Below are 144,179 nucleotides of genomic sequence, written 5' to 3'. Positions count from 1 at the left end.
GTACTTCACCTAGGTAAATTCTTTGAGCTCATAAGGAAGGTAGGTTCCTCCAGAGAGGATTTTCAATTGTTTCTGAGGCAGAATGGAAACATTTTATACTAAAACTTCAGATTGAGATTTTTTTTTCATATTATATAAATAGTATGAAGTTTGGTAACAAACTTGTATGAGGACTTGATTGTGATTACATTCAGGAGAGACTGCTTCTCATCCTATCTTAGCACTATATTTCCAGATTGGTAATTTTCTGTGAAATTCCCTGAGGGTAGTAGACCACCCTGCTTTCTTTCTGGTTTGTCCTTACTTTAAGGGTGTAATTTCTGGCATCTCAGTTATATGATGTAGGTCCCCTATTAGACTCCATATTTTAGATCGGCCCCAAGCTGTGTCCTGAACTCCATAGCCAAAAAGGAAATAAAAATCAAACTTTAAGTTCATCTTCTTTAGCAAATGCCCCGAAGATAAAGAGGAAACATCTATGCTTCTCTTTCTGAGCTCCTTTATTCACCTGGTTTTTGGTTTCTTATTTTCTTGCCAGCTCATTGATTCATTTAATAATTTATTTAAAAGCTGCTTTCATCTGGCATTTTTAGTTGCTTTCAATGGGAAGGTTGGCCAGAGTATCTCATCCATTGCACTGTCTATAACGGACATCCTCTAGAGTGATGTTTCTGAAACACCAACTAGATCATTTTACTTTACTGTTTAAACGTCTTCAGTGGTTTCAATGTTTTCACAATAACATGGAAACTCCTTAGCTTGCTACCCAAAGATTTTCTGATCTGGCCTCTGATCACCTCTCTAACCTTACCACCTGCACAGCATTCTCACATCTCTCTGTCTTTTGTGTGTAATCTCTTCTCCCAGCTTAGCCACTGCAGAAAACCACCAAAAACTCAGTCCGGGTACACGCTCTCTTGATCTGTTCACAAACACTACACTGCTTACCCTCATTGCAGTGTAAATCATCTGTTGCTAGATTAATCCCTACAGAAACCACAGGATATAATTTTCCAGCATAGGCGATGGCCCATAACAGGTATTCAACAAGTATTTCTTAAGTGATTAAGTGAACAAACCATTATTGCTATGGTCCTGAGGTTACTGAGTATTAGAATGGACTAAGATTTCATAAAAGATAGGGGATATGAGTCAGAATACTTCATAAAATTTAAACTTAGAAAAGATCTAGATAACCTTAATCTGATACTAATTTTCCAAAAAGTTCAAAGTCTTAAAATTTCTCACAAGTCATATGTTCTGAACCTTTTCTTCAGAAAAACCCCAGGCAGTTAAATTAGAGCATTGTCTTCACAGGTTTGCATCTTCCTAACAAAATTCTGAGCAGCATTGGATGTTCATTTCTTGCTTGGAAAAACAACACAAGCCAGATCAGGTCTCAAAGAACAGAGCAAAATGAAGAAGTGATGTTGGGGGATGGGGTGGAATTGGGGAAGTAGGAGGAGATTTGGCCTTTTTTTATAAACATGATGATTGATTTGTACCTGAGTTGACCTGAATATAATCTAGTCAGTAGCATTAATCTTTACTAATACTGGCTATAGAGAACTGTCCTTACATTTCCTCTTCCCTTCCAGAACTGTCTCCAACTGCATTTTCATCCTCTGGGATAACCCAAAAAAAACCAAAAAGTGCCATTTGAAATATAAAACCAAGAAACACAAAAATTCCAACTGGAATAAGAAATCAGATGCAAAGACATTAATTTTCACTGTTATTGTTCCAGCTGTTATACTGTTAATTGATACAACCTATTTATTCATAAATAAATGTATTCATAGCAAAAATATGGATAATCAAACCTGATGTAACCGTCTGTCTAAAGATTCAAATTTCTTCAAACTTAGAAAATTCTTAACTGCAATTATTAGTCAGTGCTGGAAAAGAATCTTTCCTAACTTACAGTACTTTCTGCAGTTTGGTGAAGGTAAAATTTGTTAATCTGGTAATTTGGGTGGATTAGTATCTTTTCATGCTCTACAGTTAAAGGGTTAACATTAATTAAGGATGCATGATTTCAATTATTATGCCAATATATTTATTAGGTAGCTACAAAAATGCCCCAAAAGAGCTCCATACATTTGATGTAATTAAAATTTTGTATATTTAAATTTATGGTTTCTATATTGCTACTCACTAAAAACCAAGAGCAAATAAAACAACCTCAATACCCAAGAGGTGAACATGATAAAATGGTGTGTTCAAAGCTAAATGATGCTGAATCAGCTATGCACTCTGTAGGCCAATCTCCTTGAGACATCTGGCAGTTCAATTTGGGCCACTTGCCAAGGCTGTCTTTAAATAGGGGGTGCTTTAAAATGGAATTCTGGGGGCGCCTGAGTGGCTCAGTGGGTTAAGTGTCCGACTTCAGCTCAGGTCATGATCTCACAGTTCGTGAGTTAGAGTCCCAGGTCAGGCTCTGTGCTGACAGCTCAGAGCCTGGAGCCTGCTTTGGATTCTGTGTCTCCCTCTCTCTCTTTGTTCATCCCAGCTCATGCACTGTCTCTCTCTCTAAAAATAAACATTTATATGAAAAAAAAAATGGAATTCTGCATCACAAGTGGCTGCCCACATCCCAGCCAATACCTCATGCTTTTCAGGGGACATGGGATCCATGAAAACAAGGATATGACAATTGTTCCCCGGGGGGCATCCTAAGATACTCAGAGAGGCTGGGCTCCCTGCTCCTGGCAAGGCTCACACCCCAGGTTGTCCCTCTGCAGCCTGTAGCAATAAAACTTTACTACACCTATGTTCCCAGTGAAATATCAGCATAAGTCTTGTTTTCTCTCTTGCATATCTAGAAACTAAGGAGACCCACAACACAATACAGGCAACCAAACTTAACTTCTATTATTTTAGTATAACTGATCCATTGACACTTTGAGCATGATGTTAATCTTTTTGCGTCATAGTTTCCTCATCTGTAAAATTGAAAGCAGCCCACTGGCCCCACAGAGTTGTTGTAAGGAACAGTCATGAAAAAGCTATGCAGCTCACAGTTCCCCTATTGATATGGCAGATCTTGGGGACAGGGACTCCCATTGTGCCGGACACTTGTGAAAGCTGATAGATATATGAAATAAATGTTAGGTAAATGCTCTAGTTATCTTTTTCTGCCTAACAAATTACCAAAAGCTTAGGAACTTAAAAACAACAAAAATGGGGGCACCTGGGTGGCTCAGTAGGTTAAGTGTCCAACTCCAGCTCAGGTCATGATCTCATGGTTTGTGGGTTCAAGCTCTGTGTCGTGCTCTGTGCTGACAGCTCAGAGCTTGGAGCCTGCCTCAGATTCTCTGTCTCTGTCTCTGTCTCTGTATCTGTCTCTCTCTCTCTCTCTCTCTCTCTCTTCCTCTCCCCTGTTTGTACTCTCTCTCTCTCTCTCTCTCAAAAATAAATAAACATTAAAAAAATTAACAACAACAAAAAGTGTATTACATCATACAGGTTCTGAGAATTGGGAATCTGAAAGATTAGCTGGGTGGTTTTAGTTCAGAGCCTTTTATGAGGTTGTAGTCAACCTGTTACCTAGGGTTTCCATCATCACAAGGCTCAACTGGCACCGAAGAATCCACGTTCAAGTTCATTCACACATTGTTGTTGGGCCTCAGTTTCTCACAGGCTTTTGGCAGGGGGCTTCAGTTTGTCTCTACATAATGCTACCTTCAGACTGCTCACAACATGGTAACTGGCTTTCCTCACAGCAAACAAGGAAGAAAGCAAGAGAGAGCCCCCAAGATGGAACTCACAGTGTCTTTATGACCTATCTTAGAAGTCACACACCTCCACTTCTGCCATAAGTTTTTGGTCCCACAGACCAATCCTGGTATAATATGGGAGGGGACCATACCAGGTAATGAATACTGGGAGGTGGGCCCATTGGAGACCATCTTGGAGCTGGCCACCACATTAAATTAATGAATAAAAATGCCCCTTAGGAAATTCCCATGCCCTGTTTATCCAATTTCTATGAGAAGGTTCCCCATAAACTTCTTATCCCACACTTTACTACTTGCCTCATCTAGGAATGGGATACAATGGTGGGTGATAGCCACTGGTCTACATTTCTTCACTGGGTGGAATTAATCTATTTGAACTCAGAGTAAAAATGCCCTCTTCCTTCTGAACTCGTTCATGGCAGAAATCCTGGTTAAGTGAGTCTACTCTGTGGACCTGAACATTCCTTTGGATGGATAGTTCCAAGGTTTAAATTGGCTACAGAGAGTCAGAGGAGCCACCTAGCCAGGATGTCTGGCCACTCTCTTCAATGTATCATCACTGTAACAAAGTGATATTCAATCTCCATCCATGTGATTCTCACTTCTCTCCTTGGTTGCTTTTGAACTCAGGCAGGGAACAAGAACATCCTTTATCAGCAAGCAGTCAGATCCCAGCAAGAAGGAACACCATACCAGAATGAGGCAATTTCATGTAATAGTACTAGGATATTTTATATAATTACAATTGAATAGGATCAATCATCATTTTAGGAATTTTATTCATTGATTCCCCTCAGTGAGATGAAGAAAAATTTTAATAGAGTAATTAGGTTACTTTTTTTCCTGGAAATTTAAATCCTTAATGTTCTTTATCTTTGTAGGGGTATTTATTCCCTACAGAATGCTAAATCAGAAATTTAGCCATGGCATTGTAATGCATTCAGGGTTTTAGTAACTTACACTCAAACTGAAATGGAATAACCATGAGATGCTAAAGGATTGCAATTTTACAAGGTTCAGTCACTTCTGTTTTTACACACCACTGGACTCCAGCTCAGCCTACTTTGTGATGTGATTCTTGAGTTCCTGTGAGATACAAATGTACTTCCTCAATTTTAAGATACATTTCCCCCACATTTTAATGTTTCTGTGATCAAGATGTCGAAAGAAACTTGACAGTGCTGTCTTTTTGTTATTATACGTATGAAGCATTCTAAAATTGGTGGTGTTTTATAATTAAAAAAATGTAAATTTATGGCACCTGGGCTTATGGAAATTTTCCAGCTTGAACTGTCCAGGTGAAAGTTGTTCAACACTAACATTTGGTATGCTTTACCTGATGGTTTTTGATATGTGATTTGCCTGTGTCTCCCGGCAACCCTGATTGGCTTTGATTTTTTGGGAGATTTGGGGAATACTAAACCAATGACATGTCTAGCTGAATAGGCCATTAGCACCGACATGAGCAGAGACTTCACAGAGGGCACACGATATCCTTTATTCCTAGGTTGTCCTGGATGCCTACTGGGGCTACCTTAAGGAGTGAGCTCTTCTACTTGTGTCTCTGAGCCCTGGAAATTGAACTTAATTGTAATTCTTCCAGGGTGAGGTAGGGCCGGGACATCCAGATAGGTAGCAGAGGAAAGAGGTTGCTTGTAACATCTAAATGATAGAAGCACAGGCTAGAGAAAGGGTCCTTGACTAAAGTGGTAGAATATGCTAGAATACTGGTCTAAGAGAAAGGGAAAGCAGCAGTGAGTGATTCTGTGAGAAAAAAAAAAAAGGATGGAAAACAACAAACTTCAGCCCTTGGGAGTTTAGTGTATGTTTTATGTGAGAATTAGCAATGATGTGGAAGTGAGCTGCTAACATCTTCAACCACACCAAATATTTCTTTAGGTCACCAATACAAGAAAAAGAGTCAGTCAAGAAAAAAGATTTTGGGGGAAGATTAGAATCATCCCGTGAGAATAGAATCCATGGCTTCATGTTGCTGGCTAGGAAATATGCTACCCTTGTTTGAAAGTATTTATATTCAAAAGAATTTCTGTATTGGCTTTATCTATAAGCCCAGGCAGAGGTGAAGGTGAATATAAATTAGAGACAAATAGTCTGCTATAAGCCATAATATGACCCATGGCAAGGCAAAGGATCCACTGGTGATAAAAATGCACTACACTGTCCAGAGAAGGGCACAACCTCAGGCCAAATGTTCTCACAGCAATTTACAGAAGCCCTAATTTGGAGGCCCGATGTAAGGGCAGTTAGTCTGTGCAGTTATATTGTTGCATGTATAAAATGAGTCCTTATCTAGTCCCTGTAGCTTCATGTTATTACTGCACAGTCATGAAGTGTAAGGAGAATGCCCACTCCATCTTTCAGGGTGGCACCCACCCCTAGCAAAAGGTGAACTCCTAGCAGCCACGTTTGTACCACCTGACCAGGATCTCTGGCCACAGCTGGCTGGATCAGAGGGTGGACAAGTGTCTAGCTGAGCCAATCTGATGCTGAGAATGATGAGTTCGATTTGGACTATTTCCTTGTATGATGGGACATGAACCTGGAAAATAGAGTGTGTCTATCATCGCCTTTGAGGCAGGAAGAGAGGAATGAAACTGATTCTGCAGGAAAGGGGGAGGCAAAGGACCCAGAAAGAGGGACACCATAGGTACAAAGAGTCCTCGTGGGTCCTGGTTCTAGTCCTTTCTCAGGCCTTAGCCTCAGCTCCATTAAACGGCCTTCTGTGTTACAATGGATGTACCTGTTCCTTCTGTTTGCTTATGAGTCGTTAAGATAGGACCATAGATTTAATATAACTTAATATACCTCGTATTTCTCTGGTCTAAGTGTGAACCACATGTTCCCTGCCATCCACCCCCTGTCCAGAGCAGGCCAGAGGGATGAAGGACTGGGAGGCATAGTGTTAATCTAAAGGTGGCTCTTGTGGTAGAGCAAAAGATAACTTCTAATATAGAAGAAAAGAATTATGACCTCCTTATTCCCTGCTAGCTATATTCCCAGCTTTGGAGCAGTGACTTACACATGGCAAGTACTACTAAATATTTGTTCAACTGAATTTAAGTAGGCTGACTGAATTTAATGTCTCAGACTAATGTCCAACACTAAGCATCATACTTTATGTGGTGACATTAGAGGCATCCTCAGTGAATGAAGAATGAGGAACGGATAGATGCTATTTCTGTTATTATTTGATGCTATCCCAGAAACACTAGCCAGTATGCTAAACAGGAAAAAGACAGGACGTAAAATGCTGTATAAACTTCCGGGCAGATAGAATAGATGTACTCTTCCCTAGTCCTCCAGCGAAGTACAACTAAAAACCCTTGACATTATATACAAAATGAACATAATACTCAAGGTGGAGAGAAATAAGCAGACTGGCTAGGGACTTTTGGCATGACCACCATATTGTCCTCAAGGAACCACATGGTAGTTAGTTATCTGGATTTTCTTCTGCCTTAAATATCTCGGGCTTGCATCTCAAGAAGCTGCACCCTCGCACACCGAGATACACAAAGAAACAAACAAAACAAACAAGAATCCCCTTCAACGCTCTGCTCTTTCTAACCAAAAGACCAGGAAAGAGACTAGAAAGACAGGACAGGTTTAGAAAACAACTGTTCTACACCAGCTAAATGCCCTAGGGAAAAAACATGGCCCCACCTGCCAGCAAAGGGTGAGTATAGAGCCTAGACTTCCAACCTCACTAGGCTGTAATAAGGTGCCTCAAACCCCCTGTCTGGGTGGCTCCAGAAAAAGACTGAGTGGGGAGCTGGGATTTCCACACCCATACTCTCCCCACAGAGGCAGCATTAGAAAGATCCAGGACTTCCAACACTGTCCAGTGCTAATGAGGCTAGTGCACCCCTCCCCCTGTGGTATCAGTGGAGGCCATATGGACAGTAATAATATGCCACTCTTATACCTCCCAGCCACAGTGGTGTCAGTGAAGCCCTACTGGGGAGCCAGAACCCCCACCCCCGGCCAGCAGTAACAAGGAGCTTCTTCCCTTTACAGATACCAATAGAGGCCAATTCTACCACTGCCTGGCAGGAACAAAGCAGCACCACCTTTTTCCTGGTGTCAAAAGAAACCAGCTAAAACAGAGGTTTAAATGAGATACAGAGGGGCGCCTGGGTGGCGCAGTCGGTTGAGCGTCCGACTTCAGCCAGGTCACGATCTCGCGGTCTGTGAGTTCGAGCCCCGCGTCAGGCTCTGGGCTGATGGCTCGGAGCCTGGAGCCTGTTTCCAATTCTGTGTCTCCTTCTCTCTCTGCCCCTCCCCCGTTCATGCTCTGTCTCTCTCTGTCCCAAAAATAAATTAAAAATGTTAAAAAATAAATAAATAAATAAATGAGATACAGATTCTCATAATACCCAAAATGTCCAAGTTTCAATCAAAAACCACTCATTAGGGGAAAAACTGAGAGCTTTTTCCCTGAGATCAGGAACACGACAGGGATGCCCACTGTCACCGCTGCTGTTTAATATAGTGCTGGAAGTTCTAGCATCAGCAATCAGACAACAAAAGGAAATCAAAGGCATCAAAATTGGCAAAGATGAAGTCAAGCTTTCGCTTTTTGCAGATGACATGATATTATACATGGAAAATCCGATAGACTCCACCAAAAGTCTGCTAGAACTGATACATGAATTCAGCAAAGTTGCAGGATACAAAATCAATGTGCAGAAATCAGTTGCATTCTTATACACTAACAATGAAGCAACAGAAAGACAAATGAAGAAACTGATCCCATTCACAATTGCACCAAGTAGCATAAAATACCTAGGAATAAATCTAACCAAAGATGTAAAAGATCTGTATGTTGAAAACTATAGAAAGCTTATGCAGGTAATTGAAGAAGATATAAAGAAATGGAAAGACATTCCCTGCTCATGGATTGGAAGAATAAATATTGTCAAAATGTCAATACTACCCAAAGCTATCCACACATTCAATGCAATCCCAATCAAAATTGCACCAGCATTCTTCTCGAAACTAGAACAAGCAATCCTAAAATTCATATGGAACCACAAAAGGCCCCGAATAGCCAAAGCAATTTTGAAGAAGAAGACCAAAGCAGGAGGCATCACAATCCCAGACTTTAGCCTCTACTACAAAGCTGTCATCATCAAGACAGCATGGTATTGGCATAAAAACAGACACATAGACCAATGGAATAGAATAGAAACCCCAGAACTAGACCCACAAACGTATGGCCAACTCATCTTTGACAAAGCAGGAAAGAACATCCAATGGAAAAAAGACAGTCTCTTTAACAAATGGTGCTGGGAGAACTGGACAGCAACATGCAGAAGGTTGAAACTAGACCACTTTCTCACACCATTCACAAAAATAAACTCAAAATGGATAAAGGACCTGAATGTGAGACAGGAAACCATCAAAACCTTAGAGGAGAAAGCAGGAAAAGACCTCTTTGACCTCAGCCGTAGCAATCTCTTACTCGGCACATCCCCAAAGGCAAGGGAATTAAAAGCAAAAGTGAATTACTGGGACCTTATGAAGATAAAAAGCTTCTGCACAGCAAAGGAAACAACCAACAAAACTAAAAGGCAACCAACGGAATGGGAAAAGATATTTGCAAATGACACATCGGACAAAGGGCTAGTATCCAAAATCTATAAAGAGCTCATCAAACTCCACACCCGAAAAACAAATAACCCAGTGAAGAAATGGGCAGAAAACATGAATAGACACTTCTCTAAAGAAGACATCCGGATGGCCAACAGGCACATGAAAAGATGTTCAACGTCGCTCCTTATCAGGGAAATACAAATCAAAACCACACTCAGATACCACCTCACGCCAGTCAGAGTGGCCAAAATGAACAAATCAGGAGACTATAGATGCTGGAGAGGATGTGGAGAAACGGGAACCCTCTTGCACTGTTGGTGGGAATGCAAATTGGTGCAGCCGCTCTGGAAAGCAGTGTGGAGGTTCCTCAGAAAATTAAAAATAGACCTACCCTATGACCCAGCAATAGCACTGCTAGGAATTTATCCAAGGGATACAGGAGTACTGATGCATAGGGGCACCTGTACCCCAATGTTTATAGCGGCACTCTCAACAATAGCCAAATTATGGAAAGAGCCTAAATGTCCATCAACTGATGAATGGATAAAGAAATTGTGGTTTATATACACAATGGAATACTACGTGGCAATGAGAAAAAATGAAATATGGCCTTTTGTAGCAACATGGATGGAACTGGAGAGTGTGATGCTAAGTGAAATAAGCCATACAGAGAAAGACAGATACCATATGGTTTCACTCTTATGTGGATCCTGAGAAACATAACAGAAACCCATGGGGGAGGGGAAGGAAAAAAAAAAAAAAAGAGGTTAGAGTGGGAGAGAGCCAAAGCATAAGAGACTGTTAAAAACTGAGAACAAACTGAGGGTTGATAGGGGGTGGGAGGGAGGGCAGGGTGGGAGGGAGGGCAGGGTGGGTGATGGGTATTGAGGAGGGCACCTTTTGGGATGAGCACTGGGTGTTGTATGGAAACCAATTTGACAGTAAATTTCATATATTAAAAAATAAAAAAAATAAAATAAATAAAATAATAATAAAAAAAAAACAAAAAAAAAAACAACCACTCATTATATCAAGAACCAGGAAAATCTCAACTTGAATGAAAAAAAGACAACCAATAGATGCCAATACCAAGATAATAAAGATGTTGTAATTATCTAAGGAATATTTCCAAGTAGCCATCATCATATGTTTCAATAAGTAATTATGAACAAGCTTGAAACAAATGAAAAAAACAATAAATCTCAGCAAATGGTAGAAGATAAAAGAAGAAGTAAATGGAAATTCCAGAACCCCAAAATACAATAACTAGAAATTTGTTTAAAAACTCAATTTGCCAGGGCACCTGAGTGGCTCAGTCAGTTAAGCATCCACCTTCAGCTCAGATCATGATCTCATGGTTCGTGGGCTCGAGCCCCACATCAGGCTCTGTGCTGACAGCTCAGAGCCCAGAGCCTACTTCAGATTCTGTGTCTCCCTCTCTCTCTGCCCCTCCCCTGCTCATGCCCTGTCTCTGTCTCTCTCTCTCTCTCTCTCTCTCTCTCTCTCTCTCTCTCTCAAAATAAAATAAAACATAAAAAATTTAATAAAAAAAATAAATAAAAACTCAATTTGTTTAAAAGCTCAACATGGAGGGGTCAGAGGAAGAAGGTAGGAACAAAGGAAAGAATCGATAAACTTGAAATTAGAAAAATAGAAATTACCCAATCTTAACAACAGAAAGAAAGCAGACTAAAAATAAATAAACAAACAAACAAACAAACAAACAAACAGAACCTCAGGAGCCTATGGGACTATAACAAAAGATTTAATATTCATGCCATCAGAGTTCCAGAAGGAGAGGAGAAAGAGGGTATGCCCAAAAACTATTAAAAGATATAATGGTTAAAAGTTCCTCCAACTTGGCAAAGACAGAAACCTATAGATCAAAGAGGCTTTTTTGACCCCGTATCCTAAATAGGATAAATCCAAATAAATCCATGCCAAAACACATAGCTGTCAAACTTCTTAAAGTTAAGGGCAAAGAATATATCTTCAAAGCAGTGAGAGATCAACAGTGCTTTAATTAGAGGGAAGAGAAATTTGGATGACTGCAGACTTCTCATCAGAAACCATGGAGACCAGAAGGAAGTGGAACAACAATTTTCAAGTGCTGAAAGAAAAGGACTGTTGACCCAGAATTCTATACCCAGCAAAAATATCCTTTAGGAATAAAGTAGAACTCAGGACATTTTCAGATGAAGGAAAACTAAGACAATTGATTGTCAGCAGACTTAACAAAGAATGGCTAAGGAAGTTCTCTCAACAGAAATGAAACTATTAATGAAGGAAATTTGGAACATTAGGAAAGAAGAAAGAACAATAGAAAGAATAAAATATGGTTAACTATATTTCCCTTCATCTCTTAAATTTTCCAAATTCTTTTAAAGAAATTGTAATACTGTCTAATGTGGTTCTAAATGTACACACAAGAGGGGCAACTGGGCGGCTCAGTTGGTTAAGTGTCAGACTCTTAATGTCAGCTCAGGTCATGATCTTATGATCTATGAGATGGAGCCCCACGTCAGGTTCTGTGCTGACAAGCACAGAGTCTGCTCGGGATTTTCTCTCTCCCTCTTTCTCTCTGTCCCCACCCCGCACTTACATACACTCTCTATCAAAATAAATAAATAAACATAAAAAAATAAATGTATACACAATAAATACTTAAAGTAGGGGAGGGGAAAGGGACATAAAGGGAGATAAGGTTTCTATGCTTCATTCAAAATGGTAAAATGTTGGGATGCTTGGGTGGCTCAGTTGGTTAAATGTCTAACTCTTTTTTTTTTTTAAGTTTATTTATTTATTTTGAGAAAGAGACAGAGAGAGAGAATACCAAGCAGGCTCTGAACTGTCAGCACAGAGCCTGACGTGGGGCTCAAACCGTGAGATCATGACCTAAGCCAAAATCAAGAGTCAGATGTTTAACTGACTGAGCCACCCAGGTGCCCCAAATGTCTAACTCTTGATATCAGCTCAGGTCTTGATCTCAAGGTTATGAGTTCAAGCCCTGCATTGGGGCTTAAAAATAAATTAATTAATTAGTCAAATTAATTTTATTTATTTATTTATTTTAAAAATTGTTTTATGTTTTTATTTTATTTTTTGAGAGAGAGACAGAGTGCGAGTGGGGGAGGGGCTGAGAGAGAGGGAGACACAGAATCTGAAGCAGGCTCCAGGCTCTGAGCTGTCAAGACAGAGCCTGACATGGGGCTCAAACTCACAGACTGTGAGATCATGATCTGACCTGAAGGTGGACGCTTAACTGACTGAGCCACCCAGGTATCCCAAATTAATTACTTTTTTAAAAACTGTGTTGGGCTCTGCAACTGAGCATGGAGCCTGCTTAACATTTTCTCTCTCTTCTACCCCTCTACCCACTCTCACTCTCTCTAAAATTAATTAATTAATTTTTAAAAATACAATTATACTCTGAGACCTCAACACCTCTCTCTCAAACATTAATAGAAAAACTAAACAGAGGAGCACCTGGGTGGCTCAGTCAGTTGAGCATCCAACTCTTGGTTTAGCTCAGGTCATGATCTCACGGTTTCATGAGTTCAAGCCCCACATCTGGCTCTGAGCTGGAAGCATGGAGCCTGCTTGGGATTCTCTCTCTACCCCTCTCTCTGCCCCTCCCCTACTTGCACTGTCTCTATCTCTCTCAAAATAAATAAAATTTTAAAAAAAGAAAAACTAAACCGAAAATCAAGGATACAGGCAACAATACCATCAACGAACAGAATTGAAACATTTATAGAATATTCCATCTAACAACAGCAGAATACATATTCTTTTCAAGTGTCCATGGAATATATACCAAGTAGACCATATCCTGGGTCATGAAACAAACTTTAACAAATTTAAAAGAATTTAAATCATACAGGGTGAGTTCCTTGATGACTGTGGGATCAAATTGGAAATCAGTAACAGAAGAATGAGGAAAACTAAACAACCAATTATTCCATGGGTCAAAGGAGAAATCTCAAGAGAAATCAGAATAAAAGAGAACTTTTAATTTTGCAAAGTGGCCAGTTATAAAATAAATATGTAAAAAGCAGTAACAATATTCAATTAAAATATGACAAAATAATCCTATTCACAGTAACAATAAAGAAAATTAAAATCTAGGAATATACTCAATAGCAAGTGTGCTGGAGTTATATGGCAAAACAAAAAAAAAGAACATTAAACTTGACTGAGGTCTGAAACTTGGAGATACAGACAAGCATACTCTAAAATTTATATGGAAAGGTAAAGGAACTAGAATAGCTAAAACAATTCAAAAAAAGAAGAAAAGCATGGGAAGAATCTGTCTACCCAAGTTCAAGACCTATTATATAGCTACAGCAATCAAGGCTGTATGTGATTTTCTATATTCTTGGATGAGTAGTTTTAATATTGAAAGAAACCCATTAATTGTCAGATAAATCTACAAATATAAAAGAATTCCACTAAAATCCTTATGAAATTCACCAGGGAAAAGAAACACCTGATTCAGCCAAGAATAGTTTGCAGAAGAAGGGTAATGGGGTGAGACTTACCATACCAGATACTGACATGTATCATATAGTTTCAATAATTGAAGTATTTTACTGGTGGAGGATTAGACAGGCAGGCCAGTGGAGGAGAACAGAAAGTTCGTAGTCAGAGCTATGCATATGTACAAATTTAGTGTGAGTTTTTGTATGTAGATGTATGTTTCATATGCCCATAAATGTATGTTTCATATATTTTGACCTATTTTCTTGTTGTTTGTGGCAGAAGGAAAATCGAGCCCTGTGTCTCCCATATGCTAGAAACACACATCCCTGGCTGCTTTCAGAGAATAGACCGTAGGGAGTCTGGGCCACAAAGGGGACACAGCAGTGGAGCCCTGTGGTAACCCAGACAAGAGCTGTGGTTTGGAACAAGAGTGGCAGAGCTGTGAAAAGTGCTTAGATTTGAGTGGATTTTGAAGAAAGAACCAACAGAAGCTGCTAATGGATTTAGCAGGTGTGGGTGAGAAAGAGTGGATTCCAAAAAGAACGAGCGACTGCAAGAACAGAGTCCTGAGCTGGGCAAGCCGGAGATGGTACAGGTTTCAGGGTGATTCAGGCTGATGTATATTTGACATCCAAGTGAAGCTACTGGATAGGCAGAAAATACAGAGCATGCCTATGAACACACGTATCTGTGGTTTCCAAATTCTCCACAATGAACTATACTATTTTTAATTATTACTGTTATCATGTATCACTATAATTATTTAATTATGCATTTATTAAATATGATAATATTTATTTATTGCTATCTAATACTTATTTCATCCAAAAAAAAATGTGATTGAAAAAGCCACTGGCTATTTCACTGAATCCAGAACCTCAGAATCCCCTTCGTTTCTAAGTTAGCAGATTCACCCCCCTCAGCAGTTCAGAGATTAAGAAACGCATGTGAGGCTCCTCAAGGAAGCAGAGGCAGTTCGGGAGATGACTCCCTGGAGCCCTGGACAAATCTTCTGCAGAAGGAAAAGTGGGCCCAGCCTTAACACTACCCAACACAGTGACAAGATCCAATGCCCTAAGGTGGAGGAAGATCTTTCCTCACTCTGCCTAGGAGGACAAAACGGCAGCTTAAAGATGTTGAAGACTTAGGGGCGCCTGGGTAGCTCAGTCGGTTGAGCAGCCGACTTCGGCTCAGGTCATGATCTCACGGTCCGTGAGTTCAAGCCCCGCGTCGGGCTCTGTGCTGACAGCTCGGAGCCTGGAGCCTGTTTCGGATTCTGTGTCTCCCTCTCTCTGACCCTCCCCCGTTCATGCTCTGTCTCTCTCTGTCTCAAAAATAAATAAACGTTAAAAAAAAAAAAAAAAAAAGATGTTGAAGACTTAGACCTGACATCCAGGTAAGGAAGTGGGTTTAATCCCACAAACACTGACGATGGAGCACTTGCTACTTTCCAGACATGGGAGGCACAAACGGAAACATACCAAAGGGTCTGCAGTGCAGGAGGGGAAAGAATTAATATCATGAGCAAGAAGGGAAAGGAAAGGAATGAACATTCATCAGCTACCACTCGGTCGCCACTTACAACTAGGCTGTGAGACAGGAGTCTGAGTTTTTGCACAGGGGGGTGTAGCAAACACTCCAGCACAAATGCCTGGCTGCAGGGGCAGGTCCAAAACATGAACAACAGACTGGGGAGAGCGTCCCAGCCAATCCCCAGCCCAGGCAAAAGGTGGGTAAATCCCCTGAGAAATGAACTTGCACTTTGTCCTAAAGAATAACCAGAAGTTTCTTACAGGGAAGTAACCTTCCTGGCTTTTGTTTTCCAGACGCCTGAGCTCCTTGAGTGGCAAGAGGAGAAAGACTAAATGTGTGGGGATGCAAAAGTGCGCAGAGAGAACACAAGCCACCCATCTAGGGAGGGACTGAGTCAGCAGGTGCCATGAGCAGCGGGGAGAGTACCACTCACTGGGAGGTACCAGCCCAGTGTACCCCGAGAGGCTGGAAGCTGGCCCCAGGCTCCCCTAAGCTCTCATGATCAAGCTCATGATACAAGCAGCACAGCCATGTGCCCTCAAGGGAGCTTGGAAATGAGGCTACTGGGGTGACTGAAAAACTAAGATGGGCCTCTTCCCACATTGTCCAGGCACCAAACAAGCCTCCCAGATCTTTGTGAGACCCTGGGAGGGAGGACGCTTTATTCCCACTCCCCAGGATGAATAGGATCAAATTTCCCTCCAACCCAGTCATGTGGGAATTCAGAATTCAATTTATTTTGATTTAAAGGAAATAAAGGGAAGCTTCATTTCTTTTACATGGGGGGTCTATAGACTAAGATGAATATCCTTCATAGAGGTTTCAGAGCCCCCTAGTCATTTATTTATGGAGCAAAACTGGATGGGGTCAGTAGAAAAGATGTTCAACTGGGGCTGTGGTTTTATAGCTCATAAGGACAGCTTCCCTCATTATACACATAATATTTTCACTTCTGCTCCAGGCAGCCTCTGGACTGGCTGCTGGCAGCACAGACTTAACAACGACACAGGCCCTGCCATTAGGGACATCAGTCCATAGGAAGAGGCAGATGTGCCCACAAATGATTCCTGAAGTCCTTGGAGCTGACAAAATTCGAGTCCAGTTTGTCACTATTCATCTGAGACCAGTCCTGCGTGGTCAGTGGTCAGGAACACAGCATTGCAACCCAGAGGTGGGTGCCTGCACTGTAAGCTACAAAGTTTCCGGGACCCACACTCAAGGGTATGCCTGTATAATTCAATCCAGTTCAGCACTTGTTACAACATTTCATATGGGACCCCTGCTCTCTAAAGGCCCCCATGACCAATAAGTATTGTGAAATTATAGGACGACCCCAGGATTCCCTAACAGTGAACCAGAGTGGTAAGAGAGGATTAGGAGCTGAAAGTTTTAGTTTGGTACTAAATACATTTACACATACATACAGTCTACATGGAAAAGTTATGTGCTTTAAAAGCTAAGATTCTCTGGCCCAATATAGTGGACGAGGCATATATGATTTACGTTTTCTTTGCATCAGCCAGAGAATCCCACCTGGGAATCAAAGCACACTCAAACAGGACCAATCCAGGAGGGTTTAATAAAGAGATTATTTACAAAGAGGTGGGCAGGGTATAGGTAAACCACAAAGGATGGGCAGTGGCCTATGGCCAGTAAGACTGGGATCCTTTGCCACACCTGGTCTGAAGAGGCGAGCGAGGCTACTATTGTCTGGAACCAGAGGTCTTTGTGAAGAGGGTCACCTGCTGAAAGCTGTGTCCTTTCTTAAGGGACTCAGCCAGCCCAGGGCAACCTCACTGGGAGAAAGCTGAAGGAATAAATACCGTGGCCTCACTCTCCATAGGAGAATCTGATCAGGCTTTATAATAACAGAATGTGAAAAAACAGAATTCAAGGGAAAGAAAAAAGGAGAGATAACTGAAATTCTAGGAAAAACTAACAGCAAAACCAAAACTAACACCATAAACTCTAAGAAAAACTAACAGCATAACTAAAACTAACATCATAAAGTCATAACAAAATATTGTGAAATCAAGGCAGATTTGAACAGAAGTTGGCAGATTTGAAAAAAGAATGGAATAAATTCTGAGTAATGGATAAAATGACCTAGAAGATACTACTAATATAATGAATAAAATGTGGTTTTTCTTTCGTGAATAAAGAAAGGGAAGCGGCAGAGGGGGTGGGGATAAATACACCAGAAAGGTATGACCTAAACAGAACGTAGACGAAAACATGATGTGACTATGAGCAATTAGTTGAGTATAAAAACAAATTCTTTTGAGCATTCTTCTGTGAGTAGCACAAGAGTAAGGTCACTGGAATCACGGAAAAGGAATGTAATCATAGTCTTAGCTCCAAAACAAATAATATTTACTCTTTATAATGTACATGGCTTACTGCCTACAACTCTCTTTTCCCAGATATCCACATAGTTGATCCCTTACCTCCTTCAGGAATTTACTCAAATATCACCTTTTAGACAGACCTTTCTATCTAAATTACAAAACAGGTGTGCACGCTCCCACACACGCCCACTACATATAGCTTAATTTTTTCCCCTAAGCACAACTAGCATACTAAATTTTTTTACTTTTTCATCTTGTTTATTTTCTGTTCCTCCCACTAGAAAGTATGTTCTGCTAGGGCAGGGATTTTTTTTTTTTTTTTTTTTTTTTTTTTTTTTTTTTTACTATCGTATTCACTGCTGTTACCCCAGCACCAAGGAGAGGGACTGGCTATGGTAGGTCCACAATGAATATTTGTTGCATTAATAAATGTTGAATCAAGCCATAAGCAAGTCAGAGAAGCCATGATCGTGTTTCTGTGATAGAAATTAAATGCCATTGTGCTTGGCAATGCAAAAATAAAGGCACAATTCACAGAAGTTGAGAGGGGTGGAAAGTCAAATAATAATAATAATAATAATAATAATAATAATAAGAAGAAGAAGAAGAAGAAGAAGAAGGGAGGGAGAAGAAAGGTTAAGAGGGCTAATATTCTTATTTTACCACATAGATAATCAAGATGCTGGTCAGAGGTGATGAAATAAGAAATGCAGGTTTAAGAAGGTTCTTTCTTTCTCTTTCTTTCCTTCTTTCTTTTCTTTCTTTCTTTCTTTCTTTCTTTCTTTCTTCCTATTTTTTTAGAGAGAGAGAATGCACACGAACAGGGGAAAGGGGCAGTGGGGGAGACAGAGAGAATCTTAAGGAGGTTCCACACTCAGCATGGAGCCCCCCATGGGACTCAATCCCACAATCGTGGGATCATGACCCGAGCTGAAATCAAGAATCCGACATTCAACCAACTGAGCCACCCAGGCTCCCCTAAGAGTATACAAAGTTGCATAGGTATCAGTTAAAATAACAAAAAATAGTAATGTGACCATATTGGTATGAGTGAACCAGAGGAGGCAAAAGAAATATAAACTAAATTTTATCTAACATAACATAAATCCACTAGATTATTCTGAAGAGGAGACATTCAGAAACATAACTATAAGCATAGTATTTATAGTGTGGAGATAATCTCAGAAGACCTTATAGTAGAAATGATTAAACATGATTGCTGTGAAATTGTGTTTTCAATAATAAATAACCACATTGTATAAGACTACCACTTTCTGTAGATAACAATGATAAACCCTGGACAAAATATTTTTAAAAACTATTTGAAGGCACTAAAAAGTAACCCAAAACAGGCATAAAGAGCAAAGAATCCAACCCTTGAAAGAAGGGAATTGCACTGGTAAGATCTATATTCTTACTAATTTTCCCAAAAGTCACTTTGTAGTCTGCACAAAAGGAGCATCTAGAAACAGAAAGCCTGAATTGGCTTGACATGTTAGGGTTTAAAGCATCCAGAGAAGTAGAAAATTGAAGGGAAAAAGCCAGGGGTTAAAAAAGAAGCCACAGAATGGGGAGTCTCACATTTGTGTAAAAACTTCCCTCAAATCCTTGGCTGGCCCTGAACTCTAAGAATCCTGCTGGAAAGCAGCAGCTGGAAGACTGGAAAAATTGAACAGAGATTTCAGCTGTCACCCACTTCAGGGGAGACAGTTTGGATTTGGAATCCTCCCTAGTCAGGGGAACTTGATAAACACTTGGGCTTTCCATTAAACCCACAGAAGGGTCCTACTTTGAAGGCTATGTCCCAAGACAAATAATTTGCCATAAGACTAAGGGGAAAACTGAAACACATTCACCCTAACAAAATGTCATCTTAAGAAAATAAAACAACCTTAAGTTCAAGGTGACTGACCACTTGACCACTAATTAGACTATTTAAGAAAACAAAAAGAAACACTCTTTAAAGAACTATAACAGAATCCAGAGTTTCTGCAACATATCACAGAAAATGTCAGGTATACAATTAAAACAAATTAGACATACAAGGAAACTACAAAATGTGACTAATAGTTAATGGAAGAAAAGCTCTAGTCAATAAAAATAGATCCCAAGATGATCCAGATGTTGAAATTAGTAGATAAGGACTTTAAAACAACTGTTATAAGATATTCAAAGAATTAAAGGAAATTTCAGCAGAAAATGGAAACTTGACAGAAATTTTAGAACTGAAAAGTACATCTGAAATGAAAAATGTACTGAATAAGCTTAACAAAAAATTAGATATGGCAGAAGAGAGGTAAGCATACTTTAAAATGGATCAACAGAAAATTTCCAGTATAAAAAACAGAGATAAAATCTGAAGAAAAAAAAAAGTCTCAGTGAACTCAAGAGATAATATCAAGTGGTCTAACAATACATGCTATTGAAGTCTTAGAAGGAGACAGTGAGGAGCAGACCAATATTAATAAAACAATGACCAAAAATTCCCCAAGTTTAGTAAAACAAAAACAAACAAAACAAAAACAAAACTTAAAGGTTCAAGAAGCTCACCATCTACCAAGGAGAATGAACACAATCACACTTAGTTACATCATAATCAAATTTCCAGAAGCTAAAGATAAAAGGAAAATACTGAAAGCAGCCAGAGAAGGGAAAAGAGACATATCACACATGGGGTACAAACATAAGATTTTTCACTGATGTCTCACTAGAAATAATGGAGGCGAGTTGACAATGGAATGACGTCTCTCAAGTGTTGAGGTAAAATGCTGTCAGCACTGAATTTTATATTCAGCGAAAATATCCTCCAAAAATGAGATGAAATAAAGATATTTGCAGATAAATGAAAGCTAAAAGTATTTGTCATTAGACTTGTAACACAAGTAATGCTAAAGGGAGTTCTTTGGGCTAAAGAAAAATGGTACCAGAAGGAAACATGAATCTCAGTAAGGTATACAGAACAGTGGAAATAGCAAATTATTTTGTAAACATACAAGACTTTTTTATTCCCCTATTTACTTTAAAAATTGTTCAGGGGTGCTTGGGTGGCTAAGTCAGTTAAGTGTCCAACTCTTGATTTCGGCTCAGGTCATGATCCCAGGGGTCGTGGATCAGGGCTCAATCTGATGGAGCAGAACCTGCCTGGGATTCTCTCTCTCTCTCTCTGCACCTCCCCTTTCACATGCACATGACCTCTCTCTCTCTCTCTCTCTCTCTCTCTCTCTCTCTCTCTCAAAATAAATAAACATTAAAAATGATAAAAATAAAAACTCTTTAAAGCAAATAATAACACTGTAAGATGGGCCTCATAAAGTACGTAGAAATAGAAGATATAACAACAATGGCATATAGGATGGGGTGGAAGAGTTTATAAATGAAATGATTTTATTTTGAGGTTACTTTTATGAAGTGTAAATTATGAACTCACATGGAAAGTATAAAGTGTGAAATGAGATGTGCTAGATGTGAAGCATTAAGTGAACAGAGGTACAATATAATTTTTTAAAGTTTGTTTTTATTTATTTTGAGAGAAAGAGATAGAGAATGAGCAGGGGAAGAGCAGAGAGAGAGGGAGACAGAATCCCATGCAGGCTCCATACCCTCAGCACAGAGTTGGACACAGGGCTTGAACTCACAAACTGTGAGATCATGACCTGAGCTGAAATCAAGAGTCAGACACTTAACAGACTGAGCCACCCAGATGCCCCCAACATAATTTTAAATAGGATTTTATAAGGTAAGGATATATAATGCTAACCTTTTAAACCCTCTAATATATAATAAAAATTGGAGTAACTAAAAAGCCAATAGAAGAAAATTAAATGAAATCTGGAAAACATTCAGTTAATCCAAAAGAAGGCAAGATAAAAGGATTAAAGGAATGATGGCCAAAAGAAAAAAGATAAATAACAAGATGACAGGCCTACTCTCAACCACACTAATAATTGCATTAAATGTAAATAAAATATATACTTCAATTAAATGGCAAAGAATGTAAGACATTAGATAAAAGCAACCCTCATCTATATGCTACCTATAAAAGATGCACTTTAAATATAAAATAAAGTGCAACCAAAAATAAAAGTGTGGGAAAATATATACCACGCTAACACTAAGCATAAGAAGGCTGCCATGGCTATTTTAATATCAGAAAAGTAGACTTCAAGACAAAGAATATTACTAGAGATAGGATGCAATATTTCATAATGATAAAGCAGCAACTCATCAGGAAGACATAGCTATCCTAAATATGCATGCACCTAATAACAGAGCTTCAAAACGCACGAAGCAAAACTGACAGACACAGAGGGAGAAGTTGACAACTACACAAAAATTAATTTGAAATGGATCATGGACCTAAACTTGTAAGATAAATTACAAAACTGCCATAGAAAACAAAGGAAAAAATCTCCATAACCTTGGAGTAGACTGTGATAGTATAATAATAAATTATATTATATTAAACTTAATAATATAATATATAAATTAAATGACAATATGTAATATAATAAATTATATTTAATAATAAAGTAAATTATATTTGGTTTTCATCCCCATCTCTGACACAGAGCTCCTAAAACCCTCAGAATTTCCTGTGATGACAGTGATAAAGAGGTCTCTTTTGTTATTGAGGTGATTTGGGGAAAGCACCTAAGGATGGGGACTGGTTACCAGGAGAACTAACCACATGATTAGAGGGTTGGAACTTTCAGTCCCACCCCCTGGCTTCAGGGGAAGGAGAGAGGCTAGAAGTTAAATCAATCACCAATGGCCAATGATCTAATCATTTGTGCCTGCATAATGAAGCCTCTATAAAAACCCAAAAGGAAGGGGTCCATAGAGCTTCAAGGTTGGAAAACAAGAATGCTTCCACATGCTACCATGCCAGGCCCAAATTCCAGGACAGAAACTCTTTTGTTCAAGACTTCACCCTATGTATCTCTTCATCTGGCTGTTGATTCATATCCTTTAATACCGTTTGTAATAAACTGGTAATGTAGTAAGTAAATGTGTTTTCTGAGTTCTGTGAACGGCTCTAGCAAATTAATCACCCAAGGAGGGGTTATGGGAACCTCTAATCTGTAGCTCCTGGGGTCGGTCAGACACATAGGTAACTTGGGCTTAAGACTGGCATCTCAAGTGGAGGGCAGTCTTATGGGGCAGAGCCTTAGCCTTTGGAATCTGATGCTATTTCTGGGGAGAGAGTGTTGAAATTGAGCTGAACGATAGGACACCCAGCTGGTGCCAAAGCATTGCTTGTTGGTGTGAGAAACTGTCTCCCAGTTGGGATTAGGGTGCAGAAGAAATATAGGCAAAATCTTCTTAGAACACAAAAAGCGTTAACTGTAAAGGAAAAAAACTTGATAGTATGCACTTTACAAAAATTGAAAATCTCTGCTAACCAAAAGGCTGAATGCTTTCCTGCTAAGATTGCCAACAACACAAGGATGTCTACTCTTACCACCTCTGTTCAACATTGCACTGGTGGTTCTGGCCAGGGAAATTTGGCAAGAAACAGAAATAGAAGGCATCCAGGCTGCAAAGGCAGAAATACAACTATCTTTATTCTCAGACAACATAATCTGGTATATAAAAAATCCCAAGGATTCCATATTAAAAAAAAAAAAGAGGGAGGGACTACAACCAATAAGTGAGGGCAACAAATTGGCAGCATGCAAGATCAGCATACAAAAATCAACTGTACATTAGCAATGAACATCTGAAATGAAATTAAGAAAGCAGTTCCATTCATAACAGTATCAAAAAGAACTCAATACTTTAAATACTTTTTTTTAAATACTTTTAAATATTTTTAAATACTTTTGCTAGGGGCGCCTGGGTGGCTCAGTCGGTTAAGCGTCCGACTTCAGCTCAAGTCACGATCTCGCGGTCTGCGAGTTCGAGCCCCCCGTCGGGCTCTGGGCTGATGGCTCAGAGCCTGGAGCCTGCTTCCGATTCCGTGTTTCCCTCTCTCTCTGCCCCTCCCCCGTTCATGCTGTGTCTCTCTCTGTCTCAAAAATAAATAAACGTTAAAAAATAATAATAATAATAATAAATACTTTTGCTAAATAACTTTAGCAAAAGAAGTGTAAAACTCATACTCTGAAAACTACAAAACTTTCCTGGAAGAAATTAAAGTAGATCTAAACAAGTGGAGAGACAATCACATCTGCATGGATTAGAAGGACTCATTTCTACCAATTGATCTAAGACTTCTTGCAATCCCTATTAAAACCCCAGCTGGCCTCTATTCTTTTTTCTTTTCTTTTTTTTTTTTTTCTTTTCTTTTCTTTTCTTTTCTTTTCTTTTCTTTTCTTTTCTTTTCTTTCTTTTCTTTTATTTTCTTCTCTTTTCTTTTCATTTTTAAAAATTTTTCTTTAACGTTTATTCGTTTTTGAGAGTGAGAGAGACAGAGCATGAGCAGGGGAGGGGCAGAGAGAGAGGGAGACACAGAATCTGAAGCAAGCTCCAGGCTCTGAGCTGTCAGCACAGGGCCCAACATGGGGCTTGAACTTACAGACTGCGAGATCATGACCTGAGCTGAAGTCGGACGTTTAACCAACTGAGCCGCCCAGGTGCCCCTTTTCTTTTCATTTCTTTTCTTTTCTTTTTTCTTTTTGCTTCTTTTCCTCTCTTCTTCAAAAGGATTGAAAATTCTTTTCTTTTTTCTTTTCTTTTCATTTCTTTTTCTTTTCTTTTCTTCCCTTTTTCTTTTCTTTTCGAAATTGACAAGCTGGCCTAAAATTCATTTGGAAATGCAAAGGGCATAGAAGAGCTAAAACAACGTGAGAAAAGAAGAACAAAGCTGGAGAAGTTACACATCCCATTTTCAAAACATTCTACAAAGCTACTGTCTGTAACCAAGACAATGTGGTACTGCTGTAAGGATAGATGCTGAAAGAGAATTGAAAGTCCAAAAATAAACCTTTACATTCATGGCCAACTGATTTCCCAGAAGGGTACCAAGACGAGTCAACGGGGAAGAGAACAATCTTTACAACAAATGCCACGTGCACAAGGATATATTTGGACACTTACCTCACACCATACACAAAACTTAACTTAGAATGCTTCAAGGCCTAAACGTATGAACTAAAATCATAAAACTCTTAGAAGAAAACATACGAGTAAATCATAGTAACCTTGGTTGGGCAATGATTTCTTAGATACAATATTAAAAGCATAAGAGATCAAAGAAAAACACGGATAAACTGGACTTCATTACTCCCTCTAGTGGATCTAAAATATAGCCTTACTCATAACTATTTCATCTTTTTTTTTTTTTTTTTGAAACAACAGTAAAAGAAATTTGTATAGCAATCACTGACCAGTGGTCATGTTGAGTCACTATGGTGAACCAATTTTGACAGGAAGAGGCATGAGGGGATTGTCTAGGGTTGATAAAAATGATCTGTATCTTGAGTATGGCATATAGTTACACAACTATATCAATTAATCAACACCAATTTATTTGATGACTTTGTGCATTTCACTGTATGTAAATTTTGCCTCAATAAAAATTTTATTTTATTCATCTATTTTTTGAGAGAGACAGCGTGAGTGGGGGAGGGGCAGAGGAAGAGAAAGAATCTTAAGTAGGCTCCACACCCAACGCAGAGCCCAGCATAGGACTCCGCCTCCTCGAGGAGATTATGATGTGAGCTGAAATCAAGTGTAGGACGCTTACCCAATTAAGCCACCCAGGTGTCCCCAAAATATCATTTTATAAGGTGATCACTTGGATGCGTGACCTGAGTAGAAAGGATGAGCCTGGTGGTGTGCTTTTCATTTTAAGCCCTTCAATACTGCTTAAAATTTGTAAAAGCAGGTGTATGGATTACTTTACATTCTTTAAGTTTGGGGAAAGAAAACGCATTCAAATTTGAAGTTTCTTACTATCGTTACTTCATAGAAGACAGAAGATGAGAAGAAATCTCCTGTTTGGGAGGGTATAATTTACACTCTCCCAACCCCCACACCCACCTCCACACTCTCACACCCACACCCCAGCCAGAGCATTGGTCAGGAAGACCCCCAGGAGGTCTGGGGGCAGGGTCTCAAGTCAAAAGACTTGCTCTTGAAAGCCACTACAGAAACGAAGTTGTAATCATTCACTCCCTATTGAGAGGCTACTGTACCAAACACGTAATCTCTAAGAAATGAAAGTCAAAATCTCAAAAGCTTCCCTTTTTTAAAATGCTAAAGCTTATTTGCATATCAAAATTGCCTCGGGAAAGTAAGCAGAATTAGAAAATTAAGGAATTACATTAGAAGGGACAGAAAGAAGTAGGACAAATGTGTAGGAGTACAGAGCTACTCCCCTCTGTCACCGAAAAGCTGGTTTCAAGTTTAAATCAACCACCCAGCAATGTTCATAAATAAAGAGCAAGACTTTAAATATCACAGCTGTTGAATTTTGATAATACTATTAGCACAAATGTATTTGTTCACTCAATGACAAACAAATCTTTTTCATTAAAAAATAGACATCTGTACAGCATCACTCCCTCTAGTGGATCTAAAAAAAAACCCCATATTTATAGCGATTTCATCTTTTCTGGAACAATAGTAAAAGAAATTTCCATAACAATCAATCTGATCAGTGGTTCTCTGAATGGTCACTACAGTGAATTAATTTTGCTTTCTTCTCTAGTATACTTTTTTCCATTCCCTATCCTCTAAGGAAAAGGTACTTAACATTTATCTGAATAATTAACCACTCATAAATCAGAAAACGATGGGCACTTCAAATATTACTCACAAGGATAAAAATGTGAAAACTACTGAAGGTTGTATTACACTCAACATAAATCATAAATATTCAGAGAATTTTACAGTCACCTTTGAGTAAAGCGCAAACTCCAAGAGCCATTTCAACAGCCCATTTGCCCGTGTGTCACTGCAAAGTGCTCAAAATTGGGTTAGTCATCATTTTGTCCTAAGAAATAAGTCAAGGTTCATATCTACTTATTTCTATAAGGCAAAATTTCAAATGTAATCTAATCAGTCATTAGACCCACAAATCTCAAATGCGGCTTAGTTTTTTGTGAGCATTTTGTCATGCCATGCCTACATTTTGCAGCTGGGGACGCCCACATAACATATAGGGAACAGAATGACATGTTTTAGTTGGCATGACTTCTGTTTCTAGACATCTGAGTTCTGCAACTCAATTAGCTGCAGATGCCACTGCCAGGAATGGGTTCCTTAAAGAGAGCAAAGATAACGACATTCAGTTGAGCTGATCTCTATAGCCTAGCCCAAGTGAAATTTTAATAACTAGACAGCAAGCCCTGTGCTGAGATGATGTGGGACCAGTTTTACTATTGCAAATAACCAAATGGGGTTTCCTGTATCTTTTCAAAATGAAGAATTCGAAATGGCAACACATCTTAGAAGCGTGGGCTCTCACAGTTGTGAATGTAGGTAAAATATTGATGACAAGGTTTCCTATGTCTAAGAAATAACATTTAATGGCAGGCGAAGGCTAAGTTTCCCACCAAAATGGAATGCCACTGCCATCAACAGCCCCACAGAGGCTCAGCTACCTAAAATGGAAATGAAAATATAATGTATGGAAATATTCTCTTAGAAAACTCCTTAAGGCTTCACATGTATTAATGTATTAGTTTGCAAACATTAAGATCAAAGCCAAAGCAACAAATACATCCTAAAAAGTTTTTCGTCAGATTTTTATTAACGATATACAAGTAGCAGGACATAAAAAATTAATAGGCTCAAGCCTTGAAATGTCAAACCCAATGATCTCTAGCCATGCTCACCTCCTTTGCCTTTTGTTTCAGTGTTGATGGCTCTGGGTCTTCTTGCCTGGAGCGACTCTACATGGTTAAAAAAGGAGAAAGAAAAGGTTAACAGATGGTTTAAGAGTCCCTCATCTGTTGCAGCAAGTTAAAAAATAGCAGAGGAAGGAGAAAAGGAGCCAAGGTGTCAAAAACGCAAGGCCTAAATTCATAGACGTGTAATTTCAAGCCTTTAGGCTTACCCAATAAGCTGTTAAATATTCAGTTTTAAACAAAATCTACTGTAGGTTTAAAAAAATCCACCTACTTTACTTATAATATTGCTAACTCTTAAGTTTAAAAATAAGTTTCTATTCTTTTTTTAAGTATTCAGGATGCATACACTGAGTGCCCCACACTCCTCAGGCCCTCTGTGTGATTCCATGCCCCCAAATCTTTTCTTTCCAGGAGGCCAAGTCATCTCCCAGAGAAGCAGCCACTATAAAGCAGAGAAAGAAATGTGCATGATGCACATTTCCCACTTCCTGGATCCCCAAATATCCTGCAGTGCCAAGCTTTCAGTCCCCAAATCTCTTGGACAATGAAATCAATCCTTAATCGCTAACAGATCCTTACACAACTATGACAGAAATACGCCAGCAACACGCGGTAGGATTCCCTCCCACTGTGTTGTTTTGCATGGGTCGATGTACTTAGGACCTAAAGAGCGACGTGAAGAAGAAAAAAATTAAAAATATTTGACTTGAAAATACAAGAAATAACAAATACTGGCAAGGATGTGGAGAAAAGGGAACTCTGGTGCACTGGTGGTGAGAATGTAAATTGGTGCGGCCATGATGGAAAACAGTAGGGAGGTTCCTCAAAAACTCAAAAATAGAACTACTGTATAATCCAGTAATTCCACCTCTGGGTATTTATCCCAAGAAAATGAAAACACTAACTCGAAAAGACATCTGCACCCCGTGTTCAACGCAGCACTATTTATAATAGCCAAGATGTGGAAACAACCTAAATGTCCATCAGTGGATGAATGGATAAAAGATGTGGTATATCTATATACAATGGAGTGTTATTCAGCCATTAAAAATAATGAAATCTTGCCATTTGGGACACATGAATGGACCTTGAAGGCAGTATGCTAAGTGAAATAAGTCAGACAGAAAAGCAAATATATGATCTCTGATCTCACTTATATGTGGAATGTAAAACAAAACAAAACAAAACAAAACACCTCATAGATATAGAGAACAGATTGGTGGTTGCCAGAGACAGGAAGTGTGGGGGGAGGAAACTGGATGAAGGGGGTCAAAAGAACAAATCTCTAGTCATAAAATAAATAAGTCATGGGGATGTAATGTACCGCACAGTGACTATAGTTATAGTTAATACTGTATTGCATATTTGAACTTGTTGAAAGTTCTTCTTAAAAGTTCTCATCACAAGGAAAACAATTCCATAGCTATATAAGGTGACAAACGTTAATCAGATTTATTATGGTGACCATTTCACAATATATACAAATATCAAATCATTATGTTGTACACCTGAAACTAATATAATGTTGACATCAATTATACCTTGATAAAAAATTTTTTTAATCACCAAAGAAATATTTGACTTGATATTTCAAAAGAAAAAACTTGCCTGTTCTAATCTGTATTTATTAGTAACACATTTTAGACAGACAGAATGAAGAATAACTATGCTAAAGCCCAAACACACTCACTTAAACAGAGAACAATGACAGGGACCACCATCAGAGGAACCTGAATGTGGACCCTGACATCAATGTGAAGTTCTGATGGGAGGGAAGAAACCTCACCATTTGCAGAAGAAGGAGCCACTGGCACCCAACTAACAGAGGCTCTCCCTCTCTCCAGAGAGGAGCCCTGAGCTTCCCCATGACTGCCACCAGCACCTGCCCCCAGTCCTGTCTGCAGTGGCTGGACCTTCCCCACCAAACACAGCTTCTGATGTAGCAATGGCCCACACTCACTAGCTTTTCCTTCATTAGACCATCTGCACCAGATTCTCTCTGTTGTGGCAAGATCTGCCCAAAGAGATCTGCATCTTGTCTTCCCCCTTCTTCTTGCCATCCCCCCAAGCCTCCTTGCTTTGCCTCATGAACCAGGTGGGAAGACGAATAAACTGAAAAGAGAGGAGTAAGGAGGAGAAATAAGAAATGAGGTCACCATCTGAACTTGAGGAAGGGAAAGAATGTTAAAGATTGGGGGAGGGAAAAAAAGGCATAAAATAGAGGTCTTGGAAAGTGGCAGCGTGACCCAGCTGGGGAAGTGGATTCAGCTGCTGAGCTGTGCTAAGGGCTCCCTTGACGTTGTGGTCATATAATTAAAGTAGGGCCAAGTTAGTGTGGGGTTGGGGGAGGAGGAGGGACAAGGAATTGGGAGGATTCTAAGGACAGTATAGTTATGGACCACACACACAGCTCTATTTCCAGTTACCTAAAAAGGGATTTAAATTAAATGAGAAGAGAGACTGTCTCCAGGAAGTGGAATTATGGGTAGCCTTTGCTAACCTCTTTATATTTCTCAGGATTTTCTCAAGATTTTGCAAAGAGTGTATATTTCCTTTTATAAACAGACCAAAACAATAAAGCTATCTCAAAAACAAATAAAAAAATCTAAAATCCAGCAAAATGAGGTTTTGTTAGGAAAGAAAGCAACTAACCCAGTTTCCTGTAGGAAAAAAAAAAAACAACAACAACACTGCCCTAAATTTGGATGCTTCCTTGACTATTAATTTGGATATTTAATGATAACCCTGTACACAGGAAAAATACTAATGAATCACTTGGGGAAAATGAAGAAAGGCACAGTACTAGAAAAACACATCTGCAAAGCTACTGAAAACACAACAAAATGTCAACAGGGCCTGTGTGTCCTCTTTGGAGATTTCCAGGTGAAATGGTTAGAGATCATTTTCCAGCCGTCCCTGGAAGGTGGTGTCAAGAGGGAGAGTTCCCTGCCGGGTCAGTCCATGAAGTAATACAGGGAACAAGGAGGGCAAGCTTAGGAAAGGGTGGTGACGCGAGGATACCGTCTGTTTCCTGTTGTGTGTGCGGCCTACTCAGCTCTATGAAGGCTCGGACACAGTGACCCCAGAGCCCCTTCCCTGCCACACGGCAGGCTGAGCACAGGGGTCTGATCTGAGAGGGAATGTGCTGCCTCTGTCTTTCTGGGCCCTGCAGGCCAGCGGAGGGTGAGAGTCCTGCTTGCTCCGGGGCAGCCACTCCAGCTGGTGGCTGGTGCCCTCAAAAGGCCCTCTCTGTCTGCTGCAGTTGATTCATCTAGAAATCAAATCTTCCTAAAGCATCTGTGTTGTTGAGGATCAACGTCTACAGACTTGATCAAGTGCGTCAAGAAGGACCGCCCTTTGGGCTTTGCTAGAAGGAAACGCCTGACAAGCATACACAGATACGCCACACTTGAGTTTGTCCCCACGAAATCTCCACTTTCGGTTCTTGTTGGAAGACACGGGAAAGATAGTTGACTGCAAGACCCTTCGCCTCCTCCCACTTTAAATTTTAGGGATGATAAATTACCATGAAATTAATTTGGTTTGACTATTACACTTTTACTGTGAGGCCTGGGCCAAGGACATTTTTATGTTAAAGTCTTTGTAGATGTAACATTTTGTATGCCTGAAATACATCTGTGTATATTGGGAAAATCTATTAATATTTTGTAAAATGACATGTCTGGTATAGCATTTGACTTTTTTTCTGGAGGAAAGGAACATAATTCTACAAAACAGTAGAAACTCTGAGTGGACTGCACAGGCATGACAGGCTAATCCCAATGGGTCGAGGTGCTCATGAATGTGAAGCTATCGTTTGAAAAGATCATTTCCGATATAACTGACAATTGGAGGGGAGGGTCTTAGGACTCTCCATTAAAAAAACATGTTTCTGGGTACTTTGCTTTTTACTCAGGAAAAAAAAAAAAAATTAACTCTGAAAGCCACCCCAGCTGGCGTGAAGACTGTAAACCAGGGTTTCTCGCTGGGATTTTGTAATAATCAGGTTCAGCGCATTCCAGAATGGTGTTTGTTTCAGACGCTTGGCAACTGAATGGGGTTGGTAAAAGTGAGGAGGGAGTCTGCTTTGCCTGACCTCATTTAAGAACAAGAATACACATTCCTTTAGAGTTTGAAACCCTGCGTGTTCACGCTTTCATCTTTCAAACACCCACCTTCCCAGGGCACCCTCGGCTTTCATCAGTGCTTTTCTCATAGTTATGCCTCTTTATAGTTTTATAATTTTTTTGAAGGTAATACTGAAGGAGTTTAAGGCATTAGTATCCATTTTTCATTAAATAAAGTGGCAAAACTCCCGATGCTGTGCTATAGAGTCACCATCAGGCCAACAGATTCAATTTTAAACCCGTTTCCCCCATTCTGATGACATTAGAACTTCACCCATGGCACTATTACCTTATAACTTTCATTTTTAATTAAAGAAGTTAAATTGGCAACAGAAAACACTTCGCTTCCGCATTAGCTTTGTTAATAAAAAGTGCAAGTTAAAAGTACCTGTGGATAAAATCTAGTTCCAAGCTTCAGTTTCTCCTTTATCTCATGAAGTTGGCAAGTGAAAATAAAAGAAGCAGGGAAGATGAAAATATTTTTAAACTATTTTGACTAATGACTAGTCTATAAACTGGAACAGATCTTTCTATTTAGCAAAAATGTCACAGTTCCACAGATATGCCTCAAAATGGTTAAATAATTAGCAAAATGGGCAGCAAAAATTCCAAAGAAAATGAAATAAAAAGAATTATTCTCAAAAAAAAAAAGAAAAAACCCATGGTAGATGTTGATGTGTAAGAAGGAAACCCTGCAATTATCAAATGTAACTAAAGAACTAATATTAAGGTATGAAAGCAATATAAAGCTGTAAAGTGTTTTTCATCACAGCATGAACAAATGAAAATACTTTGGGGGCACCTGGGTGGCTCAGTCAGTTAGGCATCCGACTCCTGATTTTGGCTCAGGTCATGATCTCACGGTTTGTGAGACTGAGCCCCAAGTAGGACTTCTTGCTGTCAGAATCCCTACCTGGGATTCTCGCTCTCTCTGCCCCTCCCCAACTTGCGCTTTCTCTCTTTCTCAAAATAAATCAATAAACTTGTAAAAAATAATTTTATTAGGTTAACACAAAGGGGAAAATCTGGGTGTCTTCTTTATCAGTTATCAGATATATGTATGTGTATCTTCTAAAATGGGAGAAAAGCTCTATTTCAAACAAGCTGACAAAACAAAATCAGATTTCCAATCAATTCTTTTAAAATTCATTCTTCTAATAGTATCCCATTACCAAAAAGCAAACAAAAACCCTAAAAGCTTAAAATGGACTAATAAATCTAGTCATACTAATCAAGAAAAGCAAGAAAAGGTAGTCAAAGTTTGCATACGGCAGAACTTTATTAGATATCATGAAGATAGAGAACTGACCACCTCCTTTCTCTCTTAAGATCATACTAAAATTGTAAAAAAAAAAAAAATTTTTTTAAATAAAAGTGTAAGTTCGTGGAGACAAAGGGAACTGACAAGAAATTGCCAAGTGTCAACAAATGTTTAAAAGACAAAGGGGATGAAGGAATTCTGGTTCCAGTAAGATAGAAAAGTATAGACCACCCTGTCTCTCCCACTGAATGCAGCTACAAAATGTAGACAGAATGCCTGAATCAGCTATTTGAGGACTCTGAGAAAGAAATGATAGATTGGGGAAAAAAGAACACGGTCTGAAGTACTGTCAAACAGGTTTTTTTTTTCCTTCCAGTAGCCTCTAACCTAGCTGCAGCACAGCTGGACACTGGAATGGTCACCGATGCAGAGAAAGTGCCAGGACACGCCCCCTTGTTCAGGCTTGAGGAAAAGGAAAGGGGTCTACTGACATTCAGAGTAAGTACAAGAAATAGTGCCTCTTTTCTTGTTCTCTCTTCCCTTCTGCCTCAGCCTAGTGTGTGGCAGAGCTAGATACATAAAGCTTCAGTTTTCTGACCCCAGAAGACTGAAAAAGAAATACCCAGGAAACATGAAAGTATCTGAGAGATTGTGAAAAGGCAGAAGCTGGAAAAAGCAACCTCATAAAGCTATTCATGGACTCCTGGACAAATCACTGAGTGGTACATACATACATCGAACACTAAACTGTCCACAGCAGACTTTGCAAAGGGAAAGGCAGGATAAACCACAGGCAGGGTCCCAGACCTTTGGTGGCAGACCTCAGACAGATCCAATAGTACTGCAAAGGCTTTGTGAATGGAATTGACATTGGAACCATACCCCATAGATCTGATTGGAACTTGCAGGTTAAATCCCACCTGGGTAGATGAAAGTTTAATACAAAAGGTAACTATAACACGAAGGGGGATGGATAATAAGACCTATATGATGGTAAGTTTCTATACTCTTCCTAAAGTAGTAAAGTATTGATTCTAAATAGACTGAAAAATTAAGTAATTTTTATTGTGATCCCAAGAGCAGTGAAACACACAGATATTGCCAAAAACAAAAGAGATCAATTAAAATGAAATACTAAAAAATGTGTAAATATTACACGAATATTCATAGCAACTTTATTTGTAATAGTCAAAATTTGTTTTTTGTTTGTTTGTTTGTTTGTTTGTTTGTTTTTCTGGTGAATTGTTATGGTACATTCTTTTTTATTCTTTTTTATTTTTTTTTATTTTTTTTATTTTTTTTTAATATATGAAATTTATTGTCAAATTGGTTTCCATACAACACCCAGTGCTCATCCCAAAATGTGCCCCCCTCAATACCCATCACCCACCCTCCCCTCCCTCCCACCCTCCCCTCCCTCCACCCCCCATCAACCCTCAGTTTGTTCTCAGTTTTTAACAGTCTCTTATGCTTTGGCTCTCTCCCACTCTAACCTCTTTTTTTTTTTTTTTTCCTTCCCCTCCCCCATGGGTTTCTGTTACATTTCTCAGGATCCACATAAGAGTGAAACCATATGGTATCTGTCTTTCTCTGTATGGCTTATTTCACTTAGCATCACACTCTCCAGTTCCATCCACGTTGCTACAAAAGGCCATATTTCATTTTTTCTCATTGCCACGTAGTATTCCATTGTGTATATAAACCACAATTTCTTTATCCATTCATCAGTTGATGGACTTTTAGGCTCTTTCCATAATTTGGCTATTGTTGAGAGTGCTGCTATAAACATTGGGGTACAAGTGCCCCTATGCATCAGTACTCCTGTATCCCTTGGATAAATTCCTAGCAGTGCTATTGCTGGGTCATAGGGTAGATCTATTTTTAATTTTCTGAGGAACCTCCACACTGCTTTCCAGAGCGGCTGCGCCAATTTGCATTCCCACCAACAGTGCAAGAGGGTTCCCGTTTCTCCACATCCTCTCCAGCATCTATAGTCTCCTGATTTGTTCATTTTGGCCACTCTGACTGGCGTGAGGTGATATCTGAGTGTGGTTTTGATTTGTATTTCCCTGATAAGGAGCGACGTTGAACATCTTTTCATGTGCCTGTTGGCCATCTGGATGTCTTCTTTAGAGAAGTGTCTATTCATGTTTTCTGCCCATTTCTTCACTGGGTTATTTGTTTTTCGGGTGTGGAGTTTGGTGAGCTCTTTATAGATTTTGGATACTAGCCCTTTGTCCGATATGTCATTTGCAAATATCTTTTCCCATTCCGTTGGTTGCCTTTTAGTTTTGTTGGTTGTTTCCTTTGCTGTGCAGAAGCTTTTTATCTTCATAAGGTCCCAGTAATTCACTTTTGCTTTTAATTCCCTTGCCTTTGGGGATGTGTCGAGTAAGAGATTGCTACGGCTGAGGTCAGAGAGGTCTTTTCCTGCTTTCTCCTCTAGGGTTTTGATGGTTTCCTGTCTCACATTCAGGTCCTTTATCCATTTTGAGTTTATTTTTGTGAATGGTGTGAGAAAGTGGTCTAGTTTCAACCTTCTGCATGTTGCTGTCCAGTTCTCCCAGCACCATTTGTTAAAGAGACTGTCTTTTTTCCATTGGATGTTCTTTCCTGCTTTGTCAAAGATGAGTTGGCCATACGTTTGTGGGTCTATTTCTGGGGTTTCTATTCTATTCCATTGGTCTATGTGTCTGTTTTTGTGCCAATACCATGCTGTCTTGATGATGACAGCTTTTTGTAGTAGAGGCTAAAGTCTGGGATTGTGATGCCTCCTGCTTTGGTCTTCTTCTTCAAAATTACTTTGGCTATTCGGGGCCTTTTGTGGTTCCATATGAATTTTAGGATTGCTTGTTCTAGTTTCGAGAAGAATGCTGGTGCAATTTTGATTGGGATTGCATTGAATGTGTGGATAGCTTTGGGTAGTATTGACATTTTGACAATATTTATTCTTCCAATCCATGAGCAGGGATGTAATAGTCAAAATTTGAATCATCCTAGATGTTCTTCAACAGTTGAATGGTTAAAGAAACTGGGGTACCTGCATACCATGAAATATTACTCACCAATAACAAGGAACAAACTATTAATGCAGGCAACAACTTGGATGAAATTTATGAAAATTTAAGAAAATTCAGAAAATTCCAGAAAATTATGCTGAGTGGAAAAAAAACCAATCCCAAAAGCTATATACTCTATGATTCCATTTATGCAACATTTTTGAAATAACAAAACTTTAGAAAGGAGAAAGGGAGGAGAGATTAGTGGTTGCTAAGGGTCAGGGCAGGGGGAGCTGGAGGAAGCTGTAAATATGGTTACAAAAGGGAAACACAAGGGATCCTTGACTCCTTGTGGTGTTGGAACTGTGCAGTATCTTGACTGGGTGGTTGACACACAAATATATGTAGGTGATTAAATTGTATGTAACTTAATACACACATATACACAAATGAGCACAAGTAAAACGGGGGAAATCTGAATAAGCTAATGGGCTGTATAAATGTCAATATCCTGATTATATTATACTAGTTTTGCCAATAATATTATCATCGGAGGAAACTGAGCAAACTGTACAAAGGATACTATTTGTATAATTTCTTACAACTGCATGTAGGGCTACAATTAATTTTACAAAATTTTCACTTAAAAACTTTTAAACATTTAGGTAACCCAAAGAAGGCAGGAAAGTGTAAGCAGAGCAAATTAAAACACAAGGAACAAACAGAAAACAATAGAATGACAGGCCTATCAAAATATGTCAATAATTACATTAAAGGTAAACAGTCTAAATATACCAATTAAAAGATATTGCAGAATGGAAAAAAATGATCAAACAAGATGGTGTTTATAAGAAACTCAAATATAATACTACTGGTAGGGTAGAAGTAAAAGGATTTGGGCACCTGGGTGGTTCAGTCGATTAAGCATCTGACTCTTGATTTCAGCTCAGGTCATGGTCATCTTGATTTAAGCCCATATCATGTCAAGCTCCATGCTGGGGATAGAGCCTGCTTGAGATTCTCTCTCCCCATCCCTCTGACCCTCCCCCACTTGTTCTCTCTCTCTCTCTCTCTCTCACCCCTCAAAAAAAAAGTAAAGGGATAGAAAAAGATATAGCATAATAACACTAACAAAAAGGCTGGAATAGCTATATTAACATTAGACAAAGAAGATTTTAGACCAAAAAATTGTCTTAGATAAAAAGAGACATTGCATAATGATTAAAGGATCAACTAATCAAGAAAACATAACAATCCCAAATGTGTATGCACATAACAACAGAGCTTCAAAGTATAGAAAGCAAAAACTGATAAAATGAAAGGAATAATAGACAAAACTATAATTACAGCTAGAGACTTCAACATTTCTATCTCAGTAATTGATAGAACTTGTAAATAAAAAATCAGCAAGGATATAAAAGAACTGATCAGCACCATCAACTACATGGATCTAAATCTACAATTGTTGATTTCTTCACCCCAAAACAGCAGAATACACATTCTTTCCAAGTGCACAGAATATATTCACCAAGGAAGGCCATAACCTATAAAGATCATATAATACAAATTTAAGAAGAATTTAAATCATATTCTAGAGATAGATAGATGATAGATAGATGATAGATAGATAGATAAACTATATTCTCTATAACTGAATTAAAAATAGAAATCAATTATGGAAAGATAACAGGAAAACCTCCCCCCAAAAAACTTAGAAATTAAACAACATGCTTACAAGTGATCTCTGGGTCAAAGAGAAAATTATAAAGGAAACGGAAAATATTTTGAACTAGAAGAAAATGAAAATAAGTATTTCAAAATTTGTGGAGTGTAGCTAAAGCAGTGTTTAGAGGAAAGTTTATGGCATTAAATGCTCATATTAGAAAAGGAGGTCTTAAACCAATAATCTAACCTTTTAGAAATCAGAAAAAGAAGAGCAAAATAAGTGCAAATCAAACAGCAGGAAGGAAAAAATAAAATTAGAGAAGAAATCGATAAAATTGAAAAGGAAAAAGAATAGAGAAAATCGACATAATCAAAACTGGTTCTTTGAAGCAATTAATAAAACTAAGAAACCTCTCGTAAGACATGCCAAGAAATAAGAAAGAGGATACAAATCACCAATGTCAAGAATGAAACAGAAGATATCACTACAGACCCCACAGACTTTAAAATGATAATATGGGTGGGGCTCCCGGGTGGCTCAGTCAGTTGGGCGACCGACTTCAGCTCAGGTCATGATCTCGCAGTTTGTGAGTTTGAGCCCCGCATCGGGCTCTGTGCTGACAGCTCAGAGCCTGGAGCCTGCTTCAGATTCTGTGTCTCCCCCCTCTCTCTAACCCTCCCCTGCTCACGCTCTGTGTCTCTCTGTCTCTCAATAATAAATAAACATTAAAAAAAAATTTTAATGATAATATGGGAATACTATGAACAACTCTACACACAGAAACTCAATAACTTAGATAAAATGGGCCAATTCTTTAAAATCACAAATTATCTAAACTTGCTTAAGATGAAACAGATATTCTAAATAGTTATTTAACTATTAAAGAAATGGAATACATAATTTAAAAAATCTTCCAGGAAAAGAAAATCTCCAGGATCAGATGGTTTCACTGGCGAATTTTTTTTGAGAAGGACAGAGAGAGAGAGCAAAGGAGGGGAAGAGGGAGAGGGAGAGAGAGACTCTTAAGTAGGCTCCATGCTTGGTGCAGAGCCCAGTTGCAGGGCTTGTTCCCACAACCCTAGGATTATGACATGAGCCAAAATCAAGAGTTGGATGCTTACCTGACTGAGCCACCCAGGTATCACTGCACTGGTGAATCCTAACACATATTCAAAGAGGAAATGATACCAATTCTACTCATCTTTTCTAGAATATGGAAGAAGAAGGAGTACTTCTCATTTTATGAGACCAGCATTACCTTATACCAAAATCTGACAAAAGCAATATAAGAAAACAACAGTCCAAAGCCCTCATGAACATAGACATAAAGATCCTCAACAAAATATTAGCAAATGAAATACAAAATATATAAATATATTAAATATAAAAATATTAACAAAACCACAATCAAGTGGGTTTATCCTGAGCATCATGGCTGGTTCAATATTTGAAAATCAATGTAATCCACTATTTCAACCACCTAACAAAGAAAAACCACACAATCACATCAATTGGTATAGAAAAAGCATTTGACAAAATTCAACATTCATTTACTTTAAAAACTCTAAGCAAATTAGGAATAGAAGAGAATGTCTTAAGCTTGACAAAAGGCATCTACCAAAAAAAAATTTTTTTAAGCAACCATCATACTTAATTGTGAAAGAATGAATGTTTTCCCCAACCAATGGAAAAGAGGCAATTATGTCCACTCCTACCACTTCTAATCAACATTATACAGGGGGTTCTAGCCAGGGCCATTAGACAGAAAATTAAATAAGAGGCATTCAGTTTGGAAAAGAAGTGAAACTATCTCTATCTGTAAATGACATGATTTGATATAGAGAAAATCCTAAGTAATCCACCAGAAAACTATTGGTACTAATAAACAAGTTCAGCAAGGTTGCAAGATACAAGATCAATATACAAATTCAAATGTATTCTCATACTCTAGCAATGGACAATCCCAAATGAAATTCCCAAAATGAAATTAAGAAAATAATTCTAGGGTTGCCTGGGTGGCTCAATTGGCTAAGCATCAACTCTTGATTTTGGCTCAGGTCATAACCTCAGGGTCATGAGATAGAGCCCTGAGTCAGGCTCCATGTAGAGCATAAAGTCTAATTGGGATTCTCTCTCTCTCCCTCTCTCTCAGCCCCTCCCCCACTCTCTCTCTCTCTCTCTCTTTCTCTTTCTCTCAAAATAAACTTAAAAACACAGAAAATAATTCTATTCACAATACCATCAAAAAAAGAATAAAATACTTAGGAAGAAATTCAATACATGAAGTATGAAACTTATACTCTGAAAACTATAAAACACAGTTGAAAGAAATTTTTCAAAGCTAAATAAATGAAAATACATCCCAGGTTCATGCACTGAAAGATAATATTTAAGTCACACCTATTAATATGTTTAAAAGTTTGACATTTAATATTAATTTAACATTAATATGTTAAGATGGCAATACTTCCCAAATTTAGTGCAACCCCCAACAAAATTCCAGCTGAATTCTTTGCAGATATTGATAAGCTAATCCTAAAATTCATATGAAAATTCAATGGGCCCAGAATAGCCAAAACAATCTTGAAAAACAACAAAATTGGAGGATTCACACTTTCTGACTTCAACACTCAACTATCAAACAATGGTAATCAAGACAATGTGGTACTAACACAAGGACAGACAAAATTATCAATAAAATAAAATTGGGAATCCACAAGTAAACCCTCACATTTACAGTCAACTTATTTTCAACAGTGGTGCTGAGACAATTTAATATGGAAAGAATAGACCTTTCAACAATTGCACTGAGGCAACTGGATAGCCACATGAAAAGAATGAAGTTGGACCCCTACCTCACAGCATACACAAAAATTAATTCAAAATGAATTTAAAGATGAAACTATAAAACTATAAAACTAAAACTATAAAACTATAGTGAAGAACTAAAACTATAAAAACATAGGTGTAAATCTTCGAAAAAACATAGGTGTGAATTTTCATGACCTTGCTTAGGCAATGTTTTCTTAATTTTGACACAAAAGTATAAGCAACCAAAGAAAAAGTAAACTGGTCTTCATCAAAACGCAAAACTCATGTGCTGCAAAGGACACCATTAAGCAAGGAAAAAGACAACCCAAGAATGGGAGGAAATATTTGCAAATCATGTATCTCATAAGGGACTTGTATCTAGGTATACAAAGAACTCTTACAACTCAACGACAACAAACAACAAATAACCCAGTTTGGAAAAGGATCTAAATGATTTAGGCACTCTGGAAAATAGTTTTTCACTTTCTTATAAAGTTAAACATATCCTTAACAAGGTGTCCCAGCTATCCCACTCCCATGCATTTACTCTAGAGAAATAAAAACTTGCATGCAGACAAAACCTGCATATAAATGTCTGTAGCAGTTCTCTATTCATAATTGTCAAAACCAGGAAACAGCCCAAATGTCTTTCAATAGAGAAACAGATAAACTGTGGTACATCCATACAATGGAATGGTATTTAGCATAAAAAGAGACAAACTTGTTTCAGGCAACAACTTAATGAATCTCAAAGGAATTACGTAGAGTGAAAAAAGACAGTCTCGAAAGGTTAAACCTGTACAATTCAATATTTTTGTTTTGCTTTTTGTTTTGGGGGGGGGGTGGTGAGAGAAAGATGGAGAGTGGACCTGCACACGCGCACAGAGGAGGGTCATAGGAACAGCAGGCTCCATACCTGACACGGGGCTCATTCTCACAGCCCTGAGATCATGACCTGAGCTGAAATCAAGAGTCGGACACTTAAACTGACTGACACTTACCCAGGCACCCTGTACAATTCGATTTATATGACATTGTCAGAAAGAGAAAAAGGATGGAAAGACGGTCTGACTACACACAATAGCATAAGATTCTATATATATGTTAAAATTTATAGAACTTTATACTCCCCAAAAAGTCTATTTTAATGTATGCTCATTTAAAAATATTTAAGTAGCTATAGGAGCTAAAACTGACCTAATAGAAGAGAAATGCAAAGTTCTTACAGTGGGACACACAGTAAAAGTGAGCTAATCACATAGAGACCCAGAGACACTCAGGATGTGGTAGAAGGCACCAGCCAAGAGAGGGGCTAAAAGTGGGGTGAAAGTCTTTTATGAAGGGATTGATATTCTAAACCCTCTATTCCTTTTCATATGTATGTTTTATGTGTCTCATATTTCAGGGGAATTTTTAAGGAACAATTACAGAATAAAAAAGAGCTCCCGGATAATTCAAATATAATGATTAAAGTAAAAAATTCAATCTACACACTGGCAGTTTAAATCAAAAGTTTCCATAATATGAGAAATAAAAGAAAGAGGAAGGAAATTAGGAGAGAAATTTTAAAAAAATAGATCTGCATTTAGAAACTATCACAGACAATGCAAGAAAAATGTCCAAAACTAAAGATAATAAGTTGGCAAATTAAAATGGTCCCCTGACATTTACTCCAAAACACAGCACTCCTGAAATGTCAGAAATCCAGGGACTAAATGAAAATTCTAAGAAACATGCGTCACATTCACAGAAAGTGAAGCTGAATGGCATCGGACTTCTTATTAGCACCACCGGTGTCCATTATTGCTATTGAGAAGTCTATCAGTCTAAATACTGCTGTTTTATGTAATGATGAAGGAAGTCAAAATGACAAAGGACAGAGTAAGAATGTCTAAGATGTGCTTCTAGAAAATCCTAGAAAATAGCTCAGTCATTTTTGGATACTGTTCCTCCTTTATACTATCTGTTCTCTATTTATCTACATATTATTCCATTGAAGTACATCTTACTTTGTCTTTTTGCCTTCATCTTTTCTTTCTTTCTTTCTTTCTTTCTTTCTTTCTTTCTTTCTTTCTTTCTTTTTTTGTTTACTTATTTTTGAAAAGACAGAGAGAGACACAGAGCATGAGCAGGGGAGGGGTAGAAGGAGACAGAGACACTGAATCTGACGCAGGCTCCAGGGTCTGAGCTGTCAGCACAGAGCCCAACATGGAGCTCAAATTCATGAGCTGCGAGATCATGACCCGAGCCAAAGTTGGCCGCTTAACTGATGGAGCCACTCAAGTGCCCCTCTTTATCTTTTCTACCTTATTTGTCTGTACTGTTTCTCTGTTCATTAGTTCTCTCTTCAGATTTTTCTCATCTGCTGTTTAACTCATAGGCTTTTTTTTACTTTTAGTGATTATGTTTTTCATTTTTAAAAGTCCTTTTTGAATTTTATTCAAATCTGCATGATCTTTTCCCATGCTTACGATTTTGTTACCTTCTTTTAGTTCTTTAAACATGAGGGGCACCTGGGTGGCTCAGTCGGTTGAGCGGCTGACTTCAGCTCAGGTCATGATCTCGCAGTTTGTGAGTTCGGACCCTGCGTCGGGCTTGTGCTAACAGCTGGGAGCCTGGAGCCTGTTTCAGATTCTGTGTCTCCCTCTCTCTCTGCCCCTCCCCCGCTCATGCTCTGTCTCTCTGTCTCTGAAAAATGAATAAACCTTAAAAAAGAATTTAAACATGAAAGCATATTTATTTCATATCTATATGAAATAAAGAAATCTCTGGGGACCTAATTTCTACTCTTTGTTGTTTCTGTTCATCCTTATTCATGATGACATGTTTGCTTGCGTTTTTCTTGATTTTTCGATATCAGCTTGTGTTCATCAGGACTTTTCTGTGGGAATTCCATGAAGCCTGTGTTGGGGGTGTATTCCTATAGAGAAGACCTCCATTTTCTCCTTTCAGGCACCTGAAGACACTCCTAACCCAAGGACCACTTTACATTAATTCCTTGGCTTGGGGGTTCTGGACTATGTAAATGCTGTAGATTAAACCTTATGAAGGCTGGCCTGAGATGATAAATTATCAAGGGAAGTTTCATTTTCTGGCTCCATCCAGAGCCCAGGCTGACAAAAATACATTTCCTTGTCAGATCATCTCTTTAACAGCACAGATATTTTTCTGGATCACTCCCACCATGACCACAGAGAAGCACAGCCCCATGGGGTTTACTGTTTTACGTAGAGTCTCCATTGAAACACTTCATCTTCCACAGGCCAAGGTCCTTGCATGTTTGTAACAGATAAAGTCTCTGGGGGACTAGAAATGATCAAACAACCCCAAATAGCCAATTTGTAGTGAAAGGATTCCAGGACATCTAGTCTATCCTATTGCTGGAAATGATAGTAACCAGACCTTCTTTTCACTTTCTCTAGCTTTCAAGTGCAGGACCGCTGAGTGAGTCTGAGTGGGACAAAAATCATCCTCTTACACAGGAAAGTACAATTTGACATGTGGGTTGGGAAAGGTGATTTGAGCCCCAATCTTTAATTAAACTACTGTTTCTTGTAACTGAGAAACACTTATCTGAAGAGTTCAATAATTCCTACCATTTCATTTTGTTGTATTTTTAACATTACATTCAAGCAAAATTAAATGTATGGCCTTTAATTTTTAATAGCATGTACAATACGATCCAAGTTAATAAACATGTCTCTATCCTTCTGCTCATATTTATGCATATGCATACATGGTAGAATTGAATGATCTTCACTGAATGTTATTAAAAGTAATTTCTGGATGATTGGGAATTGAGCTTTCACTTTTTTGGTACTTTTTGTGTATTGCTTAATTTTTTTTTTATTTTTACTTTTTTGAAACCGAGAGAATGCAAGTGGGGTAGGGGCAGAGAGAGAAGGAGAGAGAAAATCTTAAGCAGGCTCCACACTCATCACAGAGCCCAACGCAGGGCTCCATCTCACAACTGCGAGACCATGACCTGAGCTGAAATCAAGAGTCAGACGCTTAACTGACTGAGCACCTGACCTCTCTTAATAATGACTATGTATCTTTATTTAAAAGCAAATGAAGTTATTTATCTTTTTTAAAAGTCTCCTGACATACAGATGGCCAACAAGTACACAAAAAGATGCTCTATGTCACTGATCATCAGAGAAATGCAAATCAAAACCACAACGAGGTATCAGTTCACACCTAATAGAATGGCTATTATCGAAAAGCCACGGAATAACAAGTGTTGGCAAAGATGTGGAGAAAAGCAAATCCTCATACACTATTGGTGGGAATGTAAAATGGTGCAACCACTATGGAAAACAGTATAGAGGTTCCTCAAAAAATTAAAAATAGAAATACCATATGATGTAATAATTCCACTACTGGGTATTTACCCAAAGAAAACTAAAACACTAATCCAAAAAGGTATTTGTACCCCTTCCCCATGTTCACTGCAGCACTATTTACAATAGCCAAGATATGGAAACAACATAAATGTCCAACAGTGGATGAATGGATAAAGAAGATATTGTGGGGGCACCTGGGTGACTCGGTTAAGCGCCCAACTCTTGATTTCGGCTCAGGTTATGACCTCACAGTTCATGAAATTGAGCCCCACGTCTCTCTTCCCTTTCTCTCTGCCCCTACCCACATCTATCTCAAAATAAATAAATACTTTAAAGAAAAAGAATATATTGTGTGTGCACACAAACACACACACACACACACACACACACACACACACACGTGCTATGGAATACTACTACACAGCCATAAGAAGGAATGAAATATTGCCATTTGTAACTACATGGATAGACCTTGAAGGCATTATGCTAAGTAAAATAAGTCAGACAGAGAAAGGCAGATACCAGATAATCTCATTTATATGTGGAATTAAAAAAAAAAAACAGAAAATAGGTTGGTGGTTGGCAGAGGTAGAGGTGAAGGGTGGGTGAAGGGGGTCAAAAGGAACAAACTTCTAGTTACAAAACAAATAAATCATGGAGAAGTAATGTACAGCATGGTGACCATAGTTAATAAGACTATACTGCACATTTGAAAGTTGCCAATAGATCTTAAAAGTCTTCATCACAAGAGAAAACATTTTGTAACTATGTCCACAGACAGATGCTAGCCAGACTGATTGTGGTGACCATTTCACGGTATTTACAAATATTGAATCATTATGTTGCACACCTGACACTAATTTAGTGTTTTATGTCAATTATACCTGCAAAAAAGTAAAAAAAAAACAAAAAAACAAAAACTCAGTCTCCAGTTAAAATGATAATTTGAACATATGCATCTACTTTTACTCTGAAAGTCTTACTAAAATTACAGTAAAGTTATTTTCTCAAAAAAAAAAAAAGACACAAACCTGCAAGACAGGAAAGAAGATGAGAACCAACAATAACAACCCACTTTGGGGAGCTGGAAAGCAGTGGAGGAATGAATTCATCAGACACAAGAATGCCAAACCCTAAACTGAGAACTGACCTCATGCATGTCACACTGCCTTCAAAATTCTTCCATCGAGGCAAACCCCATCCACTCTCCAAGGGCCTCCTCCCTTTGGACATCATCAACATTCCAGCCGATCCTCTGTTCACTCTAAAATCCTGCCTCTGTGGTCCAGAAAATTAACATAACATAATATAATAATGATAATGACACAGAGCAACAACTCACTACCTCTGGAGCACTTACAAAGTGCCCCAGTGTAATACCAAGTCTTTACAAAATGGATAGACTTTGGCATTTGGTGGTTCTCAAATTGTTTCTTATTGTTCAGTATTATTTCCCCAATTGGGATGTAAATTTCTTTAGAGGCGAATTTCTATTTCATCCAGCATTTAGATTTTTCACAGCACAGACTCCAAATAGGTAATCGATAAGTACATAAGTTGGATCAATTCATAGACTACACACCTACCAGTGTTCATTAGTGCCAATTAGCCAATGTCCAGGAGGCCATCAAAAATAAAAGGAGCATGCCTCTGCTGCCATTTTCAGTCTTGCCACCCCCAAAATCCGCCAGTTGTCCTGTAGGACAGCAGGTGGCATATCAGAGACCCATCTATCCATTTACTGCAGGGTGACCTGCCTGGTTTAGCATTTAGCAATCAGACTTCTAAATAGCAATAAACCCCATGCTGAGTAGGCAACAGATGAAAAAAAAAAAAAAAAAGATGCCTTTTATGGCACTTCATTATAATGGCTTTATTGCCAAAAGCCATATTAGCAGAAGACGGAAGATTCAATTTATAGAATCTCCTGAATGTCTGTCTGTTCCACAACAGCCTGTTTATGCCCGAGAAGAGCTCGGTGCCTGTGGAAAATGTATTTGAAGGACAACCCACAATGCTACTTGCTCTGCCAAGTGAAAGAATTCACATTCTTTTCTTTTTCAAGCCAAAAGGGGGCAAAGCTAACCCAATGAATTAGTGCATCTTGCTCTAAACTTCAGAGTCACATTGGAACATTGAGAATTAGGGCCACCCCACTCACTATGATGATCTAAAAGTCACTTAAGACAATTCAGAGAAATGCCAGAAAAACTTCCTTCTTTTTGAGACAACAAAAGCAGATGGAAAACTGCTAAAATGGCTCAAGTATGTGGCACTTTTATAACATTTATGTGGCTCTTGAAAAAAATCAGTTTTAATTGACTTTTTGCTTCCCATGTCCTAGTTCTGTCAAAACCTCTTCTGGTTTTTTTTAGGGGTTTAAATCAGAGAGCACACCATTCTGAATATCCCTTTAATTACTATAATTCAGAAACGATGTTCTCCTTCTCGGGTGCTTGCCAAAAAGGCAAGGGAGGAAGACAGCAGAAGGAAAAATTGTAAATAAAACCTATTTCTAAGATGGCATTGAAAACCAAACAATTACACCGGCAATAAATTTCATCAGGTGGCCTGGCAGAGCTCCACGTGTGACCTGGAGAATCCCATTAAACCATTCCATTTCACAGTATCTCCATATGAAGAACAAGAAAGTTAATATACTTCTATCTCAAATACCAAATATCAGAGCTGAAGGAGGCCTTGATACACATCTTAATTTACCTGCCTTAGTTTATATACGAGGTCTCTTTTGTGAAAATAAATACAATAGGGACAGTTCTCTAATTCATATAGGTGTAAGTGATGGGTGTAAAATCAAATAAAGAAAAAAAAATCTTTATCTTCTTTATGGACAAATTTGACCTTGGGTTAACATTCTAGTTCTGTCCCCCTGGAAACCAGATCAAGATGGAACATCAGCTTATCCCCAGGCTGTTGCCGGCTGGGGGAAGGGAGGCAAAGAGAAGAGGTCCCCGGAATGAGTAAATAGTGGGTCTAAATGTCTAGACCTAAGAAAATCCCCAAGATGGGGGCTTAATAGAACAAAATCACCATATTTTTTTTTTACAGTGTGGGTGTATTTCATAGGATTTCACATGTATGTGGAATTTAAGAAACAAACAAGCAAAGGGGGGAAAGGAGAGAGAGAGAGAGGCAAACCAAGAAACAGACGCTTCTCCAGAGAAGAAACTGATGGTTATCTGAGGGGAAGTGGAGGGGGGGATGGGTGAAATAGGTGATGGGGATGAAGGAGGGCACTTGAGATGAGCACCAGGTGTTGTATGGAATTGTTGAATCACTAAATTATGCCCCTGAAACTAATATTACATGGTATGTTAAAAAAAAGAAAGAGAGAAAGAAACAGACTCTTAATTATAGAGAATAAACTGATGGTTACCAGAGGGGAGGGAGTTGGGGTGAGCATGAAATCTGTCGATGGGGATGCAGGATCACACTGGCAAGGATGAGCAGCGGGGTGATGTACAGAACTGCTAATCACTGTATTGCACGCCTGGAACTAAGCCACCATTGCATGTTGGCTAACTGGAGTTAAGATAAAAACCCTCGGGGCCCCTCAGTGGCTCAGTCGGTTAAGCATCCAACTCTTGATTTCAGCTCAGGTCACGATCTCATAGTTCATGGGATCGAGCCCCAGAGTCAGGCTCTGTGCTAACAGGATGAAGCCCGCTTGGGATTCTCTCTCTCCCTCTCTCTCTCTGCCCCTCCCTGTCTCACATGCATGTGCTCGCTCACTCTCTCTCAAAATAAGTAAGCTTTAAAATAAAAACTTTTTAAAAATAAAAATTAAAACTTTAAAAGTAAAAATAAAAAAATAAAGTATGGGTATACTTTAGTCACTTTCTCCTTTTTCTCCTTTTAACCTTTTTATTATAAGATAATAATTATTATTTAAAAAACAAAAACAAAAAACCTGTAACCACCGCCAAGGTCAAAACATATAAATTTACCAGTGACCCCAGAAATCCTTCCATGTGCCTTGTCCCGGTGGCAATCCCTTTCTGGTCCCCTAGAGAATCCAACGTGTTGGTTTTTTGTAGTAATCACCTATTGCCATCTTTACTTTTTTTTTTTTTTTTTTTTTTTGGTGATTTTATCACCAAGTGTGTGCCTTGTCTTACCCTTGTAAAAAATGTAATACATCATTAAGGTCTCTCTTAAATTCTCTTTTTAAAATTTTTTTAGAGGGCGAGCACACACGTTAGCAGGGGAGAGGGGCATCTCTTAACTTTACAGGTTCCTTCTCCATCTCTTTCTTTTCATGACAATGTATCCGTTGAAAATACAGGGGCATTTGACCTGAGGAGTCCACATAGTCGAGTTTTGCTGATACACTTGGTATAATTCAACATGTTCTCTGTATTTCTTGCAAACTGGCAGCTGTATCTAGACTCAGGTTCAATCCCTTTGGTAATACCAAAGTGGCATTGAAGTCTTGCACTAGGAGACATGAGATATGATGATCTCTCTTTCTGTGATGTGAGTAGCTGTCAATGTGCAATACTTAAATCCATTAAAATGGTGATATTCCAATCCTATAATCTCTTTTTTATTTATTAGTTGGCATATCTCTAAAAAGGCATCCCCTTTTCTATACTCCAGTTACCACTGGCCCAGGTCACCTAGAAAAGGTAGGATAAATACTAGAATCTTTCCTTTTATTATTTATCAATTTCAAGATTATAAATTGGATCCCCATCATCTTCTGAAGGTGACCAGTTGGATTTTTATTTTAAAAATCATTATACACTCATGGATTCAAACATATTTTGATATATTTTGATCAATTACAAATATTTCCCTTATTATAGCTGAAATGGTTCCCAATTTGGCCAATGGAAGTCTTTGCAAATTAGGTCCTGAGTCCTTTTGACATCACCTGATAGCTTCCTCACTACTTGGTCTGATGAGATGTTCCAATTCATCTTGTACACCTCCTTCCCCAGATCTAGAGTCAGCCATTTCTCCAAGAGCCCTGGTTTCTTTCAGTGGGAAGTGACGTTGTAAGGCTACAATCTGGGCACTGGGGACACCCACTGCTAGGCCTTTTCATCAGTCAGAACCAGAAGTAGACCCACACATACACGTACACACACACACGTATATAATATTTTCAAAAAACAAAATAGCTTATGAGTTCATACTGTAACTCATCATTTAAACTCAAGACTACTATTTTTTAACAGAATTTTTTCTGTTTACATCTATGTCTCCTTTCCTCTATATTGGGAACACTGGTTCTCTAAAACACAAGAGGTGATATAATTAAATTATCTCTAAATTATTCATTTATTATCCCATGTGATACACATAACAGTCTCAGATTAACAATAATAATACTACCAACAACAACCTAATTACTGAGAACAGTTAAAAAAAAAAAACTTGCATAAAGAGTTTCATCAAACCTGGTCTTAGGGTGGGGGGATGGGTTCAATGGATGATGGGTATGGTACGAAGGAAGGCACTAGTTGGGATGAGCACTGGGTGTTACACGTAAGTGATGAACCACTGAATTCTGCTCTTGGAACTCATGTTGCACTTGCATTGGCTCACTAGAGTTTGAATAAAAAATTGCAACAAACAAAAAAACGGGTTTTATTAAAAAGCCAGCGTGGGGGTCCCCTGGGTGGCTCAGTTGGTTAAGTGTCTGACTTCAGGTCAGGTCATGATCTCATGGTTTGTGAGTTCGAGCCCTGCATCGGGCTCTGCACTGACAGAGTGGAGCCTGCCTGGGATTCTCTCTCTCCCTCTCTCTGCCCCTCCCCCATTTATTCTCTCTCTCTCTCTCTCTCTCTCTCTCTCTCTCTCTCTCAATAAATGAACTTGAGAAAAATACTTATAAAAGAAAAAAGAACCAGTGTGTGTTTTTCCATGCACCTAGCTTCTATATTTGTTTCAGTACCCCTAAAAGAGGCTCACATTTAGTTTTCCTCTATGCCTTAATTCTACTGCCTGTATAAAAGGGGAATATTGCTAAAATATTAAAAAGATATAATTTTTCTTTCCTTGTGGTCATATTCCACCAAATAAGCAAAGCCAAGATTCAGAGTATCAGGCTAGGAATCAGCCAAAAACACATGGGCCCCTGCTCTGCTTTCCATCTTAAAACTGGCATTTTGGAGGCCACAGAAGGACCCACGCCATGAGGCTGAGTTTTCTTGGAAAAGAACAGCCCCTCTCCTCTCCACCTCCAAAGTTCCTCTGTAAATATTCATATTCCAAGCTGGGAGGCCTTACCTTCCTGATGCAGAGAAAACTCAAGCTGTGGAGCAAGGGAGGCTCCCCCTGGACAGGAAAGGATGGGCCTCCTGTGATAAATTGACACCAAGCGTGGGAGAGATAATCAGAGGGACTGAGGTCCTGCAGAAACAGATCCTGTGCCATGGTTAAGTTCATTCGTGACCACGGGCAGCAGATGTGCAGAGATACAGGAGGAATGAAATGGACGGTCAGTTCACAGAGTATTTGGAAGTTGGCTGCCATCTCAGACATGGGTGGCTCAGTCCCACAGACCACCAGAGGGGCTTGAGGAAATATGCTGGGAGCCACCACCCCACCTCTGGAAAGAAAGGAGCAGTGTTTACAGTCAAGCCCTGCCCCCCATGGGTTAAGGGTTTCCCTGGGGATACTACCTCTCCCACACTCCCAGATTGCTCATGTGTGTGCTGAGCGGGTACCCATGGGCATCCCACACCCCAGCATCAGAGACCCCGGGGCAGGAATCAAGAGCTACAGGGAGACGAAGACAGGTTTTACTTGGGCAGAGGTGGTGGCTGCTGTGGCAATGTCTACGAGTGATGAAGGCAAAGATGTGTCCAGTACAGGAGCCAATGAAACCCTCACCACAGCGGAAGTATAAAAGGTAATCACAGGTTCTACCTTTCATTACAACGCGACTGATCACTTTCAGAGTTTGTTGACGGCAGATTCCGAATTCACTTCACGTGCAATAGTGGACATGTGAAGTGCTATCTAGATGTAAAGGGATACTTTAATAGGCACCTTTACAGAGAGCAAGCCTGCCCCTTCCCTGACGGGAGATTCACTTCTCCCAAATCCTATGTGATCTGCACATTTGCTCCAGAGTCCTCTCAAGCTTCAGAGCACCTAGTAAGCTTTGCTGAAGACTGATACAGACCAGGAGCAGCTGCTCCCTGACCTTGCCAAGCAGATGAACAGTGACACTTCCCATGAGATGGCATCTGCCTCATCAAGAACCAGGGAGGCCCAGGAGCAGCTCCCAAGGTTCCCACATCACATATAAAACACCAGCAGACTGGGGCGCCTGGGTGGCCCAGTCGGTTGAGCGTCCGGCTTCGGCTCAGATCATGATCTCACGGTTTGTGAGTTTGAGCCCCGAGTCAGGCTCTGTGCGGACAACTCGGAGCCTGGAGCCTATTTCACATTCTGTGTCTCCCTCTCTCTCTGCTCCTCCCCTGCTTGTGCTCCGTCTCTGTCTCTCAAAATAAATAAATAAACATTAAAAAAAAAAAAAAAACACCAGCAGACTGCCCTCCTCTGACAGAGAGCCGCCCCACCACCACCCAGTCCCAAGACCTGTTCAGGAGCCACTTTTTTCAGTATCCCAGAATCAACAATGTTATAACTGAATCTCTGTAGCTTAACGGAAGTTTTTAATATACTTTTATCCTTTAATACCCACTTCAACCAGGATAATGTTCTTACAATACTGTTTATCTATCTTGCCACTTAGCCGAATATATGAAAAGACGTGTCTCCCTGACTCTAAGTCCTGAAGGTCAGCGACCGCGCCCTAGCCATCTCTGCAGCCCCAGGACATGGCGCATGGGATCTCTCAAAACATTTTTGTTAAACTGAAAGGTGCTTAAGTTTAACTCCTCTGGTCTTAGAAATATCTGGAGTACGGTTATCTTTTGGTAACTGCATATTTAAGGGATCCATTCCAGCCCTAGATGGTGGGGTCCTCGGCTTGCTTCATCTTTGCACTAAAGCAGTACAGGGTTCAGGTCTGGCAGGCTCATGCCAGGCTCTGCGTGTCAACCAACAAGAGCATCTACCGGGTGCTTAGTGGTTGCTAGAAACCACTCTATGTCCTTCACGTGTTCTAACTCATTTAGGCCCCTATCAACCTCGTAGGTAGGTACTGTTATTGTCCCCACTGCACAGGTGAGAAATTTGAGTAAGTTAAACAACTTTCTCAAGGTCCCACAGCTAGGAGGCGGTGGCTTTGTTTCCAGCATGTAAAGGAACTTTGGCCATTTCTGCTGAGGGCTGAATGACCTACCCGCCAAAGCACCCTGTGCTTCTCTTCGATACCGTCTGGGTTCTTCCCTAAACTTTCTATGATTTCTAGCACTTCCGTTTCCACAACAGGCCCTGTCTCCTTCCTGAGAAATCCGGGCCGCAAAACAGTAACTATGGGTTCTTGCTACCTGCATCATGTGTCAATCCTACCGCCCCCTGAAAGGATGGTTCCTCCCCAGTGGGTGCAGGAGCTGAGCGTTTCCTGGGTGCTAATGGCTGCTCCTGGGCACTGAGCATGTGCAAGACACTCTGTGCTCCAGGAGCCTGGAAGGAAGCCCTAAACCCACCAAAACACAAACACCGCAGGCCCTGCAAATGAGACATGCCAACAGCATGCCAGCAGCGTTCAGAGAAAGGAGCAGCACTGTGAGTGCTGCTTTCTAGATAACATTTAGACAGATGGAAAAGAGAGGAGACGGCATCTCAGGCAGGAAGTCCAACTTCACAAAAGGTGCACAAGTGGGAACATACCCGTTGTCATTCTGTTTCTGAGTTCGGTGACCCCTTGGAGGGTTGGGGGGAGGAACTGCTGGCCGAGGCTGCCACTAGCACTTGGGGAAAAACTCGACAGTAGTTTAGGTCTGGGTTGGCAAACTCAGGCTGTTTTTGTGCATGTAGTTTTGTTGGACAGCATGCACCATCATTTACAGTAGCCCGTGGCTGCTTTGCCCCCCAAGTGCTGAGCCGAATACAGTGTGTGAGACCAGACGGCCCACAGAGCTTAAACTATTTACCATCTGGCCTTTAAAGAACAAGTTTGCCAACCCCTGGTCCACCCTCCACCAGAAAAGCTAGCAAAGCCAACCGACTGGCACTACAGGTGCACTGCCCTCAAACACATTTATCTAAAACTCTAAAGAAATCCAAGACACCCAAGTTCATTGCATTCTCAAAAACAGCTATCAGGGTGCCTGGGTGGCTCAGTTGGTTAAGCAGCCAACTTTGGCTCAGGTCATGATCCCACGGTTCATGAGTTTGAGCCCTGCATTGGGCTCTGTGCTAACAGCTCAGAGCCTGGAGCCTGCTTTAGATTCTGTGGCTCTCTCTCTCTCTCTCTCTCTCTCTCTCTCTGCCCCTCCCCCACTCACACTCTGTCTCAAAAATAAATAAATATTTGTAAAAATTTTAAATGGTTATCAAAGAAGATAATCCAAAAATATAACCACTTCCCGTATGTTTCAAAAGATCCTAGAGCACACCCTAATCTGAACAAATCTATGGTTATGGGACCATAGGCACCCAAAGGACCTGGGACTTTAATAACCAAATTCTCTCATTCATTCATCACAATAAATTTAAAAATTCAGAGGTCACCTGCATGGTAGTCACTTAAGCATATGTTTAGAAAGAAAGAAAGAAAGAAAGAAAGAAAGAAAGAAAGAAAGAAAGAAAGAGAAAGAAAGAAAGAGAAAGAAAGAAAGAAAGAAAGAGAAAGAAAGAAAGAAAGAGAGAGAGAAAGAGAAAGAAAGAAAGAAAGAAAGAAAGAAAGAAAGAAAAGGAAAGAAAGAAAGAAAGAAAGAAAGAAAGAAAGAAAGAAAAGAAAGAAAGAAAGAAAGAAAGAAAGAAAGAAAGAAAGAAAGAAAGAAAGAAAGAAAGAAAGAAAACAGGGGCACCTGGCTGGCTCACTGGTAGAGCATGCGACTCTTGATCTCAGGGTCGTGAGTTTGAGCCCCATGTGGGGTGTGGAGCCCACTTAAAATTAAATAAACAAATAAACGGAAACATGCATGATCCATAGATATGAAGTCACTATAAATAAAAATTCAGTTTAAAAATACATTTTATAGGGATACAGATAGAATTAAAATGCATTAAGGCCAAGCTCATTTCACCAAAAATATGTCACGGAACAAGATAATTCCCCCTCTCCCAAAATGATGATCAAAGAGAATGCGGGCGTCTGTGTATGCATAGGGGTTTATAAGAATAGGGAGACAGTGTGGCGGACATGGGTATGAAAGACACGGTGCAAAAAGCCGTGCCCTAGAAAGCACAGCCTCAGCCAGCACTCTGCCAGGAATGAGCTGTGTGTCTGAGTGCAGGGCACTGAGCTCCCCTGGGCGCTCAGCTTCTCCCGTGGAGGAAGGTGACCTCTAGAGCTTCTCCATTTTGAGATTCACAAAAATGAACCATTTTAGAATGTATTTTAGAGCAAGGGAAGATCGATTAGTTGAACGAACAAAAACAAAGGCAAACCTTCAACAGCCTTCCGATATTTTCTGGTCACAGTATTTAAATAGACTTTCTATACTTGAAAGAAGAAAATGACTTCATGTATGACCTAATATTATCTAGATGTCCAAGAACCTTAATGTGGTAGGACCCTCCCAGATCAGAAAGAAAACTGTAGGGAAAGAGCGAGGAATAAACACAGAAGTCCCCGGAGAAGAGTAACATGGTTAAGAAACAGCCTGTGGCCTCAAGCAGCTGTATGCTCATCCACTAACGGAGCTCGCTTTTAAGAGTATGGCACAGAAGCAAGGAATCTGCACGCCTACATTCCCTCCTCAGTGCTCATCAACAGCAGTAATGAAGGCTGCCCTCCAGGGAAAATCAGAATGAGGTTTGGGAAATGGCACCAAGCACATAATAAAAGAATAGGAAACATGTTACAGAAAAGCTCGATGTTACCAAAGGAGCAAAGATAATAAAATGAGGATGAGAGAGAAGACTGTTTCTGCCATAACTGGCTCCTAAACGAGGAAAACATTCAGGGTGCACAGATTCCAAAGGCGATTATTATAAACCAACAGACCAGGGGCCAGTGGTGTAGGGTGAGGAAAGTAACGGCCCCGGGGGCATTCAGAAATAGAAAGCTGGGGAGTAAGTGTGTAAGTGGTTGCGAAGCAGGCCCAGGCATCAGATCCAGGGGTTGTCAGATAGGACGACCTAGAGCTCAGAGATCTGGGTAGGGGTGCTACTCAGCAAGTGGTCTGCATCTAAGCAGGTGAGCGATGTCATCACCAGGCACCAGGGCAGGGGCGTGCTAGGAAGCTGTGGGAGGGACACACGACAGAGCTCAACGCTGCTGGAGAACCAGCAAGGGGAGGACAGAATTAATGACAAGGATCATGTGTGGCCAGGGCAAGAGCTTTTCCAGTGCCAGGCTGATGCTGAAGGCAGTCAGGCCCGGGTGGGTGGAGGAGAGGCAACAAAGAGGCCATGGAACAATGTACACGGACAAACTCTTTCCAGACTGTGCTGGTGAAAAAGAGGTGGGTAGAGTTCTTTAAAAATCCAGACAGACCCCTGCTGGTTAAACAATAAAGAAAGGACCCGACGTAAAGGAAAAAGTAGAAAAAGAAAGGATGATTTGCAGCAGTGTTTTTCCAACGGTGAAGATCCACCAGTGGGTTGAAACTTGAATTTATCGACCGGTATTTTGAAAATTAAATGGAATGGACAGAATCAAACAGAACAAAATAGAAAATATCAGAGAACGTCCTAAGAAGGATTGCTTCCTGAAACCTGTAAGGTGTGTGTGTGTGTCTGTGTGTGTGTATCTGTGTGTGTGTATGCCTGTGTGTGTGTACACACATGCACATTGGAAATCAATGTCAACCCTATGTCTCAGTCAAAAAGTGTGAAAGCCACTGATGTAAAGGACAAGGCTAGAGAGATGAAGGGGCCAGATGTATGGCATCCAGGTGGAGACGTATGGCATCCAGGTGGCAGAGTGTCACGGAGATAGCAGCAGACCTCTGTTTGTGTCAGGAACAAAGGAGGGGAGGATGGAGTATTCTTGTAAGTAACAAATCAGAGATTTGGGGTTCCTCCTGACTCAGTCTCCCTATTCTGCTTGCTCATTCCCTCATGCCCTCCCTCCTAGATCCCCTCCACCATTAAGACTTGGCTGTGAGGCCAGAAGTGGGGAGAGAAATATAATATAGAGTGGAAAGTCAAATGTCAGCTGTCTATTTCCAAGAAATGTTATTTTTTTTAAGTTTATTTATTTATTTTAAGAGAGAGAGAGAGAGAGAGAGAGAGAGAGAGAGAGAGACCCAGTGGGGAAGGGGCAGAGAGAGAGGGAGACAGGGGATCTGAAGTGGGCTCCGTGCTGACAGCAGAAAGCCTGATGCAGGGCTTGAACTCTCAAACCATGATATCATGACCTGAGCTGAAGTCAGACACTTAACTGAGTGAGCCACCCAGGCACCCCGTATTTCCCAGAAATTTTAGGGTAGGAGGATGGGATGTCAGGGGGGAAACTGGGAGACTAAGAGAGAGCAGAACAATGGGTGGCCCTGAGGTCCCAGTCAAGGACCAATTGTGTTGAGGCAGCTTAACAGGACAGACGTGCAACACACCCAGAATGCAAGGTCTAAGTAAGTCAACCATGATGAGGCCAAGGTGCCATGGCTGATGTGAGGAAGGGAGAAGGTCTGTGGAACCATGGGGTCAAGGTGCTGGACTAAATAACTCCGAACTGACTACAAGGCTCAGAGTGGAGAGAGCAGCTGTGAACCCCATGGTCAAGTCTTTGGTGAACAGGACCCTCTGCCTCCACCTCCCTGATGATAACATTGCTGCCCTCTGCTGGCATCCAAAGGGGACGGTCCCCCAGGAGTACAGAGGCAGAGTGAAGATATGGGGCTTTAACAGGCTCTCGGACAGCTTTTCATATAACCCCCCCTGTTTTTAGGCTTTGTGGGATTTTGTCATATAAAATGGGACGCTGCTCGGTTTCTCCCCTGTCAGCTTAGGACACAGCTTTCTTGTTGTTGTTTGTTTTGGTCCTAGAGTATTTTTCTCTTGAAAAAAATCATTGTACTCTTGTTTTGGTAGGATTTCAGGAGGGACCAAAAGTAAATGCACATGTTGAATCCACTATCCTTACCCAAGACTTAATCTTTATAATTATAAAAAAATACTAATAATATATTTATTCCCCCACACAAATACATGTGCTGTCCATGGTGTGGGACCAGGGAGTATGAACAGGGGAGTCTGACGGAGTTGGCCTGGGGGGTGTCCAGTCATGCAGGCAGTTTGTCCAGAACCAAGCACATCCTCCTGGCTAGACCCCCTCCCAAGGGCTGTGCTCTCAAAGAAAGTTATCACCCCACTCAGATGAAAATCACCAGACTGTTGTATGAACATCATGGCAGGTAGAATCCTCACTCATTTAAATAAAACATTCTAAAACACCCTTTCACTGTGATGCACAGATATGGACCCAAATAAATGATTTAAGAAAATGGTTTCATAAGAAAATATAATTCCTTTGTGATTAAATAAGATACCATTTTGTTAATCCTTCCTAAAGCTTTGATTGCCATGAGACACATATGCAAAGAGTAGTTTCAGATATTTGACCATGCCCTTCAGAAACCGGAAGTGTAATAAGAGATAGTCACAGAATTCAGGGACTCCAGATGTAGAAGGAACCATAGCTACTACTATGGATTCAAAACTCCATGTGTTGAAATCCTAATCCCAAGGTGATGGTATTAGGAAGTGGGGCCTTTGGGAGTGATTAGCTCAAAGAGACCTTAGAGAATTCCCTCTGTCTTTTGCACCATGTAAAGACCCAGCAAGAGGGTGGCCATCTATGAACTGGGAAGCAGGTCTTCACAAGGCACTGTCAGTGTCTTGATCTGGGACTTCCCAGCCTCCAAAACTGAGAAATAAATGCTTCTTGCTTAAGCCACCCAGTCTCTGGTGTTTTTGTTACAGCGGCCCAAACGGACAAAGACAGCTATAATCTAGTTGTATGTTGCAGAAAAATATACCACCCAGGGTGCCTTATAGAAATGTTCATGCTGGGGCCCATGCACAGACCTCAGGGACAGACTCACCAAGGACAGGGTCTGGGCATGGACATCTGATCAAATGGCTCATATGGCTCTGCCAGGCACTAAGTGCCCCCAGGAAACGGCTGCTTGTCTGTCCTCATTCTGTTCCTTGTACATGGGCTGAAAGCTGGCTGAATGAACTTCAGCAATTCACCAGAGATGTATTCAAGTTGGCTTGGCAGAAGAGGCCTTGAAAAACAGGCTGACACCTGTTATGGTTCTTTCTAGATCATACTTTATTCTTTTGTTTACTCATTTATTCTTTCCCCCCAAAATGTATTGATATTCACCATGTCTTAAGAAGGATAGCAACATTTACTGAGCACTTACTATCTGCCCAGCACTGTTACTGATTTACAGGTATTATTTCAGTGTTATGAAGTAAGGAAGTTTAATATTCCCATTTTACAGATGAAGAACGAAGCACAGAGGAACTAAATAGTGTCCCTAAAGCCACACGGCCAATAAGTGGTGACCCTCAAATATGGCTCCCAAGCTTAGGCTCCTTCCTACCTGCTAGAGGTCAACAGCCTTTCAGCTGTTCTACTTCCAGGTACCATGCTTGTCGTGGGGTATGTAGAGAAAAAGAGCACACGGTAGGAGACAGCTGGCTGGTGTTCTGACCCAACACAGTAAGTCAGATGGAAGTGGGCACCCCGATGCCATCAGAGCATAGAGGGGTACTCTCATCCCAGAGGTCCGGGCCATTGAGCTGATCTTGAATGATGGAAAGTGGAGAAGGGGTGATGTAAGTGGCGGAGGAGTCTAGGCAGCAGAAATAACAGAATGCTACTGGAAATACCACAGAAGTGTAATGGATTCAAATTCCGGTGCATACGCCCAGGTGGCAAGACATGCCATTTCCTCTTTTCTTGGGGACCTTAACCTCTGTTAGGATCCCTCATTCTCTAGGTATCAGAAATAATCTCCTTCAATTCAGAGGCTGGGTCCACCTTTGACTTGGGACCGTGTCCTCCACTGGGGGCTTCTGTGGAGCCTCGGTAGATATCTGCATGGAGGACTAAGGTGGGGAAAACATCCTTTCTCATCATTGGCCCACAGTGGTTCTGCTAAGACTGCCCATAAGGGGTCCTTGCCAGTGAGTCTATGATCATTCCCATCAGAGTACTGACTTGTCTTAGTCAGCCTATCTTATCCCATCCTTGACCTTCCTTCCCCTGCCAGCTATAGCTCTCTCTCTACTCCCCTTCACTGACAAGCTTCTCCAAAGACTCTCATCACCATGTCTCCATTGCTTCACCTCCCAGTCTTCATGCACTATTCCACACGTGGCAATGTGGATTCTGTTCCTACACCCACCCAAATTGCCCTGCTAAGTGGGCTCCATGTTGCTTAATCCAATAGATACTCAGCTATACTCAGCTTCCATGACCCCACCCTCTCCTGCTTTTCTTTCTACTTTGACCACATTCAAAGTCATCTCTTTGATTTTATCTCCCTGCCAAACATGTAATCTATCAACACATTCTATCAATTCTAATGTCAAAAAATTGACGGCCGTCAACTTCTCTCCTGTACCACTGCTAACACGGTGGCATAAGCTACCATTTATCTCTCACCTGGGTTAATGAAACAGCCTCCCCTCTCATCTCTCTGCTCCACACCTGTCTCTGACAATCCAGTCTCCACAAACCAGTCAAAGTGATCTTTAAATACAACTCACGGGGGTGCCTGGGTGGCTCAGTCGGTTAATCATCCAAATCTTGATTTCCACTTAGGTCATGATCTCATGGTTCATGAGCTCGAGACCCACAGCCCCAAATTGGGCTCTGTGCTGACAGCACAGAGCCTCCTTAGGATCCTATCTTTCTTCTCTCTCAAGATAAATAAATAAACATTTTTAAAAACCTCATGGGGTACCTGGGTGACTCAGTCGGTTAAGCATTTAGGCTCAGGTCATCATCTCATGGTTCGTGAGATGGAGCCCACATCAGGTTTTCTGCTGTCAGCATAGAGCCCACTTTGGACCCTCTGTTTCCCTTTCTCTCTGCCCCTCCCCCACTTGCATGCATGCCCACTCTCTCTCAATAATAAATAAACACTTTTTTAAATAATAAAAAAATAAAAACAACTCACAAATCTAATTTTGGCATCCCCTTTAGTAAAACCTGTCGATGGCTTCACGTTATTGCAGGATGAAACTTTAAATCATCAGCCTGACAAAGATCTGATGTCTGTTCCTCTCGCTGACTCCTTCCAGCCACCCACACCTTTGTTGTGTGTGCCCTCACCTCCGTGGCTTCCTTTACTCCTTCCTCACACTCCTTCCCACCCGGGGTCTTGGCACTCTGCTCGTTCTGCTACAAGAGCTCTCCTCTCAGCTTTGTGCCCAGCTATGACCTTTTCATCCTTTATGTTACAATTCAACTGGCACTTCCTTAATGAGGTCCTTCTTAAGTCTCCACTTTAAATTCAAGTTCCCTTTTATATTCTATCTAAATCTCCGTGTTTTCTTTTCACACTCCTCAACACAATTTCATGATTATTTGTTTAATACGAGCTGCCACCACTAGACTCAAAGATCTAAGAGGTCCAGAGGTGACTGGGTGGCTCAGTCAGTTAAGCGTCCAACTTTGGCTTAAGTCATGATCTCACATGGTGAGTTCAAGCCCCCCATGGGGTTCCTTGCTGGTGGTGTAGAGCCTGCTTGGGATTCTCTCTCTCCCTCGCTCTCTGCCCCTCCCCCACTCACTCATGACCTCTCTCTCTCTCTCTCAGAATAAATAAATACATTAAAACAAAAAAGATCTAAGAGGTCTGGGAACATATCTATTTTATGCCCAAACTAACTATCTCCTTGTTTCACAGAGTCAATTCAGCAAATGTTTGTTGCATGAATGGCCCAAATAGTCTAAGGGTCTAAAAAGGAAAATTTAATTGGTGATAATAATTGGCTTTAAACACATTCAACAAATGTGGTAACAAGTATTCTCTACATTCACAGAAAAGAGAAAAGAAGCTTAACATACAGCAATCCCAACCTATCTTAGGTATAAAGTTCTTCCTGAAAGTAGGGTTGATTTGGGAAAGTACAGGTTCTTGGAAACCAGTGTGCATTGTTTGCTTGGAAATCACTGGAGTATAAGCTACCACCTTCCCTAGATGATTAATGCAAACTTCCATGCTTGTCTTGTACTCATAACCTAGAAACCCTGTCTAGTACTTTTTTCTCCACTCTGCTGTCTTATCTCCTTGCACTCCTAGAAACAGTTATCTGTCCTCATTGCCTTCCAGTTTCCTTCTCCTGTTCTCTTTATTTGTACACAATCTCAACTTAAAATAGGAAGAATTTATTTTTCTTAAATCATTGGGGTTTGTGTGTGTGTGTGTGTTTTTAATGTTTATTTATTTATGAGACAATGTGAGAGACAGAGTGCAAGCAGCGGAGGGGCAGAGAGAGGGAGACACAGAATCTGAAGCGGGCTCCAGGCTCTGAGCTGTCAGCCCAGCGCCGGACATGGGGCTCGAACTCACGAACCATGAGATCACGACCTGAGCCGAAGTTGGACGCTTAACCAACTGAGCCATTCAGGTGCCCCTTTCCTTAAATCATTGTTGACGACCTGCAAATACGATGTTTCACCACAATGGAATGCTTTAGTGCACAGTTCCTACAAATAAGGACATTCTAATATGAAACCACAGTGAAAACATCAAAATAAGGAAATTCACACCTCCTACCTCACTGGAAATACCTAAGCAGACAAGCCACTTGTTTATGAACCTAAGACACTAAAATCCTGAAGTATGTACTACATTCGTGATTGAAAGGCTACCCAAATATCACTGCCATGACATACCCACCACAGATGTATACAAAAACATTAGAGCCACCTACTATAGGGGCAAAATTAATAATTTTATAGTTATTCATTATAAAACAATCACCCTCACCAAATGCCAAATTTAAAATAATCTAAACGCTAATCAGGTCCTTCATTTAAATTAATTTTATTTAATATGATTATCATCAGTTAGAAACTTGGACACATGTGTACTAATTCTTATCAATGAAACTAAAAAGAAAAGGGCTTTTTTTTTAAAGGGCTTTTCTAATTGTTTAACAAAATGAACACTAAAAATATTCCATGTTTAAGATCTCTGCCAGAATAAATAATGAAATAAAATAAAACAAAATCTCTGCCAAGGCTCAAGCTGGGTTTCCCAACTGAACAAGAATACAGCTCCTGAGAATTAGGGCAAAATGGCTTGTTAAATGAACTAAGACAGAGGCAGAAATACAAACATGTTTGTGAAGTGTTCATATTCTATCAGCCAAACTGAGCTATGGCAAATCATCACATGTCTAAAAAATGTAGAGAAAACCATGAGCTGCTCATTTTATATCGATTCGACCTTCTGTTCCTTTAATGACCTGATCTAAAATGACCTGGCAGGCTCAGCATCACCCCCCGGCTCAGTGTCAGCAAAGGGACCCACTCTGTCCATCACTGACATGATGCAAACTCTCAGCTGCCATTCACCAGCAGGGGGCACTGCACTGGGGTCTTTCTGTAGGCAAAACTACTCAAAAGCTGAAGATTGAAAGGCATGTATTTCAGGAGACTGAAAGATGTATGTTGCCATTCCAGACAAATACATTACCACACAATCGACAGGGCATCTCTAGGAGTGTTTCAGTGGCAATACCTGTTTTGAGGCCCAGAGTATGTCTTAGAATGACAAATAAAATGGCACTGTGGTGAAGTCTTAAATACCAAGTCTTTACGGAATCCTTTCGGTGAGCAGGAATATTATAAAAGGCAGTGTACCAAACTCTTTCTCATTAAAATTGCTTCAGTTCCTAACTTCTTGGGCCTAAATTATTTTCTAAGTAGGCTTAGCTATAAGCCAGGAAAGGGCCCTAATATGTTAAGAAAATGGCCCAACCATCAGTATTTAACATAAATTCAACCAAACTAACCTGAGTTAAACGTCACATTATTACTACAATAGAATTATTGGTAAGTAATAATTGGGAAACTAGTAAGAACTGAAATATAAACATTACTATATATTTTGTATTAGCAAAAGTGTTCTGCAAGAATAATTTTTAAACCTTAAAAGCTATAAAAGGGAAAGTTTAAAAATCACATCGAATCCTGAAGTCACCAGTGGCTTGTCATGATCCAGTGATATCTTTTCATAAATGTGAGGGCCTGAGCAGAAAACTAATTTTAAGTGATCACTTCTTCAAATCACTCTGTGAAGAAACTAAATAGAATGGAATCTTTTCCCCAAACACAAACCTCTAAGATGGAAAAGTACTTTATAATCTTTTTTATTTGGTATCTTATTAGTAAAAAAAATATGTTAACATGCTCTCCAAATGTATGGATATTTTATTTATAACTTATTCGTAACATTGTACTAATATGTCATGTATATTATAAAACATGTAAAATAAAAAATGGCAAGGGGCAGCATAAAAAGAATAAAAATATAAGCTCTAAGACTTTTCTCCTATATCCTAAATGATCACCGCTTCCTGAACTGTCCCTAGCATATATATTCCTTACCAAAACTTGAGGGGAATGAGGCCCATAAGTTAGGTATTTTCTGATATGGGAAAGACAAAATAAGAATTTTTATTGCATTCAATAGTAAAAAGAATAGAATGGCTGACCCATAAACATCATTTCATCAATTATTTCCTCTCTATTGAATCACTCTCATCAGCACACATTTTTCCACATCTCAAAGTTTTTGACCTTACTTTACCCCCTGACTGATGCCCTATTTTTCTTTTACTTTACAGTGAAACTCCTCATAAGACTTGTGTTGGACACACTCTAAGGTGACCCTCCCCCCAATAATCCCACCATCTGATATTACTCTTGAACAGTCCTTCCCTGTGAATGTGGGCAGGTGGGTGATTTGGTTCAAATCAACAATATATGGTAAAAGGTGATGGGATATCACTCCATGATCACATTATATAATGTAAGACTCCATCTTGCTATCAAACTCACCTGAGAGACCCTCTCGGTGAAGAAATAAGAAAGGCTATGAGGCCTATAGGAATTTCTTGCCGAGAAGCTGAGGGCAGCTTCCAGGGCCTGAAGGCAGTCAACAGCCTGCCAGAAGCTGTGGCCCTCAGCCCTACAGCCACAAGGAAATGAGTTCTGCCAACAACCTGTGTGAACTCAGAAGTAGATCCTTCCCCGGCTGAACTTCCAGACAAGAACACAGGCCAGCCAATTCCGTGATTCTCGTGAGAAAACAAGTGTGTTTTCTTTTAAGTCACTCAGTTTGTGGTAATTTGGCTCTCTGGGCGCAGACCTAGTTTGCAGCGACATGGCTAAATACCCCTAGAAGGTTGGAATCATTGGTAAATATGGGACCCATTATGGTGCCTCCCTCAGGAAAATGGTGAAGAAGATTGAAGTAAGCCAGCACACCAAGAATACTTGCTCTTTCTGGGACAAAAGGGAGATGAAAACGTGAGCTGTGGGGATCTGGCATTGTGGTTCCTGCATGAAAACAGTAGCAAGTTGTGCCTGGACCCACAGCACCACTTCTGCTGTCACAGTAAAGTCTGCCATCAGAAGACTGAAGGAGTTGAAAGACCAGTGGAAGCTCCACGGCTTGAAACGTTGCTGGCCTATAATACATGGGTTAATTGATGTAATAAAAAATAATAAGGATAAATAAATTCGTGGTAATTTGTCATGCAGCTGTGTGCAGGGGCCCCCAAGACCACCCTCAGGCCTAATAATTTGCTAGAAGGACTCCTGTAATTCAGCAAAGCCACTATAATCATGGCTAGAGTGTATTACAGTTAAAGGATACAGATTAAAATTAGCAGTGGAAAAAGATGCATGAAGCAGAGTGCAGAAGAGATCCTGGTTTCCAGTTGCCCTCTTCCACTGGAGTCACGTGGACAGCATTTAATTCCCCAGCAACGATGTGTGACAACTCACACAGAGTATCGCCTGGGAAACTCATTCAAGGCTTGGTGCCCAAGGTTTTTATTGGAGGTTCATTACATAGGCATGGCTGACTCCCTGGGTGTGTGACCTTCAATATCCAGCCCTACCAGAGAGCAAATACATACTGTGTAGCCCATGGCCCCACCATAAATCAAAATGTTAGCATAAACTCTCTGGCATGACCCACGGCTTCAGGTAAAACACTTAACAGGTAGGATGTTCAAAAGTACAAGCTATCTCTCTGGAGCCAGGCAAGGACCATACCTTTCTTTGGAACATACAAGGTTTAGACAACCCAGACCTGCTGAGCTAATCCTTTACTGCACAGCAGTGATAGATAACTAGTAAAGGCTTTGTTACCTGGAAATGAGGTGCTACTGTAACAAATACCTAAAAATGTAGGAGTGGCTTTGGAAGCAGGTAGTGGGCAGAGACTAAAAGAATTCTGACAAGCATCATAGAGAAAGCCCAAAGTGCCCTAAACAGACTGCTGGTAGAAATTTGGACTTGGAGGATACTCCCAGTGACAGCTCAGAAGGAAACGAGGAACATGTTCTTAGAAAATGAAGTAACTGATGAATGGATAAAGATGTGGTTTATATATACAATGGAATACCACTTGGCAATGAGAGAGAATGAAATCCTGCCATTTGCAACAACGTGGATGGAACTGGAGGGTATTGGACTAAGTGAAGTCAGTCAGAGAAAGACAGGTATCATGTTTTCACTCATATGTGGAACTTGAAAAACTTAACAGAAGACCATGGGGGAAGGGAAGGGGAAAAAATAGTGTCAAACAGAGAGGGAGGCAAACCATAAGAGACACTTAAATACAGTGAACAAACTGAGGGTTGATGGGGGGGTGCAGGGGAGAGGGAAAAATAGGTGATGGGTATTGAGGAGGGCACTTGTTGGGATGAGCACTGGGTGTTGTATGTAAGCAATGAATCATGGGAATCTACCCCCAGAACCAAGAACACACTGTATACACTGTATGTTAGCCAACTTGACAATAAATTATATTGAAAAAAGAAAAGAAAATGAAGGAAGTGGACCCTTGTTACATAGTGGCAGAAAGCTTAGTTACATGGTCTCCTGCAGTTATGTGAAAAACTGAACTTGTAAATAATTAATTTGGTTAGATAACCAAGTTGGTTTAGATAAACTAGGAAATTTCCAAGCAAAGTACTAAGGGTGCCACCTGGTTTCTTCTTGCTGCTTATAGTACAATGTGAGAGGAAAGAGATAAGGGGGAAAAGTCTTACATAAAAGGAACCGGAACTGGATGACTTTTTAAATTCTTAGTCTTTCCAAACAGCAAATAACTATTAAATGATTCCCAAGCACTGTCAGGAAGGCATACCATGCAGAAAAAGCTGGGGGTGTGAATGTACAACCTGTCACTTAAATCTCAGAAAGAGCAAAAACGTCAGGATATTCGACCACACAAATCGCCCCTTCAAGAGATGAAGGGCAAGTCTCAGATCTGCTCAATCAAACCATAGATACAGCCTATAGGAGCTTAGGAAATTGTCTCCCAGTCCTCTTGGCAGGAGCGCTGGGTAGAGAAGGGCTGATCTCAAAAATATCTGTGTGTGTGTGGCTTTGTTATAATGGAGTGAATCTAAGTGAAATCCGTGGAAGGCCCAAAAGTTTCTTGAGAAAATTATTTCGGCAGAAACTAAGAGAATAGACCAAAAGGGGGAAAGGGCACAAAATGAAAGGAAACTGTGGGACCCCAAAAGTCTATTGTCAGGGAGCAGGCTGATAAAACTCAGGTTTAAGCACTTGCTATCTTTCATGAAAAGGGAAGGATGACTTAACAGACAGAACCAAGATTCCAAAGATCAGAGCTCCACAACACAAGGAAAAATGGTTTCTCTACTCACACTTCTGATATCAAACATATGAGATTTTCTGCACTAAGAAGTAATTCTCCAACTCTCAGGACACTAACTGGATGTTCTATAATTCAATTCAACTCTGATACTATCTGCCTGGGGTTAGCATCACATCCCACAAATTAAGGACTCAATCCTATAGAACTGACCCACTTTAGATGCCAATTGCAAATCTCGGGCCTCTCTTTCTTCCAACTGACTTAGATACAAATCAGGGGTTTCCACAACCCCCTCCTTAGGTTTGATAATTTGCTGTAACAGCCCACAGAAACACTTTACCTACATTTACTGGTTTATTATAATAAGGATAATATAAAGGATATAAGTGGGGCATCTGGGTGGCTCAGTCAGTTAAGCATCTGACTCTTGATTTGGGCTCAGGTCATGATCTCACATCCTCCTCCTGAGTCGGTGCTCTCTTCCCCTCTGTTACTCTGCCCTGCTCACGCTCTCTCAAAACAAATAAACATTTTTAAAAATGGATACAAGTGAACAGCCAGCCAAAGAGGTACATAGGGTGAGATCTGTATGGGTCCCAAGGATAGGAACTTCAGTCCCCATAGAGTTTGGGCTATGCCCCCACTCCTGGCATGTGGATTTCTTCACCAACCCAGAAGCTTTCTGAACCCCACTGTTTAGGGCTTTAATAGAGGCTCTACTCTGTAGGCATAATTGCCATTGGCAATAAACTCAATCTCTAGCCCTTTTCCCCTCCCCAGAGGTCAGGGAATTTGACAAACAATTCCAACCTTCTAATTATGCCTTGGTCTTTCTGGTGACCAGCCCCCATCCTGAAGCTCTAGATACAGGGCCCCAGCCCCCAGTCATCTCATTAGTATACAAAAGACACTCATCATTCCAGAGATTCTAAAGGTCTTAGAAGCTCTTGTGTTAAGAACCGGGGGTTGAAGACTGAATATTAGACCAAAAGATGTTTCCTTATCACTCAGGAAATTACAAGGTTTTAAGGGCTCTATGTCAAAAACCTGGAACAGAAACAAAATATATATTTCTTACAATATCACAACCACAGATAATTATCCCCAGACCTTGAAACCTAATCATGGAACTTCCTACATTTGCCTGGCTGGATTTCAGAACAGCTATGAACCAGTGGCTCTTTTGTGCCTCTCATTTCCCCCTCTTTTTGAATGGGAATATAGATTTAAGTTACTATCTAGTGCCCTTTCATGCCAACCCAAAGGATTTCCTTCAGTATCTCTCGCACAGCATGTCTCTGCACCCCTACTTTTTCTTCTGTTGATCTTCATATCATTTATTTCTTTTTGCTGTCTTTTTAATCTTTAATTCTACCTAGAACCTTCAGCTCACTGATGAGTAACAGGGCAAATGGACAATTTCATCTTTTTCTCAATCTTAGGAGAAAACTTTTCAATATTTTAAGCATAATGCTGCTCCTCTTTATGAGACTGTTAAAGTTACTTTCTAGTCCTAATTTTCCAAGAGTTTCAATCTTGAATTAATTTAGAAATGCATCAAATGCCTCTTGGTGTCTATTGAGATGATCAAATGGTTTTTCTTCTTTCTGTCAATCTAATGAAGTACAATGATTAGTTTTTAAATGGTAAACCAACTTTGTATTCCTGGTATAAATTCTACTTGATCTGATGCATTTGACTAAATTCTGTTTTTTGCCTCTGGTTCTTCTACTCCATTCAGCTTCATTTCTTCTGATTTGCTTTTTCTAGCCACATAATTGAGATCAAAATTTAGAGTTACATAATGTACAATAAACATGACAAACTCTTTTGAAGATCAAAGTCATACTTTATAAGAAGAAATCATATTTATAGTAAATAATACAAAGATTATGTTATCATACTTTACAAGATACTAGCAATCACTTACAGATATCTAAAAACAACACTCACTACTGCTATAGCCAAGAAAGCAGCAATAAACTGAGGGTTTTAAATTAGACTCTGACAACAGTTAAACCCAAAATACAAAATTATGACCAATTTTAACCCTAATACTAAGGAAAGTTCTGAACTCAGACCCAGAATAAAACATGTATCAGAAAATTCTAGATCATGATGCTACTAAAAATATTACATTTAATTAATAAAGCAAAAGTAAAATAAAATAGGCTTAATGTATAAGAGGGGGAAAAAGGACAAAAACATAAAGAAGCAAGATGCTTCCTTTATTTTAAATAGGCTTTTTAGTAGTAAAACACTGCAACATGATCACCTCCACAGAAAACAAAATACACATAAATATTAATGTGCAATTTTTATCACATTCTAAAAATCCTATTGGCTTTTCCTCTTTCCTCATAAGAAACCTGAGAGCTCACTACTCCCTCATGTGACTTTGCACAGCCAAACCTCTAACAGGAGTAAGAGCCAAGAATCTATCCCTAGAGAATGAGATGAGTCATTCTATATAGAATGGATCCTTAGAGAGTTCTTTTAAACTCTAATCAAAAGCACACAGAGATGGATGGGGTTCAGGCTGTGAAAACAGACAAAAAGAGGAGAGAGGTTAAGATACAAATGTTGACAGCACGGTTTTGTAATTTTCCCAAATCCCCTCTTAAAAGATTAAGTAGGATAGCAAGAGACAAAACCCATGGGTAATGTCATCAACAAAACTAGGTCACAAAGAATCCTCAACAACATAATACAGGTGGGTGGGGGCAACCACTGACAGCATTAAGACCCTCAAGAGAATGAAAGCAGTCCAGAAACAGGAGAAACCCAGGGTCTAAGTGCTGGGCCACTGAGAGATTGACACCTAGTGCTCAGTTCCAGAAGGAGGGGCTCCTACTCAGGTGTGAATCCAGATACAACAGGTAAAACTGGGAGGGATTTCACTGGTGAGAGTAAGGCAGCTACAGGAAGATTGAAAGGTGCTAAGCACCTGGCCATTGGGACACTCAGGAACACCCAGTGGAGCTTCCTTTTGGAAAGGGAGAAGAGAAACAGCTGGGAGTAGAGCCCAAGTTGATCTGGGCAGGATACCTGGGCATGAAAGAGAGAAAAAGTTAAAATACTCATCAGGAAGGGGACAAGAAGAAGTAAATATCACAAAGCACTGAAGAGAGTAATGCACAAGAACCATTAAATACTTTGTGATAGAATAAGGAGAGAAAGACACTGTGGCCAACCCCCAACACCTACACATGAACTTCCTTCTAAAAATACAACTTCAACAACAGAAAAAGATTATAGTTGGGCCACCTGGGTGGTTCAGTTGGTTAAGCATCTGATTCTTGATTTTGGCTCAGGTCATGATCTCACAGTTTGTGAGATCAAGCCCCACATCGGGCTACATGCTGACAGTACAGAGCCTGCTTGGGATTAGGAGGGAGCCGCTCTCTCTCTCTCTCTCTCTCTCTCTCTCTCTCTCTCTCTCTGACCTTACCCCGCATGCATGCATGCATGCTCTCACTCTCTCTCAAAATAAATAAATAAACTTAAAGAAAAAGATTATGGTCAATCCCCCATTCAAAAATCAATAAGAGGGGTGCCTGGGTGGCTCCATCTATTAAACATCTGACTTCAGCTCAGGTCATGATCTTGTGGTTTGTGGGTTTGAGCCCCATGTCAGCTCAGTGCTGACAGCTCAGACCCTGGAGCCTGCTTCAGATTCTGTGTCTCCCTCTCTGTCTCTCCTCCACTCACGCTCTGTCTCTCTCTCAGAATAAACAAATAAACATTAAAATATACATATCAAAAAGAGAGAAAAATGGTTCACATACATAATTTAGAAAATAAATATTAACCAGGATAATATGACTACAAAGCAGATGAAAACAGTGAGCTAATATTTCAAAATGAGTTAAATAAAATTAAGACAATAGTAGAACCTATGAAAGAGCAGCATAAATGAGAACTAAGAAAGCTCAGAAACAAGATGGCCAGACAATGCAACTATGTGGATGGAACAGGAGGGTATTATGCTAAGTGAAATTAGTCAGTCAGAGAAAGACAAAAATCATATGACCTCACTCATATGAGGACTTTAAGAGACAAAACAGACAAACATAAGGGAAGGGAAACAAAAATAATATAAAAAGAGGGAGGGGGACAAAACATAAGAGACTCATAAATATGGAGAATATATATATATATATATATATATATATACACACACACACATATACACACATATATAACATATGAGGGTTACTGGAGGGGTTGTGGGAGGGGGGATGGGCTAAATGGGTAAGGGGCACTAAGGAATCTACTCCTGAAATCATTGTTGCACTATATACTAACTAATTTGGATATAAATTTAAAAAAATAAAAAACTAAATAAATAAATAAATAAATAACAACAACAACAAAAAAAAAGATGGCCAGACACGAAGCAGATATGAAAGGAGCTGACAGAGCTCAGAAACAGTTCTAAATAAAAGGGAAAAAAATTCAGGAGTGAAGAATAAACCTGAAGGAATGACCAGAAACCACAGAAAGTACAGTAAGAGTACTCATTTATGAAAATGAGAAAAAAAAAAAAGACACTAAAAGAGAAATTAAGAAAGGAATAAAAAACATAAGAGAAAAATGATAGACATAGAAGACAAGCAAAAAAGAGCCAACATATGCATGGGAAGAAAATCAAAGCAATGTAACTGAAAAAACACTTTAAAAAAAGTATAATTCAAAAAATTCCCTGAAATAGGAGACTCAAACCTTCATATTTATAAGACACACCGTGTACCTGAGAAAATCAACCCAGAATGGTCAACACTGAGACATATTCTAGTAAAATAATGGAACTATAAAGAAGAAAAAAACTGTCAGCATTCAGGCAAAAAGACAGTGACTTTTTTCAAAGTTTATTTTCATTTGTTTTGAGACAGATAGAGAGCAAGCAGGGAAGGGACAGAGAAAGAGGGAGACAGAATCCCAAGCAGGCTCCACACTGTCAGTGCAGAGCCCAATGCAGGGCTCGAACTCACAAACAATGAGATCATAACCGGGGAGCTGAAATCAAGAGTTGGACGCTTAACCAACTGAGCCACCCTGGCACCCCAAGACAAAGTGACTTTTAAGGAAGAGTAAATCATCTTGGCATCAAACTTTTCAACAGTAACCTTCAAAGCCAGAACACACAGAAGTAGCATATTTAAGATTCTCCAGGAAAGATAATGTTCACCAAAGATTATATCCTGAATACCTTTCAAGTATAAAGTAACAGACAAATTTCTTATGAGCACAAAAGATATCATATATCAGCTTTCCCTCTTCATCTTCCTCCTTCCTTTCCTAATGGGGGAGTCCTAACTTGGCCAGTAAGTAGGGGAAAACAAGGTAGTCACCTGCACAAGGGGTGGGGGTGAAGTCAAGAAGCAGCCACGATGGCTTAAGTGGGATGCAAAAGCCCAAGTGGGCTAAGGAAGGCATTCACGAGGAGGGTACCTAGCAGAGTCTGAGTGGGAAGAGGAAGACACTGACAAAAGGGAGGCATGCCATGATGCGTTGGAGCACAAGGGGTGAAGCCTGACATAGAAAGTCAGAGTCTTTAGACTCTGGGATACAAAGGACAATGTGGCTTGGGGTGCCAAGGCTCAAGCAGGGGAAGGAGGCATCGATGTATATGGAGGGAGGGTGGGGAGGCACCCCAGTACAGGGAGTCAGAGGCCAAGTAGGATGATGGGGCACAGGGGATAGGTAAATGCCTGAGTGGGGTAAGAGGGCATCCACACAGGGGACATCCTGAAATGGAAGTGAGATCCCAAGCAGAGTAAGAAGAGCATCCATGCAAGAGGTGAAAGTAGTAGTTAAGCTGGGGCATCTGTAACTTGCAGGAGAATTGAAAAAACAAGTTATGATATTAAGCAAAATAGGAACCAGAGTCTCACTGTTGAAGAAAAGAGATGCAAATGTGGAAAAGGAGTGAAATATAAAGAAAACTTTGTGGTACTGAATTGGAATTGGAGGTATTGATGTGATTCCAGTTAGATATATAGGTATGTGATTGATTAATTGGTTGATTGATAGATGAATGATGGATGGATGGATGGATGGATGACAGGATGTATGGATGATGGATGCATAATAGACAGACATAGATGTAAATGTGGGACAAAGTCTAGGGCAGTTTGGGTTTCAAAATAAATCATGATGGTAATGGAATGTAATCCACCAAATGAAATAGGAAACCTTAAGTCTGATATAAATGAATGAATGAATAAATTGAAAATGTGATGAGGAATAGAGTATTTACATATTTTCAAAGTACATTCTAACAAAGTGCTAATTAACTACAAAGAGGGAAAGAGTAACTTTACAGCAGAGAAGCCTGGTAAATATCACTTTCATCAAGTGATCACAGTGAACACATGAGTAATGGGACAAATCAAAATTGTATGACATCTGAGAACACAGTATCACTTTTGTAGTATTCTCCCCCAAAATGTAAGGCCTGACTCTAATCATCAGATGGCATCAGACAAACCCAATTTGAGGGACATTCTATGAAATAACTGCCTTGTTATCTTGGAAAGTATTAAAGTCAAGGAAAGTCTGAGGAACTGTTCCAGATAGAAGGAGGTAAAGAGAAGTGACCACTTAATCCAATACATGATCCTCGGTGGATCCTTTTGCTTTAAAAGGTGTTATCAGAACACTTGGTGAAACTTTGAATTGTGTCTGAGTATTAGATGTTAGTAACGTGTCAATGCAATTTTCTTAACATCAAGAATATGCAGGTGAATGTCTTTTTTGTAGGAAATACTAAAGTATTCAGGGATGACAAAGCATCAGGTGAGTGACTTATTCTCAAATGATTTGTAGGGGAAAAAATTCTTGGTTTGGTGCTCTGACTTTTCTGTAAGTCTGTAATTGTTTGAAAACACATACATACATACATACATACATACATACATACATACATACATACATAAAGGAGATTCAGGGAATATTGTTCCCATGAGCCTTTCCTGAAGGCATCTACTAGAGCACAAACTTCAGATAGCTAAGAAATGATTGGAGAGGGTTGGCAATGGACCCATGGTGGGCACTATTTAACTATTGAACCAGGACCAAGTGATGGGGGTACAGGTGCCAGGAGAGTATGTGACATTGACAATGCAGAAAAAATACAACTATGAAAAATGAGTGAAGTGAGGGGAGCATATATAGAAGAAGAATCTCACCAATTGCTTTATTGGTATTAACTATGAGTAAAATAATTTTTATTTTAAATCAAAGGCGGGAGTGGAGAGAAGAAATGGAAAAGATTTATAAGCTATTTAAAACATTGCTCCTGGTAAGGAACTCAATACACAGGACCAAAAAGGGGGTGGGTATTTAAGGTATATACAAAGGTATTACTATGAAGGTAGCCATTAGGACAAAAATCCAAGGCTTTCTAAATATCCTTGGAAATATCAAGAGAGACAGAGAGAACAAGAGAAAGGGGGAGACTACAGAGAAACTATACATATGTAAACAAAGATAAGGACCACTGTATTCAGACAACACCTTTCTCAAGCAGGTTGTGACAACCACTCACGACCTGCTCACATTCTTCCAGAACCTGACTCCAAATGTGCCTGAAACACAGCAAAGCCAGGGACCCTGGGAAACGGTCCATGTGACTACATGGTGAAGGGAGAAAGACAAAAATTCAAATCTTTTTTCAGGAAATAGAGCAAGACAAATGTTTAGAATCACACCTTCAAAAGAGTTTGGTCGGGCACCTGGGTGGCTCAGTCAGTTGAGCATCCAACTCTTGATTTCAGCTCAGGTCATGATCTCATGGTTCATGGGATAGACCCCCACATCGGGCTCCACACTGAGCATGGAGCCTGCTTAAGATTCTCCCTCCCTCTCTCTCTCTTTCTCTCTCTCTCTCCCCACCCGCCCCCTCCCCCAGCCTCTCCCCTGCTCTCTCTCTCTGTCTCTCTCTCAAAAAAAAAAAAAAAAGTTTGGTAAAAGCTTTCTACATAGTTGTGACCTAGCTTAGGAATAAACATCTTTTTAAGATAAGGCTTTTCAGTGAAAGATGCTGAAGGAAGGGAGAAGGATACTCCCGGGATAAGGATCATAAAAGCACCTATGAAAGGTTTTTCAAGACAAACAATCCTACCTTTTCCTCACCAGTAGAAGACACACTCTAAGGCTTATAATGATGGTCAGGCCACCAGGCTCACATATACAGTAGCCTCTGCAGAATAGAAACTTGAAATGCACATACCTATGAAACAGAAAAGAACAAACTTGAAAAAATACTGATTAGACTGCTAATTACTTAGGTTTATTTAGCAAATCTGATGCTTTTATATTTTCTGTTCAGGGCTTTAATATAAATCATTGCATAAAGTTGAAATTCTCTTTGAAGTATTAATTCATTACCTAAGGGGAGAAGAAAAGAAAATCATTTCCCTCCACATTTGAGCAACTAGTATGTTCTCTTCCCCCATGGTGACCTCAAGGGACAGGAGATTCCCACAGTCTCTCCAAAGGACCATCCTAGGTACTGATGGGCTCATGTGCCATGATCCAGTGTGACCTCGTGGCAGCGAAAGGCTTAGACGCTTCTGTTCACACCTGTCCTTGGTCCCAGCTGAGCACAAACATACAGCTGTTACAGGCACCCATCCAACCTTCATCTTTTCAGCCTGATGACACTGTGGGTCTGTTGCCAATAGCCAACGCCCTCAACTCTTCTCCTGTTCCAGTTAAACTATTATCATATCCCTATATAGGCCAGTTCTGAATTTAATGAGCATTGGTCTAACACATACCTACTGTCATGTCCAAGAAACACAACACCAAAGAAGACACTATTTCTGCCCATGAAGAGCTCAATGTAGCCTGAGACAGACATGAAAAACAAATGACTACACATACTGCAATAAGGCACCCGGACACACATGATTTAACGGCACGAAGTGCACACGGGAGGAAGGTACCAGCTCTGCTAGAGTGAGCCAGAGATGCTTCAGACAGAAAGAAATATTTGCACTGGAGAGTCAAGAATGAGTATGAATTTGCTGGAGACCTGAGGGTAGGGAGATGTCAGGTAAAGAGATGAGCACATGAAAAACCAAGAAGTGAGAAAGAACAAGGCCTGTTCCAGATCTTCCAGCAGGTCAGGGTGACCAAAGCATATGTGGTACATGTGGGGAGGCAATGCGATTGGGAACTGGTCGGGGGACTGGTGGAGGCCAGATCCTCTGTGGTCCTGGGTTCTGTGTCAGGGAGTGCAGGCTTTACTCAAAGGCAGTGGCTCATAAGAGGTTTCCACAGGACTGTGCTGTGGTCAGATTTCAGTTTCAGAAAGACCACTCCATTGGTTGAAAGGAAGAGGGAAAGACTAGAGAAAGAGAGACTGATCAGGAGATTCCCACAGGGCTGAAGAGCAGTTAGACGAGTGGCCTTGGGATGCTGCAGACCTGGGTTTAATGCAAGGTCATCTTATCATAATGCGAGACTTTCATTTGACCTCCTTCTGTTTCAGGTTCCTCATTAGCTTCATTGGCCTGCGACCTGTTGTGGCAGAAGGCCCCACACTTAGAAGGGCTCTGTGTTTGGTTTGATGCTCTGCCATCCCTCTCTTGAAACTCTTCATACGATTTAAATGCTCAACTCTTCTCCTGTTCCAGTTAAATTATCATCATATCCCTATATAGGCCAGTCCTGAATTCAAGTCAACACAATTAGCATTGATCTAACACATACCTAATGTCATGTCCAGGAGACACAACACAAAAAAAGACACTGTTTCTGTCCATGTAGCACTGGGCCCTACAAAGTATGTAGCCGGTTCTGCTCACCTCTGAGTATATTAATGGTACCTATTATGACCAGAGGGTTATTGGGAAGATTAAATAAGCAAATACAAGTAGAAAAGAGTGTCTATGGCACAAAAACAGACACTCAGATCAATGGAACAGAATAGAGAACCCAGAAATGGACCCACAAACATATGGCCGACTCATCTATGACAAAGCAGGAAAAAATATCCAATGGAATAAAGACAGTCTCTTCAGCAAGTGGTGCTGGGAAAACTGGACAGCGACATGCAGAAGAATGAACCTGGACCACTGTCTTACACCATACACAAAAATAAACTGAAAATGGATGAAAGACCTCAACGTAAGACAGGAAGCCATCAAAATCCTCGAGGAGAAAGCAGGCAAAAACCTCTTTGATCTTGCCCGCAGCAATTTCTTACTCAACACGTCTCTGGAGGCAAGGGGAACAAAAGCAAAAATGAACTACTGGGATCTCATCAAAATAAAAGCTTCTGCACAGTGAAGGAAACAATCAGCAAAACTAAAAGGCAACTGACAGAATGGGAGAAGATATTTGCAAATGACGTATCAGATAAAGGGTTAGCATCCAAAATCTATAAAGAACTTATCAAACTCAACACCCAAAAAACAAATAATCCAGTGAAGAAATGGGCAAAAGACATAGACACTTCTCCAAAGAAGATATCCAGGTGGCCAACCGACCCATGAAAAAATGCTCAACATCACTCATCATCAGGGAAATACAAATCAAAACCACAATGAGATACCACCTCATGCCTGTCAGAATGGTTAATATTAACAACTCAAGCAACAACAGATGTTGGCGAGGATGCAGAGAAAGAGGATCTCTTTTGCACCGCTGGTGGAAATGCAAGCTGGTGCAGCCACTCTGGAAAACAGTATGGAGGTTCCTCAAAGAATTGAAAATAGAACTACCCTACACCCAGCAGTTGCGCTACTAGGTATTTATCCAAGGGATACAAGTCTGCTGTTTCAAAGGGACACATGCACCTCCATGTTTATAGCAGCACTATCAACAATAGCCAAAGTATGGAAGGAGCCCAAATGTCCATAGATGGATGAATGGATAAAGAAGATGTGGTATATATAAACCATGGAGTATTACTCAGCAATTAAAAAGAATAAAATCTTGCCATTTGCAACTGGATGGAACTGGAGGGTATTATGCTAAGTGAAATTAGTCAGTCAGAGAAAGACAACTATCATATGAATTCACTCATATGAGGACTTTAAGAGACAAAACAGATGAACATAAGGGAAGGGAAACAAAAATAATATATAAAAACAGGGAGGGGGACAAAACAGAAGAGACTCATAAATATGGAGAACAAACTGAGGGTTGCTGGAGGGGTTGTGGGAGGGGGGATGGGCTAAATGGGGAAGGGGCACTAAGGAATCTACTCCTGAAATCATTGTTGCACCATATACTAACTTATTTGGACGTAAATTTTAAAAAACGAAATAAAAATAAATAAATAAATAAATAAATAAATAATACGGTACACAGAAAAAGAGAAAAGAAAAAGAGTGTCTGACACAAAATCCTCCATATGATGGAAGTTATTTTATTACCCTTATTATTACATTGCCAAGAAGAAGAGGGACCTATAATAAGGAGCCAGCAGAGAAGGCAGAGGAGGAGGAAAGCAGGGGCGGAATGTGTAGGACATGTCTCCGGAGGGTGGAGAAGGTAGTGCATGAGAGAGATGCGGGAAGGCCAGCTGCAAGGTACCCTCACCCAGGCCAAGACCAGCAGTAAAATGGAAAACAGCTTGCAAATACCCACAAGGCTATAAACTAAAACACACCTTCCACGCTCATAGGCAGATCCAACTCTTTACTTAAAAGTGAAGTCTCATTGCTACGTCTATGCGGGGTTTAGCAATATCAGAGCATAGCGCGAGAGGGCTCAAGTGTAATATGCGGCCTGCGGTCCTAAAAAGTCAAAGTGTGGGGTGAGGAAGCCAAGAATGCATTCCCTTGAGAAAAGAGAGCACCCCAGATCAAAAAAGTACCCAAGCTCTAGTCAAATTCACCTCTGACAACTAAAAGCCAGACATTTAATTAAAAGGTCGAGCGAGTGTTAAGAAATATTACTAAAGCAAACAAAAGTATTAGGTTAGGTTGAACCATCTGAAGTTGCCCATTCTGTAGTAAAAAATGGTCAAATATCAGCCAATTTCACACAGTTCAACCCAACATTTCCCTAAAAATATGGGTAGCCATTAAAAAGGCAAAACTACAGGGCACCTGGGTGGCTCAGTCGGTGAAGCGTCTGACTTTGGCTCAGGTCATGTTCTCACAGCTCCTGAGTTTCAGCCCCACATTGGGCTCTGTGCTGACAGCTCAGAACCTGGAACCTGCTTCACATTCTGTGTCTCCCTCTCTCTCTCCCTCTGCCCTTCCCCCGCTCATGCTCTGTCTCTCTCTCTCTCTCTCTCTCAAAAATAAATATTTAAAAAATTAAAAAGGCAAAACTAAAACATGATAGTAGCCAAAGAACATTATGCTTTAAAAAAAGGAAAAGAAAAAAGAAAAATTAGACATCTTTGTAAAAGGTGTATCATTTCTTACTTTAAGGGCCAGAGAAAAAGAAATATTAATTTTCTTCATGCAATAATTCAGGGAGAAAGCAAACATTTTACTAGAAGATATCACAGGAATGGGACCAGAGAAGCAATCAGTGAACAAACATCCTGGCAAAAACTATAGCTGAAGAAAATATGTACGGGTGAAGAAACGAATACTATAATAAACATAATGCTATGTTTTAATTACAGACATATTACCCCCAAAATGGTAATTTATTAAAACATGAACTTGGCTTGATAAATAAGCAAAGTAGTGACTGGGTAATTCCTCTATTTATTATTTATTGAGCTAATAACAAAAGCACAAAGAAATGAGACAGAAGGCTTTAAAACCTATTGGAACCCTCTTTGTGGAATTGAGCCAATCAGATCTCCCAGGCAGTTCTAACTCATGCTATAAAAGGCCCTCTAGAGCATTCGGATGGGCTTTTTAAAAATATACACAGCTGCTTGACACCAGGATGCCACTATGGTGTAGGTTAAATGGCTACCAACAGATACAAGCCCTCCAGCATTTTTTCATTCTTTAATTTTCTTCCATTCTTGGTCTAATGTTATCCCTAGAATGGAATGGGGGTTGCAGGGTGGGTTGGATTCTCCCTCCCCAAATATTCCCTTTGAATATTAACAAAGACCGAGTACTACAATTAAGGTACCAAAATATAGTAAAATCAAAGATTAAAAAGTAACCAGATGATTGTGGTCTGTACTCAGAGCTCATCTTTATCTATCAGCAGCATGTGACACAGGGAGTTTCCCTTCTGCTTACAGTACTGTCTTCATGTGGGTCCTGGCTCACCAGACTCTCCTGGTTTTATTTCGGTTTTTGCTGGCCTCCGCCCCTGTTTTCCCTGCTAGAGTTTCTTCCCCTTCCCAGCTTCTGTTACAGTTCTACAGAGCTGAGTCTGAAAACCTCTTCTCTCTCTCTATACACCTAGGGAATCTCTTCCGTGCCTGGGGCTTTATTTAAATAGGACCCTAAACGTAGCTCTGCAGCCCCCACTCCTCCCCCAAGCTCCCAGGATGCATAGCACACTGCCCATTCCACACTTCTGCCAGCGTGGATAACAGGTATTTCAAAGTTAACATGGCCAAAACAACTCGAGATGCCCCCAGTCCCCTTACTGTCCCGTCTTCCCCAATTTAGCAATGAGACGACAAACTAGGGAGTCATTCTATCACAGCCTACATCCAATCTATCAGCAAGTTTTGTAAAGTCTGTCTTGAGTATATCCTGAATTCCACCATTTGTCACCATCTCCCCGAGGAGATGGTGACACCCCCAATCCAAGGCAGTCTGGACTCTCACCCTGATGATCATAATAGCCTTGTACCTGTCCCTCTTTTCACTCCTACTCACCACCCACCCACCCCCCAGGTTACCTTTTCATTATTCAGATGAGAGTATTCCCCCAGCCCCATGGCCTCCCCCGACCTTTGGAACAAAGTGCAAACTCCCTCCTTCCAGACAAAGAAGTGTAAGTGGATACAGTTACATTGAAGAACAATCTGGCAATGTCTAGTACACCTGAAAATCAGGACACCTTCTGAGCCAGCAATTCCAAATCCTGGCATTTCCCCCCACAAAAAAAAATCTTGCAAAGGTTCTGTACAGAGATGTTCACTGCAGAACTGTTTCTAATAGTAAAAAAGTATAAAATACATAATTGTCTATCAGTAGAATAATTGAAAAATAAGTTGTTTTTTTCAATCACATGATAGAATGCTATGTACCAGTTAAAATAAATAAATTAGATCTACGAGTACAGTGACAAAATCTAATTTTTTTATTTTTTATTTCAGGGAGAGATAGCGAGTGAGGGAGAGTACAGAGGGAGAGAGAGAGGGGGAGGGAGGCAGATTCTTCAGCAAGCTCCACGCTTAGCGTGGAGCCCAACGCAGGACTCAATCCCACAATCCTGGGATCATTACCTGAGCCAAAATCAAGAGTTGGACATTGCACCGACTAAGCCACGAAGGTGCCCCAGAATCTGACAGTATTCCAGCCCCAACATACTTCCTTTCCCTTTTGCCCCACATCTAGGCCAAGCTATAAGAAAGCCAGGGCAATCCCTCCCTTGGTGCTGGCAAGGAATTTCAAATAAGCACCCCCTTCTGGAATCTTCCCTCAACCTCACCTCCTATCCACGACAAAAACCAGAGCCACCCCCACCCAGTCATTCTTTGTCACTCTAGACCAAATCCAAGGTCTTCTCCTTCTGGAAATATCCTTTTTTTATCATTTCAATCTTTTCTTTATTTTTTCCAGCTTTATTGAGATATAACTGACATATAACATTGTGTTAAGTTTAAGGTGTAAAATGGGATTATTTGATACATTTATATATTGCAAAATGATTACCACCATAACATAAGCTAACACCTCCATCCCATCACATAACTACCATTTCTTTTTTGTGATGAGACGATTTAAGATCTCCTTGCTTAACAGCTATCAGGTATATAATACAGTATTATTCATTATAATCACCAAAAGTACCTTAGATAACTGAGCTTCCTAACTTATGACTGGAAATTTGTATCCTTTCACCAATATCTTTCCATTTTCCCCAATTCTCCTCCCAGCCCCTGGTTAACAACCTGTTTCTCTGAGTTTGACTTTTTTAGATTCCACATATAAGTGAACACATACAATATTTGCCTCTCTCTGTCTGACTTAGTTCACTAGCATAATGCCTTCAAGTTTCACCCAAGTTGTCACAAATGGCAGGGTTTCCTTCTTTCTCAGGCTTTCCTACTTTCCTTCTTTTCCAGTGGGGGGGGGGGGGGCGGTGCAATAACGTAATAAACTGTATTCTATACCATTGGAACCTACATGTCAATATAGGAATCCCAATATTCATAAATTCCTGGGGAATGGTGGATCCAACAGGGAATGCTGGTATGCATATAAAACTCATATCAACTAGCTAAGCCTCAAAACCATAATGTTAACGGGGGGAGAAAACACGTGGCCAGATGGCTACTGCATAATACAATTTGTGTAATGATCTGTCCTAGTGATTTTTTATTTGTTTTAAAGTCTATTTTATCTACTATTTATCTTTTTTTTGTATTTGCCTTATATATCTTTTATCATCCTTCTGTTTTCAATCTTTCTACATAATTAGGCTTTAAATGTGTCTCTTACAAATGGCTAATATCTGAAATAATTTTAAAATCCAGTCAAATAATCTTGGTCTTTCAGCTGTAACATTTACTCAATTTATATTTGTTGTAATTTTATATACAGATAGATTTATTTCTAAAATCTTGGTTTATGCTATCTGCCCTATGCTTTTACTCTCTTTTCTTGTCTTTTTTCTTTTTTTAAGGAACACTTTTCTATCTTCTGATTTCCATTCTTTTCCTCTACTAGTTAGGTAATTATATACTCTACATTCTTTTATAAGTATCCCTAGATATTTTAAGATGTATAATTAACTTACCCAGTGCTAATTTGGTCCATATCTTTACCCTCCTCTAGAATAATCCATGACCACAGATCACTTTAACCCTAACTGTCCCTCGCCCAGGCTTACAGGCTATTGTTGCCACATATTTTAATTCTCTCTTGTTTTTTGGTCCCCAAATCCTTATTATTATTATTTACACAATTATCTTTGTCCAAATTTAACCACATATTTACTTTGTTCTTCATTTCTTATTGTATCTCAGACTTTTATCTAGGATCTCTTTACTCTTGTCGAAAATATATCCAGTGCTGTTCAGTTGAAATGTAATGTGGGCCCATGTGTAATTTTAAATGTTCTGGTAGCCAAATTTAAAAAAATAATTTAAACAAGGGAAATTAATTTTAATAAAACAAAAACAGCCCATGACAAATGTTTGACCTGATGCAGTTTTTCTTGGTGAAAACAAAAGCATCTAAGAATTACTTTTGCTCAAAGATTACTTTGTTATTGCTAACAAATTAGCATGCCTCAATTTCCAAGATAAAAACAAAAAAAGGATTCTCTTAGGAAGCTGCCACATTAATGGCCAGCTAGATGTGACCATAGTGAATGCTGAATTCTGAAGGATTCAGGATAACCTGACAACTGAGTTTTACTTATGCTAATCTATCTCATACCCACTGTCTTACTGGGCTTTTAAACTGTATTTCTTATTGTACAGATATTATATATCCTATGGACATTCCTCACATTCTCAGAGAAAACTTTCTAACATTAGAACTAAAGCTTTTAGCCCATTGGCAAGCTGAAGCCAGCCTGTACCAACTCACAACAACAAATTGTTAAATATCAGGAATCTTGTGAGTTAAACCACTGGTAGCTTAAAATTGGCCATGGTGAGAGTATTTACCCCTGCAGAAACAAGCACACACTACAGTTCAAGGCTTTCTTTTTTGAGAACATACCACTGAAACTAGCATTTAGAATTCACCTTTATTTACACTGCTGGTGTTCCATTTCATCATGACACACACTGTTTTTTAAACTATAAGAAGTGACCCTATGACTAGATCATAAAATGAATGTAATGGGTCTCAAATAGCAATTTTTGAGCAAAACAAAACAGATTAAGATTGATCATATCAGATTTTATTATATTTGGTAAAGATAAATATCATTATTCTGTTTCAAGTCTTTCTGTATGTATTTATATTTGTCTGTTGTGTATGTCCATGACTGTCTAGCTTTGGTTTGAATTACAAAGTTGAAAGCCACTGTTACAAGGCTTAGTTTGGCAGGATATAAAATTGTAGTTATTTTCAAGAAGGCACTCAAAGTGTATACCCAAAACCCCATGAAGATGGGAAGTTGGTATAGAATAGGTACACTGTTTCAATTCGGAAAGATATAAAAGGAGGCTGGTGGTGATGATGGCAGAACAATGAGGATGTACTTAATGCCACAGAAATGTACACTTCTACATGGTTAAAATCATCAATTTTATGTTACGTATATTTTACCACAATTTTTAAAAACTCATGAAAAACAGCAGAAATATTGATATTTTCTATCAACGATGTTTACATAATATTCACAATACTAGTAAACATTCTATTTCAGGACACATTATGTAAGTTGCAAAAATATATTAAAATCTTGTCACAGAAATTAATGTCTGAGCTCACATTATTTTTAAGAGAAATAAAAGTAATATAAATACCCCCAAGAACTTCTGGTTCATGATAATGAATTAGACTCCATATAAATATCCCAGAAGAAATATATATTCTTCTACCTAGAAATGTTACACTCTTCTGAATATAACAGAAGAAAAAGCACACAAAAAATGAATTGAATGAAACATTAAAGCATTTGAAAATTTTGAAAATTTGAAAACATTTTGGAGGAAACCAATTTGACAATAAATTTCATATATTAAAAAAAAAAGAAAACATTTTGGAGGATATAAAGCAAACAGGTAAAATCTAATTTATTGATTAAATGATTAATTAATTTAAAAAGCCAGCCAATGCAGAGCAGTGCACGGCCTGGCATTCCAGCAAGAGGATGAAGTGGGAAATGTGGGAGCTTTCGTGTGGTTCCCAGGTCAGACGTGACATGAACTGAGGCCCCTGTCATGCTGGCTGATCAGAAGACTGTTTCCAGAATGAGAGACCAGTCATCCTGTTCCTCTCTCCCACAGAAGAGGCACCACTGCTACAGCATTTGCTCCATGCTGGAGCCTAGTCTCTTAAAGGACTGTAAGATTTTCTGTTTCATTGTAATGCCAGAAAAAAATATATATATATTTTTTTAATCCAAAATGCTAATACATGCTACAACATGGATGAACCTTAAAGACATATGTTAAGTGAAATAAGCTAAATACACAAGGACAAATATTGTAGGATTCTACTTACACGCAGAGCACTCAAATTCACAGAAATAGGAAGTAGAAAAGTGGTGGCCAGGGGCCGGGGGAAGGAGCCAATTGGGAGTTCTTGTTTAATGGGCACAGAGTTTCAGCTGGAAAGAGGGAAAAATTTTGGTGATGATGGTTAGACACCAATGTGAATGTACCTAATTCCACTCATCTGCACATGTAAAATAGCTAGAATGATAAATTTTATCCTATGTATGGCGTATCACAATAATAAAAATTAAAATCTGGCTATATGGTGCTTCCCAGAGATATATCAAAGAAAGAAAGAAAGAGAAAGAAAGAAAGAAGAAAAGAAAAAAGAAAGGAAGGAAGGAAGGAAGGAAGGAAGAAAAGAGCAGAAAAAAAAAGGAAAACTTAAGGAAACCTAGAACAACAGTATTATAGACAAAACAGATATTAAGAGAAGCATTAGAAAGAAGCATCAAACTGGGGCTCAGTTGGTTAAGCATCTGACTTCGGCTTAGGTCATGAGCTCCATGTTCACGGGTCTGAGCCCCATGTGGGGCTCTGTGCTGACAGCTCAGAGCCTGGAGCCTGCTTCTGATTCTGAGTCTCCCTCTCCCACTGCCCTCCCTCCACTCATACTGCCTCTCTGCCTCTCAAAAATAAATAAACATTTAAAAAAATTTTTAATAAAATAAAATACAGAAGCATCAAATAATAACAAAAAGAAAAATTAGCCAGGAAGGGATAACAAGTCTTAACTTGCTTATATCTAACAATTCATATAGTAGTATATAAAATCTACAAAGCAAATATCATAATGAGATTTAAATCACCACTTTGAGAAATTAACAGATCAAGAAGATAAAAAATTTGGAATGACAGAAGATTTAAACATCATAAATAACAAGTCTGAAAGAATCGAAAGACATAGAACCTTGTACCTGACAATCACAGAAAACACATTATTTTCTACCAGCATGAAGTAGATAACAACAACAAAAAATACACCATATCACAAAGACAGTCTGAAAAAAATTATATCAAATAAAGCATATTCTAAACCACAATGCCATAAAATTGGATGCTCTCAACAAAAGATAGTCCCCACAAGTGACCCATGAAGTCACAAGAATACAGATGCACAGGTTAGGTAATTCAAAACAATTCTTCAAGGACAACTAATAAAGCTGAATTAAACATGATTTTTAAAAATCTTCTCGAAAGCAGAGGCCAGCTAAAAAGAGAATGAAGAATTATTGAACCAAAATCTAAGAGGCTAGAACCTAGAGAAGTAACCCAGCATTCGATATGCCTTTTATCTGGATGGCATTTAACAATTCATAGGATAAGAATACAAACACTTAGGTATAGTTATGAAACGAAGGAGAGAAAATGAAATCACAAGATCCACGCAGAGCAGAAAGTCATATAAGCAATCCTCCACTTTAAGCTGAGACAAGACCTCAAGACTTTGCTTCATCAGGATGATTCCAGGAACCTCAGGCCTTGATCTTGCTATAAGGTGGTCCTAAACTAGCAAGGTACCCAGACCACTGATATAAGCAAACAAAAATTCTCTCTGGAAGAAGATTCAATTATCCTGTATCTCAAAACTTTCCTACACTTACGTTTTCAAATATAATGACCAGAATACAGAGAACTAAGCATACAAGGGAGGAAAGGGGCCTTATAAGAAAGAACCAGCAGAAAAGAGAGAGGGAGAGAATAGAAAGACTTCAACACTAGAGTCTTAGATATTAGGGTTTTCATACCCAGACTATAAAATCACTATTTTTACTATGATCAAAGACATAATAGAAAAACTTGAAAACGTCATTAGGGGGTTGCATCCTTTAAAAAGTGGCACCACGGAAGTGAAAAGAAATTGAATGGCAGTTGTACAACTGAAAAACAATAAGCAAAATCAAAAGTTCAATGGACAGATTTAACAGCAAATTACACACAGCTGAAGAGATCGTTGACAAACCAAAAGATAAGTCCCAAAGAAACTCTCCAAAACAAAGCACATAACATATATAAATTTCACCCATATATAAATATAGATGAAAAGGAACAAGACCCAGAGAATACAGTGAGAAAGTCTAATATGCATTTAATCAAAATTCCAGATAAGAGTATAGACAGAATAAACAGAGGCAATATATGAAGATACAATGATTGAGAATTTCCTAGAACTTATGAAATTCACCAATCCATAACCTCACAAAGTTTAACAAAGCCCAAACAGAATACATATTTTTTAAATCCACATCTAGGTACATCATAGTGAAACTACAAAAAAAAAAAATCAAAGAGAAAAAAGTCTTAAAAGGAGCCAGAGAAAAGAAGACATAATCTTCAAAGGAGCAACAGCTAACCTGACTGCTAATATCTCAAGAGAAAATATGGATGCTAGGAGACAGCACAGTGATATCATCAATGTGCTGAAAGAAATAACCAGCAACCCACCATAATGGTATAAAGCCATTACATCTTCATATGTTGCCTCTGTTTACATCCAGGAAAAAAAAATAGTCTTCAAGAATATTGATGAACAGTAGAGAAAATTCTACTTACAGCAACAACAAAGATAAAATACGTAGGAATAGGTTTAACAAGAAATCTGTAAAGCCTATATAAGGAAATTTATAAAACACTCCTGAAAGACATAAAAGTAGCCTTGAACAGATAGGAAGACACCCTTTCTAAGAACATCCTTTGTGGTTAGAAAGGATAGGAAAATATCATAAAGATGTCATTTCTACCTAAATTATTTTAAAACTTTAATGCAGTCCCAGGAAAAAATAAATTAAAAAAACAAAAACAAAAAACCCAGTGAGCTGTTTCTTATGGAAGTAGGCAAGATGACACTAACCTTGATACAAAAGAAAACTTAAAAAGTAAAAAAAGAAAAATAGGAATATACTAAAAACTCAATGCTATAAGTAAAGCACAGAAAATTTTCAGGGCAGTGAAAATCCTCTGTATGATTCAATAATAACGGATACATGTCATTACACATTTGTCCAAACCCAGAGAATGTACAACACCAAAAATGAACCCTAATGTAAACTATGAATTTAGGTTGATTATAATGTGTCAATGTAGCTTCATCAATGTAAAAATTGTACCATTCTTGTGGGGAATGTTGGGTAATGGAGGATGCTGTGCATGTGCAGAGTCAGGGGATATATGGGAAATCTCTGAACCTTCCTCTCAATTTTGCTGTGAATCTAAAACTGCTCTAAAAAACTAAAGTCTTTGAAAATAAGTAGAAGAGAAGAAAGAAAGAAAGAAAGAAAGAAAGAAAGAAAGAAAGAAAGAGAAAGAAAGAAAGAAAGAAAGAAAGAAAGAAAGAAAGAAAGAAAGAAAGGGAGATAGAAAGAGAGGAAGAAAGGGAGAAAGAAAGGGAGAAAGAAAAAGGAAAGGAAAGAAACAAAAAGAAAAGGAAAGGAACAGACAGACAAATGCTACCAGAAGGACTAGTGCTACCAGATATTAAAATATACTATAAAGATTCTGTACTTAAGGTAGTATGGTACATATGAATAGACAGACCAGTGGTATAGCACAGAAAGCTGGAAATAGACACAAATACACACAAAACTTTAGATACAATGAAGGTGGCATTTCAAACCACTCCGTGGGCAAGATGGAGTTTTTAATGAATGGTACTAGGACAACTGATTAACCACCTAGAAAAAAATTAAATTAGATCCATGCCCCACACAAATTCTAAAAGTATCAGGCATCTAAATATAAAAATTAAACCATATAAGTACATGGTGACTTGCTTGAACTTGAGTTTGGAAAAAGGCTTTCTCACTACAGCCCAAATCCCAATTCTATAACACAAAAAAATTGATAAATTTGTATATATTATATGTATATTATATATTAACCATATATGTTATATATGATTACTATATTAATTATAACATATAATTAATATATATTAATATATTATATGTATTATATAATATACATATCATATATTAATTCATGCATGGTTTTACCATAAACAAAGTCAACAGAATAAACTGGGGGAAAACATTTGCAATATACTACAGATAAAAGAGCAGTATCCCTATTATATAAAGATCTCTGAAAAATTGAGAGAAATGAGGCACCTGGATGGCTCAGTCATTTAAGTGTTTGACTCTTGATTTCAGCTCAGGTCATGATCTCATAGCTCATGAATTCGAGCCCCATGTTGGGCTCTGTGCTGACAGAGCTATGCTCCCTCTCTCTCTGCCCCTCTTCCATGCTCTTTCTCTGTCTCAAAAATAAATAAACATTAAAAAAATTGAGGGATGGGGCACCTGGTTGGCTTAGTGGGTTAAGCATCCAACTTCAGCTCAAGTCATAATCTCATGGCAAGTGGGTTCGAGCTCTGCATCGGGTTCTGTGCTGACAGCTTGGAGCCTGGAGACTGCTTCAGATTCTGTGTCTCCCTCACTCTCTGCCCCTCCCCCACTTGTGCCTTCTCTCTCTCTCTCTCTCTCTCAAAAATAAATAAACATTAAAAAAAATTTTTTTTGCAATCCCTATCAAAATAACACTAGCATTCTTCACAGAGCTAGAATAAACAATCCTAAAATTTGTATGGAACCAGAAAAAACCCTGAATAGCCAAAGCAATCTTGAAAAAGAAAACCAAAGCAGGAGGCATCACAATCCTGGCCTTCAAGCTGTATTACAAAGCTGTAATCATCAAGACAGTATGGTACTGGCACAAGAACACTCAGATCAATGGAACAGAATAGAGAACCCAGAAATGGACCCACAAACATATGGCCAACTCATCTCTGACAAAGCAGGAAAAAATATCCAATGGAATAAAGACAGTCTCTTCATCAAATGGTGCTGGGAAAACTGGACAGCGACATGCAGAAAAATGAACCTGGACCACTTTCTTACACCATGCACAAAAATAAACTCAAAATGGATGAGAGACCTAAACATAAGACAGGAAGCCATCAAAATCCTCGAGGAGAAAGCAGGCAAAAACTTCTTTGGCCTCAGCCGCAGCAACTTCTTACTCAACACATCTTCAGAGGCAAGGGAAACAAAAGTAAAAATGAACTATTGGACCTCATCAAAATAAAAAGCTTCTGCACAGCGAAGGAAACGATCAGCAAAACTAAAAGGCATTCCATCTCCAGTGGAATGGGAGAAGATATTTGCAAACGACGTATCAGATAAAGGGTTAGCATCCAAAATCTATGAAGAATTTATCAAACTCAACACCCAAAAAATAAATAATCCAGTGAAGAAATGGGCAAAAGACATGAATAGACACTTCTCCAAAGAAAACATCCAGATGGCCAATCGACACATGAAAAAATGCTCAACATCACTCATCATCAGGGAAATACAAATCAAAACCACAATGAGATACCACCTCACACCTGTCAGAATGGCTAACATTAACAACTCAGGTAACAACAGATGTTGGTGAGGATGTGGAGAAAGAGGATCTCTTTTGCACTGCTGGTGGGAATGCAAATTTGTGCAGCCACTCTGGAAAACACTATGGAGGTTCCTCAAAAAATTAAAAATAGAATGACCTTATGACCCAGCAATTGCACTACTAGGTATTTATCCAAGGGATACAGGTATGCTGTTTTGAAGGGGAACATGCACCCCAATGTTTATACCAGCCATCAACAATAGCCAAAGTATGGAAAGAGCTCAAATGTCCATAGATGGATGAATGGATAAAGAAGATGTGGTATATATAAACAATGGAGTATTACTCGGCAATCAAAAAGAATGAAATCTTGCCATTTGCAACTATGTGGATGAAACTAGAGGGTATTATGCTAACTGAAATTAGTCAGAGAAAGACAGATATCATATGACTTTTCTCATATGAGGACTTTAAGAGACAAAACAGAGGAACATAAGGGAAGTGAAGCAAAAATAGTATAAAAACAGGGAGGGGGACAAAAACATAAGAGACTCTTAAATATAGAGAACAAACATAGGGTTGCTGGAGGGGTTGTGGGAGGAGGGATTGGCTAAATGGGTAAGGGGCATTAAGGAATCTACTCCTGAAATCATTGTTGCACTATATGCTAACTAACTTGGATGTAAATTAAATAATAAATAAATTACTTAAAAACTTTTTTAATTTAAAAAAAATTGAGGGAAATAGCATCAATCCTGCCAAACTCTTCAAAACAGCTGAAAAAGAGGGAATACTTCCTAATTCCAAAAACACTACAAGAAGAGAAAATTATAGACCATTATCCCTTACGAATATTGATGCAAAAATCCTCAACAAAATATAACAAACTAAATTCAGAGGCATATTTAAAGGATTATACATTATGACCAAGGGTGATTTATTCCCAGTAGGCAAGGATGATTCGATATATGAAAATTAATCAATGTAAGACATCACATTAATAGAATGAAGCAGGGGGAACATGATCATTTTAATTGATGCAGAAACACATTTGACAAAATTCAACAATTTTCATGATAAAAATACACAGTAAACTAGGAATAAAAGAAAATTTCTTCAACACAATAAAGGGTTTATATGAAAAACCCACAGTTAACATCATATTCAACAGTGGAAAACTAAAAACTTTTCCTCTAAGATCAGGAACAAGACAAGGATGCTCATTTTTGTCACTTCTATTCAACATAGTACTGGAAGTTCTAGCCAAAGCAATTAGGCAAGAAAATGAAATAAAAGGCTCCAAATAAAAAGGAAGAAGTAATATTATCTCTGTTCACAGATGACATGATCTCATATAAAAAAATCCTAATATTACACACACACACACACACACACACACACACACCCTATTAGATTTAATAAATGAGTACAGCAAAGATGAAGGATACAAAATCAACATATAAAAGTCAGTTACATTTCTACACACTAGCAATGAACAATCTGAAAAGGAAATTAAGAAACCACTTCCATTTATAACAACCACCAAAAATAATAAATACTTAGGAAGAAATTTAACCAAAGAAGAAAAAGACTTGTATGCTGAAAACTATCAAACAATGCTGAAAGAAATTAGAGAAGCCATAAATAAATGAAAGACATCCATGTTCATAATCGGAAGACTTACTATTGCTAAGATGACAATACTACCCAAAGTGATTTATAATTCAACACAATTCCTATCAAAATTCCACTGGCATTTTTTGTAGAATAGGTAAAGTCAATCCTTAAATTCATATGGAACTTGACGGGACCCCCAAAAGTCAAAACAATCTTTAAAATGAAATTGTTGGAGTATTCACACTTCCCAACTTCAAACCTTAACTACAAAGGAAAGATAATCAAAAAAGTGTGATGCTGGCATAAAGACAGACATATGGTCAAGTGGAATAGAGAGCCCAGAAATAAACCTTCATATATATGGTCTGATTTTTAAAAAGTTGTAAAGACAAGTTTGGGGAAAAGGACAGTCTTTTCAAAAAAATGGCACTCTTCAAACTGGATAGCCACCTGCAACAGAATAAAGTTGAAACTTACCTTATACCATATACAAAAATTAACTCAAAATGGATCAAAGACTAAACCAAAGACAACTACAGAACTCTTAGAAACATAAAGTAGAAAGGGCCAAAAAGTAGAAACAATCCAGTTGTCCACCAGCAGATGAATGGTGGCAAATACAAATGTGGCATATAGATCTGATGGAATATTATTCACTATAACAATGAATTAAGTCTGATATATGCTACAACATGGATGAACCTTGAAAACATGCTGATTGAAACAAGGCAGACACAAAGGAACAAATATAATATGATTCCACATATATGAAATATCTAGAGTAGGCAAACTGTAGGTACAGAAAGTAGATGGGAGGCTAACAGGGGCTGCGGGAGACGGGAATGGGTACAGAGATTCTGTTTAGGGTGATGAAAAAGTTTTGGAAATAGACAGTAATGATGTTTGCACAGCACTGTGAATGCAATTAATGCCAATGAATTGTACACTTAAATGGTTAAACAAGTAAATTTTACCTTTTGTGTGTGTGTGTGTGTGTGTGTGTGTATGTGTGTGTGTGTGTGTGTATGTGTTTCTTTTACCACAATTTTTAAAAAGACAGAAAGTCCTCAAAGAATAATAGGAATATGTCAATAGGACACAGGAGCTAGTTTCTTTTTTCTACTGGGGGGAAAGGGGTTCGCAGTGGACAAATCTGAGACAATCTGAGCATCAAAATAAATAACATTTATAATAAAGAATTATAACCTATCAAAAATTCTATGAAGATTGACAGACGATAGATAGATAGACAGCACTAGAGCTAACAAATATAGAAACAATAATGGAATTAGAAAATCACCATGTGAAAGTCATAATTAATATTAATTGATTCAAGCAAGAATGATTAATGGGCTAAAACTAATAAGTAGAAGTTTGAGTAACAGGATATTTATATAGATTCAATGTACTCTCCAGGAGATATTTATTAATTTAAAGGAGGAAAATTACAGTAAGGGAAACACACACACACACACACACACACACACATCCAGACAGAGAGAAGGATAAAACAAAGTTATTAATATTACATTTGGGGAATCTGGGTAAAGGGTATTGGGAATTCTTTGCACTATTCTTAAAATTTTTATGCAAGTCTGAATTTATGCCAAGACAAAAAGTCAAAATAAAGCATAAAGTTGAAATAAAGACATTTTAGGCAAACAAAAATAAGGAGGATTCATGATTAGCAGACTTAAACCAAAGGCCATTTTTAAATATAAATTTTAGGCGGAAGAGAAATGATCTCATATGGAATGTCAGAGATGCAAGAAGGGATGAAAAATAAAGTGATGAATATGTGGGTAAGGGTAAACGAACACCAACTTTAAAAAGCATTTGTAAAAATGCCTTGTGAGATTGAAATAAATAATAATAGCATAAAAGACAGAATGGAAGATAAATGGAATTAGTGTGCTTGAAAATAGCTGTATTGTTCAGGTGAACACTAAAGGCTGTGATTAACATTATACTTAGACAACTTGTAGACTAATTTTGAATTTTTAGGGTAACTGCTGTAGAAATAATATACAATTTCCAATCTGAGGATAGCAGAGAAGGTGAGGAAATCATTTTGTTAAAAAAAAATCAGTCCAAAAGAAGTCAGAAGAAAATAAGAATAGAAAGAACAGGTGACAGAAACAGAAAGCCAAGATTTGAACCCCAAAATATCAGTATTCACTTTATTTTTTTTAATGTTTTTATTTTTTTATTTATTTTTGAGACAGAGACAGAGCATGAGCAGGGGAGGGGCAGAGAGAGAGGGAGACACAGAATCCGAAGCAGGCTCTAGGTTCCGAGCTGTCAGCACTGAGCCCAACGCGGGGCTTGACCCCACAGACTGCAGATCATGACCCCAGCCGAAGTCGGTCACCCAACCGACTGAGCCACCGAGGTGCCCCAGTATTCACTTTAAAGTAAATTTATTAAGGGGCACCTGGGTGGCTCAGTCGGTTAAGCGTCTGACTTTGGCTCAGGTCATAATCTCACTGTTTATGAGTTCGAGCCCCATATCGGGCTCTGTGCTGACAGCTCAGAGCCTGGAGCCTGCTTCGGATTCTGTGTCTTCCTCTCTCTCTGCCTCTCCCCCACTCACGCTCTGTCTCTCTCAAAAATAAACTTTAATAATAAATAAATAAAGTAAATGAACTAAAAGACAGCAAAGATCAAATAAATCTAATCATACATCGATCATAACAGACACATCTAAAACATAAGGATATAAAAATGCTGAAAGCAAAAGAATGGAAAATTTACCTAGTATATAAATAATAGCTGAAAGAAAGCTGGAGTAGTTATTCTATTACCAGACAAAATATAACTTAAAGGAAAAAGTGTTATTATAAGAGGACACCTCAGAGAAAGCTTCCATGTCCACTCATTAAGTGTGATGTTTGTCCCTTCATCTGATAGAGATTATTATGAAGAAGCTATTGGTAACATCATGTGCAGTGATAAAATGACAAGTTTTCTTTTTAGGATCAAGAATAAGTCACTTATATGAAAGGCCAATGAGTACATGAAAAGATCCTCAACATCACTAATTATCAGGCAAATGCAAATCAAAACCACAGGGAAATATAACCTCACACCTGTCAGATTGGCTATCATCAAGAAGATAAGAGAAAACAAATCCTGGCCATGATGTGGAGAAAAGGAACCCTAATACACTCTTGGTGGGAATGTAAATTGGTGCAGCCACTGTAGAAAACAGTATGGAGGATCTCCAAAGTTAAAAATAGAACTACCAGAGCGCCTGGGTGGCTCAGTCAGTTGAGCGACTGACTCTTGATTTCAGCTCAGGTCATGGTCTCCAGGTTTCATGGGATCAAGTCCCACGTCAGACTCCGCACTAACAGTGTGGAGCCTGCTTGGGATTCTCTCTCTCTCCCTGTCTGCCCTTTCCCCTCTCTCTCTCTCTCTCTCTCAAAATAAATAAATAAATAAATAAATAAATAAATAAATAAATAAATAAATAAATATTTAAAAAATTCTCTCTCTGCCCCTATACCCTGCTCACTCACTCACTCTCTCTCTCTCTCTCTCTCTAAAATAAAAAAAAAAAAAATTAGGAGTGTCTTGGTGGCTCAGTTAAATGTCTGACTTTGGCTCAGGTCATGATCTTGGGGTTCATGAATCCGAGCCCCGTGTCAGGCTCTGTGCTGACAGCTCAGAGCACGGGGCATGCTTCAGAGTCTGTGTTTCCCTCATTCTCTATCCCTTCCCTGCTTGTGCTCTGTCTCTCTCTTAAAAATGAATAAAGATTTTTAAAAACTTAAATAAAATAAATTATATACATACACACACACATATGTATATATATATATATGTACACACTATATAATCCAGCACTTCTTTCCATTGCCAGGAATATATATATCCAAAGGAAATGAAAATACTAACTCAAAAAGAGGTTTGTATCCCCATGTTCACAGCAGCATTATTTACGATAGCCAAGACATGGAAATAACCTAAGTGCCCATCAATGGATGAATGGATAAGGTTGTGGTGTATATACACAATGAAAATAGATACACACTCGGCCATTAAAAACAATGAGATCTTGCCATTTGTGACAACATGGATGGGAACTTGAGGGCATTATGCTGAGTGAAATAAGCCAGACAAAGAAAGACAGATACATGTTATCTCATTTGTATGTGGAATCTTAAGGAAAAAAAAAAAAAAACCCTCATAGAAAATGAAATCAGATAATCAGACTTGTGGCTACCAGAGATGAGAGCAGAGGAAGGGAAGAATTGGAGGAAAATGATCAAAAGGTACAAACTTCTAGTTATAAGATAAATAAGTCCTGGGGAGGTACAGCATATGATAACTACAGCTAACACTACTATATTAAAGTTGTTAAGAGAGTAAATCCTAAGAGTCCTCATCACAAGGAGAAAATAAGCCTTTTTTTCTTTTTTTGCTTTTTATTGTACCCATATGTGATGATGTATGCTACCTACACTTATTGTGGTAATCATTTCAAAATACACATAAGTCAAACCTCTATGCTGTACGCCTTAAACTTGCACAGTGATGTATGTCAATTACATCTCAATAAAACTGAAAGAAAAGAAAAATAATTCACTGGTGTCCCCCATTACTGCTTCTGCTCATTGCTATACTCTAGCCAGCAGAGAAAAGCATGTAAAGGTGGGGGGGAGGGGGGAGTAAGGAAACTGTCATTAACTATAAATGATCTATACTTAGAAAACCCAAAAGTATTGACATCAATGATGTTGGCTTATTGCACTGAGACAGGTTATACCATCACCTGATACAGCTTACCACCATTGTTAACCCAAACCCTACACATGTTCATTGAGCAGGTATTCAATACTACGCACGGGGCTTTATTAAAGCACCTATATTCCAGCAAGAATTTCTCAATCAACTGGGACAGTGGTTAGAAATGCACATTTATGGGTCCCATTCCAGCATTATGGAAGCAAAATGTCTAGTTCAGAGCTGGGAAGCTTCTCTTTAAACTTCCCAAGTGATTCATTTGTATACTAAACCACCATGATGGATTCTAGAGGTGTGCCACAATTCTGTTACTAATAATTCCTCAGGAACACTACTAGATAATATTGGTCAATTACAAGCCAATAATGTATTATCTTCAAATACTAATCTATTTCATTTACAAACAGCATATTTTTTTTTTTTAGTTTATTCATTTGGAGAGAGACAGAGCGAGCAGGGAAGGGGCAGAGAGAGACAGAGAAACAGAATCCTAAGCAGGCTCCACACTGCCAGTGCAGAGACCAATGAGGGGCTTAAATCCACGAAATGAGAGATCATGACCTGAGCCAAAACCAAGAGCCAGATGCTTAACCAACGAAGCCACCCAGACGCCCCACAAACAGCGATATTAACCCATTTGTTTTTTAAACCTCTCTCCCATTCAATTTATTTCCCTGGCCCCACCTATCAGCACAGTAGAATGTTTTCAAAGCATGTGTTCAAAGTAATACTAGTTTCTCACCCAAAAACATACAAAAGATAAAAAGAATATGCAATGTGATTTGTTGTGTTTTCTAATAACGTGATACAACAAAAAAGTCCCAATTAGCGGAATACTTCTAGTAGAAAGGCAATTTCATCGGACCCATTTCTTGCTCTATAGGTGAAATGTTTTAGCTCATTCCAACAGAATATCAAAGCTGCCTCTCAAAACCATGATATAGTTAAAACTCCTTGCTGCCAATCCTGACGTTTGGCCTAGACTAGGGATCAATTCCCAGTTTAAATGTACCAGCAAATAATAAAGAGATTTATAAAGCACAGGCTATGTGCTGGAATTTCACCGCACCACGACACTGACCTAGAGGGCAGCATTATTGTAACTATTTTTAAGAATTACAACATAGAGCTCATTATGTGTCAGTCACATTACGATTTACAAAATAGCTAACAATGGATTTGGCATTAACTTTATAATAAATTTAACCATCATCCCTACAGACAAGAATCTAATTTTACTGCATATGAAAGGAAAATATACATTGCTCTTCTCCTAAAGACCTAACAAATTATGAGACTTAAATTTAAATTATTTTTAGAAAATCATCTCCCATTGCTCCCCTACACTTGGGCCAGCTCAAATGAATAGCTAATTATTCCCTACAGAGACAGACAGACACACAGACAGTGTCTGTGTCTTTCTCCCTCTTCCTCCCTCTCCTTTCCTCTCATGTGCTCAAGAGCGTGCTCTCTCTCTCTCTCTCTCTTTCTCTCTCTCTCTCTCTCTCTCTCTCCTTCCCCTGTGATTTTACAACTAGGATAACTGTAGCTCATTGTTGAAATGCCATCAGTCCCTCAAGGTTCATCTCCAGTGCTACCTTGTCCATAACCCTTCAAACAGGGTACTTTCACTGATGGGTAAATCCTCGGGCATTCTCTTTATTCCATCTTGTATCTCGGGCTCCTGTGGGCAGAAGCTGGATTTGGCTTCACTTTGGACCCTGCCTCACCTTCCCCACCTCCAGTGGCAAAAAAGGAGGTTCTCCATAAATTACTACCAGTGACCTTTAATGACAACGTGCCAAATCATCAAATTAGTTTGGTTTTTTTCTAGCCAAATATAATTCACCCTCTTCAAAATATGCTTCTTCGCTAAAAGAATAAAGAGCCAGCTAAGAGAATACATTTGGTTGTGGGTTTTTTTTTAACCTAAACATAAGCACAATAATAACTTAAACTGTTAGAGGAATAAATCCACAGCCCAAAGCCATGCTGTTCTTATATGTGCTACAGACCTGAGGGGCTGCTTTCCAGTACCTCCTGTGTTTCCAACAGGGCCCTTATTTCTATAGAGGGAAGGCCACGCAGACATCTTGTGTGGAAAGCACCAGGCTTTCTCCACCACGGGGAGTGGGGGTGAGGGGCAAATATCTGAGCCACCCATCAATGGCTTCGTATTTAAATGACAAAGAAACAAAGAACATTTAAAAATCAAGACTGTAGCATTCATTCAACAACAAGTGACCAAAACTTTGGTCAGGAGAATATCAAACAAAACTCAGCTATTTTAAAAGAAACTAGAAATAAGGAATAATGAAACGGGCAAAAAATAAAACACTAACAGCAAAATAAATTTATACAAAAGACAACTATTTTTCAAAATTCTTGCTCCGGCTTTGGATGTTCTGTTTGCCTCCCAGCTACAAACACATTCTTCACACATGCTGGGAATGCTGCAGAAAACTAGTCAGCATTCAGAGGCTTAATCCACAGTCCCAGCGCTGTGCCTGTGGGCTTAATAGTCAGACAGCCTTGTGTCCTCAGGAGAGGTTAGAGGTTGCGATGCAAATATGCAAACAACTGAGTTCTTTCCCTAAAATAGCTGAAAAAAGCAGGATCCCTATTGCTTTTTTTTTTTTTTTCAAGGAAAAAGAAGGGGAAAGGCTTGCAGTCTTAGGGATTTGTTTAAATACCTGCGTGTGATACAATTTTGAGGGAGAAAACAATGGAAAGGAATAAACACACTTGTCCCTGGGTAAAATCTATACTCCGGAGAAAAGGTTGACATATGTGTGACAGTTGATTTACCAGACTCACTAAAGATTTATTGATTTATCAATCAGTGCCTTGGGCACTTGATCCTCCCCAAGGGAAAATTAACAATTCCAACTAAACTAATATATTCTATTATGAACTAGAACGAATACAAGGATCAATCCTGTCACTTTGTACAACATCCAATTATGAAAAAAGTATGTCTATCCTTTTGGGGATACCTAAAATTAAAAGTTATTTAATCAAAGAAATAATATATTAAATAATCATTATTGAAGCCATTAGACATTTTTTAATGGCTTTCACCTGCTTTAAAGGAGATAAGGGAATCTCAGAAATGTAATTGCATAACGGGGTTAAAAACATGATTTTTTTAAGTCAGACTACCTGAATTGACTGCAGTCTCCACCACTTGGTGGAGATATTTCTTTGGGTTTCTCTAAGCCTCAGTTTTATCATCTGTAAAATGAGGAAATAGTGTTGTCCTTAAGAGAATGAATAGTGGTAATGAATATAAAGCATTGGGCACAGCAGCCAGCTTTCATTGTGGCAGTTACATTTTTATTACTGTCTTTTTTTTTTTTTTTAAGGTCCCAATGTAGGGCCTGAACTTACAACCCTGAGATCAAGACCTGAGCTGAGATCAAGAGCTGGAGGCTTAACCGACTTAGCCACCCAGGCACCCTTTTATTACTGTCCTTCTAAAATCATATTAAGCATAATACGATAATAATGGACTACAACACATGCAGGCATCAGAGCTACAACACAGCAGTTCACAGAATAGAAAGTTCCTTTCAAGCTTTTGCAAGGCCTTTCAAAGTCAACTAACTGACAGCTTGGAAAGATTTACTCTTTAACTGAAATATATTAAACTGATCAGAAAAATCGACACCTGTGAGGATGTTCTAAAGAAGAGGTCAGCCCAACAGCCAAACGTGGCCCACCACCTATTTTTATAAATAAAGTTTTATTGGAACACAATCGTACCCACTCATTCACACTGGCTGTTTTGGCACTACACTGACAGAGTTGAGTAGCTCTTTTAACCATATTGCTCTGGGTGAGGTATGGTGGGGTCAGATGCAGATCAAGAGAGAAACTGGAAAGAGTTTTACAATTGTGATACAGTTCCGGGGGCTGAGAGGTACACCTTGCAGGGCCACTCGGGTACTCAGGGGAAGCACCAGGGTCAACCACAAGGCAGAAGGATGAGGGAAAGTGTGGGCAAGCACCTTTATCATGGTTTCCATGGAAAGGAAACGATAAAGCTGGGTAGGCAGGCTTAAGATTGGCTAATCTGAATCATTGCAGGGGCTCTGAGGTATTGGAGCTCTCCTTGGCTGCCAAGGATCTGGCCCTGGGTGGGGATACAGTGGCCCAGTGTATGAGAGACAATGAGGTCTGTAGTTGGGGGCATAGACTCAGATAGCTGCTGAAGCAGAAGAATCTACCAGTTCCTAGACAAGGCCTCAAAACTCAGTCAAGACAGCATTTTTTAAAACTCTATTGTACCTGCAAAGCCTAAAATATTCACTGTGTGGTCCTTTATGAAAAAGTTTAACAACTCCCCATCCAAAAAGAAAATCTGGGCATCCAGTTTAATTTGGAGGTCACAACCCATACCTTAAATGTGCTCTCTAGAAATGCTTATAGACATAATTCAGGGATACATGTATCTTTTCAGATTAGTGTTCTTATTTCCTTTGGGTAAATACCCAATAATGGAATTACTGGATCATATGGTAGTTCTATTTTTAATTTTTTGAGGAACCTCCACACCGTCTTCCACAGTGACAGCACCAGCTTGCATTCCCACCAACAGTGCACTAGGGTTAGTTTTTCCTCCCCGTCCTCTACAACACTTGTTATTTCTTATGTTTTTTATTTTAGCCAATCTGAGAAGAATAAAGTGATATCTCATTATGGTTTTGATTTGCATTTCCCTGATGATGAGTGATGCTGAGCATCTTTTCATGTGTCTGTTTACCATATATGCACTCCTGTGTTTATCACAGTATTATTTACAATAGCCAAGACATGGAAGCAGCCTGAATGTCCATCTATAGGTGAATGGATAAAGAAGTCGTATGTATATAGTGATATATATATGTATACATATACATATATATACCATGAAATATTACTCAGTCATAAAGGAAAAGAATCACATCTTGCCCTTGCAACAACATGAATGGACCTAGATGGTATAATGTTGACTGAAATAAGTCAGTCAGAGAAAGACAAATACCATATGATTTCACTCCTATGTGGAATTTAAAAAACAAAACAAAGAAAGAAGGAGAAAAAGAGACAAATAAAAAACCAGACTCAAACCTCAAACCACAGAGAACAAACTAATGGTTGCCAGCTGGGGTGGGGGGGGGGTGGCGGATGGGTGAAATAGATAAAGGGGATGAAAAGTACATTTGTCTTGATGAGCACTGAGTAACGTATAGAATTGCTGAATCATTATATCGTGCACCTGAAGCTATTATAACACTGCATGTTAATTATACTTGAATAAAAATAAATAAAAGTTAAAAAAAAACAATAATAATTTAGGGAACTTAAAATAGATAAAAGATGAATCCCCACTGAGATTGAGGGAAAGATGCCTTTTGAAGTCATGGGCTCAGTTCTCAGTCCCACAGGCCAGAGCAAACTCCAAGACTCAGTTGCACTTCACAATGGACCCGATATGAAAAGGTTGGATACTGTGACCATTGCCATGGCACTGGGGCTCAGTGGTGAAGAACTTGGGCTCTGAAACCTGACAAACCCAAGATGCAATTTTTGCTCCACCACTTATCAACAGTGTGTTCCTGAGCCATTTTCCGATACGGGCCATCTACTGCTGCATAACACTTGATCTTAGCCAAAAGGCCAAGAAGCGATTACTGCTGCATAACACACAATATCAACATTTAATGGCTTAAAATAATTATCATTCTTTATCTCAAAAAGTTTTGGAAGTTCAGGAATCAGGAAGCAGCACAGCTGGGTGGTTTGGGCTCAGGATCTCTCACAAGGTTGTCATCAAGCCACGAGACAGGGCTACATCTGAAGGCTCAAATGGGGCTGGAGAATCCATTCCCAAGCTCATTTCTGTGGTTGTTGGCAGGTCTCTGCTCCTCACTGGCTGTTGGGCAGTGTTCTTTAACCTCAAGGCTGCTTGAGTATCCTAAGAACACTTTCCCCAGAACAAATGATCGGAGATTGAAAGAGAGCAAGACAGTGTGCAAGAAAGAAGCCAGAATCTTTTATTACCTCATCTCAGAAGAAAAATACCCTCACTTCTGCTGTATGTTATTGGTCCCACAGGTCAGCCCTGTGGGCAAGAGGGAACTACCCAAGTATATAACCACCAGGAGGTGGAGACCATTGGGCACCATTGGAGGCTGGCTACTGCATTACCTAATTTATCCAAGTCTCAGTTCTGCCTCTGAAGGTGGAATCATAATAGTACATGGCTCTTAAGGTAATTTATAAGGTTTAAGTGAGAGAATATATATCAAGCCTGATCCCAGTGCTTGGCACTCAGTGAAGCACTCAGTAAGTGCTAACAATTGTTATTGACCTCATTTTTGTTATTCCTGCTGCTACTTCCATAACGATAACAAAAGAAAAAAAAAAAACCTTCAGCACCACCGGGATGGTCCTGCCCTTGGCCGCTTCCAAGTGAACTCTCTTTCTTTCCTACACAGGCAGTTGTAACTGTGGAAAAATAACCCCCAATCAAATCAAACTATTCTCTTCTCCTCTCACTTGACATGAAATATTTGAAATGGGCACCATAATGTAATAAAAGATCAAACCTATTATTATTTAAGCATTGGCCAAACACTGTTCCCTCTATAAAGATGAGCCAAAAAAAAAAATCAGAGAACAAATAAACTCACTAGCTTACAATAAAAGGGATTACCCCTTTTGAAATAAAAGATTTTGAAATCTTTATTGTAAGAAATTGGGGGAACTTCAGAACATAATCAATTCAAATATTTTGGACATTCATTCATTCAACAAATATTTATTGAAGAATTGCTATACACTACATACTGTTCCGGGAGCTGTATTAACAACCTTGAATAAACAGACAAAAAAAAAAAAAACAAACTCTGCCCTATGGAACCTGCAGTCTAGTGGGAAATAAGCAAATACACAAATAGATTTAAAAAATTAAATAATGGGGTATGTTAGCTGGTACTAAGTTAGATGTAAAGAAGAAAGTAGATATGTAATTCTGGAACTCAGAAGAGAAGCCTGATCTAGGTATACAAATTTAGAGTTTCATTATAGAGCTGATATTTGAAACCTTGAGACTGAATATGATTACCAAAGGAATGAGAGCAGAGAAAAAAACAGGTCTAAGGTCTAATTCCTGGGTCACTCCAGCATCTAGAGATGGGGACATAAAGAGAAAACAGCAAAGGACTCTGAGAAGTAGCAGCCAATAAGATAGAAGGAAAACCAAGAGAGTGCTGTCCCAGAAGCCAGCAACGATGGGATATCAGTGAAGCCATCAACCACGTCAGACGCCATCGGTAGGTCAAGCAGTATGACGATGTGAATGGACCAATGGATTTAGCAACACGGAGGTCACAGGTGACCTCGGCATGAGATGTATTGGTGAAGTGATGACATGAACAACTGACTAGAGTGGCTTCAAGAGGGAACAGGAGGAGAACTGGAGTATGGATAACTCTGCTATACAGGTAGGCAGAGAAATGGTTGTTAGTGGGAAGAGAATATGAAACAAGGAAAAGATTTCCCTCATCATAATGGGACTAATCCAGTAGAGAAGGAAAGCAAGGAAAGAATTGCTGCTATGAGTCCTTGAGAGAGTGAGAGGGGAAAGGATCCAGTGCAGAGTGGAGGGTTGGCCTCAGACAAGAGCAGAAGGTCCATCTGCAGTAACAGGAGGGAAAGCAGAGCCTCTGGACATGAAGACAGGAAGGCGGGTAGGTGTATCCCATAGCGCTCTGCCCCTCCTCTTTGTACCACTGATCGGGCAGAGTGGTAATGACCCCTGTCTGCCTGCATGCTTCTCTAAGACAGGTGAGAGAGCAAACGCATTGCTCAGCATCCTATTGTTGGTGCTTAGAACAAAGCCTGGCACATAGGAAGTACTCGACAAACATGAGGAATGGCTCAATGACAACAATGAGTGAATGTGAATTTTGCTTTGCAGACAACAAAAAGCTGTAAAGCTAGAAAATTTAACACAGTGCAGTCATGGCACGAGACAAAACAAACAGATCAGTGGACGACAATTCTTAAAAATCTAAGATGCAGGGGCGTCTGGCTGGCTCAGTGGGTTCAGCATCCATCCCATTCTTGGTTTCAGCTCAGGTCATGATCTCATGGTTCATGAGATCAAGCCGAGCTTCAGGCTCTGCGCTGGCAGCTTGAGATTCTCTCTCTCCCTCTCTCTCTGCCCCTCCCTCATTCACATGCACTTGTGCACACACTCTCTCTCAAAATAAATAAACTTAAAAAAAAATCTAAAAGCAGGGCTGCCTGGGTGGCTTAGCCGGTTAAGCGTCTGACTTCCGCTTAGGTCATGATCTTGCGGTTGGTGAGTTCAAGCCCCACATCGGGCTCTGGGCTGACAGCTCAGAGCCTGGAGCCTGCTTCAGATTCTATGTCTCCCACTCTCTCTGCCCCTCCCCTGTTTGCACTCTGTCTCTCTGTCTCTCCCTCAAAAATAAACATTAAAAAAAAATTTTAATCTAAAAACAAACCATATGATAAATGTGACATTACCAAATATGATATGTGATATGACAAATATGATAAAAGTGACTTTGCCAATAAGCATTAATAGCATAAAATACTTAATAAGTGCTATTAACACAGCCTGCTAAATATTCAGGGAAAGATAACATTTGTTATGTTATATGTAAGAATGAATCACAGGTGAATCAGAGGTTTAAATTTTTTTTAATGAAATGACCAAAATATGTGAATATTTGTAGAATCTTAGATTAATAAAACTATGAATTAAAAAAAATTATAGCAAAACTTCAAAACATCATAAAACAATAAGAAAAATTATATATCGTGCAAATTATAAACCAGGAAGCTACTTTTAATATATATGAAATTCTAACATATTCCCTAATATACATAAAGAACTCTTAGGGGCGTCTGGGTGGCTCAGTCAGTTGAGCATCAGACTTCAGCTTAGGTAATGATCTCGTGGTCCACCTGTGAGTTCGAGCCCCACATTGGGCTCTGTACTGACAGCTCAGAGCCTGGAGCCTGCTTCAGATTCTGTGTCTCCCTCTCTCTCTGCCCCTCCCCAACTCACACTCTGTCTCTCTCTGTCTCTCAAAAAATGAATAAATGTTTTAAAAAAATTTTTTAAAGAACTCTTAAACATCAGTATAAAATATATATATGCATGTATATGTGTAACACATCCACATGCTTCCAGCAAGGTCCACAAAAGGGCCTGAAAGCAAAATCTTCAGTAGCAATGCATGTACACAGTATCCATATTTTGGTCACTAACACCATGTCATATTAAAAAGAATCATGAATCCTTGGAGAAAGGAATGAATTCTACGATTGGGAAGATGTATGATGAGCTGAAATACCGTGTTAGATTAGAAAGTAAGGAAATGTTTCTCCAAAATGAGAGAAGCTCAGAAAGACACAGGAGCTACCATAGTCCAAATCTGGAACAATCTGAGCACTGAAATAATAAAAGCAAGTGAATTATAAACTATTGAAAAATAGAAATCCATGAGTATGTGTGGATGATAAATGGTGGGTAGATGGTTAGACACATCGATAGATTGATAGATGATAAATGATGATAGATAGATAGATAGATAGATAGATAGATAGATAGATAGATAGATGATAGATAGATATTTGGATGAGGGATACAGAGATAGACAGGGAAGAAGGAGGATTCTTGCTTATGGTAGGTGGCTGTACCAACTAGAAAACATGGTGGGAACGCTACAGTTGGAAAATCATGTTGCAACCATAGTAGAGATTGGTTAGGCAAGTATCATCAATGGATGATAAACCTAGGGGGACATTTTGATAAGGAGCAGGACACTTGCATCATCTTAAAATGTCTCTTCATAGATGGCTTGTTAGTTTTAAAGGGAAAAATAGTTACTATCTAGTAGAGAAATAAGACAACGGGTTGATTAAATGACCGAAATTCACATCTCTATTTTGGGGCAGATATATATTGAATGCCTCCAGATGGATATGCTCAGGACACATACTATGTAAATGGTATTCCAGCCAAGGATTCATTTTCTATTCCAGTCACGAAGAAACATCAGAGATACCCAAAATGAGGAACATTCTAATTTTAAAAATGATATTTGCTATGATCTCAATGTTTGTGTCCCCCTCAAAATTCCTATGTTAGGAAGTTACCCCCCAAGGTGATGGTGTTAGGAGGTAGGGTCTTTGGGAGGTAATTAGGTCATGAGGGCAGAGTCCTCATGAGTGGGATTAGTGCCCTTATAAAAGAGGGCTGACAGAGCTCCCTTCCACACAGGAGGACATAGTGAGGAAGTATGCAGTCTGCAACACATAAGAGGGCCTTCACCAGAACCCGACCATTCTGGCACCCTGATCCTGGACTGCCAGCCTCCAGGACTGTGAGAAGTAAGTTTCTGTTGTTTATAAACCACTGGTCTGTGTTATTTTGTTACAGAAGCCTGAACAGACGAAAACAATAATTCTTTTAAAATGTCAAAGTCATAAAAGACAAAAGCTGTGGAAATGTTCCAGATTAAAGGAGCCTAAAGAGACAGGACAACTAAATGCAGTATCTGATCTAGACAGGATCTTGGGATGGAGGAAAAACGATGTTAGAAAGGATATTATTGGGTCAATTGGCAAAATCACAACACCAACAGTGGATTAGAGCAAAGTATTATGCAAATTTACTGCAGTTGATCATTGCACTGTGTACAAGAACATTCTTATTCTTAGGTAAAATACACAAAAGTATTTAGAGATAAAGGGTCATGATGTATGCAACTTTACTCTCAAATGGTTCAGGTGGAAAAGACAGAATATACAGAATTGATAATAAAAATAGGCAGGACGATAGTAATATGCGAAGCTGGGTAGAGTGTATACAGGTACTCAAAATGGGATCTAGACTTGTAACTTTTCTGTAAGTGTGAAATGATTTCCAAATGAAAAGTTTTTTTAAAAAATCAAAACAAAAGGGGCACTTGGGTGGCTCAGTCAGTTAAGCATCCGACTCTTGGTTTCGGCTCAGGTCATGATCTCAGTTTGTGAGATCAGGCCCCACATCGGGCACTGCACTGACAGCACGGACCCTGCTTGGGATTCTCTCTCTCTCTCTCTCTCTCTCTCAAAATAAATAAATAAATAAACTTTAAAAATTAATTAAAAATCAAAACAAAAAACATCCCAATCAGAAAAAGAAAAAAATGGGCATAGGATCTAAACAGACAATGCACATAATAAACATATGAAAGAGTGTCTAGCCTTAGTAACAATAAAAGTACAAATTAAAATATGTGTCATTTCCATCAAGTCTTACAATGTCACATTTTCAATTAAGTGTACCTTGCCTACTGTAAATGAACTATAAGCCCTCTTCACTCCTGTCCCCTTAACCTGCTCTGGGTTTTTTTGTTTTGTTTTTGTTTTTTGGTATAGCATTTATTGCTTTGTAAAATACTAAATGATTTATTCATTTATTACATGTATTACTTATGTTTGTCTCTGCCAGTAGAATGTAAGTTTCTTGAGATCAAGGATTGTTCTTTTTCATTAATCATCCCAAGCATTGAGAATAATACCTGGGATGCAGTCAGGAATCAATATACATCTGCTGGGTGAATACAGCAGGTTACTAATAAGGGTTTTTTTAATAATAATAATAATAATAATAATAATAATAATAAATAATAATAACCACAGTAGGCAAGAGCATGAATAACCCAGACTCTCTCATATATTGCTGATAGAAGGGTAAACTGATTAAATGAGCCATATATATTCATACCTATAAAATACCAAATAATCCTTAAAAGTGATGTTTTACAGCGTGACAAGATGCTCATTACATTGCTATGTGGAAAACACAAATTATAAAATAGCACATACAGCATGTTTCTACTATATTTTTTTTAATGTTTTTTATTTATTTTTGAGACAGAGAGAGACAGAGCATGAACAGGGGAGGGGCAGAGAGAGAGGGAGACACAGAATCGGAAGCAGGCTCCGGGCTCTGAGCCATCAGCCCAGAGTCCGACGCGGGGCTGGAACTCACGGACCGCGAGATCATGACCTGAGCCGAAGTCGGCCGCTCAACCGACTGAGCCACCCAGGCGCCCCTACTATATTTTTTTAAAAAAGAAAAAAATTAGGGGCATCCGGATGGCTCAGTCGGTTAAGCATCCGACTTCGGCTTGGGTCATGATCTCATGGTTTGTGAGTTTGTGAGTTTGTGAGTTCGTGAGTTCGAGGCATGTGTCAGGCTCTCTGCTATCAGCACGGAGCCCTCCTTGGGTCCTCTGTCCCCGTCTCTCTGCCCCTACCCCGCTTGTTCTCTTTCTCTCTCTCTCTCTCAAAAATAAATAAACTTAAAAAAAAATAAATACATAAAAAAGAAAAAAATTTGAAAAAAGCAGAATATATATAAAAAAATGTATGAAGTGTCGACAAGTATTTTTTTTTACTTTCTTCTTTTGCCATATTTATTTTCTATAATGAATATGTAACAGATGTGTAGCAAACAGGGAAAACCTTTTTTTAAGGGGATTTCAATAGGAATTACCTAGTCAATATAAATATGCTTTTCTGAAAGGTTCAATATATAGTTATATTGAATGGAAGCTAGCAAACAAGAGACAGGGAACCAAATGCAGAATGAAATGTCCCCACTACTGTCCTCACTACTGCAAAAGGCATAAAAGTGCATGTAAGTGCACATTAAATAAAACATTTTATAAAAGCTTCTGGATAAAAAGCACATTCTCTTTTCAGTAAGACCAGGATACTCTTCTGGAACAAAATTCACAAAATTCGATCATCTCTGAAGCCAAACCCAATCTGCTGGCTACACACGCATGTGACTTGTGCTTAGTAACAGGTCAGGGCCCTCCTCTAGGCCTGGGCTAGGGGCAGGTGATGCTATGCTAAAGCCACTCATCCCTGCCAGCCAGACACACAGCACCCCTAGAAACAGCTCCACTTAACATGAAAATTAACTCCAGGAGGTTTAACTCTACAAAACAAAATGGCTCTTTTAAAAAAGCCTGTGGTTTACGAAAGTCTAGATTCATTATGACTTCCAGGACCAGGTGCATTATATGCAACGCAGGGGAAAACACTAAACATACATAAGACATCTTTTTTAATCCATCAGATTTACAGGAGGACATTTTGGCAACTACTATAAAATACTGCCCTCTGGTGTTGAGGTCATTCCATATTTACTAATGGAACACAAAAAGGAAAAAAAAAAAAAAAAAGCCTTTCTTAAGCATAAGAACCACTACCTTCAGGGACTGTTTCTGGCTTGCAAAATCTGAACACAAAATCCCACAGGACTTTACCGCAAGATACTGTGGATGCCTTTCCCACTGTGCCTGAAAAATACCAAGTAATGTTATTACAAGCTCTCTTAGCCAATTCATACCAGAGAATTTTTTATCCAGGAATTATATTCAACTCTCTTTGAAAAAAAAAAAAAGTATTTTAAGACTTTCTGCAGGGAAGTGGTTTCTGGGAAATAAACCAAAGATTTTTTTCTACAGGAAAATTTCTATTAATTTTTATAGGAAAAATAAAAACCAGAGTATAATATACACCATATATTATAGAAGACTTTTAACACGTGAGACAATGTTTATGCACAACAAACAGCAACATTAACAAAAAAGCTGGCAATAACTGTCTGTACATTGATCATCTTATCCTGCCTAATAGCACTTAAAATAATTTGGGAAGGTGGTTTTGACGGTTGCACATAAAAGAATTACATGTGCAATCTCAGCAGAAAAATTCAAAAGAGTAATTAAACATAAGTAATACTATGTATTACAGAGTTTAAAAAAAACTCTGAAGGAGGTTATCTTAAATAATGTTAAGGAAAATAATGTTGAAGTTTTCTCACATAAATACAGGTTAGAATGTCTACATCTCAGTCTGGACACACCTATAATCTCAAATAGCTATGATTTTTAATTTGTCAGATCTGAGACTTAGAATTTGTAGATATTATAATACTTATTAGAAAAAAATATTTACCTAAATTTCACCTTTTTAAAAAATTTTTTAGTGTCTATTTATTTCTGAGAGACAGAGAGAGACAGAGCACTAGCAGGGGACAGGACAGGTAGAGAGGGAGAGAGGGAGACACAGAATCTGAAGGAGGCTCCAGGGTCTGAGCTGTCAGCACAGAGCCCAATGCGGGGCACGAATCCACAAACCGTGAGATCATGACCTGAGCCAAAGTCAGACACATAACTGCCTGAGTCACCCAGGCTCCTCTAAATTTCACCATTTTGAAGCAACTATTTTGTGAACAAATCATTCCTGTATTCTATTCATTTTATATTTTGAACTTTTTAATAAATATTTAACCAAATGCTTATTGAAATTAATAAAAATAATATCTACCAAACTTTTATGTAAATTTGCAAGAGAAATTACAATAATATTAATTATAGCTAATATATATTGAATTCTTAATATATAACAGAAACAAGTGCTTTACCAGAATTCTCCCATTTAATCATCCCCACATCCATAAGGTAGATATACCCCTACTCTACAGAGGAGGAAAATGACACATATACAGGTTTAATAATTTTTCCACAATCACACAGCTAGAAAATGGGAAGTGGCATTAACACCCAGGGATTCTGACTTCAGAAGCCATGTTCTTAACTCTCTGCTATACTGATTGCTAGGGAAGAGTGCTTTTGTACAAACCGGTCACCCAGGTTTGGACACAATATGAACTGAGCTATCCAGAATTTATAAAAAGTGCCTACAAATATATAAGAAACACAATCTAATAAAAAAAAAAGGGGGGGGATATGATGTTGTCAATGTATATCACGTATCCCGACCTGTCCCCTAAATTTCATGGGTCTGTATCCCCTTGCCTACTCATTACCTCCCCTTGAATGTCTTTGGCATAGCTGCCAAGAACTTACATAAGTTGGCATTAATATTAATATCCCAGGGCTGCTATAACAAAGTGCTACAAACTGGGTAGCTTAAACCAACAGAAGTTTATTCTCTTATAGTTCTGGGGACTAGAAGTTCAAATTCAAGATGTCAGCAGGCCATATTCGCCCTGATGTCTGTAGAGAAGAGTCCTTCTTTGCCTCATCTAGCTTCTGGTGGTGGCTGCTAATCTTCAGTGGTCCTTGGCTGGTGGCAGCATGACTCCAGACCCTGCTCCCATCCTCATACGGCCATCCTCCCTCTGTTTCTGTCCCTGTGTCCAAATTTCCCTCTCATATGGATACCAGTCATTGGATCAGGGCCCACCCTAATGCAGTATGCCCTCATCTTAACTTGATTATATCTTCAAAGACCTTATTTTTCAAATACGGTCACATTCACAGGTAGCAGGTAGCAACATATCTTTTGGGGAGACACAATTCAACCCATTGCAGTGGCATTTAAGGTTCTTGAGAGTTTCTAACTCCCACCCATAGGCTCTGTGTGCATGTATGTTCAAACATATAAATTTAAACACATCTGCATACACACAATGCATATGTTGTACATCATTTATAAGGCATACATCTATGAATATCTATGAATATATAAACAAAATCCATACAAAAAGGCTTAGGTCATGATCTTGCGGTTTATGAGTTTGAGTCCTATGTTGGGCTCTGTGCTGACAGCTCAGAGCCTAGAGCCTGCTTCGGATTCTGTGTCTCCCTATGTCTCTCTCTGCCCCTCCCCCACTCACGATCTGTCTCTCTCTCTCTCTCTCTCAAAAATAAACATTAAAAAATTAAAAAATTAAAACTAAATAAATCAAATGGAACATCTGTAGATGAAAAATACAGTATCTGACAGGGGAAGTTTACTGGGTAGGTTCAGGAACAGACCAGATACTGCAGGAGAGATGATCAGTAAACCTAAAGACGAAGCAGCAGAAACTATCCAAACTGAAGCACAGAGAAATCAAGAAAGACAAAAAAGAAAAAGAAAAATTAACACAGGCTCTGACATTATAACATGTTTTGACATATTTGTGGTTTAAAAGGAGAATATGGCAGAAAAAATACAGAAGTAATAGTGGAAAATTTTCTAGATCTTCTGAAACCCAAAACCCACAGATACAGGCCCAACAGACCCTTTGTAGGAAAAACACAACGAAAACAATGCAAAGAATTCTTATAACCAAGTTGCTGAAAACCAACAAGAGAAAACCCTAAGAACCTTCAGAGAAAAAGAATCAAGATGATAGAGAGAGAAAAGAATTATCACCTACTTGTCTTCAGAAACACTGCTAAGCACAGAGACAACAAATCACATCTTTAAAGTGCTTTAAGGGGCGCCTGGGTGGCTCAGTCGGTTAAGCCTCCGACTTCGGCTCAGGTCACGATCTCGCGGTCTGTGAGTTCAAGCCCCGCGTCAGGCTCTGTGCTGACAGCTCAGAGCCTGGAGCCTGTTTCAGATTCTGTGTCTCCCTCTCTCTGTGACCCTCCCCCGTTCATGCTCTGTCTCTCTCTGTCTCAAAAATAAATAAAAGTTAAAAAAAAAAAATTAAAAAAAAAAAAAAAGTGCTTTAAAAAATTCAACCTAGAAAATATCATTAGAAATACCCAAAAAAAATCTTGGAGTGCCTGGGTGGCTCAAGTCGGTTAAGTGTCTGACTCTTGGTTTCAGCTCAGGTCATGATCTCACGGTTTGTGGGTTTGAGCCCCACTCTGGACTCTGTGCTGACAGTGCAGAACCTGCTAGGGATTCTCTCTCTCTCTCTCTCTCTCTCTCTCTCTCTCTCTCACTCTGTGCCCCTCCCCCACTCATGCGCACATGTACGTTCATACACTCTCTCAAAAAAACAAAACAGATCTTTCAAAATAAAAGACAAAACAAGAATTTTTTTCAAACAAAAGCTAAGGCAATTGGTAGCAAGAGAAATATGAAAAAGGGTTCTTCAAGCTGAAAGAAAATGATTGCAGAGGAAAACTTCAAGTTATAAGACAAAAGGGAGATAATCAGAAATGGTAAGTATTTGAATGAACATAAAAGACTTTTCTTTTCAATTTCTTTAAAAGCCATTTGACCTTTAACAGCAAAAATAACAACAATATATTGTACAGTATATAAAATATATAAAAATAAAATGTATAAGAATAAAAATAGCCCCAAAATGGGTAGAGGGTGAGAAACAGAAGTATTGGTTTAAAAATCCTGTCTTCCATGTGAAGTGGTATAGTATACTACAGTCCAGTACAGTACAATCATCAAGAAGACAAAACAATCTTCAACAAGTGTATGCCTCTAATAACAGAACTTCAAATAACAAAGAACGAAAACTGACAGACTGAAACAAGCAAATCCCCAATTACAGTTAGAAGCTTAAACCTTCCTGTCTCAGTTAGAAGCAAATCCCCAATTACAGTTAGAAGCTTAAACTGATGGAATAGACAAAATTAATAAGGATACAGAAATCTGAATACTCTCAACCAACTTTAAGTAACTGATATGTATCGAACACTACACCAAACAACTACTGAATATGCATTCTTTTCAAATGCACATGGAAAATTAAATTAACAAGATAGATTATATGCTAGCCATAAAACAAGTCTCAATAAATGTAAAGAGACTGGAAATGTACAGAATATATTCTCTGACCACAACTTAATCAAATCATAAATTAAAAAAAAAAAGATATAGGGAAAATTCCAAAAGATTTAGAAATTAAACACATTTTTAAGTAACCTATGAGTCAAACAAGAAATCACAAGGGAAGTTAGAAAATATTTCAAGCTGAATTATAATGAAACATAACATACCAAAATTTGTGAGATGGAGCTAAAGCAGTGCTTAAAGGAAATTTTATCCTGTAAAATGCTTATATCAGAAAAGAAGAAAGGCTTAAAACAAATTATCTAAGCTTCTACCATAAGAAGCTAGAAATAGAAATGGAGGAACAAATTAAATCCAAAATAAGTAAAAGCAAGGAAATAACAAACATAAGAGCAGAAATCAATGAAGTAGCAAACAGGAAAAAAATCAATGAAACAAAAACCTATTTTTTTGAAAAGATTAATAAAAGTGATAAGCCTCCAGCTAAGCTGATCAAGAAATAAAGAGAGAAAATACAAATTACCAACATCAGGAATAAAAGAGGAGATATGGCTACAGATCCTAAAGTTATTAAAAAGATAATACAGTAATATAACGAATAAGATTATACCAATACATTTGACAACTGTGAAAAAACAATTTCTTTAAAACACACAAAGCACCAAAAGTATCAAAGAAAGAAACAGAAAATCTGAATAGACCTTTATCTATTAAAGAAACTGAATCTGTATCTTTTTTGTGTTTATTAATTTATTTTTGAGAAAGAGACCAAGTGGGAGAGTGGCCAGGAGAGACAGAGAAAGAAAATCCTAAGCAGGCTTTGTGCTGTCAGCGCAGAGACTGACATAGGACTCAAACTCAAAAATTGTGAGACCATGACCTGAGCCGAAATCAAAAGTTGGACACTTAACTGACTGAGCCACCTAGGAGTCCCTCGAATCTGTGTTTTAAAACTGTTCCTCAAAAAACCCTGAAAATCCAGATTTTTTAAAGGAAGAAATCTTACACCAACTCTTTCAGACAACAGTTAGAAGAGACAATTTCCAAATTCATTTTATGAGGTCAGCGTTACTGTTAGACCAAAATCAGGCAAAAACATTATTGAGCAATATCTCTCATAAATGTAGATGCAGAGATCTTTAACAATTTTTAGCAAGTCAAATCCAATAATATATATATATAGGATAATAATCATGACCAATGGATTTTTTTCAAGGAGGCAAGTTAGCTTATCTCCCAAAAATTAGTCAGTGTAACTCACCACATTCACTTTTATTCATAGAATAAAAGGGGGAAACAAACATATGATCATCTCATTAGATGCAGAAAAAGCATCTGACAGAATTCAATACCCATTCATGAAAAACAACTTTAGCAAACTAGAAATGCAAAGAAACTTCCTCAGTCTAATAGAGATCATTTATAAAAAAACTTTACATAATGATGAAAGACTTAACATCTCCTCCCCCCAAATCAGGAATAGGTAAGGATGTCCACTTACCAATTCTATTCAACACTGTCCCAGAGGTCCTAGCCAGTGCAATAAGGCAAGGAAATTAAATGAAACACATACAAATTAGAAAGGAAGTAAAGTTGCCTTTGCTTATCATCAACATAATTATGCATGTAAAATCCTAAGGAATCTACAAAAAAACTAGTAGAATACATAATTTCAGAAAGGTCTCAGAATACCAGTTTAATATTTAGTAACCAATTGTATTTCTACATGTTAGCAACAAACAATCGGAAATGTTTTTCTTTTAAAATACCACTTATTTCAGCATCAAAAATTTTTGCATAAAATAATTAGGGGTAAAAAATGCTACTTCAATGTGTTGAGGACTCATGACATACTAGACTAAAACAGATAAAATCCTCCTACCCCACTATAAACACCTCTTAACACTGGAGTTCCCACTAGGTCAGTCCTTGGATTTTTTTTTTTTTTTCCTCCGACTATTCCAGTTCTCATCTTAGCACTTTGAATTCGATCTATATACAAGTATTCTCCAAATACATAGCTCTCATTTCACCTCTTCTCCCCTCTCTTGTATATTCAGTGGCCTGCTCATTATGTCTACTTTGACGTATAATAAGCACCTGATATTTAACATATTCGAGACTGAATTCCTTATTCTCCGCCACCCCCACCCCCCACCCGCTCTTCCTCCAGTCTTCCTTTGGACTTCAATTTTTCCTGGGACTCTAGTCGGAAACTTAGAAGTTCTGTGACTCCTCTCTTTCTTCACATCCCACTCCCATTCCTTCAAACCAAAATCGGAATCTGACTACTTCTCTCCTTCTTGCTACCACCTTGGCAAGCTACCGTCATCTCTTACCTGACTTATTATAATAGCCCATACCTCTTCTTCTTGCTTTTAGTTTTGCTTGCCTACAGTCTATCATTTACAAAGCAGCTGGACTTAATCTTTTTAAAATGTTGGTGTGATCATGTCACTCTTCTCCTCACAACGTATGCATCCCCAGTGTGTAGCACCTAAACACAAGGAAAGTGCCCAATAAATTGATGTTAAGTAAATGAACAAAAAAAAGAATAAAATACAATTTAAATGCTTTAACACAAAATGAAACTCAAAACAAAGAAATGGGAACAAAACATGGAAATGTCCAGGTGCCAAAAATAGAGGAATCTCAAAGCCAGGCTTGGAAGAAGGAAATGAATATACAGCAACTGGCAGATGCCAGGATAGGCTTTAGAGCACATGAGGATAAAGGTACACCTAAGGCAGAGGGCTGCCATTTGCCCCTTGCATGAAACCTAAGGCCTCCAACGGCTCCCTATTCCATGATAAGTAGACTAAAAAGAGACCCTACCCCATCCTCGGCCAAGAGAAATATCATGGAAGCACGCCATTTACCCTGAACTAAGAGTGATGAGGAGAAAAAATAATTTCCAATAAATGTAATTCCTATGTCTGCGACACAGATTGATGTGGGGTCCAAATTTACATTTCCAGAGTGGTGTGGAAACTCTAAGATGATTAGTTAGCATACAAACTGCTTGAGGATCACTGAAACTCCAAAGGTCTGCCAAAGAAAACACAATATCACTCTGTAGAAACACTCTCAAGCCCAGAGCATATAAATCAATTATTTTCAAAAAGCTATCCCAATTGAAGATAAACTTAGAGTAAAAAACTATATAGTATACAAGAAAATAAAGTCACTCACAAGGGACGACAGATAGAAGTAGATATAAAATATGTTTTAAAATATTTAGGTAGTTTTTTCTTTTTAAAGAGAAATCCTTTTATTTATTTATTTTTTTTAAAGAGGTAGGCTTTTGGGTGCCTGGGTGGCTCAGTCAGTTAAGTATCCAACTTGAGCTCAGCTCAGGTCATGATCTCACAGTTAGTGAGTTTGAGCCCCACATCATTGGGCTCTGTGTTGCCAGCTCAGAGCCTGCTTGAGATTCTGTCTCTCCCTCTCTCTGCTGCTCCCTCTCTCTCTCAATCTCTAAATACATAATACATACATACATACACACATACATACATACATACATAAAATAAAAGAGGTAGGTTTTTAAAAATGAAACTTCTAGAAACAATAAATATAGTCATTACAATGTAAAAGTTGATGAATTGATTAAATAGATTAGATGATGCTGAAAAAAGAATAAACAAACTGGAAAACATACAAAAAATTCACCCAGAATATGGTGGAAGGTGATAAAGGCACAGGGTGTGTGGGAAAGTAAATAGGATACATAAAAAAAATAAGATGCAATATATATCTAATTGGAAGGTCACATGAACAACCAATGAATCAAAGAAATCAAACGAAAAATAAAATACCTTGAGACAAATGAAAATGGCAATACAACATTCCAAAACTTATGGAATGCAGCAAAAGCAGTTCTAAGAGGGAAGTTTGTAGCACTAAATACCTACAGCAATAAACAAGAAGAATCTCAAACAACCTAACTTTATACCTCAAGGAGCTAAAAGAAGAAAAAAACAAAGCCCAGAGCTTGCAAAGAAAAACAAAAGGAAATAAAGATTAGAACAGAAATAAATAAATGGAGACTAAAAAGACAATAGAAAAGACCAATGAAAATAAGACCTGGTTCTTTGAAAAGATAAACAAAATTGACAAACCTTTAACTAGATTCACCAAGAAAAAAAGACAGGGAACACAAATAAATAAAATCTGAAAAATAAAGAGGAGATATTACAACTGATATCACAGAAATACAAAGGATCATAAGAGGCTCCCATGATCAATTATACACCAACAAATTTGACAACCTAAAGGAAATGGATAAATTTCTAGAAACATAGAAGCTACCAAGACTGAATCATGAAGAAACAGAAAATCTGAACAGACCAATTACTAGTAAGGAGATTGAATCAGTAATCAAAAACCTCTCAACAAACAAAAGCCCAGGACCAAGGACTTTGCTGTTGAATTAAACCCAACGTTCAATGAAGAATTAATATCATTTGGGATGAGCACTGGGTGTTGTATGGAAACCAATTTGACAATAAATTTCATATATTAAAAAAAAAGAATTAATATCAATCCTTCTCAAACCCTTCCAAAAAACAGAAAAGGAGGGAACACTTCTAAACTCATTTTACAAGGCCAGAATTACCCTGATAATAAAATCAGACAAGGATGCCACAAGAAAAGATAATTACAGACCAATATCCTTGATGAATATAGATTTAAAAATTCTCAACAAAATATTAGCAAACCAAATTCAACACTACTTTAAAAGGATTATACAGCACAACCAAGTGGGATTTACTTCAGGGATACAAAGCTGATTGAACATTTGCAGATTAATCAATGCAATAGACTACACTAACAAAATTAAGGACAAAAATCATACTATTATTTCAATAGATGCAGAAAAAGCATTTGACAAAGTTCAACATCCATTTATAAGCACTCAAAAAAGTGGGTACAGAGGATATGAACCTCAAAATAATAAAGGCCATAAATGACAAGACGAGAGCTAACATCATACTCAGTGGTAGAAAGCTGAAAGCTTGTCCTCTGGGATCAGGAAAAAAAATAAAGATGTCCACTCTCATCACTTCTATTCAACATAGTATTGGAAGTCCTAGCCAGAGCAATTAGGCAAGAAAAAGAAATCAAAGGCATCCAAATTGGAAAGGAAGAGGTAAAACTGCCACTATTTGCAAATGACATGATATTAATAGAATAGGGAGGCTACAAACTGAAAATTCATAGAGATGGAAGAAGGCAATATTTTAAGATATAATGGTTGAAATCATGAAGTTATGAGTCCTTACTCCTGAGCAGAATAAGTAAAAACATATCCATCAAAAAATTCTAGTAAAACTGGAGAACATACCAAATATAAGAATATAATCTTAAAGTTACCATAGGGGTGCCTAGGTGGTTCAATCTGTTAAGAGTCTGACTTCGGCTCAGGTCATGATCTCACAGTTTGTGAGTTCAAGCCCCATGCCAGGCTCTGTGCTAACAGCTTGGAGCCTGGAGCCTGCTTCAAATTCTGTGTCTCCTTCTCTCTCTGCCCCTCCCCTGCTCACCCACCCCCCCCCCCAACTCTCTCTCTCAACAATAAATAAACATTAAAAAAATTTTTTAATTACCATAAAGAAAAGTCAGATTCCCTGCAAATAAATTATAATCTGACTGGCAGCACATTTCTCATCAAAACTAGAGACATCCAAATCAGTGAATGGTAGTATAAAAGTATTTACAGAAAGAATTATCTCTGCTAAATTATCAGTCAAGAGTAAAAGTGAAATAGAGATACCTGGGTAGCTCAGTTGGTTAAGCATCTGACTCTTGATTTCAGCTCAGATAATGATCTCATGGTTTGTGAGTTTCAAGCCCTGTTTCGGGCTCCATGCTGACAGTGCAGAGTCTGCTTGGGGTTCTCTCTCTCTCCCTCTCTCTCTGCCCCTCCCCCCTCCCTCTCCCTTCCCCTCTTTCTCTCTCAAAATAAATAAACTTAAAAAAAAAAAAGAGTAGAAGTGAAATAAGGACATTTTCAAACAAATATTGAAAGTGTGTCACACATAGACTTTTGCTAGAAGAATTATTAATGGGTGTATTCAGGAAAGAAAAGCACTCCCAAAGCAGATGCAAGAAGAATAATTAGCAAAGAAAGTCAAAAACATACCTAAATAAGTACTGACTATAAAAACATATTTTTAAAAAATTGTATCCAACTTGGGGCAAGAAGAATTAATTAAAAGAAGGTGGAATTTAAAATTACTCAATGACATGGGGTGCTTGGGTGGCTCAGTCGGTTAAGAGGCTTCAGCTCAGGTCTATCTCATGGTTCATGGGTTCAAGCCCCATGTCAGGCTCTGTGCTGACAGAGCTCAAAGCCTGGAGCCTGCTTTGTATTGTCTGTCTTCCTCTCTCTCTGCGCCCCCCCCCCCGCCCCGCTCACACTCTGTCTCTCTCAAAAAATAGATAAACATTAAAAAAATAATAATGAAAATAAAATTACTCAATGACAGTATGAATGATTTGAGGGGATCAGCTTAAAAGTTACCTAAAATCCTTATATTACTCTGTAGGAAAGTAGAGCTATTACTTATTAAACATGTTAAAAAGATAAAATTAACCTCAAAAAGAAGAGAAGTAGAGGGGTGCCTGGGTGGCTCAGTCACTTAAGCGTCCAACTCTTGATTTCAGTTCAGGCCATGATCTCGCAGTTCATGAGATTGCACTCTGTGTCGGGCTCCATGCTGAGAGCAGGGAGCCTGCTTGGGATTCTCTCTCTCCTCTTTCTCTGCTCCCCCATGCTCTTTCTCTCTTTCTCTCAAAATAAATAAATAAACTTAAAAAATAGAGAATAGAAGTAGAATGTAAAAGTTCTAAATTATTGACAGGGTAGGGAGAAAAAAACTAGATGAAGAAAGAAGGATGGAAGGAAGGGAGCAGGGAGGGGAGAAACATGATTACAGAGAGAAAGCGTGACATGCTAGAAATATATCTAAATGTATCAGTGAATTAGTTTGGGATTCCCCCAGGAGCATAACTTGAAACAAAGATTCACATGCAAGCAGTTTATTTGACACATGATTCCAGGAAACACTGGTCGGGGAACAGGAAAGTGAGATAGAGAAGGGAAGGCAGTCAAAAAAGGATATGTTGTGCAGCACATTCCCTTTGTAGATAACTGCAGCTTAATCCTGTTGGAGCATCTGAGAACTGCCAGGTATTAATTTCCAGACACTTCACCCTAGACTACTTGTAGCTGAAAGGTCTCCAGCAGTTTAGAGAAAATGACAGGCAAAGAGACAGATGCTGCCATGGATAACTACAATGAGGCCAGGCATCCCAGAGCTTCTGCTGCCATCAGCATTCATAATAAATGTAAACCAATTAAAACTACCTATAAAAGACAGAGTCTTCAGGTTGGAATGTTTTAAGGAAGAAAATTCCATTTATATGCCATTTAAAAAGAGATGCCTATCTACACAGCTGAGGGGGCCCAGAAGCAATGACATCCCAGATCAGCCCCCAGATCTTGGTTTCTAACACCATTCTCCAACAGGAACCAGGATTACTTAGAAAAACGACTGCTTCTAGGGCTGGGGCATAAAAAAAAAAGTCAGGGTGGGGGGAAGCCTGCATCATTGAGAGCATGTCAAAGGGACTGAGAAAGTTCCCAATGGCCAAAGCTGGAACAATGTGAGCAAGAAAATAAAGTAGATTGGATTATAACCCAAGGTATGACACAAATATCCAGGAGTCCATACTGACATAAAAAAGTGATTAAATAAATAAATGTGGCAGAAGAGACAAATCTCCCATGCAGAAGAAATTCAAATAATTCTCCACCCCTTAGATGTGGACTGCACATAGTGACTTCCTTCCAAAGAGGACAACTTGGAAAGGATGGGGCTGGAGTAGTTCTACAGTAGAGAATCCTAACGAACACTACCTCATCCAGGTGACCAAGGTCAACCTCAATAATAATAAATCATGCCGATATCTGCCCCTGATATGATGTGATGAAAACAGCACTTCACCTCTATGCTCTTCTTCCCTAAACCCACAATCCCTGTCTAATCATGAAAAAACAAACAAACAAACAAACAAACAGGAAATCCCCAATTGAGGGCTATTCTACAAAATACCTGACCATGACTCCTCAAAACTGTCCACGTCATCAAAAGCAAGGAAAGCCTGAGAAACTGTCACAACCAAAAGGAATCCAAGAAGACACGAAACTAAGTGTAATATAGTATCCTGAATAGAATTCTGGGACAGAACAAGGACATCAAGTAAAAAACTAAGGGCAGCTGAATAAAGTATGGACTTTAGTTAATAACAATGTCTCAGTATTGGTTCACTAATTGTAACAAATATACCTACCTAATATAAAGATGTTAATAATAGAGGAAACCATGCAGAGTACATGGGAACTCTCTGTACTCTCTTTGTAATATTTCTGTAAAATCTAAAGCTGTCCTAAAAAAAAAAATAAAGCTTTTTTAAAAAGAGAGAGAGAAAGAGATCTAAGAATATAAAGAGAGAATGGAAATAAAGGGGCAAGACAAGGAATGCTAACCACTCACTCACCCACATGGAGCTAGGAAAGCGTAAGATAAATGGAACTGGAAGCAAAAAGCATTATTGAAGATAAAGATAGTTATTACTTAACCACAATTCAGAAAAAAATCATAATCTTAGAAACACTTATTAAGATAACCTCAAAATATATAATCTATATGCTTTTTTTCCCAAAAAGCTCTAATTCTGAAATAGTCTGCCAGAGAAAGCCCACCACGTGCTCATTTTTCCATTATTTAGCTGCTTCCTGTCCTAAAGTATACTGTGACATACTGGAAAATACTCCCAAGTTTTACTTTATGTAGCTTTCAGTGAAATCATGAAATTGTAGTCATCCCTTTGGGCAAAAGAAAAAAGTCTTAAAAGCAATTCACAACGAGAATTATTAGGGATATTCCATGTTTAGACCTGAAGTTTTGAGTTTAAAATTTAGCCAGAAGTAAAAATTCCCAACTCAGTGGTTCGCTTGCTTACAAACTCCTCCCTCTCCAGACTCAAAGACACTGCCTGAGCTAGATTTCCTTATTATCGAGAAGTGCACAGAATACAGTGCTTGGGCCTCTCAAAAACATCCAGGTGACTTCAAGATCAGCAAGGATCATCCCCCAGAGAGTGTCCTGACTTCAGCATCTGGAGAGGCCATCTCCAGAAGGAAGGTCAGAGATTAAGAAACACAGGAAAGGGGTGCCTGGGTGGCTCAGTCAGTTCAGCATCATCCGACTCTTGGTTTTGGCTCATGTCATGATCTCATGGTTCTTGGCATCAAGCCTCCCATCAGGCTCCACACTGACAGCACAGGGCCCGCTTGGGATTCTCTCTCTCCCTCTCTGCTTCTCCCCTGCACGCACACAGACATACATGCTCTCTCTCTCAAAATGAATAAATAAACTTAAAAAAAAAACACAGAAAAGATTTTTTTTAAGACCACAGAAAGGGAAGAGGAACCCAGGTGGGTCAATAAGTAAGCAAAACTATGTACAGAGTTTATCAGGAATATGCGACCTTACATTTACATGAATTTATAAAAAGAGAACAAGTTTGGTAAATTAGAAAATATGAAATGGTACCAAAAATAGGGAAAACTGCTAAAAACCCTGCCTCCCAGAGGGCAACAAATGCAAAAAACCTGAAGCTTGCCAACGTCAGCATTTCAAGATTTCCCCTGTGCTACCAGTTGCAAATGACAATGAAATTCCTAGTTAGGTCTGCCAAAGTTTGCTAAATGCTAAAGCCTGCAGATAGTCTTGTTCTGTTATGTCTGAAGTCAAAAGAACACTGTTTTTTTTTTTCACACGCTAAGCAAATATTGGCTGGATTAATCCACATTTTACAACCCTCTTACATAACAATCACAAACAACATATATTCAGAAAAACGAGCACTTCCAGCCATTCTTTTTGACATCAAAGGGGTTTTCTAACTCAGAGTCAATCAGAAGAACTCAGTTATTTAATGCATGTACGTGTGTGTGCACATGCGTACGTCTGTTTCTAAAAACACCAAATCATTGAGAGCCAGATTCATGCAATTAATTTTTTAAATACTGGTAAATAGTCCGGTTTTTTAATTTGTAAAAAGGGTAATTTTTAAAGTTTGAAATACTTCAGGGTAAAAAAAAAAAAAAACCTAACATTTAAGTGCTTGCTAAAAATCAAGCACTGTTCTATACACAGTGTCTTTTCGTTTTAATGTTTATTTATTGTTGAGAGAGACAGACAGACAGAGCATGAGTTGGGGAGGGGCAGAGAGAGAAGGAGACACACAATCTGAAGCAGGCTCCAGGCTCCGAGCTGTCAGCATAGAGCCCTGCATGGGGCTTGAACTCACAAACTGTGACATCATGACCTGAGCTGAAGTCGGACGCTTAACCAACTGAGCCACCCAGGCACCCCTACAAAGTGTCTTATTTGACCCTTATAACATCACATAAGCTACATAAGCATCAGGAAGCCTGTTTTATATACCACAAGTCAGAGTGGTTAAAGGATTTGCTCAAAGCCACAATGGCTGGCAGATAAAGAACCAGGACTTGAATTCACATCTCCCTAACTCCAAAGCCTGTACATACGGTCCAATATATAACACATACCCAGCAAATGTCTGAAGAACACACATTTAAAAAGTCTTCATTTAAAAATTTTGTGAGCCAAGGGGTGCCTGGCTGGTTCAGTCAGTAGAGCATGTGACTTGTGATCTCAGGGTCATGAGTTTGAGCCCCACATTGGGTACAGAGGTTACATGGAAATAAAATCTTAAAAAAAGAAAAGAAAAGAAAAGAAAAGAAAGGAAAGGAAAGGAAAGGAAAGGAAAGGAAAGGAAAGGAAAGGAAAAGAAAAGAATAAAAGGAAAGGAAAGGAAAGGAAAGGAAAGGAAAGGAAAGGAAAGGAAAGGAAAGGAAAGGAAAGGAAATTTTGTGAGCCAAGCCTACCAAATAACTCCTAAAAACCAAACTAGTTATGTGTGAAGAGAAAAATATTCACTAATACTAACTATACCCACATACACATTTAGCTTCAGATATTTTCATAATACTTAGACTCAGTTTTTCTAGCACATAATCCTGATTCATACTTCCAGAATAAACTTGAAAATTATGTATCAGTGACTGAGTCAACACCCATAAAACAGCTCTGGGAAAGGGAAAATGGCCATGAATAAACCAAGGGATAATTTGAAGCAAAGAGTTCTCCTAAATCCCTCTCATCCTTGTTCCCTGAGAATACAAAAGGCGCAACCTTGTTTTAAAAAGGAAAAACTGATCTGCAAAACAATAAGGGCTCCCTCCAGAAGATTCGTACTTGGAGCCACAGAAGGGCTGAATAAAGACAATTTTCCAAGGACCCCTGGGCATCTCAGTCGGTTAAGCATCTGACTTGATTTTGGCTCAGGTCATGATCTCACAGTTTATGAGATCAAGCCCTGCATTGGGCTCTGCACTGACAGTGAGGAGCCTGCTTGGGATTCTCTCTCTCTTTCTCCTTCTGCTCCTCCCCAGCTTGCACATGCCCGCTCTCTCTCTCTCTCTCTCTCAAAATAAACAAAGATTTTTTAAAAAGACAATTTTCCGCACCCCAGGTATACAAAGGTGGGGTCACACCCAGATAATCCCAGAGGTATGGTCACCCCAATCAGTCACCATGTCCATTTCCCTCATCCCACCCTCACCTCTTTCAATAGATTCTAGAGGCAAAATTTCTTTTCCCATTGAACAAAATGAAAAGCTAGAATGTTCTGATATTTATCTTCATTTAACACCAGAAAAAATTGCATATTTTTAGAATAATACAAAAAGTCAACAATGACACCAAATGAGGCATTTGAACATGTCCCTAATGAACCTCATCGGTGTGCCAAAGCTCTGAAGTTGCTCTTTCTCAGCCCTGTCCCTCCAACTGGCTTCAGTGTGCCCATCCAAAGTGGTGCGGTGGTGACTCTAAGAATTTTGGGTACTTAGATTACAAATAAGATAAGATAAGGGGAGCCTGAGTGGCTCAGTCGGTTGAGTGTCTGACTTTGGCTCAGGTCATGATCTCACGGTTCATGAGTTCAAGCCCCACATCAGGCTTGCTGCTATCAGCCTGTCAGCGCAGAGCCTGCTTCAGATCCTCTGTCCCTCTCTCTCTGCCCTTCCCCCACTTATACTCTGTTCTCTCAAAAAATAAATAAAAATATTAAAAAAAAAAAAACAAGGGGCGCCTGGGTGGCTCAGTCGGTTAAGCGTCCGACTTCGGCTCAGGTCACGATCTCGCGGTCCGTGAGTTCGAGCCCCGCGTCGGGCTCTGGGCTGATGGCTCAGAGCCTGGAGCCTGCTTCCGATTCTGTGTCTCCCTCTCTCTCTGACCCTCTCCCGTTCATGCTCTAGTCTCTCTCTGTCTCAAAAATAAATAAACTTAAAAAAAAAAATTAAAAAAAAATAATAATATAATACAAAGTATCATCCCTCTTAAATAAGGAAAGTGTTTTTTTTAGGAACTCCAGATTATTAACAAAAAAAACAAAAACAAAACAAGACAGAACTAACTGCTGTCACAAAGCTTCTAGAAACCGTCCCCAGGACCATAAAACTGGTGACATCAAAAATAGTCAACGAAGTGGTGCCTGGGTGATTCAGTTGGTTAAACATTCGACTCTTGACTTTGGCTTAGGTCATGAGCTCATGGCTCATGAGGCTGAACACCGCATAGGGCTCTGTGCTGACAGTGCAGAGCCTGCTTGGGATTCTCCCTCTCCCTCTCTCTCTCTGCCCCTCCTCCACTTGCTCTCTCTTTCTCTCTCTCTCAAAATAAATAAATATTTTTTAAAATATGTTTTAAAATAGTCAATGAAAAAATAAGCATAAAGCAAATGTTAACGTAATAATATCCAAAGACTCTAACATAACTAGAGGCAACTCTCACACTTCGTCATAATTGAAGGCAGATGAGTCTCTGAAACTTATAAACTTGATAGACTCAAGGCCCAGGTCTGAACTCATCACATTGCAGCTGGAAACCTCTACACAGTGATATTCTCTGGAGCCAGCTAACAGGTGGACATACACAGTCTCCTCTGTCACATTCACCCACCAGAAAAAGGCACAAAGGACTGCTGTTACTTTAACTGGATGAGTAAAACGAAATAATCCTCTTTGACAGAGAAAAAAGCACCAAACAGACATAAAAAGCAGATTTCAAAACTTGTAAATATTACAGAAGAAAAGTAACTCCTAAAGCGGGCAAAATATTAACTGGAATACAGAAAAAGGAAAGCCAAAGAGTAAATAAGGGATCAAGTGGTGAGAACTTTTTCCTATTTGAATCACCAATTAGAAAATATTAGAATTTTTATTTTAAAATTTAAAAATTTTTAAATGTTAAAAATGTCAATTTTAGGGGCACCTGGGTGGCTCAGACGGTTGAGCGTCTGACTTTGGCTCAGGTCATGATCTCATGGTTCGTGAGTTCGAGCCCCACTTCAGGCTCTGTGCTGACAGCTCAGAGCTGGAGCCTGCTTCAGATTCTGTGTCTCCCTCTCTCTCTGCTCCTCCCCTGCTCATTCTCTCTCTGTCTCTCGAAAATAAATAAACATTTGGGGCGCTGGGTGGCTCAGTCAGTTGAGCGTCCGACTTTGGCTCAGGTCATGATCTCGCAGTCTGTGAGTTCGAGCCCCACGTCGAGCTCTATGTTGACAGCTCAGAGCCTGGAGCCTGTTTCAGATTCTACGTCTCTCTCTCTCTCTGCTCCTCCCCCACTCATGCTCTGTCTCTCTCTCTCTGTCAAAAACGAATAAGCATTTAAAAAAATTTTTTAATAAATATTTTTTTAAATGTCAATTTTAAAATAAGATAGGTTTTCATTCAATATATTTTAAAGCACAAAAGACAATGCAAATAACTAGAACCAATAAGAAGTTCAACACTCCTACAGATACGCTGTTCAAGCCGGGTTCGTCCCCCATATTCCTTTTGCTCGTGTCAGGGTCAAGCTTCAATCAGAGAAGGGTCCAAACGAGGAACTTACCTAAGGGGTAATTCATCACCAAACACTGGAGAGCTCCCACCACATACAAGATGCTGGGCAGGGTCCTCATGGTTCTACCCCCTTTGCAGAGCCCGCTCCACAACTTGACACACCAGACTCTACACCTGGCCTTTGTATACCTTTCTAGATTCATCCCACCCTGCCCCCTGGCCACAGATACTCAGCATCTTGCTCCCTGGCATCACTTTCTTGCCAAAATAAAGGGGTGGGCGAAAGTGTTACAGGCGAACGGAAACCCTAAGAAAGCAAGGCAGTAACATGTCCTGATTTGCATTTTAAAAAAATGGCTCAGGTTTCCGTGTGCAGAAGGGATTGAGAGGGTGTGATATAAATGGGCCAAAGATGGCCTTTGCATATGGCCCCTTGGTCATTTTTCCACTGCAGGCTGAGTGAGTTAGATCAGAAGCCCACTGGCACCAAGCTCAAACTTTTACACACACAGTCATTTACAAATAGTCCAAACAAACAGATTTTTAGGCATGTAGGGCCTTCCTGCCTTGCACAGTCTGCAACACTCACTCAGCATCTGAAGGCCATTGATAAGACAGAGCATTATGGTTACAAGACTTCAAGCAGTTACCATCCTTCAGAGACCCAGAGACTGCCCACTGTGCTACTGAGGGCCACCAGCTAAACATATAAATCTCCCTCTCTCCAAGGAATCCCCTTCTCCCCACCCAACACACACACACACACACACACACACACACACACACTGCAGCAGCTGAGAGGGATTTCCACAGCTGGGAAATAATGAAAGCATCGCCCTATAAAGCCAGTATGTGCTACTGCCACCTTGTGGTCATGTTGTTTCCTTTGCTCGGTCCCCAAATCCCCCCAACTCCCTGAAGGAGGCCGTCCCCCAAATGACAGACGACAATAGCTTGACTAGAAAGAGGGGATGTGGGCTCAGAGAAAGGTGGGTGGGCTTGGAGCTCCAGAAGCAGATCCATTTAAAAAAATGGTAATATTTAGCACACAGATAAAGAAATTAAGAAAAGATGATAGTGTCCCTCAAAAAGCATAAGATCAGCAGGGCCTGCAGACCACAGGTAAAAAGAGGGGCTTCTGTGGTAAACATGGAAGTCTGACCCAAAGGGGAGGGCTTGGCACATCGGAGAAGCTCTGCACCATTTAAAGCAATCTGCTTCCTAAGACTCCTTTCCAGTCAACCCCTGGGAAGAAATACACTGTATATCAGGGGTGTGTGTGTGTGTGTGTGTGTGTGTGTGTGTGTGTGTATGCGTGCGCGTGTGCCCGTGTATATGTAGATACACACATACGGACACGTGTACAAAGATTCATTAAAATAGTATTTACCTTCACTGAGCCATGTGTTTGGATTTTCTATTTGTTCCTCTTTTTTAATGTAGATCATAAGGCTTTGAATTGATTTCATAATTCACCAATGGGCACAGCTGGCAATTTGAAAAGCACTGCATTTAGTGAGGATTGTTTCTTTTTCTTCTTGATTATTGCTTTGGATTTAGGATGAAAATGAAAGGGGAGTGATTTTGCAAATTTTTTTAATGTTTATTATTTATCTTTGGGAGAGAGACAGAGAATGAGCAGGGGAGGGGCAGAGAGAGAGGGAGACACAGAATCTGAAGCAGGCTCCAGGCTCTGAGCTGTCAGCACAGAGCCCAACGTGGGGCTCAAACTCATGAACCTTGGGATCATGACCTGAGCCGAAGTCCAAGGCTCAACTGACTGAGCCACTCAGGTGTCCCGAAAGGGGAGTGTTTTCTCTGGAAGTTTCCCTTCCAGAGGAAAAGAGACGCCTGGGTGGGTGTCCCCTCCTGGCAATCAAGAGGCTCACAGAACCCTAGAAACCTGCCTCCCTGCATAGGACTTTATAAACCCGGCCACTGCCTCCTCACCCCTTTGACTCCTCTCAGAATACCTGCACACCTTCTAGGGAGTCTAAGTAGAATTTAGAAATAAGAGAAATTGATGGGGCACCTGGCTGGCTCAGTCAGTAGAGCACACAACTCTTGATCTCAGGGTTGTGAGTCTGAGTCCCACGTTGAGTGTAGGGATTACTTAAAAAATAAAATCTTTTTTAAAAAACGGAAATAAGGGAAATGGCTAAGAAAGCAAAAGTCTGAGATGCATGCAAATACTTTTTTTGTATGTATCAATAGCACACAAAAGGAAATACACGTAAGAACTTTGTAAAAGTTCCTCTGTTAGTAAAGATGAGAATCTCAATGTTAAGTTACTTAACATTGCCCAAGAACAGAACAATGATCCAGATGCTCGAAACTGTCTCTTTACTTTTGTTTAAAAAAAAAAAAACACTACATAGAAAAAGAATATTCTGTAAATAAACACAACGGAACAGCTGACCTACAGCTTGACTCCGCTGCAGCCCACAGAATCCAGTCATTTTTTTTAACACAATGTATTTTATGAATAAACTTCTACACTTTTAAAATTGAGTTTTCTCTTTTTGAAGTACAGCTTCAAGCAACTACAAGTTTCCATCCTGCTAACCCGAGGCAGCCTTTGCTTTTAACTTCTATCTTTTATTTAAAAACTTAATTGGAAGTTTTTGTAGCCAGAAGGAGCACTTCAAAGAAAAGGGAAAAAATGCCAAAAATTAATACTTCATGTCAGAGGTTAGGAGAGAAAGAAACAAAGATTACAGAAACGAGGGGTTAATGGTATATAGGAAAGCGGTGGAAGAAGGGAAGAAGGCAGGAAACAGACCGAAGAAGGAAGGAAAAGGAAAACCCATGACATTGGAAATGAGACGTGGGGTGATGCTGTCCAGGCTCTGGGCAGACACGACAACACAAGGCTCAGAGAAGCATTCATTAATTCCCGCACAGCCCAGAGGCCCTGTGCACGAATCCCGCCCCCACTCAAGCCATTTACCCCTGTCTTCAATTACACATCAAGGGACACAGCTCTTCCTTTACTTTAATTTCTAGACATTCCCTGTCACTGCAGATTCTCAATTCACTCTGACAAAACAATGTTAAAACTTCAAGTGTGACTTTGTGCTCCGCCATTGAGGAAGAAGGCCCTGGACCGTAGGGTAGAGGGACCAGGGTCCTTGTCCCTCTGCCACCTGCTGATGTGGGACTTTGAGCAGCCCCTTCCTTTCTGTGGAGCTCTGTGGTGGCGTGGTAAAGTAAGAAGGTTGGAGGAGATTCCTGAGATTCCTTCCAGCTCTGATAAGCTATCGCTCTGATTTACGGTTACTGAACCTCCTGTATCACTCACGGAGGATGCTGATGAATAGGTAAATGAGATGAATACCCAAGATTTGCTCCCAGAGCTTCTTAGAGTTGAAATAAATAACAGATCCGACTGTTTCAAAGGGGGAAAACTTCCCATACTTGGACAAGTCCTCAAGATCAGAATAGCTATAAAATCGGACCTCACTGGTCTCAGACAGGGAAGACTACTCTTACATAAAGAGTACTAAGAGGGGCACCTGGGTGGCTCAGTTGGTTACAAGTCTGACTCTTGGTTTTGGCTCAGGTCATAATTTCATGGTTCGTGGGAATAAGCCACACATGGAGTTCCATGCTGACAGGGTGGAGCCTGCTTGGGATTCCCACTCACTCTCTCTCTCTCTCTCTCTCTCTCTCTCTCTCTCTCTCTCTCTCTTTCTCTTCCTCTGCCCATTTCCCTGCTCATGCACTCCCTCTTTCTAAAATGAATTAAAAAAAAATTTTTTTTATGTACTGCTCTGCTCTATAAGACTTTGCCCAGCAACCGATTCAAGACCATGACCTAATAGTCTCCATCTGTGATAGAGGGAACTTTTGGGCAGGTGACTGCAGTGATGGGGGAGAAGGCCTGATATGAACTCTGAGCTGGCCTGAGAGGCAAAGGCACTGATCAGCACTCCCAAGATGTGACTCTCGAGCCTTCCTCGGAGCCTAGCAACAGCCCCTGGCTTCCAGAGGGGTCTCCGCAATGCAGCAGCAGATTCTGGACAGAAGCTGAGGCAGACAACCAAACGAGGATAACTCCACTGACAGCCTACATACAGAAGGACCAAATTGGCCAGTTTGCCCTTCCACAGCGCTCTGTATGGGACACTGGCTGGCACGTGGACCCAGCTCTGCATCAGGGATGAGCATGCGTCCCAAGGGCAGCTAACTCATATGCAGGCCCGTCTCCTATGCTGGGACCTGGAGCAAAATGATAAGCAAGGCCAATCAGTGTCTCTTGCGGAGGAATGTGAGTGAGGACATGGAAACAAAGCACTTCGTGATGAGAGAAGAAGGTTAAAGGTCATGATGAAGGAGGCCAGAGAGGCTCTGATGGACTGTAGGTGCCAGAGAGCCAATAGACTTCACACAGCAAGCCTGTATCTACAGCACACACACATTCACATGCACACACGCATGTATGCACACTTACACACGTGCACACTGACATGCTAGACAAAACGGGAAGAGGAAGTTTAAGCTGTAATGAAGTTCAACAGAAAAAAAAAAATGGAAATGCCTACATCCCAGAGATTCAGAGGAAACAAGAGTGAGGAGCATAGACTAAAGCTGAACAACCTTAAAGGCAAATAACCAGCCTACGTGATTAAAGGGGCCACCACACAATCATGAAAGGTACATAAGGTACACAATCCTGTGGCTCACGATATATAAAGCAAAAATTAAAGAATTACAAGAAAGAATTGGTGAATCCACAATCATAGCAGGTAATGTGAACATGGCTCTCTCAGCAAGTTTACAGTCCAGGGGACACAAATTAATAAAGATTTAGAAAGAACCATTTGAACGACAGCTTGATCCAATGAATGAATAACTAAAGAAAAAACACTGTTTTCATTCAGATGCAGCACTCATAAAAACTGACCATTCAGGGGCGCCTGGCTGGCTCAGTCAGGAGAGCATGGGGCACTTGATCTCGGGGTTATGAGTTCGAGCCCCAGGTTGGGTGTAGAGATTACTGAAATAAATAAAACTTTTTTTAAAAACCTGACTATTCAAAGCTATAAGGCAAATCATAACAAACAAACACTCCAAAGCATACCTGCCTCAATCTCATTAAAATGTAATTAAATTAGGAATCAGTAGTAAAAATAATTAACTTCTAAAAAAATCTGTATATTTGGAAAATTTTAAATACAAAAAATACACAAAAGTCAGAGGAAAAACACTGTCACGGAAGTTAGAAAGTATGTAGAATGGAAAATTTTTTTTAATTTAAATGTAGCATGTCAAAACCACTTGCAACAGGGGCGCGTAGGTGACTCAGTCGGGTAAGCATCTGACTTTGACTCAGGTCATGATCTCGCAGTTCACCAGTTCAAGCCCCACATGGGGCTCTGTGCTGACAGCTCGGAGCCTGGAGCCTGGAGCCTGCTTCGGATTCTGTGTCTTTCTCTCTCTCTGCCCCTCCCCCACTCATGCTGTCTCTCTCTTTCTCTCTCAAAAATAAATAAAAATATGTTTTAAAAAAAAGAAAGTTGCTCTAGCTCTAACAAGGTGAAGGTGGTTAACCACAAAATCATAGTCTTCTCAAGTACATCACAGAGCTGAGGTTGCAATGAAACCTCACGACATAAAATCCCAAAACGGACAACCATGGCTGCCTTCATCTTTGGTACAGCAGAGGAGGGGGCCACAGATGGATGAGAAAAGCACTGAACTTTTAATAAATGTCTAGAGATTCAGCAAAGGTTAGCATGATATGGGGTGCTGGGGCGGCTGAGTCAGTTGAACGTCCAACTTCAGCTCAAGTCATGATCTCGTGGTTCATGAGTTCAAGCCCCACATCAGGCTTTCTGCTGTCAGTGCAGAGCCGCTTTGGATCCTCTGTCCCCCTCTCTCTGTCTCTCCCCCACGGGCGATCTCTCTCTCTCTCTCTCAAAAATAAATATTTTTTTAAAAAAATTTTTAAAGGTTAGCATGATAGGTGAGAATCCCTAACAGCGCCCATACACAAAGAGTCTGCACCTATGACCAACTTACTCCACGGGCCTTTACCAAGTATGTGTAAGAAAAATTGGACACAGGACAGGAGGATCACCAGACACTGCCTACTCTGAGGCATATGTGTGAGGCCTTGGGGGCCTGTGGAACAATTAAAAAATGTCTAGCATAGGTGTAATTATACTACAGGAGGCAAGGATAAGGAGAAAAAGCCAAAATAAATCTTTGAAGAAATAATGGCTGAAACTTTCCCAAATCTGGTTTAAAGAAAAGAGGGGTGCCTGGGTGGCTCACTCAGTTAAGCATCAGACTTCGGCTCAGGTCATGATCTCACAGTTCAGGAGTTCAAGCCCCCTTCAGGCTCTATGTTGACAGCTCAGACTCTGGAGCCTGCTTTGGATCCTGTGTCTCCCTCTCTCTCTGCCCCTCCCCCACTTGCACTCTGTCTCTCTCTCTCTCTCTCTCTCTCTCTCTCTCTCTCTCTCTCAAAAATAAATACACATTAAAAAATATATAAATTCACATATTTAAGAAGTTGAGCAAATTACAAGTAGAATAAATATAAAAACCAAAACAAACAAACAAAAACCCTACACATATCCTAGTCAAACTGGTAAAACCAATAATAAAAAGAAAAATCTTGAAAGCAGCCAGAGAAAAAGTGGAACAATAATTCAAATTACTGTTTCCTTCTCATCAGAAACTACAGAGTCAGAAGACAGGGAAACAGTGCCTTTAAAGGGCTAAAAGAAGAAAAAAAGGCTGCTAAGCCACAATTCAATATCCAGAGAGAATATCTCTAAAGTATGAAGTTGAAATAAAGGCATTTTCAGATAAAATAGGCCAGTTACAGAACAAAATGAGAAAGCTGTAACTATAAAGCTTCTAGCAGCAATAAGAGACTATCTTGGCAAACTTGGGGTATGCAGAGATTTCTTAAAAGGACACCGAAAACATAAAATAAAATTCTTGATAAACTGGGTATCATCAAAATGACTAACTTCTGCTCTCCAAAAGGCACATTAAGGGAAAGAAAAAGCAAGCCACAGACTAGAAGCAAAAACTCATAACACATGCACCCAACAAAGGATTTCTATCCAGAAGATACATGAAAGGACTCCTCCATATTGAAATTAAGAAGACAAACGACCCAAGTGAAAAAATGGGCAAAAAAATAAATAGCGTGGGTTTGCAAACCAGCCCCCATACACAGAGGGCAGGGAGAGACGGAAGGGAAAAGAAGCCACTCCAGATTGAGGTGTGGCAGGTTTAACAGGCAAGCGAATTGACTTAGAGGCTTGTCTTGGGAGGCTGCAAGACCAGTAGATCTCCGGACCCGCCTGCCAGAATCTTAAAGGTTACATAGAGGCGTTAACAGGGTTCAATAACATAAACCACCGAGCTGACCTCAACACCTTGCTCTCTCAAGGCTAAGTCCTTGAAACGGCTGCCAGTTGTGGAATGGTGGGCGATGTACATTCCAGGGACAGAGGAGGGGATGAGGAGCCTCCAATTGCCCCTGTTCAGCTAACGGGTCAACCAGAGGTCGTGTCCTCTCCATGACCTCCTCCAAAACATAAGATGTTTTACAAAAGAAGATACGCAAATGGCCAGTGAGCACATGAGAAGGTGCTTAACAGTATTACTCATTAAGGAAGGGCAACTCAAAACCACAGTGAGATACCACCACCCCTTCCATTAGAACGGCTAAAATTTTTAGGGGCGCCTGGGTAGCTCGGTCAGTTAAGCATCTGATGTCAGCTCAGGTCATGATCTCACGGTTTGTGGGTCCAAACCCAGCGTCAGGCTCTATGCTGCCAACTCAGAGCCTGGAGCCTGCTTTGGATTCTGTGTCTCCCCCTCTCTCTGCCTCTCCCCCACTCGCTGTCTCTCTCTCTCTCAAAAATAAATAAAGATTAAAAAAATTAAAAATAAATACACATTTAAAAATATATAAATTCACATATTTAAGAAGTTCAGTAAATCACAAGTAGAAAACCAAAACAAACAAAAACCCTACACCTATCCTAGTCAAACTGGTAAAACCAATAATAAAAGGAAAAATCTTGAAAGCAGCCACAGAAAAAGTGGAACAATAATTCAAATTACTGTTTCCTTCTCATCAGAAACTACAGAGTCAGAAGACAGGGAGACAGTGCCTTTAAAGGGTTAAAAGAAGGGAAAAAAAGGCTGCCAAGCCACAATTCAACATCCAGAGAGAATATCTCTAAAGTATGAAGTTGAAATAAATTAGAGATTTTAAAAATTGGAGGGGTGACTGGATGGCTCAGTCAGTTAAGCATCCAACTTTGGCTCAGGTCAAGATCTCGCGGTTCTTGAGATCGAGCCCCACAATGGTCTCTATGCTGACAGTTGGGAGCCTGGAGCCTGCCTCGGATTCTGTGTCTCCCTCTCTCCCTGCTCCTCCCCCACTAGCTCTCTCTCTCTCTCTCTCTCTCTCTCTCTCTCAAAAGTAAATAAACATTAAAAAAATTTTTTTAATTGGAAGAGATTACTATCTACAATTTAATGCAATATATCTGGACATTACATAAAATAGATAATTTCACAGGGAAACTTACCCAGAAAGAAAAAGAAAATTCATATAGTTCTAAACTGATTAAGAAAATCTAATCAGTCATTAAAACTAAACTCACAAGGGAAAAAGAAAAAAATGTCCAAAACAGGTTTGAAGAAGGTAAATTCATCCAATCAAGGAACTGATTATTCTAATTTTATAAAGCTTGCTTTTTGTTGAAAAAATAAAATAAAAAAATAAAATAAAATAAAAAATAAAATAAAATAAAATAAACAGCGATAAAAAGAATAAGAGAAAACATCACTTAACCCATTTTATGAAACTAACATAATTTTGATACCAACCCAAGAGAATGCAGTAAGAAAAATCATGGGCCAATCTCACAAAATACTAGCAAGCCAAATCCAAAATACATTTCTTAAAATAAAAATTAACTAGAGTCATGTAACTCACCACATAACAAACTGAAGGATGAAAAGCACGATTCTTCCAAAGATTGTGCAAGCTCACAGGCACACGTACATTGCACACACACAAGCGTCTGGTAAAATTCAAAATCCTTTTACAACAAAAACTCTTTAGCAAGCTGGGAATAGAAAATAAATCTACCAATATCTTATGCAAATGTAATACTACAACTGAAATATTAGAACTCCCTTAATAATCAGCAATGAAGATACATGCATCCTCATTTCTGTTCAACATTGTACTAGAGATATTAGCAGAGTAAAACGTGTCAGATAAACAAGAGGAATAAAGAATGGAAGAGAATAGTCAAAATTATCATTAATCATGTGATAAAATTGTCTAGATAGTAAACCCAAGAAAATCTACTAATAAATTATAGTAAGAATTCAGCAAAGTTGTGCTATATATGTAATAAATATACAAAAAGTAATTTCATCCCTATGCGCCTATGATAATCAGACATTTTCTCTTAAAAAGATCACTTTATAATTATAATAAAAAATATAAATAAATACATCTAACAAAATATATGCATGCCTTCTAATGGAGAAAGGTATAAGATGTCATTGAAAGACATTAAAGAAAACTGGAAAATATACACCACGTTCATGGAAGGGAATACTTAATACCATAACCAAAATAAGACTATTCTTCAATCTAACATATAAATGCAATGCAACTGTAAATCAAAATCCCAAAAGGGATTTTCATGGAACTCGATAAGCTGATCCTAAAATTTAAATGGAACAGCAAAGGCCAAGAATACCCAAGAAATTATTGAAGAAGAACAAGAACATCCAGATATCAAGAATATCCAGATATTGAAGAAGAACAAGAACATCCAGATATATATCCAGGCCAAGAATACCCAAGAAATTATTGAAGAAGAACAAGAACATCCAGATATCAAAGACTTATAGTCAAACTATAATAATTAAGACATTGTATTATTGACTCAGTAGACCAGTGGAACACACAAAAAGAACATACATAAACGCGTATGAAGAATGCAAGACTTGGGGCACCTGGGTGGCTCAGTCAGTTGAGCGTCCGACTTCGGCTCAGGTCATGATCTCATGGTCCGTGAGTTTGAGCCCCGTGTCGGGCTCTGTGCTGACAGCTCAGAGCCTGGATCTGTTTCGGATTCTGTGTCTCCCTCTCTCTCTGACCCTCCCCCATTCATGCTCTGTCTCTCTCTGTCTCAAAACTAAATAAACATTAAAGAAATTTTTTAAAAAATGCAAGACTTAAACATATGTGTGGATTTCACAAATGACAGAGGGGGCGTTAAAAAACATCAGTGGAGAACAGAAGCTCTTTTATTTTTCAACTTCAAATCATATTTTACTATTGGAAAATACATTTTTGGGATTGTTGTCAAATAACATTTTTTTTTAACTCAAAACATGTTCTAGCACATTCAGTAGCAAAGATCTACCAGTGTTTCACACATGAAGAAAACCTACATCCCTCATCCTCAGGGAAATACAAACCAAAACCACAATGAGATACCACCTCACACCTGTCAGAATGGCTAACATTGGCTAATGGCCAACATTGGCTAACATTGTTAATGGCTAACATTAACAACTCAGGCAACAACAGATGTTGCAGAGAAAGGGGAAACCTCTTACACTGCTGGTTGGAATGCAAATTGGTGCAGCCACTCTGGAAAGCAGTATGGAGGTTCCTCAAAAGGTTAAAAATAGGGGCATTTGGGTGGCTCAGTCAGTTAAGCATCCAACTCTTGATTTCAGCTCAGGTCATGATCTCACAGTTCATGAGATCGAGCCCCACGTGGGGCCCCATGCTGACAGTGAGGAGCCTGCTTGGGATTTTCTCTCTCTGTCCCTCTCCTGCTCATGCTCTCCCTCTCATGCTCTCTCTCTCTCAAAATAAATAAATAAACTTTTTTTAAGTTAAAAACAGAATTACCCTATGACCCAGCAATTGCACTACTAGGTATTTAGCCAAATGATACAAAAATACTGATCTGATGGGGCACACGCACACCAATGTTTATAGCAGCACTATCAACAATACTTAGGAAAGAGCCCAGATGTGTACTGACTGATGAATGGATAAAGCAGATGCGGTGTATATATATACAATGGAATATTACTCAGCCTTCAAAAAGAGTGATATCTTGCCATTTGTGACAACTTCAGTGGAGCTAGAGTATATTATGCTAAGTGAAATAAGTCAGTCAGAGAAAGACAAATACCATATGATTTCACTCATGTGGAATTTAAGAAACAAAACAGATAAACATAGGGGAAAGAAGAAAAAAAAGAGAGGAGGCAAACCGTAACAGACTATTAACTATAGGGAACAAACTGAGGGTTGCTAGAGGGGGGAAGTGGGCGGGGGATGGGCTAAATGGGTGATGGGTATTGAGGGCACTTGTGATGAGCACTGGGTGTTATATGTAAGTGATGAATCACCAAATTCTACTCCTGAAACCAATATTACACTATGTTAACTAACTAGAACTTAAATAAAAATTTGAAAAACACAAAAAAACATAACCTACCTTGTGGTTCTAGTTGTACTGATTAAAATCTATATGCCTGTAAAGGCAGTTGGTTGTGCTTAATGGAGTTCTTGAGAATCAAGTACAAAGTAACATATAAAAGATGGGTTTGAAAACTTTGAAGAATTTTAAGACAGACTTAATTTTTCAGGAGTTTTCCAAAGCCAGTCACGATATTTATTTAACTTATGGTCTTCAGAATGCACCTGCTTCCATTCATTGATGCAAAAAATTCAGTAAGAGTCGTTGCCCTATTTTTCCATCCCATGAAACTCAATCAGCTACCTCCACTGCTTTGCCAGATATTCATCTGAGAACTTGATAATGGCTTTTGCTCAAAGATTGTAGAGAAAAAGAGGTTTAAGAAGTTCTGACACTTCATGGGACACTTGGGTGGCTCAGTGAGTTGAACATCTGACTTCTGCCTAGGTCACGATCTCTCCGTTCCTGGGTTCGAGCCCCGCATCAAGCTCAGGGCTGCCACTCAGAGCCTGGAGCCTGTTCTAGATTCAGTGTCTCCCTCTCTCTCTCCTTCCCCCATTCATGCTCTGTCTCTCTGTGTCTCTCAAAAATAAATAAACATTAAAATTTTTTGGAGAAAAAAATAAAAAGTTCTGACACATCTCTTCAGTCTGCAGTTCTTGCTACCTCAGCTGAAGGATACTTCTCCAGAAACTCTGAAAGCTCAGGTGTTGCCACTTTGCCTGAGGTCTGATTGAGAAATATAGTAGCAGTGAGGAGCTTCCATCGATCATGGAAAAGTATTTCTTGGACAAGATTAAAAGGTGACCGAGGAGGTGTCCACTTCCTAAAGGTTTTACGTCTTGGGGGGCTAAGAGCTTCTTTGTAGTATTTGTTGGAAAAATATATGTTTGTTTTCCTTTTTCCTTTTTTTTAAACTTTATTTTATTTTTGAGAGAGAGAGAGAGAAAGAGCGAGCATGAGCGTGCACAAGTAGGGGAGGGGCAGCGAGGGAGAGAGAATCCCAAGCAGGCTCCAGGCTTGAGCCCAATGCAGGGCTTGAGCTCACAAACCGCGAGACCTTGACCTGAGCTGAAACCAAGAGTCGGATGCTTAACCGACTGAGCCGCCCAGGCGCCCCTCCTTTTTTCTATTTGTGTCTGTGGAATGGTATCTTCTTGACATATTTTCACATAAATAGTCTTTCTCGGTTTCATGAGCAGTTGTCCATTTCAGAGCCACATTTTTAAATGTCAGTATGCAAATGTTCCTTCCTTTCCCTGACTTCTACTTTTGTTTTTATTTCCTTGGCTTCTAAAAAGATTTCTTCCCACTTCTCGTTGTGTTCTGCTTCTTCAGCTGAACATAATTTGTTTATGATGCCAGAAGTTATTTGTTCAAAACAAAAATTTGATCCGGAACTCAATGATTTTTCTTCTACAAGTCTCTTTTCTTCATTGGTTACACTGAGGTTCTTGTTGTTCACTCCAGATTCAGAAACGGAGGAAGTTTTGTCAAGCGACAATGGTTCACTTTTAGCAGCTGCCTTATTATACTCAGATTCTCTTTTCCTATTACTGTGAGCAGAATCTGGAAAACCCTTCCAACATCCTGTTTTAGTTTCTTTAACTTGAATTCCTTTCAAAATAGTCATCTTTCCTTTGGACTTTCTAACCTTTCTGGAGTCAACATCATTGACACCCTCATCTTCTTTAAAGTTAGATAGTCCTGGGGCACCTGGGTGGCTCAGTCAGTTAAGCGTCTGACTTCAGTTCAGGTCATGATCTCACAGTTCATGAGTTTGAGCCCCACAGTGGGCTCTGTGCTGACAGCTCAGAGCCTGGAGCCTGCTTTGGATTCTGCGTCTCCCTCTCTCTGTCTCTGTCCCTCCCTCACTCACACTCTATTCTCTCTCAAGAATAAATGAAACATTTAAAAATAAGTAATAAAGTCAGATAGTCCTGGGGCACCTGGGTGGTGCAGTCAGTTAAGTGTCTGACTTCGGCTCAGGTCATGATCTCACGGTTTGTGAGTTCGAGCCCTGCGTCGGGCTCTGTGCTGACAGCTCAGAGCCTGGAGCCTGCTTTGGATTCTGTGTGTGTGTCTCTCTCTGCCCCTTCCCTGCTCATTCTCTGTCTCTCTCTCTGTCTCTCAAAAATGAATAAACGTTAAAAAACTTTTTTTAATAAAAAAAATTTAAAAAATAAAGTTAGATAGTCCTGTGCTAGTTTGCCCTTCCAAACTACCACTTGGCAGGGGAAAGACATCTTTTTTTCCCACCAGCCCCATGTCCTGATGTTCTGGTTTGAAGTGATACTTTCATTTTGCATTTGGGATGTCAGAAGTGCTATGCTGTAGTCTTTATATCTGGACTTGATGCTCCTTTTAGAAAGTACAGTAAAATCAAACTCTTCCAGCATAAGAGAAGTCTCTCCATTTATGTGAAGATAATTGGCAAGTGAACTTTCGGATCTCAACGTCAGTCCTTGTGGGCTGATAAAATATCCATCGAATCTTCCTGCTGTTTTCCCTGATCACCTTTGCTTCACAACTCTTTCCCATCCTCCTGGGACAGACTTACAGCATTCCATCACTGCACACAGTACCAGCAATCTGAGCAGGAGCAAGGGATTTTTACAGCAGGGGATTCCACCCACTGCTGCTTTTTATCCCCACTTATTTCTCACTTCTCCCACTCTTTCTGATGCCAGAGCCACATGTTCCTCCCAGAGGTCATAGGGCCAGTCTTGGGCTAAGCACCTACTGGAGGTGACCAACGGGGCAGCCCCACAGTCCCCCAGGCTCCAACCCTCCATCCCAGCCATGCCCTTCAAGTGGGCTCCAGTGGCAGTAACAGGTCAAGAGAAGATGTGATGCCCTAGGAGTGGAGAACAAGATGTGAAAACTTCAGTTCAGAGCACTAGGCTGAAACCAAAAGCCGAAGACGGCGCAAGTCAATTAGACTCTACAGCTGCTTTCTGGCCGCCCCCTTGGCTGCAGCCGCCATCTACATGGCTCAGCCAATCAAGTCCCACAGAAGCTCTTTAATAAAGGGTGTTGGGATCACTCATCACCTTCGTGGAAAATAATGACAGGTTTATCCCTACCTCGTATCACACACACAAAAAAATAGCCTAGCTATATAAATAACTCCTACAAACCAGGGGGACCTGGCTGGCTCAGTGGGTAAAAGCACATGACTCTTGGTCTCCAGCTTTTGAGTTTGCCCACCGTGGGTGTAGACATGACTTAAAAATAAAATATTTTTAAAAACTAAAAAAAAACCAATTGCAATGGGCTAAGGATAATAGTGTGCACACTCAGTAATTACCTAATAATGTTGGAAGCATGGAGGGATGACAACAGAGCATGCTTATAGCAGCAGAGGTAAAAAGGAGGGGTCAATTCTCATTCTCCAATGAAAAAGATAGTGGCTGGAACTGAAAACTCAAGAAGTAGCAATACAAGTATGCTATTTAGAAA

At 39.3% G+C, this 144,179-nt stretch overlaps 2 pseudogenes; one reads left to right on the top strand and one right to left on the bottom strand.

Moving 5' to 3' along the window:
- Window positions 1–65,146: 65,146 nt before the first annotated feature.
- On the top strand, window positions 65,147–139,122 carry LOC102958437 (annotated as a pseudogene).
- A 1,741-nt stretch (window positions 139,123–140,863) lies between these two features.
- On the bottom strand, window positions 140,864–143,521 carry LOC102958716 (annotated as a pseudogene).
- Between the last annotated feature and the right edge of the window lie 658 nt (window positions 143,522–144,179).

This window comes from Panthera tigris, chromosome E2 (genome assembly GCF_018350195.1).
Source record: "Panthera tigris isolate Pti1 chromosome E2, P.tigris_Pti1_mat1.1, whole genome shotgun sequence".
Lineage (NCBI taxonomy): Eukaryota > Metazoa > Chordata > Mammalia > Carnivora > Felidae > Panthera > Panthera tigris.
Note: the sequence above shows the minus strand (reverse complement) of the source record. Positions and strands in the feature narration are given on the sequence as shown.